At 45.2% G+C, this 144,179-nt stretch overlaps 3 protein-coding genes and 1 long non-coding RNA gene across 6 annotated transcripts; 3 read left to right on the plus strand and 1 right to left on the minus strand.

The window, feature by feature from the left end:
- Window positions 1-9,146: 9,146 nt before the first annotated feature.
- On the plus strand, window positions 9,147-46,491 carry LOC115464410 (gastrula zinc finger protein XlCGF7.1-like). Of its 2 annotated transcripts, none has more exons than XM_030194795.1 (4): window positions 9,147-9,240; window positions 18,931-19,057; window positions 31,613-31,729; window positions 44,295-46,491. In XM_030194795.1, exons 1-4 carry the CDS (start codon window positions 9,214-9,216, stop codon window positions 44,999-45,001), a joined length of 978 nt encoding a protein of 325 aa, XP_030050655.1. In that variant the 5' UTR covers window positions 9,147-9,213; the 3' UTR covers window positions 45,002-46,491. The 2 variants fall into 2 exon arrangements, with proteins under 2 accessions (XP_030050655.1, XP_030050663.1); XM_030194803.1 differs by having other exon boundaries at window positions 18,934-19,057.
- Window positions 46,492-59,530: 13,039 nt separating this feature from the next.
- On the plus strand, window positions 59,531-100,861 carry LOC115464251 (zinc finger protein 260-like). Of its 2 annotated transcripts, none has more exons than XM_030194652.1 (4): window positions 59,531-59,587; window positions 74,523-74,649; window positions 87,284-87,400; window positions 96,848-100,861. In XM_030194652.1, exons 1-4 carry the CDS (start codon window positions 59,561-59,563, stop codon window positions 98,662-98,664), a joined length of 2,088 nt encoding a protein of 695 aa, XP_030050512.1. In that variant the 5' UTR covers window positions 59,531-59,560; the 3' UTR covers window positions 98,665-100,861. The 2 variants fall into 2 exon arrangements, with proteins under 2 accessions (XP_030050512.1, XP_030050519.1); XM_030194659.1 differs by having other exon boundaries at window positions 96,851-100,861.
- Window positions 66,179-90,154, minus strand: LOC115464481. The gene is made up of 4 exons (XR_003941258.1): window positions 90,143-90,154; window positions 87,343-87,350; window positions 70,166-70,291; window positions 66,179-66,189 (listed from the first exon to the last, which is right to left on the minus strand). It is a non-coding gene; the product is annotated as an uncharacterized LOC115464481 (long non-coding RNA).
- Window positions 100,862-110,435: 9,574 nt separating the features above from the next.
- Window positions 110,436-136,806, plus strand: LOC115464446 (zinc finger protein 214-like). The gene is made up of 4 exons (XM_030194829.1): window positions 110,436-110,659; window positions 123,091-123,217; window positions 125,253-125,366; window positions 136,371-136,806. Exons 1-4 carry the CDS (start codon window positions 110,633-110,635, stop codon window positions 136,712-136,714), a joined length of 612 nt encoding a protein of 203 aa, XP_030050689.1. The 5' UTR covers window positions 110,436-110,632; the 3' UTR covers window positions 136,715-136,806.
- Window positions 136,807-144,179: the final 7,373 nt, after the last annotated feature.

The following is a 144,179-nucleotide window of genomic DNA, read 5'->3' on the forward strand; positions in this document are numbered from 1 at the left end:
AAATCCAAGTCATTTGGTCATGGGAGGAGCCAGCATTCATAGCGCACTGGTCCCCCTGACATGCCAGGACACCAACCGGGCACCCTAGGGGGCACTGCAGTGGACTTCACAAATTGCTCTCAGGTGCATAGCTCCCTTATCTTGGGTGCGGAGCCCCCCAAACCCCCCCAAAACCCACTCCCCACAACTGTACACTTCTACCATAGTCCTAAGGGGTGAAGGGGGGCACCTACATGTGGGTACAGTGGGTTTCTGATGAGTTTTGAAGGGCTCACATTTACCAGCACAAGTGTAACAGGCAAGGGGGGTGGGCCTGGGTCTGCCTGGCTGAAATGCACTGCACCCACTAAAACTGCTCCAGGGACCTGCATACTGCTGTCATGGAGCATGGTATGACATTTGAGGCTGGCAAAAAAAATTTTGTAAGGTTTTTTTTTAGGGTGGGAGGGGGTTGGTGACCAGTGGGGGAGTAAGGGGAGGTCATCCCAGATTCCCTCTGGTGGTCATCTGGTCAGTTCGGGCAGCTTTTTGAGGCTTGGTCGCAAGAAAAAATGGACCAAGTAAAGTCGCCCAAGTGCTCGTCAGGAACGCCCTTCTTTTTTCCATTATCAGCCAAGGACACCCTTCTCTTAAGCACGCCCCAGTCCCGCCTTCGCTACGCTGCCGACACGCCCCCATGAACTTTGGTCATCCCCGCGACGGAAAGCAGTTGAGGATGCCCAAAATCGGCATTCGATTATGTCGATTTGGGCAACCCTGAGAGAAGGACGTGTTGATTCAAGTGTATATGTATTTTGATTTGTAATGTTCAAAGTAGGGTAATAATTAAGGTGTTCCTCACTCCGGTTTGTGTTTGGTTATTCCTAGTTTTTTTGTATAATTGTCACATGGGACATAAACCATTTAAATGTTCCAAATATGATAACTCCTTCAAAAGAAAAGTTGAATGGAAATGACATGAAATGACACACAGCCAGGAGCATAGCCACGGGTGGGCCTGGGCCCACCCAGTTTGGTGTCGAGCCCCCCAAGCAGCAGTCTCCCTTAAGTAACTGCTGCCTTCTGCTGGTCACAGGATTGTAGCGATTCCCACACGCTGCCTGCCGCTCAACGACCTTCTTGTAGCCGCTAAGTGCTAACCCGGAAGCCTCTGCTATGCCGCAACTTCCGGTTTCTGCCCAGTCAAGATGCAGCAGAGGAGAGACTTAATGCTTAGCGGCTGCAAGGAGATTGTTGAGCGGCAGGCAGCGTGTAGAAATCATGGGCGTATCTGTGTGGGGCCACAGGGGCCTGGACCCCCCTACCGCCGTCAACCCTTTCCCCGCCTACCGCCGTCACCTACCCCCGAGGTCCGCTTCCTCCTGCCGGTTTTTTAAAATATTACTTCAGCTGGCGGGGGACCCAACCCGCCAGCCCAGCCGAGGTCTTCTTTAACGTCTTCATCCTCGTGCTGTGAAAGCTGCATCCTTCCAGTTGGACGGAGTCTAACGTCGCAGCACGTTGACGTCCTGCACGTACAACGTGCTGCGACGTCAGACTCCGTCCAACTGGAAGGATGCAGCTTTCACAGCACGAGGATGAAGAAGTTAAAGAAGACCTCGGCTGGGCTGGCAGGGGTTGTGTCCCCCGCCAGCTGAAGTAATATTTTAAAAATAAGGGCAAGGAGAGCAGTATATAATCAATCCTGAAACAGAAGTGGTGGACCTGGGAATAATGGGTGTAATCTTGGGTTGTTGTATTAAGCACGCGCCAAGGGTCTATTAAATCAAGAGTCTTACAGAAAGAGGGCAGCCCCTTGACTCCCCCTGGGTACCCCCCAACCCCAGCAGCTCTGTCCAGAAAAGGGTCAAGCACCTGGTTAAAATCACCCATCCAGATTCTAGGGAGCATCAGTGTGGCACAGCCCCAACTGAACCAGCTGTGCAAAAAATTGAGGATCATATCTATTAGGCTCATAAACAGCACAAAGCTAAAAACGCTGTCCCAAAAAATTAAATTTGACCAACACATAACAGCCGGCTCCATCTCTGGCCATCAGAGAAGAACTGCAAGGCAAGCCCTTCCACATCAAAATAGCTACACCACCCCACTTTCCGCTCGAAGACGAGTAATAGCATTCCCCCACCCACTGCTGTTGCAACTTGGCATGCTCCGCATCCGTAAGCTTGGTTTCCTGTAAGCATGCAATTGATGCCCCATGACGTTTCAAGACAACAAAAAAAGCACAAAAGGGCCTCCAAGGCTGGAACAATGGTACAAACTCTTAAATGAAATGGACCCAACACAGGCCGTGTTTCGGCGCAAACAAGTGCCTGCCTCAGGGGTCAAACCAATGTTCTTTAAGGTGAAAAAGTATGTCTCAAATAGTCCTTTGAAAGATCTTCCACTGTAGATTGTAGCGAATGCTCCTGAAGGTAGCAGATGATTCCAATGACGATTTGAGACATACTTGATTTGTGTACTTTTGGACCCTCTCTTTTGTTCCATGACGTTTCAAAGCAGGCAAAATTTTTGAACGTTTAATTGGGGAACTAATAGCAGACACATTCCATGTGATGAGGCAAGGCAACGTAGGGCTTGCCAGGAGCACTCAGTCATAGACAGGGGAGGCAGCGCTCCAGGCAGGAAAGAGGGGGCTCTTTCCTGCCCCGAAGACGTCACTAGACCACCAGGGAACATGGTAAGGAAGGGGAGGGGACGGGAGACCAGTTCACCAGACCCACGGCGCCGATCGCCCGCCCACACGCCCACCGCACGCACGCGCCTGCCCGCACCCGCGCCCACGTTTGTCCAGAAATCCGGACAAACGTGGGCGCGGGCAAAATCCGCCGGACGCCCCGGACATGCCCTCAAAAAGAGGACATGTCCAGGGAAATCCGGACGTATGGTAACCCTAATTCAGTGAGTGAGAGTTCAAGACCATCAGAGTGTCACCGTAGCCGTGCTCCTGAGCCCCCCTAGCCCCACCCCAGGGAAAGAATACCCCATAGAAATCACCCCACCAAATGGAGTAATGCAACCAGAACTAGAACTCACACCAGAGTGAAAAACAGGTGAAACGAAAACAGCCTCCAAAGTCTAAGCCATTCCTCCCCCACCCCAACAAAACTTGTTAATCCTCCCTATCACAAAGGGGTACTCCCCACAAACTACAGATCACCCCTGAATCCCACAAACTACAGATCTCACCTGAACAGAGTACTTGGTGGCATCCCTCCCTCACTCAGCAGTACCATATCCAAGTCGGAATCCATCGCACTATAGAGCCATGTCCATAAAGGCTCAAAATAAAATGTTCAGCCAGTCATTTGCCTGCTGCGGTATAGTGGAGGAGTGGCCTAGTGGTTAGGGTGGTGGACTTTGGTCCTGGGGAACTGAGGAACTGAGTTCGATTCCCACTTCAGGCACAGGCAGCTCCTTGTGACTCTGGGCAAGTCACTTAACCCTCCATTGCCCCATGTAAGCCGCATTGAGCCTGCCATGAGTGGGAAAGCGCGGGGTACAAATGTAACAAAAGTAAAATAGATACTATTGGAGATTCTACATGGAATGTTGCTACTATTGGAGATTCTACATGGAATGTTGCTATTCCACTAGCAACATTGGTGATCTGCGCAGCCACATTGGTGATCTGCAAGGGCCGACTTCTACATGGAATGTTGCTAGTGGAATAGCAACATTCCATGTAGAATCTCCAATAGTAGCAACATTCCATGTAGAATCTCAAATAGTAGCCACAGTGGAGGAGTGGCCTAGTGGTTAGGGTGGTGGACTTTGGTCCTGGGGAACTGAGGAACTGAGTTCGATTCCCACTTCAGGCACAGGCAGCTCCTTGTGACTCTGGGCAAGTCACTTAACCCTCCATTGCCCCATGTAAGCCGCATTGAGCCTGCCATGAGTGGGAAAGCGCAGGGTACAAATGTAACAAAAATAAAATAGATACTATTGGAGATTCTACGTGGAATGTTGCTATTCCACTAGCAACGTTCCGTGTAGAAGCCTGTGCGGCCACATTGTAACAAAAATAAAAAATAAATAGTGTAGGACATCCACTTGCTATCATGCAAAATTTGCAATGTAGCAGGATATTGGACAGAAAACTTCAGCTTCTTGTCCACCAAAGTTGCGCACGTGGCTAAAAATGCCCGGCACTTAGCGGAAAGCTCTATAGAACAGTCTTGAAAAATCTGAATAGGGTGACCCTCAAAGCGCGCCTTCTCCCTATTATTCTTGTAGTGGTGCAGGACATTGACCTTTTCAGTGGAGCAGTGAAATTTGGCAATAACCACTCGGGGCCTACTGTCCCCCACCTGCAGGGGCCCCACATGGTGCACTCTTGTCGAGCATATGGGATCCGGGCCCCCCCCACCTGGGGGAACTGCACCTGCAGCCAGGCTCCCAAAGTTGAGTGCAGCATGGAGTCAGTAAGCATTTCTGGGAACCCCACAAACTGCAAGTTCTCTCAATGGGCACGGTTCTCGAGGTCGTCAAGTTTTAGTTGCTGAGATTCAATCAAGGCTTCCAGGCGTGCCATGTGAGCATTATGGGCCTGCACTGTGTCCTCTACATATGATACTCAACATTCCAACTCTCCCGTTCTCCGGGTTAACTCAGAGGTAAGCTGTGCCAAGCCGGCTCCCAGTCAAAGGCTGCACAGTGGAGGGAGGCTTTGCCATCTTAACAGCTGGAACTCCACCATGATCCTTCTCTTTTTGCACTGATTTTGGAGTCATCAGCAGGCTTAATGCATGATATAATAATCTATATGAGGTAAAGAGTGAATTAGTGCAAAGTGGAGTCCAAGAATAAGCTCAGATGTCATGGGATAAAGGAGGGCCCCCATGCAGCTCACCCAAAATATGTCCGGCACTGCTCACAGCATCATGTGACCTTGTCCAAACTATTTTTAAACCTAGATATGCTAACTTCTATAATCACATCCTCTGGCAATAAGTTCCAGAGGTTAACTTTCCTTGAGGGAAAAAAAAATATTTCCATGTATTACCATGTAACTTCATTGAATGTACCCTAGTCTTTGTACATTTTGAAAGAGTAAAAAATCGATTCACTTTTACCCATTCTTCACAACTCAGATTTGTAGACATCTATCATATCTCCCCTTAGCCATCTCATTCCAAGCTGAATAACCCTAACCTCTTTAGTCTTTTCTCATATGAGGAGTTCCATCCCTACTACTACTACTATTTAGCATTTCTATAGCGCTACAAGGCGTACGCAGCGCTGCACAAACATAGAAGAAAGACAGTCCCTGCTCAAAGAGCTTACAATCAGACAAAAAATAAAGTAAACAAATCAAATCAATTAATGTGTACAGGAAGGAGGAGAGGAGGGTAGGTGGAGGCGAGTGGTTACGAGTCAAAAGCAATGTTATAGAGGTGGGCTTTCAGTCTAGATTTAAAGGTGGCCAAGGATGGGGCAAGACGTAGGGGCTCAGGAAGTTTATTCCAGGCGTAGGGTGCAGCGAGACAGAAGGCGCGAAGTTGGCAGTAGTGGAGAAGGGAAAAGATAAGAAGGATTTATCCATGGAGCGGAGTGCACAGGAAGGGGTGTAGGGAAGGACGAGTGTGGAGAGATACTGGGGAGCAGCAGAGTGAGTACATTTATAGGTTAGTAGAAGAAGTTTGAACAGGATGCGAAAACGGATAGGGAGCCAGTGAAGCGACTTGAGGAGAGGGGTAGTATGAGTAAAGCGACCCTGGCGGAAGACGAGACAGGCAGCAGAGTTTTGAACCGATTGGAGAGGAGAGAGGTGACTAAGTGGGAGGCCAGCAAGAAGCAGATTGCAGTAGTCTAAACGAGAGGTGACAAGAGTGTGGATGAGGGTTTTGGTAGAGTGCTCGGAAAGAAAGGGGCGGATTTTACGGATGTTGTAAAGAAAGAAACGACAGGTCTTGGCGATCTGCTGGATATGAGCAGAGAAGGAGAGAGAAGAGTCAAAGATGACCCCAAGGTTTCAAGATGAGGAGACAGGGAGAATGAGAGAGCCATCAACAGAAATAGAAAACGGGGGGAGTTGGGAGGTGGGTTTGGGGGGAAAAATGAGAAGCTCGGTTTTGGTCATGTTTAATTTCAGGTGGCGTTGAGACATCCAGACAGCAATGTCAGACAAGCACGCTGAAACTTTGGTTTGGATGCAAGGTGAGATATCAGGGGTAGAAAGGTAGATTTGGGAGTCATCAGCATAGAGATGGTAGGAAAAGCCATGGGATGAGATTATCAATTTGGTCACCCTTCTTTGAACCTTTTCTAATTCCACTACATATTTTTTTGAGATACAACAACCAAAATTGCACCATAGAGGGATGCAGAAGCATTATAAGATTCTTCTTATTATTTTCCATCTCTTTTCTAATCATTCCTAGCATCCTGTTTGCTTTTTTTGGCCATTGCTGCACACTGGGCAGAAGATTTCAGCATATTCTCTACAATGACATGTAGCTCTTTTTCTTGGGTACTGAGTTCAAAGATGGACCATAGTATCAAGTAACTATGATTTGGATTATTCTTCCCAGTGTGCATCACTTTGCATTTGTCCACACCCAGTCTTTCAATTTCTTAAGGTCTTCCTGCAATTTTTCACAGTACAGTTCACATGTGTTTTAACAACTTTAAATAGTTTTTTTTGTCATCTGCAAATGTAATTTTTTTTTTATTACATTTGTACCCTGCGCTTTCCCACTCATAGCAGGCTCAATGTGGCTTACATATTATATACAGGTACTTATTTGTACCTGGGGCAATGGAGGGTTAAGTGACTTGCCCAGAGTCACAAGGAGCTGCCTGTGCCTGAAGTGGGAATCGAACTCAGTTCCTCAGTTCCCCAGGACCAAAGCACCATCCTAACCACTAGGCCACTCCTCCACTGTTGCTACTATTTGAGATTCTACATGGAATGTTGCTATTCCACTAGAAGTCGGCCCTTGCAGATCACCAATGTGGCCGCGCAGGCTTCTGCTTCTGTGAGTCTGACGTCCTGCACGTACGTGCAGGACGTCAGACTCACAGAAGCAGAAGCCTGCGCAGCCTTCTACATGGAATAGCAACATTCCACGTAGAATCTCCAATAGTAGCAACATTCCATGTAGAATCTCCAACAGTAGCAACATTCCATGTAGAAGTCAGCCCTTGCAGATCACCAGTGTGGCCGCGCAGGCTACTGCTTCTGTGAGTCTGACGTCCTGCACGTACGTGCAGGACGTCAGACTCACAGAAACAGAAGCCTGCGCAGCCACATTGGTGATCTGCAAGGGCCGACTTCTAGTGGAATAGCAACATTCCATGTAGAATCTCCAACAGTAGCAACATTCCATGTAGAAGTCGGCCCTTGCAGATCACCAATGTGGCCGCGCAGGCTTCTGCTTCTGTGAGTCTGAGACGTCAGACTCACAGAAACAGAAGCCTGCGCAGCCTTCTACATGGAATGTTGCTAGTGGAATAGCAACATTCCATGTAGAATCTCCAATAGTATCAATGCGGCTTACATGGTGGAATGGAGGGTTAAGTGACTTGCCCAGAGTCACAAGGAGCTGCCTGTGCCGGGAATCGAACTCAGTTCCTCAGTTCCCCAGGACCAAAGTCCACCACCCTAACCACTAGGCCACTCCTCCACTCAGTTGCCATTCCAATTTTCAGATCATGAATAAATATATTAAATAGGACCGGTCCCAGTACAAATCCCTATGGCACTCCTGACATTTTTTTTAATGAGATTGAAGGGGGGCAGACTCAAGAAAAATGTCAGGAAGTATTTTTTCACGGAGAGAGTAGTGGATGCTTGGAATGCCCTCCCGCGGGAGGTGGTGGAAATGAAAACGGTAACGGAATTCAAACATGCGTGGGATAAACATAAAGGAATCCTGTGCCAAAGGAATGGATCCGCAGGAGCTTAGTCAGGATCGGGAGGCGGGGCTGGTGGTTGGGAGGCGGGGATAGTGCTGGACAGACTTGTACAGTCTGTGCCCTAAAGAGCACAGGTACAAATCAAAGTAGGGTATACACAAAAAGCAGCAAATATGAGTTATCTTGTTGGGCAGATTGGATGGACCATGCAGGTCTTTTTCTGCCGTCATCTACTATGTTTTAATTTCCTCAGGAGTGTCTCAGGAAGGAATTTGTCAAAAGCAGTGGCGTACCTAGGTTGGCTGCCAACGAGGCGAGTCGTCACTATACCCCTGGCGCATCACCCCCCCCCCCCCCCCCAAAGCGCATCGTCCTCACCACCTAGGGGAGAACAGAGCAGTTGCACTGCTGTTAACTCCGCCGGTCCCCTGCCCTGGAACAAGAACTAACATCAGAGGGGGCAGGAAACCAGAAGAGTTGACAATCGTGCAACTGCTCTATGCACCCCCTCACTGCCTGCACCTGGGGCAGACCGCCCCCACCGCCCCACCCTTGGTACACTAGAGGTCAAAAGCTTTCTAAAAATCTATATACGTTACATCAACTGGCTCACCTGTATCTACATTCTCTGGAATTTATTGCCAGAGAAAGTGGTAAAGGTGGTTATCTTAGTGGGGTTTAAAAAAAGGTTTAGACGGCTTCCTAAAGGAAGTCCACAGGCCATTATTAAAATGACTTGGGGAAAATCCATTGCTTATTTCTGGGATAAGCAGCATACAATGTATTGAACTTTTTGGGGATCTTGCCAGGTATTTGTGACCTGGATTGGCTACTGTTGGAAACAGGATGCTGGGCTTGATGGACCTTTGGTCTGTCCCAGTGTGGCAATACTTATGTACTTATGTATTGACACCTTCACAGAAAGCAAATTGGTGAGGCAAGACTTCCCTTGACTGAATCCATGCTGACTTTGCCCCATGAAACCATGTTTTATCCACTGAACTTTAAAATAAGCTGTGTTCCTAATTAGTTTAGATTTTGTGTTTTGGCCTAGCTTCTCCGTTCAGTCTGTCTTTGATTGGGCAGTTTTAGAGGGTTTCATTTGGTACTCTCTTGGATTGAGTCTGGGATAGTGTATGTACAGGATCAGCTCCTCTGGCGGGTGCAGCAGATGGCAGCAGTCAGAAGCAGCTCTCCCTGACCTCTCTCCCTCTCTCTTGCTTCTCCAGTCCTCCCTCTGATCTGTAACCAGACCTCCCCCTTCCCTCCCCTTTTTCTCTCTTCTTTGTCTGAAGCCATTTGGAGCGAAGCTAGCTGACCGCCTGCACTGGTTGTGCTCTGGAGGATAGGAGAATGGCTGCAAGGCTTTGTGTTCAGCAGGTAGGAGACTGGCAGGAGGTGGGCAGCAGGGGATGCAGTGCCAGGCAATGCCATGCAACCTCTGATACACACATGGTGCATGGGGCAAGCAGAAAAAGAAATGATCCTGGCACCGCTCAATACAGAAAGTTCTGCTCTTTTAATCCCTGCAGCCCCCTCAAGCTCTTCTTCCTGGTGCTGCTTTGACTTTATGGGGCGCTCTGTTTCCGCTTCCTGTGATTTCTTTTCAGATTTATGTTCCTTCTTTTTCTCCAGCCCTTCTCCTCCCTCTGTTGCTCAATCCTTAGCTTGATATTTGGATTTCAGATTGTTGCATGAATAAAGTGGCGTGGTAGCTATGTTAGTCCACTTTTAAAAGTGGAGGAGTGGCCTAGTGGTTAGGGTGGTGGACTCTGGTCCTGGGGAACTGAGTTCGATTCCCACTTCAGGCACAGGCAGCTCCTTGTGACTCTGGGCAAGTCACTTAACCCTCCATTGCCCCATGTAAGCCGCATTGAGCCTGCCATGAGTGGGAAAGCGCAGGGTACAAACGTAACAAAAATAAAATAGATACTATTGGAGATTCTACATGGAATGTTGCTATTCCACTAGCAACATTCCATGTAGAAGGCTGCGCAGGCTTCTGTTTCTGTGAGTCTGACGTCCTGCACGTGCAGGACGTCAGACTCACAGAAGCAGAAGCCTGCACGGCCACATTGGTGATCTGCAAGGGCCGACTTCTACATGGAATGTTGCTACTATTGGAGATTCTACATGGAATGTTGCTATTCCACTAGCAACATTCCATGTAGAAGCCCCATTGGTGATCTGCAAGGGCCGACTTCTAGTGGAATAGCAACATTCCATGTAGAATCTGAAATAGTAGCAACAGTGGAGGAGTGGCCTAGTGGTTAGGGTGGTGGACTTTGGTCCTGAGGAACTGAGTTCAATTCCCACTTCAGGCACAGGCAGCTCCTTGTGACTCTGGGCAAGTCACTTAACCCTCCATTGCCCCATGTAAGCCACATTGAGCCTGCCATGAGTGGGAAAGCGCAGGGTATGAATGTAACAAAAAAAAAAAAATACACAGAAGTAAAAGAAAATAAGATGCTACCTTTTTTATTGGACCAACAATACATTTTTTGATTAGCTTTCGAAGGTAACTCTTATTCTTCAGATCAGAAATGAGCAAATGTTGACAAATACCAGACTATATCTATGGATTTATTTATTTGTTGCATTTTTATCCCACATTTTCCCACCTAATTGCAGGCTCGGTGTGGCTTACATAGTACCGTAAAGGCGATCACCATTGCGGTATGAACAAATACAAAGTGATTTAGTGGTAGAATAAAGATCATTGTAACAGACACATTAGGGAATCGTAGGGGGGAATAGATTAGGTTATGTCCAGTATGGTTTCGTTGTGTTGCAGTGAAACACAAAAGCATTCCAAGGACAGTCTCACAGGAAGAGGGTTGGGAGGGTTAGGTGAGACACAGGGAGAGCTGGATGGGTGATGTGGGATAGAAAACCCAGATTAAGTCCTGTCTGGAGGGCGTCAAAATATTTTATCATTTTGACTTCAAAGATCTTACGATACTGGATTGCCTTAAAATTTCCTTTTAGTATTCTCAGTGTCAAACAACCACCTTAAAATGGCTTGCTTCTTGCAATATTGATATTATCACTCTAAACAGTTGCATGCAAGATGGTCAAAATGTTGCTAAGATTAAAAAAGGGCTTCAATGATGTCTGTCACGTCTCAGAGAAACTTTGTACTAATGACTACACAATATCTTGACTAAGCCTGAAAAAAAACCTCCTTTCATTTTATTTAACTAGTAAAAAAAAAGGCCCATTTCTGGAGCCAATGAAACGGGCGCTAGCAAGGCTTTCCTCTGGCCCCCCCCCCCACCCAACGCACCTTCATTGTTAGAGACGCCATTGTGCCACCGTGGTCGCCTTCGATGTGTGACTCTGGCCCCCCCCCCAACGCACCTTCGTCGTCAGTGACGCCATTGCGCCGCCCTGGCCGCCGTCGATGTGAGTGAATTGCTCCGCCCTCAACGTCATAACGTTTGACGCGAGGGCGGGGCCCCGAGACTGTGTTTTTCGTGGCTTCAGAGCTTCGAACTTACGAACCTTGGCTTCAGTGACGTCAGACAATAGAACGTTGAGGGAGAGTTTTATATATATAGATTTGTCAGCTTTTCTTTTCTTATGTTTTATCATATTCATATTCTTTAGTGTCCGGCATATCTTGGTTTAAATGCTGCCTTGCCCTACAGTGCAACACCGTTTCACAAAGGCTTCTTCAGGAGCGTTTATAAACGCAGCGGCCCTGGTACTCTATGGATCCAAAATCATTTAGCATTAACTTCTATGGCTCTAAGGCTTATTCGTATTTCCAGCTACTAAACAATTTATATGTTTCTCGCCAACCACATTCAATCAACTCTTCCCGTTCCTTTCAATGTAAAGATTTGTCAGTCTGGCAGTTGATTCTAAAATGGTGGCTAGACTTTTAAATAGACGCTGCTACTCATTTACCAATGAAAATGCCGCTGAAAATTGATCAGAAAAATGCTTTCCAATCTATAGCCATATTTAGACCTTGCGGTTTGATAGTTTGAAGTTTGTTAATCCAAAATTGTTCTATTTGTAGCAATTTTTTCCCCCTATCTCCTCCTCATATGGATTCCTTGACGTGATCAATCACGCAACATTTAAATTCTTCTAGTGAATGTGATTTATGGAATGTGATTTATGGAATCCTGTTCAGAAGGAATGGATCCTCAGAAGCTTAGCTGAGATTGGGTGGCAGAGCCGGTGGTGGGAGGCGGGGCTAGTGCTGGGCAGACTTCTACGGTCTGTGCCCAGAAAAGGACAGGTACAAATCAAGGTAAGGTATACACAAAAAGTAAGCACATTGTTGGGCAGACTGGATGGACTGTGCGGGTCTTTTTCTGCCGTTATCTACTATGTTACTATCCTGCCTATTTTCGAACGAGAAGGCCGGCCATCTTCCGACACAAATCGGGAGATGGCCGGCCATCTCATAAACCCGGCCAAATTGGTATAATCGAAAGCCGATTTTGGCCGCCTTCAACTGCTTTCCATCGCAGGGCCAACCAAAGTTAATGGGGGGCGTTTCGGCAGGGTACGGAAGGTGGGACGGGGGCGTGGTTACGAGATGGCCGGCTTTGGCCGATAATGGAAAAAAGAAGGCCGGCTCTGATGAGCACTTGGCCGGCTTCACTTGGTCCATTTATTTTTAGGACCAAGCCTCAAAAAAGTGCACCAGATGATCACCAGAGGGAATCGGGGATCACCTCCCCTTACTCCTCCAGTGGACACCAACCCCCTCCCACCCCAAAATTTTTTTAACATTTTTGTGCCAGCTTCTATGCCAGCCTCAAATGTCATACCAAGCTCCATGACAGCAGTATGCAGGTCCCTGGAGTAGTTTTAGTGGGTGCTGCAGTGGACTTCAGGCAGGCAGACCCAGGCCCATCCCCCCCCTCCACCTGTTACACTTGTGGTAATAAATGTGTGCCCTCCAAAACCCACTGTACCCACATGTAGGTGCCCCTCTTCACCCATAAGGGCTATGGTAGTGTTGTACAGTTGTGGGGAGTGGGTTTGGGGGGTTTTGGAGGGCTCAGCACACAAGGTAAGGGAGCTATGGATCTGGGAGCAATTTATGAAGTCCACTGCAGTGCCCCCTAGGGTGCCCGGTTGGTGTCCTGGTATGTGAGGGGGACCACTGCACTATAAATGCTGGCTCCTCCCACAACCAAATGCCTTGGATTTGGCCGGGTTTGAGATGGCCGCCATTAGTTTCCATTATCAGCGGGAAACCAATGGCGACGATCTCTAACGCCGGCCCAAATGTTGAGATTTGGCCGGCCCCGACCATATTATCGAAACGAAAGATGGCCGGCCATCTTGTTTCGATAATAAGGTCGGGTATGCCGCTTTCCGGGGCCGGGCTTGGAGATGGCCGCCCCCATTCGATTATGCTCCTCCACGTTACTATGACACCATCAGTGCTTCCAATTTTTGGTGCAAATTATTAAATCAGTGTTCATTTAATCATATATGCGAAGGTCGAGTCGTCTTTCCTACATATGCTTTATGGCATGGGCAAAGCAAGACATATACTGCATAACTGCTGGCACAGTTCATATTAAATCTTAAATTATAGTCTTTCCAATCTCCCGGATTATGAAATTTGGAAGAATTTAACATAATTGGACAAGACTTACAATGTCCGCATGATGAATGTCCTGTTATTGTCTCATCTGTATTCATTTTGTGAATTTGTAATAATTCCTTTAAATTTTGTTCCCAGGAATATGCTAGAAAGCAACAGGGCAAACGATCCGCAAAATCTAACTTGGAGACAAACAGAGCAGGTCAGATAATAATCCCAATCAATCTTTATTTATATGGTAAACACCTTAATAAAAAGTGCCCTACGCAGGCTGTGTTTTGCCCAGCGATACTGAATAGTGTGGCTACATGCTGTCATTCTCTGGAGCGTGCTTTTTAGATTTAACCTTGGAACCTGCCTGCATGCTGGTTTTTTGCCTGCAATTTTGCTTTTGTTTTTTTTTATCTATCCATTGCATTTGGTGGCCAGTAGGGTTTGTACTTTTTCATTTGCTGTGAAAGACAATATTCTCATAGAGGCCCTGACACAGCCTGTGTCGGGCACTTCTTATTAAGGTGTTTACCCTATAAATACAAATTGATTGGGATTATTACCGGATCTGCTCTATTTGTCTCCACTTGGAAATATGCTATGCTTAAAGATTGCTGTGAAAACACTGGATGCGTTTGGAGAATTCTTCAGTGTTCTTTCAAAATCCTAGCTGCTTCCGGGGAACCTTGAAAATATGTTAACACGCATGTTTGTATGTCTTGTTCCGACTCTTGTGCTTCTCGATCTTGCAATAAAAATTCTCGATGGTTGTATATTGCACAATGATATGCATTCTTTAAAACTGGATAAGGATACCCTCTTTGTTTCAATTTAGTCATCAATTGTCTTGAATGCTGTTTAAACATATATGTTTCAGTGTAAATCCTATGATATCATAAGTACTGCCATACTGGGAAAGACCAAAGGTCCATCGAGCCCAGCATCCTGTTTCCAACAGTGGCCAATCCAGGTCACAAATACCCGTTGTGAACTGGTCACCCTTCCAGACCCTGGCCAGGGCTGACCCTGCTTAGCTTCCTTCATAAATGTTCACCAACACCAGGCTTCTTATAACCAAAGGTTTTATTAGTTGCCATTTAACATAAACTTCATGGCTTATTCCTTCTCTAACTTAAACATTTCTTCTTCAATCCAAACATTTAAAGCAGTTCCTCAAACTTTCACAGTTCAAACAGCCAAACAAAGCGTTTACTTTTCTTTCTTAGATGGTAACATAGTAACATAGTAGATGACGGCAGAAAAAGACCTGCACAGTCCATCTAGTCTGCCCAACAAGATAAACTCATATGTGCTACTTCTTGTGTATACCTTACCTTGATTTGTATCTGCCATTTTCAGGACACAGACTGTAGAAGTCTTGCCCAGAACTAGCCCCACCACCCAAACACCAGCCCCGCCTCCCAATCTCAGCTAAGCTTCTGAGGATCCATTCCTTCTGCACAGGATTCCTTTATGTTTATCCCATGCATTCCGTAACATCAAATGCATTACAAATTTTCCAAAAATACAAACTTACTATGATACAAGATTTTCAACACATCCATGGTTGCCAAGGTGATTGCTCTGTTTGTGAACAATTGTGCCTTCGGAAAATCCAGGACGTTCTGACTACACATGGCAAAAAACTTGAACACTTTGGTTTACCAACAATCACCCAGAGAATAGAAGATCCTTCATAGCTATCAGGTTTCAGACCATTATATAGCCCTGAGACAGTCATAACTACCCTGATAACAAAATTCAGAATATGCCAAGGTCAGAAAATCCTACTGTCAACACTAATGACCTTGCTCGACTTCATGGGAATTAGTGGTACAGTGGCAGCCTGGTTTAATGTTTTTTTTTTAAGACTAGATCTTATCTTGTAAAGATGTCTAACCAGTTTTCAGCCTCTTGGATCTCTGAATGTGGGGTGCCACAAGGTTCTCCAATATCACCTTTATTATTTAATGTTATGATGGCTCCACTTGGCAAGAAATTGGAAAAAATGGGATTTAATCAATTTATATATGCTGGTGATGTCACTATTTATGTACCTTTTAATAACAATATCTCAGAGATACCATCTTTCTCAGATGGTAGTGCAGCTATCACCTTTTCAGCAGGGAGTTTCAAAAATCCACAGAGTTCAGCCAGCACCTTCAAGGGGATCTTCTTCCTCCAGCTCCCATGTCTCCAGCTTCTCTCTTCTCTTTCACTACTCAGGCAGGTATAATTAGCTTCTCCACCCCTTCAGGCTCTTCCCCCTAATTTCAGGCAGGACCCAGCCCATAACCACCTACACCTGTTTCCAGCCCAGGACTCTCCTTGGTCCTAGCAACCTCAACCTAGACATTCCCCTAATGGCTCCCTCTAGTGACTCATCCTGGGCATTTCCCCCCATTTCTATGGGAACAGCGCCATCTAGTGGCCTACCCAGGCTAGGACAGCCCCTTATTCTTCACACCGTCAAGATCCCCAAAATGTACAAAACATTTTATACTGCTTATCCCTAATTTTTTGACAACACTGGCTGAAACAGCCCTAGCAAAATAACTTCATTTTGATGGTACGTTTTTCCTAAAAAAAAAAGGGAGTAGGGATGTGAGCAACATTCGCTTTCTCAGTGGCCTGCCTATACATGATAAACTCTGTCATAGATCCATTTTTCCTCAATCAGTGGTCCCCATATATCTATAGCTGGTATAGATATATAGATGATATACTTTTTATTGTGGCAAGGAGATGGTGATCAGTTACAATCATTTTTAACATGGTTAAACGTTAATATAAAGTTTACATTGCAGAGTTGACAAACTACTATCAACTTTTTAGATGTGCAGATTCATCAAATAGAAAAAAAAAGATTTCTCACAACAGTATATTGTATTGTATTGTAACATTTATACCCCGCACTTTCCCACTTATTAGCAGGCTCAATGCGGCTTACAAAAATAACAGGTTTACAAGAATACAAAATGGATAAAACAGCAGAATATCTATATATATAAAACTCACCCTCAACGTTCTGAAGACAGTGACGTCAGTGAAGCCAAGCCCTGACTTCCCTCAAAAAGGTTTGAAGGTTCGTGGTGGTGAAGTCACCAAAATCGCTCCGGGCCCCGCCCTCGAGGGCGGAGCAAGGGCAGAACAATGAAGGGGTTGGCAGGGAGGGAGGCGGGGGTGGGTGGGAAATCGCTACAGGCCCCGCCCTTGAGGGCGGAGCAAGGGCAGAACAATGAAGGGGTTGGCAGGGAGGGAGGCAGGGAGGCGGGGGTGGGTGGGAAATCGCTACAGGCCCCGCCCTTGAGGGCGGAGCAAGGGCAGAACAATGAAGGGGTTGGCAGGGAGGGAGGCAGGGAGGCGGGGGTGGGTGGGAAATCGCTACAGGCCCCTCCCTCGAGGGCGGAGCAATGGCAGAACAACGAAGGGGTTGGCAGGGAGGGAGGCGGGGGTGGGTGGGAAATCACTACAGGCCCTGCCCTCGAGGGCGGAGCAATGGCAGAACAACGAAGGGGTTGGCAGGGAGGGAGGCGGGGGTGGGTGGGAAATCACTACAGGCCCTGCCTTCGAGGGCGGAGCAATGGCAGAACAACGAAGGGGTTGGCAGGGAGGGAGGCGGGGGTGGGTGGGAAATCGCTACAGGCCCCGCCCTCGAGGGCGGAGCAAGGGCAGAACAACGAAGGGGTTAGCGGGGGGGGGGGTGTGTTGCCAAAGAAAACCTTGCTAGCGCCCGTTTCATTTGCTCAGAAACGGGGCTCTTTTACTAGTAGTATATAAAGAGGTGGACAATAAAAGGTGGGTAAGTAAGATGGGTAAGGGAGGAAGGTTCTTGAATGGCTCCTAGGCTTCCTGACTACAAGATCCTACCAAGTAAAGTCATCTTCCTCTCTCTCTATTTCATGGATAGCGGAGTGTATGATTCCCAAGGCTCACCACTCTCACCACTGCTATTCAACCCGATGATGGCCCCACTTGCTCGACCACTATCCAAATGAAACTTCAACCCCCTTATATACGCTGATGACGTGTCAATCTACATCCCCTTCAAAAAGAATCTGCATGAAATCGCCTCCATGGTAATGGACGGAATAAACATAATGAAATCATGGGCATCATCATTCAAACTCAAGATGAACAAGGAAAAAACATACTCACATCACCTTAATATCGAACGCTTCACAAGCATCAATGTCATGGGCACATCCCTCCCAATATCGGACAACCTAAAAATCCTAGGAGTCACCATTGACTGCAACCTATCCTATATAATAATTTGCACCTCCAACGTTCTACGTCTGGATGCCTGGGTTCGTAACATCCATAACTGCTCTGCCCTCGCGTCAAAACATAATGATGTCAGAGGGCGGAACAGTGAAAGGGAAGGGAAGCCAGCACCAGCCAGCCAGAGAACGTTCAGGTACAAATAGAGGGGAGGAGAGAATCGCGGGAGAATCGCCCCCCTCCCTCCCCCCTCTCCGAGTTCCAGGCCCCCCTCTCCTCCGAGTTCCAGGCCTCCCTCCCTCTCCTCCGACTCCTAACGTCAATGTAAAATGCTTTAACTGTTGTAAACTGTAAGCCACATTGAACCAACAACTAGTTTGGAATATGTGGGGTACAACTGCAGAAAATAATTAATAAAATAAAATTTAAGATGTATAGTCTAAGGGCAGTGATATTTCCTATTCAGATTAGCCGCTTAAGGGAACAGAGGATCAAGGGCCAGCTGTGACTCCAATGCTTGTGGCCTGCAAATCCCTGCACCTTTAAGGGACTGTCTGGCATATTAAATAGGTAATTCTATAATTGTACATAGGTGACTGATAGGAGCCCATTCTATGAAGGAACATAGGTACCTAATTCCCTTTATATAATACTAGTTGGTGTAAGTGTCTGCACCTAAGTTCATAGTTAGACTTAAAAACCCTAATGTACATAGAGAAAACCAAGTCTAGGGCCACACATGGAGGATCTAAACCTGGCAATTTTGGGGGAAGAGAGGTCCTGGAGTCCTCTTTGTGTGGAGTAATGTTAGCAGAATAAAGTCATCTGAACTCTAATTTATTTATTTATTTATTTATTTGCTGCACGTGTATCCCTCATTTTCCCACCTATTTGCAGGCTGAATGTGGCTTACAAAATATTATAGCAACATGTACACATTACAGGATAAGAATTTCAGAATATAGATACAGATGGGTACATAGAATATCAAAGCAATCATATTAACGGAATAATAATTTTACAATTATTACAAATAAGAGTGCATAAGTAAATCATATTGGATTGGAAGTGGATTGAAAGATCAACATAACATAACATAATGATATCAGGACAAGATATAATATTCAGTCGTGAGGATGTAATTAGGATGAATGGATAGGAGGGTTCCTTAATAGTTGTGATTGGAATAATTAGGAAGTCAGATCGTTATGGGGAATCTTTATTGCAGTCTGAGTTCCTCCTCAAGTCACTGAGCTTGTTTCTGGTTTGTGTTTCAGCAGCCAGTGACATTTGAGGATATCACTGTCCACTTCTCCCAGGAGCAGTGGGAATATTTGGATGAAGGGCAGAAGGAGCTGTACAGGGAGGTGATGAAGGAGAATTATGAGACTCTGATCTCATTAGGTAAGGATTACATTATCTGCATTTTTAGCTGATTTAATAAAAGTAATTTGACACACTTTCTTGTGCCTCTTCTAGTTCAGAAACTTCCAGGTATGATCACAGCTTGTCTCAACCCTGCTCTCTATCTGAGGATGGCAGTGTTAGAGCCAGGATTGAGGAACCTTTAGACCAGTGTTTCCCAAGTCCGGTCCTGGAGTACCCCTTGCCAGTCAAGTTTTCAGGATATGCACAATGAATATGCATGAAAGAGATTTGCATACAATGGAGGCAACGAATGCAAATTGAGTTCATGCATATTTATTGTGGATATCCTGAAAACCTGACTGGAAAGGGGTACTCCAGGACTTGGCTTGGGAAACACTGCTTTAGACCATCCTGTGCGTCTTGCCAGTTTTCTTCCCTGTAAATCGGAGACAAATCCTCTTCCAGTTCCTGGAGCAGGGCTGAAAGCCAGGGTGAGACTTGGCAGCAACAGATCACATTGAAGCAGCCTTTGAATATAATCAAAAGTGTAGCATTCAGCCTCTCATCAGCTCATGACACTGGCACTGGGGATGTGCTCTTGTTTCAAAACTAATGGCAAAATGCTATCAGAAATTAGGGAGGCTAACAAACTGAGGAACACAATAATAATGGGTGATTTCAATTACTGGGTAAACGTAACATCAGGGCAAGCTAGGGAGGTAAAATTCCTTGACAAAATAGAGGACCACTTTATGGAGCAGCTGATACAGGGGCCAGCAAGAGGAGGAAAAATTCTAGACCAAGCCCTTAGTGGAACGCATGATCCACTAAGGTGCAGGAGGTAATGGTGCTGGGGCCACTTGATAAAAGTGATCATAATATGATCAGATTCGATATCAGCTTTGGAGTTAAGTGCGCACAGGAAATCCAATATGTTGGCATTTAACTTTCAAAAAGGATACTATGATAAAATAAGAAAAACTGTGAAAAAAAAACTTAGAGGAGCAGCTGCGAAGGTCAAAAATTTACATCAGGCGTGGATGCTGTTCAAAAATACCATCCTGGAAGCACAGGCCAACTATATTCTGTGTATTAAAAAAGGAGGAAGGAAGACCAAATGACAGCCAGCATGGTTAAAAAGTGAGGTGAAGGAAGCTAGTACAGCTAAAAGAAAATCCTTCAGAAAACGGAAGGAGGATTTGACTGAAAATAATAAGAAACAGCAAAAGGAATGTCAAGTCAAATGCTGATAAGGAGGGCAAAGAGGGACTTTGAGAAAAAGATTGCGTTGGAAGCAAAAACACATAGTAAAAATATTTTTAGGTATATTAAAAGAAAGAAGCCGGCAAAAGAATCAGTTGGACCGCTAGATGACTGAGGGGTAAAAGGTAGGGTTACCATATGGCTCCAGAAAAAGGAGGACGGATTGAGCCAGCCGGGTTTTACTTCCATTGCTTTCCATTGAAAGCAATGGACGTAAAACCCGGCTGGCTCAATTACTTCCATTGAAAGCAATGGAAGTAAAACCCGGCTGGCTCAATCCGTCCTCCTTTTTCTGGAGCCATATGGTAACCCTAGTAAAAGGGGCACTCAGGGAAGACAAAGCCATAGCGGAGAGATTAAAAGAATTCTTTGCTTCTGTCTTTACCAAGGAAGATTTGGGAGAGATACCGGTGTCAGAAATGGTATTCAAAGCTGATGAGTCAGAGAAACTGAAGTGGAGGAGTGGCCTAGTGGTGGACTTTGGTCCTGAGAAACTGAGTTGAATTCCCACTTCAGGCATAGGCAGCTCCTTGTGGCTCTGGGCAAGTCACTTAACCCTCCACTGCCCCACGTAAGCCGCATTGAGCCTGCCATGAGTAGGAAAGCGTGGGGTACAATTATAACCAAAAAAATATATATATATATACCTGGAAGATGCAATGACGTAATTTGACAAATTGAAAAGTAGCAAATTGCCTGGACCAGATGGCATTCATCCCAGAATACTGATAGAATTAAAAAATGAACTAGCAGAACTATTGTTAGTAATATGTAATTTACCTTTAAAATCAAGCATGGTACCAGAAGATTGGAGGGTGGCCAATGTAAGACCAATTTTTTAAAAGGGTCCAAGAGGTGATCTGGGAAATTATAGACTGGTGAGCCTGACGTCAGTGCCGGGCAAAATGGTAGCAGCTATTATAAAGAACAAAATTGCAAATCATATTCAAAAGCATGGATTAATGAGACAAAGCCAACATAGATTTAGTGAGGGAAATCTTGCCTCACTAATCTATTACTTATCTTTGAAGGGGTGGATAAAGGTGAGCCGGTTGATGTTCTGTATCTGGATTTTCAAAAGGCATTTGACAAAGTACATCATGAAAGACTCCAGAGGAAAATGGAGAGTCATGGGATAGGAGGAAGTGTCCTATTGTGGATTAAAACTGGTTAAAGGATAGAAAACAAAGAGTAGAGTTAAATGGTCAGTATTCTCAATGGAGGAGGGTAGATAGTGGGTTTCCACTGGGGTCTGTAATGGGACCGCTGCTTTTTAACATATTTATAAATGATCTAGAGATGGGAGTAACTAGTGAGGTAATTAAATTTGCTGATGACACAAAGTTATTTAAAGTTGTTAAATTGCAAAAGGATAGTGAAAAATTACAAGAGGATTTTACGAGACTGGGAGACTGAGCATCCAAACGGCAGATGACGTTTAATGTAAAGCAAGTGCAAAGTGATGTATGTGGGAAAGAGGAACCTAAACTATAGCTACATGATGCAAGGGTCCATATTAGGAGTCACCAACCAGGAAAGGGATCTAGGTGTCATCGTTGATGATACACTGAAACCCTCTTCTCAGTGTGTGGCGGTGGCTAAGAAAGCAAATAGAATGTTAGGTATTATTAGGAAAGTAACAAAAATGAAGAAGTTATAATGCCTTTGTATCACTCCATGGTGTAACTGCACCTCGAATATTGTGTGCAATTCTGGTCACTACATCTCAAAAAAGATTTAGTGGAATTAGAAAAGGTACAGGGAGAGGAGACGAAAATGATAAAGGGGATGGGACGACTTCCCTATCAGGAAAGGCTGAAGCAGCTAGGGCTCTTCAGCTTGGAGAAAAGACTGCTGAGGGGAGATATGATAGAGGTCTATAAAATAACGAGTGGAGTGGAACGGGTAGAAGTGAATCGCTTGTTTACGCTTTCCAAAAATACTAGGACTAGAGGGCACGCAATGAAGCTACAAAGTAGTAAATTTAAAACGAATTGGAGAAAATATTTCTTCATTCAACGTGTAATTAAACTCTGGAATTCATTGTCAGAGAATGCAGTAAAAGCTGTTAGCTTAGCGGGGTTTAAAAAAGGTTTGAATATCTTCCTAAAAGAAAAGTCCATAAGCCATTATTGTAATGGGGAAAATCCACTGCTTATTTCTAGGATAAGCAGCATAAAATGTATTGTACTGTTTTGGGATCGTGCCAGGTACTTGTAACCTGGATTGGCCACTGTTGGAAACAGGATGCTGGTCTTGATGGACCTCTTTCTGGTTTAATTCCAAAATTAAAATCAGCAAATCCTCTCTTAATTGGCCTCTATGTAGCGTTTTCTCTTTGCCTCAACTTCTCCTTTAGAAGGCCTGAATGGTCTACCCCTTCACATACAGTATATAATGGTCTACCCCTTCACTAATGTAGTCTGTGGTCACACCTAAATGACTGGGTCTTGTAATCCTGATCCTTGCCCCTAGGGAGGGGACTACACTTCAGCCTTAGAGAAGTTCTCATTTCTTGGAGAAAAACTCCTTGACTGTGTTTAACCGTATACCTATGCCTCCTTATCAGACAGGCTGCAAGATTCAAGGCTAAATTTTCAGACATTTATTCCCTGGATAAAATAATTTGGATTAAAGAACACAGGAAGAGATACACCATTAGCCAATCATAAATTTATCTTTGAAGCTTATTTATTACAAATAGGAAAATAGATATCTAATTGCTGCCTTGCCAATTACAATTCATAAGTAGTACAAACAAATAGTCTTTTTCCTTTCTTGTTCCTGTGGAGGAATTACCAGCCTGGAGCAAAATAAAGTGCTAGTAAGACTCCTATTTTTGCTGTAATAAACCATTCCTTTTTTACCTTTTTTCTAACTATGTGTACTTAACAATTCTCAGTCTGCTGTCTCAGCTCCTGCTGTCTCAGTTGATGGCCCCTTTCTCTAAAAATAACATTTGATTTAGTTGTTCCAGCAAAACCAGTCTCACGACCTCCAACCATAAATCTTTGCACAGAATAGTCCTAGGGCTTGTTTAACCTCCTCCTTCACCCCTCTCTGTTGCTGTGTTTGCAAGTGGAATATTAAGATAAGATTATACTGGAATGGATGTACCGTGCAGGTCTTTTTCTGCCGTCATCTACTATGTTACTATCCTGCTTATTTTCGAACGAGAAGGCCGGCCAGCTTCCGACACAAATCGGGAGATGGCCGGCCATCTCCTAAACCCGGCCAAATCGGTATAATCAAAAGCTGATTTTGGCCGCCTTCAACTGCTTTCCGTCGCAGGGCTAGCCAAAGTTAAAGGGGGCGTTTTGGCAGGGTATGGAAGGCGGGACGGGGGCGTGGTTACGAGATGGCCGGCTTCGGCCGATAATGGAAAAAAGGCCAGCTCTGACGAGCACTTGGCCGGCTTCACTTGGTCCATTTATTTTTAGGACCAAGCCTCAAAAAAGTGCCCCAGTTGCCCAGATGACCACCGGAGGGAATCGGGGATCACCTCCCCTTACTCCTCCAGTGGTCACCAACCCCCTCCCACCCAAAAAAAATTTTTTTTAACATTTTTGTGCCAGCTTCTTTGCCAGCCTCAAATGTTATGATAGCAGTATGCAGCTCCAGCTCCATGACAGCAGTATGCAGGTCCCTGGAGCAGTTTTAGTAGGTGCTGCAGTGGACTTCAGGCAGGCGGACCCAGGCCCATCCCCCCCCCACCTGTTACACTTGTGGTGATAAATGTGAGCCCTCCAAAACCCACCCGAAACCCACTGTACCCACATGTAGGTGCCCCCCTTCACACATAAGGGCTTTGGTAGTGGTGTACAGTTCTGGGGAGTGGGTTTGGAGGGTTTGGGGGGCTCAGCACACAAGGTTAGGGAGCTATGGATCTGGGAGCAATTTATGAAGTCCACTGCAGTGCCCCCTAGGGTGCCTGGTTGGCGTCCTGGCATGTGAGGGGACCACTGCACTATAAATGCTGGCTCCTCCCATGACCAAATGCCTTGGATTTGGCCAGGTTTGAGATGGCCACCATTAGTTTCCATTATCGGCGGGAAACCAATGGCGGCGATCTCTAACGCCGGCCCAAATGTTGAGATTTGGCCGGCCCCGACCATATTATCGAAACGAAAGATGGCCGGCCATCTTGTTTCGATAATACGGTCGAGTATGCCGCTTTCTGGGGCCGGCCTTGGAGATGGCCGCCCATATATATGGCCAGCCCCGTTCAATTATGCCCCTCCATGTTACTGTCTGACCTTACCTTGCTGTTTTACAGACTTGGGCAAACTCTGCTTCACAGAAAAAAAGCACGTATCTTTAAAGAGTTACGTGGAGGGGCATAATCGAACGCGAACGGCCATCTCCATGGGCGTCTCTATCCGAAAACGGGTATGTGAAGAGGTGGGACAGACCGCATTATCGAAAAAATGGGCATCCATCTTTCGTTTCAAAAATACGGTTTGGACGGACCAAATGTCATGGATTTGGTCCTTTCTGAGATGGGCGTTTTTTTTTTTTTTTTTTGCGATAATGGAAACTAAAAACGCCCAGCTCAGAAACGTCCCAATCCAAGTCATCTGGTCGTGGGAGGGACAAATGTACAATTCTACCATAGCTCTTAGGATTGAAGAGGGCAACTACATGTGGGTACAGTGGGTTTTAGCAACAAGTCCTGTCCCTGGAGCAATTTTAGTGGGTACTGCAGTGCACTTCAGGCAGGTGGACCCAGGCCCAACCCCCCCCCCCCCCCCCCCACCTGTTACACTTGTGGTGGTAAATGGGAATCCTCCAACCCCCCCCCAAAACCCACTGTACCCACATCTAGGTGCCCCCCTTCACCCATAAGTGCTATGGTAATGGTGTAGAGTTGTGGGGAGTGGGTTTTGGGGAGGATTTGGGGGGCTCAGCACCCAAGGTAAGGGAGCTATGCACCTGGGTGGTATTTTAATGTTTTGTTTTTACTTTTAAAAGTGCCCGGTTGGTGTCCTGGCATATGAGGGGGACCAGTGCACTACGAATCCTGGCCCCTCCCACGACCAAATACCTTAGATGTGTTCATTTTTGAGATGGCCGCCTTCGGTTTCCATTATCGCCGAAAACCGAGGCCGGCCATCTCAAATCTGCCCAAATCCTAGGCATTTGGCCGGCCCAACCGTATTATTGAAAGAAAAGATGGCCGCCCATCTTTTTCGATAATACGGTTGGGACCGCCCCTTCTCTTAGCCGTTCCCAGAGATGGGCGGCCCCTTTCGATTATGCCCCTCAGAGTAACTTAAAAATAAAGACACCGAGATTACCTATTTAAGTCTACCTTTCCCCAAGTTAAAAAGCAATTTCCCTTACAGCACTTCTTCCATGGGATTGCTATTTCGTGGGCCCTGTTGTGTGGTACTAGGTTCAGGACTGCTTCCGTTCCTAGGATAATTCCAACGCCTCTGCCTAGTGATTCCCATACGACTGTGCTTGCATCAACTGTAGAGTACCCTGCTGTGCACCTGCAAACTGTTGCATTACAGTTGTGAAGCTATTTAGAGTGTCAGCCAGCATTTGAGACTTGGTGTCTTGCAGTTCTGTTTTTTTGTGGGGGACCCTGCGTTTGAGCTTCTTGTGGGCCCCGTATTTTTCCAAGTTTTCCTCTGAGGCTTGCATTTGCTCCTGGCAGACTGATTTGTGTTTCCAGCAGGTGACTTTCCAGAGAACTTCCCACTATCATGTGGGTGAGAGGAAGGAGTATGTGTTGTACTGAATTGACATGTAGATTACAGTCCTTGGCCTTGCCCTGGTTTTAACTCATATTTTCACGCCCCTCTGGACCATTCTGCCTGGCCTCATACTTTCTCGGCATACTCCACCAAGCTGGAGAACGGCTCATGTTCTTTACCTGTTAAAGCAGCCTTTATAACCTTTGGCAGAGTCCTCAGAAAAACAGTTTTAAAGCCTTTATCCTCCTGCCTCATCAGGACTGGATTCAAAGTAGAAGTGAGTTTAACTCATAAGCACAACTTTTAGGTGACTGCCCTTCTCCACACTGCACAATGTAGCCTGCCTGTAGAGCATCAAAGTCTGTTTCATATGGCCCATAATGCTTAATCAGAGCTTGCTTGAACACAGCCAGGTCAGTTTCCTGACAAGATGATATGGAGGTTAGGAATTGTTGGCAGAAATTGTTGTCCGGGGCAACAGGGTAATCACATCCTGTTCCCTGTCAAAAGGGTCTACCATCCTTTTAAATCCCTTTATGCATTTATAAAGGTTCAGGGGCTCAGCATTCCCTGATAGAGGCCTGACCTCAGGTGTGAACAATTTGCTTTTTTATTTGGGGGGGGGGGGGGGGTCTGCCTTTGGGCCCAGGACCTTCCATGGATGGAGGTATCCTTCCTCATTCTCATGGAAGTACTGCTGGCTCATGGTGGTGGAGGGGCTTTCTGTTGCAGTGTGTTACTGGGTTCCTCTTCAGACTCTTCCTCATCGCTACCGCTCTCAGTGCATGAGTCATGCTTCAGCACTGTGGTATGCATGGCCTCCATCATCTGTGTGCATCACTCAAGGGCAGCTACACACTGATCTCTCTTCTGACAAATTGAACATGTCACGCTTCAATTACAGTCAGGTTATCTATTAAGGCTGCCATGCCTCCTTGCAAGGTCTCTATTTTCCGCTGGTTTTGGTCCACCAAATCCAGCTGCAATCTAGCAGATTCAGTTTGTAACGTTAAGCATCGACCCACATCTGCAATTCTGCAGGAACTCAAATTGGCCTGATGACCCCCCATCACGTGGGATTTCATACAAGGACCTGGTCTTTTTAGACTGAACAAGCTCACGTCTCACCCTTTCTATTTTATATTGTAGGGAATCTATTTTAGCCTCCATATCTTGTAACATCTGCTTGTTCTCCTGTACCCTGAGGTACTGTTCTCAAACCTTCTTTGCGAACTCGTGTTCATTCCCCCCAATAGCAACCTGTTGTTCCTGAACAGACACTCTCTTTTGCATCCCAAATAAAATACGTCTTTGTACCTCATAATGAGCCTCAGTCTTTTCCACTTTGCTTACAAATGGGTCATTGAGCAACTGCATTCGCTGGAGAATTCCTTCATGTTCTTCCCGTAAATCCTGCCCTGCTGAAGACGTGCTGTCGGAGCTCCTTGAGCTTCTCCCGGGCTAACCCTAGTGCATTATTAGCTCCCAGGAATTCAAACATCTGTGCCCGATATGGCCATATTTCGCCTGAGATACTGGACAAACTTGAGTAGAGAGATGTGGTAGCCATGTTAGTCCACTTTTAAAGGTAATCAATAGAAATAAAACAAAACATGGAAAAGAAAATAAGATGATACCTTTTTTATTGGACATAATTTAATACATTTTTTTATTAGCTTTTGAAGGTAGCCCTTCTTCGCCAGATCGGAAATAAGCAAATGTTGGTAGATGACAGTATATATATAAGTGAAACATCAAAGCATTTCAGTGATGGGTTAGGTGAGAGACAGGGAGAGCTGGGTGGATGAGGGACAGGGAGATATGCATGCAGATAAGAGGGTGACGAAGCAGTACAAATTTATGGTTTATAATGGGCCAGAAAACCCAGATCTTTAAGTCCTGTCTGGTGGGTGTCAAAATATTTAATCATTCTGACTTCAAAGGTCTTATGTTCCTGTATTGTTTTAAAGTTCCCTTTCAGGATTCTTAAAATGAAATCACTGGTACAGTGTTCTGGTTTTGTAAAGTGCTGCCCCACAGAGGTGACATCCTGGTTGGTACTAGCATTTTTCATATGGTGTCTATGTAAATTTAATCTCTTCTTTAGCATCTGACTTTTTTCTTCAATGTAGCACCCTTAATGATATATACCACATTGGAAGATGAGCATGTGAAAGATTCCTTAATGTTGAATATTTTTCCTTTGTGAATGACCGTGGGGTCCTGTGAAATGTTTTGGCATAGTTTGCAGCAGGCTATATTGCAAGGATGTGTGCCATTTTCTTCTTTTTGAGTCTGTGTTGGGAGCTTACTTCTAATTGGCTTGTGTTTTAAATTGGGTGGCTGTCGGAAGGCCAGCACTGGTGGGGTTGGGAATATCTCTTTCAGTAATTCATCCTCCTGGAGTAGAGGCTGTAGATCTTTTATGATTTTTCTTAATTTTTCCAGCTCTGGGTTGTGTCACTATAAGGGGGATTCTGTCTGTGGCTTTCTTTTCCTTGTACTGTAGAAGATTTTCCCTGGGTGTTTTGAGGGAGGAGACAATATTCTTGGAGATTATTTTGGGGTTGTAGCCTTTCTGTTGGAAGGATGCAGTCTGGGGTTTGAGGTGTCTGTCTCTGTCCCCTGGGTCAGGGCAGATATGGTGGTACCTTGTGGCTTGGCTGTAAATAATGGATCTTTTTGTAAGTGAATGGTAGAAGCTGGAGTTGTGGAGGTAGCTGCATTTGTCTGTGGGTTTCTTGTATATGGATGTTTGTATATAGCCATCGTTGATGGAGATTGTGGTGTCCAAAAAATTGACTTTTTCTGGGGGAGTAGTCAATTTTGAATCTGATTGTAGGATGGTGTGTATTGAAGGAACTGTAAACTTGTTTCAGAGTTTCTTCCCCCTCAGTCCAAATCATAAAAATGTCATGTACCTGTAGTATTTTAGGGGTTTGGTCTGGTATGTATTTAGAAATGTCTCTTCCAGCTCAGCCATAAAGAGGTTGGCATATTGGGGTGCTGTCCTGGTGCCCATCGCAGTGCCCATGATTTGTAGATAGATATCATTGTTAAAGCAGAAACAGTTGTGAGTTAGAATAAATTTGATTAATTTTGTAATAGTTTCTGGTGAGTATTGATGGTCCAGTGTGGATGCTTTTAGGAGCGTCTCACATGCAGCTATGCCATCCGCATGGCAAACATAAAAGCATTCAGATATTATTGTAAAAAACAGATGCAAATAATGTTACAATACAAACTCCTTCATATAAGAGCTACATATAACAATAAATACACTTTAAAATGAAAACGACAAACTATTCAACATCTGTATCAAAATTAAAACTCATACATACTTAAGAACTAAAAAGTAAACAAAACTGTAAATACAACTGTAAAAATCACTTAAAAGAAAAATGGAGAGAGGTTTACCCAGCTGGTGTAAAGATACAGACCTCACCCTGGCTGGTCCAACAGATAAAATGAAGCTAGCACTGTATTATAGAAATAAATTCTCCACCATGGTGTTAAATCAATCAGCAGCTAAAAGGTATTAAATATTCAAAAACCAATTAAAATTAATCTACTCACCTGCTCCTGTTCCTGGATGCGCTTGTACAAATAGAGAAACAATCTTGCTATGACAGCCTAACTTATATACACTAGGATGTCACGCATACATAATTAATGGAGTTAAAGAGACATTGTTTCAACTTATAATGGTAAGAATACTTAAATATGATGTAAAAAGGATGTGGTGTGATAAAACAACAGTGGCAACGACTGATTTAAAAAAAACAAAAAAAAAAAACAGGCCCAAAGCATATTTTCAAAGCACTTAGCCTTCCAAAGTTCCATAGTGGAACTTTGGAAGGCTAAGTGCTTTGAAAATATGCCAAAGTGTTCAAAGTCCATCTAGAGAGATTCTAAAATCCATAACTACAAAAAAAAAAAAAAACCCACTGTAAAAAAAATCCTAAAAGTACGCAGAAATGAAAATAATGGCTAAAATCGTGGTGGAACACATTGAACTTGAATATATGTGTTTCAATTACGTCAGTGCATTTCACTGATGTCATCAATGCATTACAACCATGGAAGAAACCTCAGAGTTTTAAAAAAAAAAATCCCATAAAAGACATGAAGAATGTCTCAAAAACATCTAAAAATGTACTAGAACTTCTAAAAATAGACTAAAATGATTAATTCTAACAACCCCAAAAATAAAGAAACAAGTTTGAAAAATCGCGATCAAAATCCAGGTAAGCCATCCCAATCAAAAGCATCTCAGCACAAAACAGTCCTCAACAACATAAATCTATAAACCCCACAAGGGAATCACTATAAAGCATCTTCACATTAAAATATTAAAATCCAGGGTCCAGAAGCTGTCATAATAAAGCTGGAAAAGTGATCAAAAACATCACAAAAACACAGAAAACTCAGTTTCTTGATTCAGACCATGGGGTGTTACTGTGCTGAGTTTGTTCGGTCTATAAAAGTAAAGTCTGTCAAGGTCACTCCATCCCTCCATGAGGGACGTGGCATACTTAGAACAAAGATTTTACCACTAGGTCAATGGGTGGCGGTAAGGTCTCAGACCCAAAATGGACGCAAGTCGGTTTTTATTTTGCTGTATGTCCATTTTTGGCCCAAATAAAGGCCTTTTTTTGCAGGTGTGCAGAAAAATGGACATGCATCTACACCAGCACAGGCCATTTTTTGATGCACCTTAGTAAAAGGACCCCTCAATCTCAGTTCTGATCTCTTTGATGGGGTCTCCTCTCAATTTGGAGTAAAAAGTTGTTTTCTGTGTCCTTAACTATCCAGTTTCCTTTCCAGTCCTTCCATCTACTTGATGTTTCTATTACTGTCTCTTTCATTTTCCTCAGAATTGTTTCTAAGTCTGGATCGGGTATAGTGAATGTCTGGAAGAGGGAAGTTGGTGTCTTAGAGACAGGAGACCTGGTTTTCTGCTTGTCTTCATAGAAATTCATGATTATTTTAGGTGGTTTGTGTCATGTATTTGCTGATTAGATTTTTGTGTTATCTGCACTGATGCTGCTGATTTCTGTGGTTCTGGTAGGATTGGGCAAGGAATACCACTAAAGTGCTTCTTATCCTCTTGTGGCCATTACAGGAAGTCCAGGAAATTTCCCTGTTGATTTACATTTTGAGTGGCTGTGATTCTTACCAGTTTATAATGGCAACTTTCACTCAACAATGGAAATGTGAATAAACCCATCCTTCTGATAATCTATATAAATTATGCATGGGAGTCACTGAGTCATCAAATTGTCAAACCACACTCCAAGTGTTTGCGCATTGGTCTTTCTCCTTCTGGAGATTTTTCTCCAAAACGGGACACAGTACTCCAGATGAGGTCTCACCAGTGATTTGCAGAGAGAGATTACCGTCTCCTTGCTGGTTATTTATATATTTCTTTCTCACATTTGCTCTCCCTTCTTAATAACGTTTGAGCACTTCAAGATACAATGATTCCCCAATCCTTCTGCTTATGGTAGATGACAGTAATAGAACTTCCCCCTCCCTCATCATGTCTTGCACCCTGAGAATTACTGTTGTGTATTTCTCTTTGAATGTAAAGGAAATAAACCTCAACTCTCTTTGTACTTCCTAGGCACAGACCTTAAAAGCATCAACTCTGAAGTATTATCAAAGATTAAAAAAGAGGAAAAGCCGCACGTCTGGGATGCAAAGAACTCAAGAGAAAGAGAAGTTACTCACTCATACGCAGGTGAGCAGGCATGGACTGACAAGTATCTGGGACCCCGCGCAGTAAAGGTCATTGGGCTCCCCATCACTGCTGCCCCACCACCATCATGCTGCTCCCGCCAGCCCCCCCCCCCCAAATGCCGCGCTGCTGCCACCAGCTCCCTACCGCCTCAGCTGCCTTCCTGGTCTTACCTTGAAGGGCATTGGTGGTCTAGTGGCTTCTTCGAGGGGGGGGGGGGCAGAAAAGAACCCAACTCTTTCCTGCTCACTCCCACTATTCTGCCCAGCGCCAAGGCCATCGTGTTTTCAAAATGGGTGCCTAGACTTCCCACAGTAGTCTGGCGGGTCTCGACAGTCTCGCAAGACTGCCAAAGGGAGTCTCAGCAGCCATTTTTAAAACATGGTGGCGCCGGGCAGAATAGCAGAAATACAAATACAAGGCAGAAGATGTTTTAGGCTTTTGCAAACAGCAACTTCCTCATGCTTCTTTAGTAGTCAAGTCTTCTATGAGGAAGAACAAAACTCAGAAAGACTTGAAGGTAATGGACATAATGTGTCGTCTATTTTTTCAGTCAGCTATGCTATCAGCTAGAATATCAGTCCACACATTCCACCATGTGGAATATTTATATACTATTATGGATGAGCTAACCAAACTTCAGGCTGTTCTGCCTCAGGACAGCATCCCTATTTTTCATACTATAATGTCTAACTTAGAAGAATGTTCCAAACACATGATTAGAGCTGCACATGATAATTACGACCCTTTCATCGGGGGTGCAGCTTCCGCCATAGTGTTGTGTTGTCTTGCATGGCTACGATCTTCAGCACTTGGTGAGGAAGTTTTTGAGAAAGTTGCAGATGCCCCATGTCTAGGTGACTCTTTGTTCAGGGATAAGGTAAAGGAACTGACTGAAGGTCTCCGGGATGATTGCACCACCTTAGATACCCTTGACACTGATAAAACATCAGCTTCATAAAACACATTTTAAAAACTTCCATACTATTTGTCCAGATTGTATATTATGGGTACTACTATTACTACTACTTATCATTTCTATAGTGCTAGTTATGAACTATGAAATATGAACCATGGACCTGTAAAAGCAGGCCTTGAGTGTCTCTGTTAGTTGGCCTCTTTACTGAATCAGAGCTTATGGTCTGCTAGCACCTAAGTAAACACTATAAATTTAGTTGTCCACTCTAGAGCAGAGTCAAAAGGGCCAAAGGCTATAAATCGTGAGGCCCTGGAACTTATGATCTGATAAGACATTCCTGTGTGCAAACAGGCCTGGGAAAGGTGCAATTATGGATGAACAGAAGAATGTGAGATTTAGTGACGTGGGATAGATGGTGTGAATAGAAGACAGAATGATTTCTCAGGAAGATAAGTGCTAAAGCCTTGCTTAACAAAAAAGGTATATAAACAGCTGTATCAGAGCATTACGTTGCGGGGGAAGAAGCAGAGGTAGACCACATGTTTGGGTCCCCTGCACTCCCATGAGAAACTAGCATTTGTAATTGTAAATTACTCTTGGTAAATAATAAAAAAGAATTGCCATTCTCATTATCTTGTAGTTTTGGTTTCTTTTACTCCTTCCAGTACAGAATGGCTGGTTTATGCTAATTTGGGAGGAGATACAAGCAGCCTAAAAACATTGCTGACCCCGACGTAAACCAAGAAAGAGAAAATATAAAGAGAAAAAAACAAAACAGTGTCCTGGTTCAGTCCGGAGATTCCAGGTACATTTGTGAAAAGAAACATGATTTGGGAGGAGATACAAGCAGCCTAAAAACAAGATCTCACTATCAGCAGTGCAGACAGTTCACGACTACATGAGCATCATATACTTCAAAACTAGGCTGTCAGCGTCCATCTTACCAGCCTAGGTCCACAAGAGACAAGCGATCTCAGAAGGTAGCCTCTTCAATCCAACCAAAACATGCACCTTCTTTTTGACACTCCCCAGGTTTCTACCATACTTATAGGGGGAAGACTTCAAAGATGCTACCCTGCATGGCTGCGGATCATTACAGACAAATGGATTCTCAAAATTATTCAGCAAGGATATCAACTAAATTTTCACAATTGGCCATCCCTCAGAACACTGTCAGCTTTCCAAATACCATCACAACCACACCTTCTGTTGCTCCAAGAAGTTCACAGATTGCTCTTAGCTCAAGCCATCAAGATAGTACCTCCTGATCAATGAAAAAAGGATTTTTATTCAACATACTTTCTCATTTAGAAGAAAAGAGAAGGAATCATAGCAATCTTGGACCTTCGAAGATTGAACAGATATATTCAGAAATAAAAATGTCACATGACTACTCTGTCAATGATACTTCCATTTCTTCAACAGGACATTTGGGCATAATGTTTTATCCCTAGCTGGACGATTGGCTAGTAATAGTAAATACACCTCAGGAAAATCTTGCAGTGTTGAAACTCACAAGTCATATCCTTACAAGGTTAGATTTTCTAATAAATCACATTTGACCCCAATGTAGAATCTTCAGTTCATAGGAGCAGAATTGATCTAAGCACATAAGCACCGCCATACTGGGAAAAGACCAAGGGTCCATCAAGCCCAGCATCCTGTCTCCAACAGCGGCCAATCCAGGCTTCAAGAACCCGGCAACCCACCCCACCCCACCCCCCCCCCCCCCAAAAAAAAATGTAATAATGTTCAATGGACTTTTCCAGAGCAACGATAATAGTTCAACTTGTACATCATATTCAATCCATTGCAGTAACCACAGCCAGAACTCTGTTAGTGCTTCTAGGTCATATGGCCTCCACGGCGAATCTTATTCCGCTAGCTTGACTTCAAATGCGACCTTTGCAGTGGTACTTAAAAAGACGGATCCAGTCTCTTCATCCACAGTCTGCCAAGATATTTGTAATGCAACAAATCAAAAATAAACTGACTTGGTGGTCAAACCCAGAAAATTTACTTGTGGGAGTACCATGTCATGCTCCAATTCCCACCAAAGTGTTCACGATGGATGCTTCCAAAATGGGATGGGGAGCTCACATAGATCATCTATCAACACAGGGAATTTGGACTTCTTAAGAATACCAGTTCTCCATCAATCTTCTTGAGCTGAGGACAATCAAACTGGCAATTCAAACGTTTCAATAACAGCTCTATCATCCATTCACATACACACGGAAAATCAGGTAGCAATGTATTATGTCAACAAGCAAGGAGGAATTGGATCTCAGATTCTTTGTTCCGAGGCTGTTCAAATTTGGAACTTGGTCCTTTCTCTCAACTCAACACTTCAGGTGTCCTATCTTCCGGATATCAACAATGCCCTGGCAGACTCCTTAATCAGGAAATTACAACTTCAACGAGACCATGGTTACACAAGATCTCTTTGCACAATGGGGTATACCAGAAATTGATCTGTTGGCATCCCCAATGAACAAGTGTCACAAATTTTGTTCAAGGTGGCCCATTCAAAAGTGCATAGCAGAGGATGCATTCTCCATCCAGTAGTCGTCTTTCCTCCTTTATGCATTTTCTCCAAATGCACTCATTCCAAGAACATTACAAAAGGCAATTCAGGACAAAGCTTCATTGATCCTAGTAGCTCCATATTGGTCAAGGCAACCCTGGTTCCCTATACTTCACAATCTTGTCACTGCCTCCTCAACTGCTTTCCCAGTCTCCAGATTTATTTACACAAGACGACAGCAATCTCCTCCATCCGGACATCCCCAGACTCTGCTTAGCAGCTTGGCGTCTCCACCTCTCCGAGTACTACTACTACTACTACTACTACTACTTAACATTTCTAGAGCGCTACTAGGGTTACGCAGCGCTGTACAATTTAACAAAGAAGGACGGTCCCTGCTCAGGTGAGCTTACAATCTAAAGGACAAAATGTCAAGTTGGTGTAGTCTAGATTTCTGAGTATAGGTGTGGTGGTTAGGTGCCAAAGGCGACATTGAAGAGGTGGGCTTTGAGCAGTGATTTGAAGATGGGCAGGGAGGGGGCTTGGCGTATGGGCTCAGGGAGTTTGTTCCACGCTTGAGGTGAGGCGAGGCAGAAAGGGCGGAGCCTGGAGTTGGCGGTGGTGGAGAAGGGTACTGAAAGGAGGGATTTGTCTAGAGAGCGGAGGTTACGGGTAGGAACGTAAGGGGAGATGAGGGTACAGAGGTAAGGAGGGGCTGCGGATCGAGTGCATTTGTATGTTAGTAGGAGAAGCTTGAACTGTATGCGGTACCTGATCGGAAGCCAGTGAAGTGACTTGAGGAGAGGGGTCATATGAGTATATCGGTCCAGGCGGAAGATAAGACGTGCAGCCGAGTTCTGAATGGACTGAAGGGGGGATAGATGGCTAAGTGGGAGGCCAGTGAGGAGTAGGTTGCAGTAGTCAAGGCGAGAGGTAATGAGAGAGTGGATGAGAGTACGGGTGGTGTGCTCAGAGAGGAAAGGGCGAATTTTGCTAATGTTATAGAGGAAGAAGCGACAGGTCTTGGCTATCTGCTGGATATGTGCAGAGAAGGAGAGGGAGGAGTCGAAGATGACACCGAGGTTGCGGGCAGATGAGACGGGGACGATGAGGGTGTTATCAACTGAAATAGAGAGTGGAGGGAGAGGAGAGGTGGGTTTGGGTGGGAAGACAAGAAGTTCGGTCTTGGCCATGTTCAGTTTCAGGTGGCGATTGGACATCCATGCAGCAGTGTCGGATAAGCAGGCCGATACTTTGGCCTGGGTTTCCGCAGTGATGTTTGGTGTGGAGAGATAAAGCTGGGTGTCGTCAGCATAGAGATGGTAGTGGAAGCCATGAGATGAAATCAGGGAGCCCAGGGAAGAGGTGTAGATTGAGAAAAGGAGGGGTCCAAGGACAGATCCCTGGGGGACTCCAACAGAGAGTGGGATAGGGGAGGAGGACGAACCCTGAGATTCTTCTATTTTTTTTCCCAGTTGGTGGAAAAAGTTTTATTAGCGTCTAGAAAAATTTCCACAAGATCACATGTTGCAAAATGGCACAGGTTTGTCATTTGGTGTAGTCCTAAGAGTATAAATCCTCTCTCATGCTCCATTTCACATATGCTAGATTATCTTTTACACCTTTCCAACAGTGGATTAATGGGCTCTTCTATCAGAGTGCACCTAGCAGCTCTTTCAGGTTTTCATGATCCTCTAGATGGTGCTACAGTATTCCGACATCCTATAACTAAACATTTTATGAGGGGATTATTAAATCTGAAACCATCTGTTCAACCTCCGCCAGTAGTTTGGGATCTCAAAATGGTCCTTACTCAACTTAAGAACCCCCATTTTGAACCCACGCAATCTGCAAATTTCAGATTTGTTACTTGGAAGACAGCTTTTCTTCTCGCCATTATGTCTGCATGTCATGTTGACAAAAAATTCAAGCATTAGTACATTATTCTCCTTATTCACAAATTTTACATGTCAGAATTATTTTACATCCCCACCCGAAGTTTCTTCCAAAAATAGTTTCACCATTTCATTTGAACCAATCTATCATTTTACTAGTCTTTTTCCCTCTACCACATCTATCGCCCTGACACAAGAAATTACATACTTTGGATTGTGCTAGAGCACTGACCTTTTACCTGCAAAGTACTGCTTCACCTCAGAGACCATCGCAGTTGTTTTTGTCCATTAATCTTGATCATTCTCGTCCAGTTTCTAAACTGTACTATATCGCACTGGATTGCGAGTTGTATACTCTTTTGTTATCAGAATGCTTCTACTACACCATCTGGCAAAATTCCACGTTACAGCTCACAGACTAATAGCCATGGCTATGTCTAAGGCACAGCTATATCATGCTTCTTTAATGGATATTTGCAGAGCAGCAACATGGTCGTCAGTACATACCTTTATTCATCACCACTGCCTGGATGTTGCTTCAGCTGCTGATTCCAGTTTTGGCCAAGCAGTTTTGGCTTCCAGTGTATGATTCGACAACTCACCTCCTCTTCCAAACGTAGGTACCAGATTTCTTTACTTGCATTTACAAATTGTAGACAACATGTTTTACTGTCTGTTATCTGTGTACAGCTAGGGAGTCTTCCTCTGTGTGGCTATATGGTCTTCTGGTTCATGGAGAAATGAAAGTCGCTTACCTGTAACGATAGTTCTCTGTGGACAGAAGATCTTATAGCCACACAGTCCCTTCCTCCCATAGTTGTCGCTTACTGTTCATGAAACTGATGAGGGGGCGTGGTTATCTCCTATTTCTACACACTATTTTTAAGGCAGGAAGTTAGGGACATGCGCAGCGAGGTTTTCTAAAACATTTTCTAAGCTTGCAGAAAGACCGGGTCAGCCAAGTCACCACTACTACTACTACTACTACTATTTAGCATTTCTATAGCTCTACAAGGCGTACGCAGCGCTGCACAAACATAGAAGAAAGACAGTCCCTGCTCAAAGAGCTTACAATCTAATAGACAAAATAAATAAAGTAAGCAAATCAAATCAATTAATGTGAATGGGAAGGAAGAGAGGAGGGTAGGTGGAGGCGAGTGGTTACGAGTCAAAAGCAATGTTAAAGAGGTGGGCTTTCAGTCTAGATTTAAAGGTGGCCAAGGATGGGGCAAGACGTAGGGGCTCAGGAAGTTTATTCCAGGCGTAGGGTGCAGCGAGACAGACGTCAATTCATCTGTGTGGCTATAAGATTTTCTGTCCACAGAGAACTACCATTACAGGTAAGCAACTCTCATTTCTCTCTTTAGATTATCTATTTCCTTGACCTTTTTTGGAGGGAAGATGTAACTTCTATACTAGCACTGCATTTGATTTCAATTTCATTCATACGGGATTTGGTGTTAGTAATTTGAGCTTTTAAGTTGACAATCTCTTCTTTTAGTTCAACGAGTATGTTGTGATTGTCCTGTAGTTTTCTTTTGAGAGATATTTCATCCATTATAGCCTGCAAGAGGATATCACTGAACTTATTGCCTGCCATTTTGCTAGGAGATTGTGGTTCTTGCTTACGTCATTTGCATGCCGGTTAAGGGTTGTATCCAGCATCTGGCTTGTTATTTTTGCTCGACAAGAGGACTCACTCATTCACAACTATTAGTATAAACTAGTGAAAAAGGCCCGATTCTGACAGTAATGAAACGGGCACTAGCAAGGTTTTCCTCGGAGTGTGTATGTTTGAGAGATTGTGTGTGAGATTGACTGTGTGAGAGAGAGCGAATATGCGAGTGTGTGTGTGTGACAGAGAGAGAGTGAGACTGGGTGCGAGGTTGTCCGTGAGAGGGAGAGTGTGAGAATCAGAGTGTGTGCCAGGGGCCCCTCCCTCCTCCCTCCCAGTGTCCCCCCTCCATCCCTCCCTCCGTCCCTCCAAGTTCCAGGGTCATCCCCCCTCCCCCCCTCCGAGTTCCAGGGTCACCCCCCCCTCCGAGTTCCAGGGTCATCCCCCCCTCCCTCCGAGTTCCAGGGTCCCTTCCAGTATCAGGGTCCTCCCCACCCTCCCTCATAGTTTGAGGGTCCCCACCCTCCCAGTTCCAGGGTCACCTTCCCTCCCAGTTCCACAGTCCCCCTCCCAGTTCCAGGGTCCCCCTACCAGTTCAAGGGTCCCTCCCCCTCCCTCCCAATTCAACGGTCCTGTCCCCTCCCTTCCTCCAAGGTGCTTGGGGGGGGTTGCTATTTGCTGTCAACCTATGGAGAGACTGCTTTTGGCGTCCAACAGCTAAGTCCTGTTGTGACCCACAGGCAGCTGGAGCTCCCTCATACTCTGACACACATTGACAGGCAACGGCGGGGCTGACGCAGCCATGGGCACTTACCTGGATAAAGTTTGTATTGTTGACAAATGATCTGACAATACAGAGTTTAAAATTGCTGTTTTTACCAGGTAGAATATTTTTTAAAGCTGTTTTAGTGATATTTAATTTAGATTTCATGATATTCATATGTGCAGATGGGTAGCTTTCAAATAAATTAAAAAGGTGTGCAGTAAGAAACCAAAAACAAAAACCTTTTGTCCTTTACCTTTTAAGGCACAGTTTATCCAGTAGAAACCATTGGAGCCGACTCTGTGGGTGCTGTGGGTGCTTGAGCACCCCCAATATTGAGAAAATTCCTTGTATTTGTCCAGGGAGGGGTCATTTCCATTGGGCTTAGCAGCCCCAATAATTTTGAAAAGTTGGCTCCTATGGTAGAAACAGCTTTAGACGTGTTTCTGGAAGAAGAAATAAAAAACGACAATGTGGATCAGCAGCTCCTAGGTGTGCTTGGTTTTGAGTGTATGGGAATGACGGCTGTGTTGGGGAGTGGAAACAGAGATTAACCAATGGGCTTCCTTGCTTACAGTGTAGTTGATTGGGTCACTTTCACTCGTGTGTAGTAGTCGTCCTGCTGCATGGCCAGAGTCGGAGAGGAGAGGGGGTGCAGCAGAACGGTGAGCGAGCGGCTGCGGGATGGTGGGTGTGGGGGACTGTGGGCGGGGGGACGGGGTGCAGCGGCGATTTTGTTTGGTTTTGAGTGTTTGGGAATGACGGCAGCGTTGTGGAGTGGAAACAGAGATTAACCAATGGGCTTCCTTGATTCGTTGAGTGTCAGTGCTCCGCCATCGACGTCATCACGTTTGATGCGAGGGCGGGGCAGACACTCATGGGCAAACTGGGTATCTATGCCACTTCAAGTTTCCGGCTTGAGGCTTCATTAGAATGTTGGAGGTGCGTTTTATATATAGAGATGATTTTTTTTACCTTTATAAGAACTATAATCACAGGATTCTGAGATTAATGTTTGGAAGTTGAGAGTTCAGATGTCCATGCTTCACGGAGCTTATAAATGTGATTTTTTTAAATTATTTAAAGGGCCCTTTTACTAAGCTGTTGTAAATGCTACCATGCGCTCCCCACAGCTTAAAATGGTATATCATGGGATGTGTTAAGACATTCTGTGGTCATTTCAAAATCCGAGCGTGCTCACCGCCTGCTAAATTAAAAAAAAAAAAAAACATTTTTCTTGGAAGGGCCTTGGCATGCAGGAAAAACCTGCACAAGGGCGTGCTAAGGCCACTTTTTACCGCAGCTTAATACCCCTGAGTGAGTGCAAGCAGAAACAGTTCTGCTCATTACAGCAGGTTTGCTAAGCCCTGGGCTTTATCTAAGAAACAAAATAAACATTGCTAATCCTTGGAACTGCATAAGAGCAGTTTACTGAATAGCTCTGATCTCTTATTGCAGACAGCTGCTTGCATTAAATAGTCTTGAGCTGTCTATTAAGCACTTAAGTACATAAGTGTTGCCATACTGGGACAGACCGAAGGTCCATCAAGTCCAATATTCTGTTTCCAATAGTGTCCAATCCACGTCACAAGTACCTGGCAAGATCCCAAAACAGTACAATACATTTTATGCTGCTAATCCTAGAAATAAGCAGTGGATTTTCCCAAGTCCATTTTAATAATGGCTTATGGACTTTTCTTTTAGGAAGCAATCCAAACCTTTTTTTAATTCTCTGGCAACGAATTCCAGAGTTTAATTACACGTTGAGTGAAGAAATATTTTCTCCAATTCGTTTTAAATCTACTACTTTATAGCTTCATTGCGTGCCCCCTAGCCCTTGTGTTTTTGGAAAGAGTAAACAGCAATTCATGTCTACCCGTTCCACTCCACTCAGTATTCTGCTAAATAGCTGTGAGCTGTTTTCTCTTGTAGAAAGGCTATGGGCAGTGTTGCCAGGTGGGCGGTTTTACCGCCCAATTGGGCGGTTTTCCGCGACCCGCCGCGGGAAATTTTTGCCCGCGGCGGGTTGCGGTTTTTTGGGCTGTTTTTTGGGCTTCAGGGCGGTTTTTTGTGCGGCTTTTTCGGCCGCGGGGGGGCGGGGTTAGTGACGTTTTGGGCGGGGTTAGTGACGTAGGAGGCGGGGCCGATGACGTAGGAGGCGGGGCCGGTGACGGGGGAGGCGGGGCCGGTGACGGCGGGGGCGGGGTTGATGACGGCGGGGGCGGGGGTGATGACGCGGGGGTGGGGGTGTCAGGGGCGGGGTTTGAGTTTGGGCGGGTTTTGGGCGGTTTTTGTGCTGGATTGGGTGGGAAAAAAATTTTCCACCTGGCAACACTGGCTGTGGGGTCCTTTTACCATGCTGCAGTGAAAGGGGCCCTGCAGTGGCATATGCACATGGATTTGCTGCACGTCGAGCCCCTTTTTGCTGACGCAGTATATCCTATATAATAAAAAGCACCTCCAACATTCTGACGCTGAGAAAGTGAAGCCTTGAAGCATTCATGCACCTCCTGTATCCATCTCCTGAAATGACGTCACGTACTTCCGTGTTCATAAAGACCAATCACTGGAAGGGAACGCTGCAGAGTTGCCAGGCAACGGAACGCGACGTCACACGCATGAGGGTGTCGTCGTTCCTCCCTTCCTCCCTCCCTCTCTTCCAGGCCCCCTACCTCCAAATTTTAAAAGTCAACTTCACTTACGAAGTCGGATTTACAGTAGCCGACAGCAGCAGCGGTAACAGGCGTGCAGGCTTGACCCTTCTGTCTTTCTCTCTCTCAGCTCTGGTCCCACCCTTGCGGAAACAGGAAATGAGGGTCCAGAGCTGAGAGAGAGAAGGGCCGAACCTGCATGCCTTTTACCGCTGCTGCCGGCCGTCGTAAACCCGACTTCGTGAGAATGACTTTTAAAATTTGGAGGTAGGGAGCCTGGAACTGGAAGGGAGGGACGACGACACCCTGATGCGTGTGACGTCGCGTTCTGAGGGGGGGATCCTGGAACTGGGAGAGGGGGGGGGGAACCTGAAACTCGGAGGGAAGGAGGGAGAGAGGAAGGGGGGACCTGAAACTCGGTCCCCTGGAACTCAGAGGGAGGGAGGGGACGACCCTGGAACTCGGAAGAAGGGACGACCCTAGAACTCGGAGGAAGGGAGGGAGGGGACAACCCTGGAACTTGGAGGAAGGGGGGGACCCTGGAACTTGGAGGGAGGGAGGGAGGTGATGACCCTGGAACTCGGAGTGAGGGAGGGACGACCCTGGAAATCGGAGGGAGGGGGGGAACGACTTTGGAACTCGGAGGGAGGGAGGGGGGCCCATGGCACACATTCTCACACACACACTCACACCCAGTCTCACTCTCTCTCTCACACATACACACTCGCACATTCACTCTCTCTCTCTCTCTCTCTCTCTCTCTCTCTCTCTCTCACACACACTCTCTCAAACATACACACTCCGAGGAAAACCTTGCTAGTGCCCATTTCATTTGTGTCAGAAACGGGCCTTTTTACTAGTATATATATATATTTTTTTAAAGGAAATGGCTCTGTGGTAAATATACATTTGCCACACTGCCATTTCGTGGGGGAGCCCTTCCTGCCTCCTATTTACGAGGCAGTAACTGGGCAGCGTGTGGCCGATTACCTCTGGGTAACCCCCAGCGCCAAAAAAAAAAAAAGAATATTTTCACCACAGAAATGGTACGTGGTCGGGGGGGGGGGGGGGGGGGGGGGGGGCAGCACTACTGCCGGCTCCTGCAGAAGGCCGGCGGTAGTGCCGGATTGGTGCACAGCAAGCCCGCGGTAGGTATCATCTTATTTTCTTTTCCATGTTTTATTTTGTTTGATTTCTATTGATACTTGACAATTGTAAGAATTTTTATTAAGAGGTGGATATGTTACTTGTAAGAGGTGTTTGGCACTTTTCTTATTGAATAAAACAATTTGCAGGTATTATTCACCCATTGGCATAGGCGCCGACTCCGTGGATGCTGTGGGTGCTCGAGGACCCCCAATATTCCACCCACCGGAAGTAGTTCTCTCCCTCTCTCCCTCCCTCTGAGTTCCAGGGTTGTCGTCCCTCTCTTCCTCCCTCCCTCCCTCCCTTCCTTCAAGTTCCAGGCCCCCTCCCTCCCTCCAAATTTTAAAAGTCATCTCTTGACTCGACTTACCTCGTCGGGGACGGGTTACGGCGGCCGGAAGCAGCGGTAAAATACGTGCAGGCTTAGCCCTTCTCTCTCTGTCTGCTCTGGTCCCGCCCTTTTAAAATTCGGAGGGAGGGGGCCTGGAACTCAAAGGAAGAGAGGGAGGGGGGACGACCCTGTGGAACTGGGAGGGGGGCCCCTGGAACTCGAGGGGGGAGGGAGGGAAGACCCACCCTGGAACTGGGAGAGAGGACCCTGGAACTGGGAGGGAGGGAGGAAGGGGGAGCCCTGTGGAACTCGGAGGGACCCTGTGGAACTTGGAGGGGGGGAGACCCTGTGGAACTCGGAGGGAGGGACCACCCTGGAACTGGAGGGAGGGACCCTGGAAATCGGAGGGAGGGGAGGGAAAGAAGAGAAAGGGGAGGGGAGGGGGACCTGGAACTGGAAGGGATGGGGGAGGGAGGTGGCCTGCAACTCGGAGGGAGGTGGCCTGGAACTCAGAGGGAGGTGGAGGGTGGAGGGAGGTGGAGGGTGGAGAGGGGATGAGAGGGAGGGGGAGGGGGGAATGCACCTATAAAAAAAAAAAAATTTCAGCACTCCCAATCATTTTGAAAAGTTGGCTCCTAAGCCCATTGGTATGTTTTGTTAAGTGTGCCCTTTATATATTTATTTGATATAGTTTACTTTTCATTTCTAATTTTCCACACAGGAGTAAAACCGTTTACATGTCCTGACTGTGGTAAAAGCTTCAGTAAGAAGGGAACACTTACTACGCACCGAAAAATCCACCTCGAAGTAAAACTATTTACATGTAATGAGTGCGGTAAAAGCTTCAGTCAGAAGCCAGGCCTCATAAACCACCGGAAAACCCACACAGGAATAAAACCATTTACATGTGCAGTCTGTGGTAAAAGCTTCAGTAAGAAGGCAACTCTCACTATGCACCAAGGAATCCACCTAGGAATAAAACTATTTACATGTACTGAGTGTGGTAAAAGCTTCAGTCAGAAACAAGGCCTCACAAACCACCAGAAAATTCACACAGGAGTGAAACCATTTGTATGTGCTGACTGTGGTAAGAGCTTCCGTGAGAAAGGAAACCTCACTGTACACCAGAGAATCCACACAGGAGTGAAACCATATGCATGTGCTGAGTGTGGTAAAAGTTTTAGTCAGAAGATAAGCCTCACAATACATCATAGAAGCCACACGGGAGTGAAACCATTTGTGTGCATGGAGTGCGGTAAAAGTTTCTGTGACAAGGGAAACTTTACCATTCATCAGAGAATCCACGCAGGAATGAAACCATTTGCATGTGCTGATTGTGGTAAAAGCTTCAGTCAGAAGGAACACCTCACCATACACCAGAGAACACACACTCACAGGAATGAAACCATTTACGTGTATGGAGTTTAGTAAAAGTTCTTATGAGAAGAGAAAAAACTCACCATACATCAGAGAATTCACACAGGAGTGAAATTATTTACATGTACTGAGTGTGGTAAAAGTTAAGTCGCAAGTCAGTCCTCAGAAACCAACAGAAAATCCATTCAGGAGAGAAACTATTTGCACGCACTGTGTGTGGTAAAACTACAGCCAGAAGGTAAAGTTTGCCATGTACAAGAGAATCTACACTGGTGTGAAACCGTTTACGTGTTCTGAGTGGTAGTAAGTGCTTCAGCACCAGAAAAATCTACACAAGAGTGAAACAGTTAATTGTACTTGGACAAAAAAACCTTCACTGAAAAGGCAAATGCTACAGTGCACCAGAGAATTCATTCATAAGTGAAATTATTTATATGTACTGTGGTAAAGATTTTATCTCAAAGCATGCCTTTTAATGCAAAAGAAAATACAGTTTGGTCTGAAAACCATTTTACGTGTATTCTAATGTTTTAGGTTGGATCAACTCTTTCTTATATGATAGAGTTTTTAAAGTGAGATAAATTGACTAATGGTCTGACATTAAGCATTTGAATTAGGGAGTTCCCCAAGGCTCATCCTTGTTTCTTTTGTTGTTTAATAATGATCTGTTATTGGGGAATCTAGTGAAGCGCCTTGGATTCTCATTTTACACAAGTACTTACTTTATCAATTGATGGTGATGGGATTGACCAACAGTAATAATTTTAGCTTATGTGTAGGAACTGTATGTGTAGCTTAATTCAAGTGGACTGCTTTGGAATGTGACTAAAGAGTCCTTTTACTAAAATGTACTAATGGATTTAGCGCGAGTTAAATGCTGTTCAGCCCATACATTTAGCACATGCTAATCTTTAGCGTGCGATAAATCCGTTAGCACACCTTAGTAAAAGGACCCCTAAATCAGCAATATTATGATTTGGAGATATTGATTGAATAGGAATTCATATTCCAGTACTGGTTTTAAAATTATAGTGGTGTTCTGTCCCCACTTGTATGGAGGCAGGTTGCTTGTTGTTTATATGTATATATATATATATATATATATATATATATATATATATATCGGACATTACTTATAGCCAGATTCAGTCCCTGTGTCTTTAAATAAGATAGGACTACAAATCTGTTATTCTGTAGTCCTTTGTGATAGGCTCTTCCTCAGCAAAAGTCCCTGTTCCCTGTGTCTTATGGGACTCTTCTTATTGACTAGCTTGGCTTAGCCCCTCCTCTTCTCTCTCCTTTATCAAGGGGAATCTGTCTGCAGCCTGCTTCTCTATTAAAAAAAAAAAGCACTTCCTATGTAGCTCAGGGTTTGCTGTGGGGTTCCCTCAGCAGCTAAGCCTCAAGCCTTCTTGAATGGAGTGGGGGAGTAGTCTAATGGTTAGTTGCAGCAGGCTTTGCGCCTGGAAACCTGGGTTCAATTCCCACTTCAGCTCCTTGTGACCTTGGGCAAGTCACTTAACCCTGCATTGCCCCAGGTACAAAAAAAGTTAGATTGTGAGCCCCCTAGAGGCAGAGAAAGTACCTGTATATAATGTGTACAGTGCTGCATACATGTAGTAGCGAAATAGAAATGATTAGTAGTGAACTGTATCTAACACTGTATTTTGCTACATGAGCATTTCAAAACCTTTGTAACATTAACATTTCAACAATTTGAAAGCCTTTGTAACATCTCAGCTTGGTGCTGAGATGTTCTGGTACCTCCTTTTGTGTAGAGTGTGCCAGTGAGAACAGATTCCAGTATGCTGGGCTGAAACTCTTGTTCAACATTTCAGAACTGTAAGTCATTTCTTTTGTTTGATTTTGCATTAAAGAAGATTTTGGTTCAAGAGTTCTGAGTCTTCACAGTGATGTTCTATACTCTGGTTTAGGGCCCTGTTTATTACGCCACGCGCTACAGATGGGTTATCATTTTTAGCATGTACTAACCGTGTAGATGCCCATGATATTCCTATGGGCGTCTGCACGGTTAGCACATGCTAAAACACTAACGCACCTTGGTAAACAGGGCCCTTAGTGCTTTGCTGACAGCACTTTTGCAAGGACTCTAATAAGTGGGTTTCTTTTTTTGAAGGTATTGTGGGTTATCTTGGAAGATAAAGGTATTGGTCAACATCAGATTTCTCAGGTGATAAGGCATGTTTAAGATAAGATGCAGCTTAATAGCAAATTGAGACCATTTTTAAATGTAGATTTGTTTAAGACAGTGGTACAGGCAGTTATTAGTTCATTTGATTATTGTAAAGCTTTGTAGAAATATAGAGAAACTAGTAAAAAAGGCCCGTTTCTGACACAAATGAAACGGGCGCTAGCAAGGTTTTCCTCGGAGTGTGTATGTTTGAGAGAGTGTATGTGAGAGTGACTGTGTGTGAGAGAAAGAGTGAATGTGCGAGTGTGTGTGTGAGAGAGAGAGTGAGTCTGGGTGAGAGAGTGTGTGTGAGAATGAGAGTGTGTGCAAGTGCGTATGTGAGACACAGTGTGAGAGAGAGAGAGTGTGTTTCACAGAGATACAGTGTATGCGAGAGAGAGAGTGTGTTTGAGACACAGACTCTCTGTGAGACTGAGTGTATGAGACCAAGAGAGTGTGTGAGTGACTGTGTGACACATAGAGAGTGAATGTGATACAGTGTGAGACATAGAGTGTGTGAGAGACAGTGTGTGTGAGAGAGAGAGAGAGTGTGTGTGTGACAGAGATACCTCCCCCCCCCTGGTGTCAGGCCCCCCCTCCCTCTCTCTGGTGTCTGAGCGTTACTGTGCAGGACGCTGAGCTCTGGCTGTGCTTCAAGGAACTGACCAATCCTATTTAATAGAATGCACCTCCAACATTCTGATGCCGAGAAACCTCGTGTGGTTGGTCACTTCTGCTTGTGACGAACCCGGAAGTACGTGATGTCAATTCAGGAGATGGATACAGAGCAGGAATGCCTCAGCCATGCAGTCAGCTTCAGAATGTTGGAGGTGCGTTTTATTATATAGGATGTGGGCAGATAAAGACCATATGGCCTATCCAGTCTGCCCGTCCATGCTATGCCATTTATTATTATTATTTGTTGCATTTGTATCCCACATTTTCCCTCCAATTTGCAGGCTCAATGTGGCTTACATTATACTGTAATGGTGATCGCCATTTCCGGATATAGAAATGCAAGTGGTATTGCATTTAGATACATAAGTAGTAAAGTAGAATACACAGTGATATTGCATTGAAATTCCTAAAAGATAAAGTGAATTATAAAATAAAATGAAGGTTCACGTAGAAAATTATTGAGGAAACTTCAGGGAGCTCAAAATACTATGGCACCATTTTTGATGAAAAGTAAGAGAACTAGTATCTCCCAACTGCTGTTTAAATTATATTGGTGGCCAATACATAAACAAAGTACAATTAAATTAAGATTTCAATGTACCCTCACTGCTCTGTTCAGATGTATATTAGTCATTACGTTCTGGACAGGTCTCTTTTTAAAACGAAAAAATGGTGCAGGAGAGCTTTCAAAACAGCTGGAAGTAGAGGAACTGAATAAACTACCGGAAGATCTGAAACATATATTATCTATTTCTAACTATAGGAAGGCTTAAAAGTCGTATCTGTTTTTAAAAGGACATGTTGGTTGATGTTTTATTGCTGCGTTAATGTATTTGCTTATGCTTTGATTTTTATTGCTTGTTGATTTTATTATTGTAAATCATCTTGAATGTTTTTTTTGCCAACGGTATAAGAAGATTTAAAAATAAACAAAATACATAAAACATGTACTGTGTGTTATAAAAGCTTTGGTTCCATAGGAAAAACTCAGCATGCGCTGGAGAATCCACACAGAAGAGAAACAATTTAGATGTGCTGAATGTTGTAAATTCTGTAGTCAGACGTCAAACCCCCCCCAAAACACCAGTGGATCCACACAGGAGTACAACAGAGAATCCATCAATTCCTTGTCATCAATACTAGAACAGTCCAGACCAATGGGTTATGTTCATCCACCAGTGGAAGAAGACAGAGAAAATAGTTCCAAGTGCTTTTTCTCTTAAGGGTATCCTGCAGCCTGGAATGCTCAGTTATGTTCTCTGTCTCCTAGCAGATGATGGTGGACAAATGTGCAGCTCCTGTTGGTGATGGCTGGCTAGCTCCTGTTCCCGCTTTGCTGGGTGACGGTTGAGCAAGGGGTGTGCTGGTAGCCCGGTTTTGGGTTCTTTTAAGATGATACCCAGAGTATCAGGCACGTTCCCACCCACTAATTTCCCCCTAGGATAATTCCCCCTGGGACAATTCCACCAAGAACACCCCCCCCTCGTCATTTCCCAACCTCCCTAGCCTTTCTTCCCCCCCCCCCCCCCCCCGACCGGAGCTTCTTTCTTGTATCGGGTGTGGCACAAGGAGGTTAGAGCAGCATATAGATGTACACAGAGGGTGCATAACAACAGAGTAACTTTTCATAGATAGAGTAGTAATTTGTTATAAATCGTAATCAGTGTGTCATTTTGAGGGGCTGATTTAGGTTGAAACCTAGTTTGGGGGGGTGGGTGTCATTGCCCCCCCATATGAACTGCAATTTATATTTATTTACTTATGAAATTTAGATCCCGGATTAAACATGAATTAGGTTGAAACCTAGTTTGGGGGGTGGGGGGGCATTGCCTCTCCCTGCACACACATGAACTGCATGTCTGGAAGGGAAAAGGGATATGTAAAAGATAATGTTGTGGGGGGGGGGGGGGATTACTTGTCCTAGTGTGTTTTGTATTTTTTGGGTTTATGGGTGGGAGTTGTCCTCCCTGGTATGGTGTGAATTGGTTCAGAGGGAATTGTCCAGATGGGAATTGGTGGGTGGGAACTGTCCAGTGGGAGACGTCCAGGTGGGAACTGACCTAGAACTGATACCCAGTGCTCCTGGGTCCCTCATCTGCCAGCTAGGGGATACTTAGTTCTACTGGGTCCCTCCTCTCTGTCACCTGAGGCCTTTGAGGCTCGGTGGGCTTGGCTGTGGCAAGGTACAGACTGGTACATTTTATTTATTTTTATTACATTTGTACCCTGCGCTTTCCCACTCATGGCAGGCTCAATGCGGCTTACATGGGGCAATGGAGGGTTAAGTGACTTGCCCAGAGTCACAAGGAGCTGCCTGTGCCTGAAGTGGGAATTGAGCTCAGTTCCTCAGTTCCCCAGGACCAAAGTCCACCACCCTAACCACTAGGCCACTCCTCCACATTATTCTTCTGGTCAAGTATGTATACTTATTGTGTCTTTATGTGACCTGTAGCACTTTCCTCTCTCAAGGTAAGCTGTTTATTTTTCTGCCTGTGACCTCCGTTAAAAAACAAAAAATTAAACTGAGAAAACAAAACAAGTCTGATTTTCCCTGGCTCTTTTCATGCAATTATGTTTTAGAGCTGGCTATCGTCAGAGGTTTTCTTTTATTTCTTCTTTTTGGCAGGCTTTTCTTAGCAGGCCTTCTCTTGCGGTTTTCAATATGGCAGCATTTCCCTCGCATTGGCGCTGTTTCAGGAGCATTTGACTTTCATTCTCAGCGCATTTCTTTACCGCCAGGGTCTCTCCTTCCTGCTCCCTCTTGGGAGTTCACGCTGGAATCGGTTTCTTTCCGGCGAGCTTTTCTCGACCGCCAGGCTGTCGGGTGGCAACCACGGATGCATGCTACTTTGTTTTGCTTCAGTTACTGCATAGCAGGGGCGTAGCCAGACAGCAGATTTTTGGAGGGCCTAGGCAAGACGTGGGTGGGCACCGAGTGTTCTCCCTCCCCCACACACATCAAAAAAAATATCTCAGCTGGCGGGAAAATGCTTCCTTCCACCTTAGCAGTCTGCAGCAGGCATGCACTGAAAACGGAGCATGTGCAGGTGCCAGTATTGTGGAAAGCAGCGTTGTTGTTACCATCGGGGAGGTCTTCAGCTCATGGAGCTTGGGATCCCCAACAGCTACCGCTAAACATGTGCTACTGTTGGGTGGGCCTGAGCCCTAACTAGGTGGGCCTCGGCCCACCCAGGCCCACCTGTGGCTACGCCACTGCCACAGACTCAATGCAAGAACAGTACTAAATAAAGCCCCCTAAAGCTGCCCAATCAGACTGAAGGAGAGAACTAGGCAAAAAAAAAAAGAAGAAAGTCTAAACAAAATAAGGACACAGCATATTTGAAAGTCCACTGGATAAAATTCTCCATCTCATCAGGGCTCCCACATGCAACCTATCTGAAAAATGCTGCAGACACAAGACATTCACCAGGCAGATGCCCTGAACCCATAACAGTACCAGCTCCATCTTTAGGCCAAGAAACCTCTCACAGTGGTTGGCTTCAGGTTCTGTCAAGGTTCATCCATGACAATGTTCTGCTCCTCCAAAACACAGATGCTCTCAGGAAGTCAAACAGTATTCCCCAGGAGGTTTTCAGCTGGCGGAGCTTGAGGATCCCCCACCAGCACAGGAGGGCGGGGGAAGAAATTCAGTTTGGGTATGGCCTTTAGTTGGGGGAGGGATGTAGAAATGAAATTTCAGGCCCTACCTAAATTGGTTATCTGGCTATGCCACTGTCCTAGGAAGACAAGGAGATAAACTTCTAAGCCTGCAGTTTACCCAGTGGCGTACTGAAGGCGAGGCAGTGGGGTGCACACCACTGGAGGGGTGCAGAAAACACTCGCGCAGCTGTCGGCTCTGCTGGTTCCCCGCTCCCCCTGCCCCGGAACAGGTTATTTCCTGTTCTGGGGCAGATGGAGCAGGGAACCAGCGGAACCGACAGCCATGCGGCTGCTCCCAGCAGGTAAGAATGCACCCGGGGGAGGGGGTGTCGTGCTGTACCCTGGGGGGGGGGACGCCGCTGTATCCAGTGGGGGTGGGGGGGGTGCAACAGCGATCCGCCCCAGGTGGCAGCTGACCAAGGATTGACACTGAGTTTACCTTCATACACAGCTGTGTGAGAGCACTCAGGACTTTTTCCCTTTCCCAAATGCTCTGCCAGACTTTTTATTCACTTTACCTCTTTGATGTTAGTACCTATAATTTGGTCTCTTTCAGGTTCAGTGATTTCCTTTATACAATCTTTCCAACAGTACTGTTTTAATTAAGCATATGACACTACATCCTACATCCTGCAATTCTCACTTCAAACCTTACCCTGATAAGGCACCTGGAAGCACTAAGACCCATTTCCCCCTACTGTCCTGCTGGCCCTAGGTTCACAGATCTTATTTTCCTTATTTCCGTAAAAACAGCCACATGCATTCAGGTCTCAACCTCAATTTTTGGCAAATCTTTACTTCTCCTGTAAGTCCCAGTGATACAGTAGAAGTACTTCCTAGGGTTACCATACACCTGGTTTAAAAAAAACCACAAGTAAACGTTCTGATATCCTGGGTGTGTGTTTCCAGCCAGCACTGAGAAAGAAGGGACTCTCTCACCAGGTTTTCTTGCACAAATTAAGTCATGTTTATTGCACAGATTTTTAAATAAGTACAGCCAGCAAATTGTGTTAAATTACAAATATAGAGAGCACATCAGTTTAAATATTTAAACCCAATTAAAATGTTAAAAAATCATTAAAACCATGGGCCAAAACCAGTTAAAAACCTGGATCCCTACTTATGTATTAAGGCTTATTTATTTACTTTCCCTTTCTTTCTGTTCCAAGGGGAAATTACACAGCTCTCATCGGGTGTCTCAACTAGTGTATCAGATAAGTGCATTTAAACATTTCCTTCTCCAACTTTGAGTACACTTTGTTTCGTTGTGTAATTTTCCTTGTTGGTCTCCATAGCTTTGCTATGAGGGAAGACAACAGAACTCAGACCTTCAGCCCCGCTTGTGATCCAATACCTCACTACAGGTAAGTATATATCCTCAACCTAATACAGTGCAATTTCTCCCTTTCCCAGGCCTGAGTTCTCTACCCAAGGGATAAATGTCCAGTACAAACAGTGCATTTTTTCTAGCGAAAAAGGTGCTGGTACTCAGATGCTGGGCTACCATTCAGGGGTGGGGTGTGTGAGAGGGTAGGGGAAAGGGGATCCGGGAAGGCACGCAGAAGGGGGTGCAGGCAGCCGGGGAACCCCCAACAGGGCAGACTTCATGTGCACAACACCCACATTCAGAAAGCTGCGCTACCGGAGGCAGAGAGGTTGGCCGGGTTAAGGAAGAAGAGGAGGAACTACCAGTCCCAGAATCCCTCTCTTCCCCACCCGGCTGTGCAAGAGTTAGGGGAGGAGATAGAAGATTGGGAAATGGTCTCTGAGGAAGGTGATGAGAGCCAGCTGGAGAGGTTGGGGGCGGGGGAAGTTGGAGAGGAGGATAAAATGGAGGTTACTGAAGGACTAGGGGAGGAACAGATGGAGATTGGAGCTCTGGCTCAAACCCGAAAAGCTGCTGTAAGAGGGTGGCTAGCTGTGCCTTGGAGAGACTGGTGGAAGACCAGAGGAGAGAGACTGAGGCGCTGGGGGCGATCTCTACTGAAGAGGAAACAGGTGCAGCCCCTGGGAGAGAAAGAGGGCTGGGCACAATTGAAACCCTAGTCTGAACCAGGTGGGACCAAAGCTGTGCTGTAAGAAACTGTTTTATACTGAAAAGGTCTGGGCCTGCAACCTACCAAGCTATTGTGTTTTCTTTCTGATAATGTACTGTTCCCTAAAAGAAGTAATTTTGGCTAAAGTGAAGTTATATGGACTGTTTAAACCCTGAATGAGACTTTGGCAGCAAACCTTAACAACCTGGGAGTAAGGTGTTTTCCTTTTGTGTCTATGCTGAATGGAAGCAAGAAAATAACGTTTTTTTTCTATAAACGTTTTGCCTTGATTGAGCCTCTGTGGAAACAGTAGAGAGAGGAGGAAGTCCTGCAAGCTCTCAGGGGGTCTGGCGCTGAGTTCCCAGAACAGGCCAAGGTGGTGTGGAGCGAGAAGAAGGAAGCTAAGCAGGGTCGAGCCCAGCTGGGTCCTGGAAGGGGGACCCAGCTACAGGTGATAACTGAGGGACCCACCCGCCCACAATAGCCAGGCCCCCTGCAACCAGTCACAGAATCTATTACAAAGGCAGAATTATTGTGTAGATCCTGAGCTCTTTCATTAAAACTTGGGGACCTTGTGTCAATTTTAGCAGACAATGGAAAAGGTGCTGGTACTCAGTACCCCCCAAGTACCCCCTCAAAAAAAGCCCTGAAATGTGGGAAGAATACATATGTGCACACAAATTTCTTAAAACAAAAAATCTTCCTGGGGCTTTCTTGTCGTTGGCCAGCCTCCTTACTTCCGGATGCATAGCTGCCTGCCACAAGTAGGACCGGGATCAGGTCTGCAACATCGCATCAGTTAAGGCTGAAAAAGAAATCCTGCCTGCCACACTGCAAATGCTTCCTAATCAAGCCCAGTCCCAGTTACCACTGCTCCCAGTCCCTCTCAAATTAGGCCTCCCTTACTAAAGTGCAGCCCTACAATCCCTAGCTGTGCCTGTGTAAAACAGGGGCGTATCTGGACTTCGGCGGGAGGGGGGGGCCAAAGCCAGAGTGAGAGGGCACATTTTGGCCCCCCACGGCGCTGCCAACCTCCCCCGCCATTGCCGGACACCCCTGCCGCCAACTTTGCCCCCCCCCCCCCGACGACGACCCTCTCCACTCCCCTCCCGCCGCCAACCCTCCCCCGCCGCCATCGCCTACCTTTGCTGGCGGGGGACCCCAACTCCCACCAGCCGAGGGCCTTCCGTTGCAAAGCTGGCGGGGGACCCCAACCCCCGCCAGCCAAGGTCCTCTCTTCTGTTGCAGCAAAGCTTCCTTCAGACTCAGAACAGGAAGCTTTGCTGCAACAGAAGAGAGGACCTCGGCTGGCGGGGGTTGGGGCCCCCACCAGCAAAGATAGGTGACGGCGGGTTGGCAGTGGGGGGGGGGGGTGGAGAGGGTCATCGGCAGGGGGGTCCAGGGCCAAATCTACGGGGGCCCAGGCCCCCACGCAGATATGTCCCTGGTGCAAAACCTTAGCCCAGCAGCAGCAAAACATTTCCCCTTCTAATTCAATTAGGGGGTCTTTTACTAAGGCACGCTCACGTTAGAGACACCAATGCATTCCTATGGGCGTCTCTAACGTTTAGCGCACACCCAATTTTAGCGTGTGCTAAAAACGTGAGTGCATCTTAGTAAAAGACCCCCTTAGGTTTTGAAACCAATCCCTAGACTGACCCTTTCCTTTCAAAGCCTGCTGCACTAAACTTTTGTGTTTTTTTTTTAATTAAACTATGTCTCAATTACACAAAGCTTGCCACAAAACAAATTCTGGGAAACACACTGACAGGACCCTACACATTAAAATTCCTACATGTAACCCTTTCACATTTGTCCTTTTCCCTTTTTTCCAAAATACTTTAGGCCTTTTTTGCTCTCTCATCAGCATCCTACCTTAGGGTTACCATACATCCGGTTTTACCCAGACATGTTCTCTTTTTGAGGACATGGCTGGGCATCCTGGTGGGTTTTGCCAGCCTGCCCATTTGTCTGACTTTGCGGGCAGCAGAGCTGCCCAAGGGGTGCCGATTTTCGAGAGAGAATTTAGTACACACCCCACTCTGCTAGACGTACGCAACACTGTACGCATTATATACAGGTACTTTCTTTGTCCCTAGGTGGCTCACAATCTAAGTTTTTTTTGTACCTGGGGCTGCACTAACCATTAGGCTACTCCTCCGTGTCATCTTTTTCTTTTGTTGTATGCCTAGGAAAAAAAAAAGATTTTAAATGATCCCAGGTTTCAACCCAGTTCATGTTTAATGTGGGATATCACCGCGGAGACCCAGGCCAAGGTATCGGCCTGCTTATCCGACATTGCTGCCTGGATGTCCAACCGCCACCTGAAGCTGAACATGTCCAAAACCGAGCTCCTCGTCTTTCCACCTAAACCCACCTCTCCTCTTCCTCCACTCTCTATCTCAGTTGATAACACCCTCATCCTCCCCGTCCCATCTGCCCGCAACCTCGGTGTCATCTTCGACTCCTCCCTCTCCTTCTCTGCGCATATCCAACAGACTGCCAAGACCTGTCGCTTCTTCCTCTTCAACATCAGCAAAATTCGCCCTTTCCTATCTGAGCACACCACATGAACTCTCGTCCACGCTCTCATTACCTCTCACCTTGACTACTGCAACTTACTCCTCACCGGCCTCCCACTTAGCCATCTATCCCCCCTTCAATCCGTCCAGAACGCTGCCGCACGTCTTATATTCCGCCAGAACCGATATACTCGCATCACCCCTCTCCTCAAGTCACTTCACTGGCTTCCGATCAGATACCGCATACAATTCAAGATTCTCTTCCTTACCTACAAATGCACCCGGTCTGCGGCTCCTCACTACCTCTCTACCCTCATCTCCCCCTATGTTCCCGCCCGTAACCTCCGCTCACAGGACAAATCCCTCCTTTCAGTTCCCTTCTCCACCACTGCCAACTCCAGGCTCCGCTCATTCTGCCTTTCCTCGCCCTATGCCTGGAACAATCTTCCTCAACCCCTACGCCAAGCCCCCTCCCTACCCATCTTCAAATCTCTGCTTAAAACTCACCTCTTCAATGCTGCTTTCGGCACCTAACCTTTCGTGTAATATAGTATGCCCTATCAGACAGACTCTTCACTTGTCTTTTGACTGTACACTTGTCTTTAGATTGTAAGCTCCTTGAGCAGGGACTGTCCTTCCATGTTTAAATTGTACAGCGCTGCGTAACCCTAGTAGAGCTCTAGAAATGTCAATTAGTAGTAGTAGATATAAATAAGTAAATATATAAATAGAAACTCTGAATGTTGAACAACTGATTCTTATAACATAATTTCTCTTTTAGAGGCCCTTTACCTTGAGAAAAAAATCTCTGCACAATATAACAGTGCTAGGGTGTCCGTATAACCAGCCCCTCCAAATGACACACTGATTATAATTTCTACCAAATTACTACTCTACCTATGAAAAGTTATTCCCTTATTATACTTCCTCTGTGTACATCTGTAAATTGCACAAGGCAGCATGTTTGAAAATGTACATGACATTAAATTTAAAAAATGCTATCAACAATAAAGAATGACAATGTGGATGCAGCAGCTCATGGGTTTGCTTAATTTGTTTTGAAGGGAAAGGGAAATGGGACTTGATATACTGCCTTTCTGTGGTTTTTGCAACTACATTCAAAGGTACTTATTTTGTACCAGGGGCAATGGAGGGTTAAGTGACTTGCCCAGAGTCACAGGGAGCTGCAGTGAGAATTGAACTCAGTTTCTCAGGATCAAAGTCCACTGCACTAACCACTAGGCTACTCCTCCCCTCCACTAGCAACATTCCATGTAGAAGTCAGCCCTTGCAGATCACCAATGTGGCTGCTCAGGCTTCTGTGAGTCTGACGTCCTGCACGTATGTGCAGGATGTCAGACTCACAGAAGCCTGCGCAGCCTTCTACATGGAATGTTGCTAGTGGAATAGCAACATTCCATGTAGAATCTCCAATAGTATCTATTTTACTTTTGTTACATTTGTACCCCACGCTTTCCCACTCATGGCAGGCTCAATGAGGCTTCCATGGGGCAATGGAGGGTTAAGTGACTTGCCCAGAGTCACAAGGAGCTGCAGTGAGAATTGAACTCAGCTCCCCAGCCAGGATCAAAGTCCACTGCACTAACCACTAGGCTACTCCTCCACTCCAAGGGGAAACAGAGACTAACCTATTGGCTTCAACTTTGATTTCATCCGGTCTTCCTCCTATTTTCATGCAACCTCTGCAGCAGTCAGAAGAAGAAGAAGAACAACAACAACAACAACAAAAAGCAAGTGGGGGGGCTGCAGCAGCCTTCAGTAAGGATATCCTGTTTCCTGATGGGTTCATCTTAACTGTTGTTTTTATCTACCTTGGGAAGCCTGGTGTTATAAAGATGATGGAATATATTGAAATTAAAGGGAAGTAGAATTAAACTCTCCTTTCATTGGGGCACATGGAATCACATCTTCATCTGTTTTGTACAAGTTTACCTTTTACATACACAATGTTCTGTTTTACATGTTTCAGGGGCAAGTGGTTTTATAAGTCCAAATAAAAATAAATATTTTGTTTCATGCAGATCTCTTTTGTTTAAACATAAATGAGCTATAAGCTCCTAATGTAGCCCATGGGTTTTCTTATATTTTGTTCTTGTGATGACTTATACTGTGCCAAAACTGAAAACTCTTCTATCTGGTCGATAATAAAAGGAGCTCACTGTGAACACTATCCACCCTAAAAGTTTGTTTTGTGGCTGAACATGAGGAATTGTGATATTGAATAAATAAGTGTACATTTGTGTCCCTAGTCATGCATCCTAAGTTTATATAATCCTTTCAAGAAATCCAGTTCATCTTTTAACTTATTAGTGGAGCATAACTACAGAGGCTGGTATGGTCGCATTTTCAATATGGTAATTCCAGAGCCCAGCAAAGGGGTTATTTTGAGTTAGTCTTCACTGGACCAAACTTGATTTTCTTGTGCCATCACTATCCAGCAGGTAAGAAGTGTCTTCAAATGTGGAGAATAAAGGATTTTTTTTTTACATTTATATGTGGAGGAGTGGCCTAGTGGTTAGGGTGGTGGACTTTGGTCCTGGGGAACTGAGATTCCCAGCACAGGCAGCTCCTTGTGATTCTGGGCAAGTCACTTAACCCTCCATTGCCCACCACATTGAGCCTGCCATGAGTGGGAAAGCGCAAGGTACAAATGTAATAAAAATAAAATATTACACATTATCCCAACCACCAAAGTTGGGTTCAATGTGGCTTACATTTGAAAATACAGTGAGACAGAATAAAAGAATTCAGTTATATCATGGGAACAAATAGTTGGATATGTCTGAAACATTTAACAAAGCTGAGATTAGCATATCTACCCAACTGGGCATTTAAAAGTCTGTCCTTTAATGATACCACATGTTCAGAAATCCATAGCCATTAGTATAGGCAGTTATTGAAAGATTATCACATGCACACACCAGAACAGGCATCCACCACATTGCAAAAGTAAACAACACCTTCTACACAGTACATCCAAAATGTAATTTTTGTTTTCTTATTTCTATCTTCCAAAATTCCAGACAGCATATGTACAGATCCGTATACTGCACAAGCACGCATGTTTGAAAAATATAGTGAGATGAATAAAAATGCTACCACCGATAACGAACGACAGCTTGGACGCAGCAGTTCATAGGTTTGCTTGCTTTGTTTTGAGAGTACGGGGTGGGGGGGGGGGGGGGTGGTGGTGACGGCTGCGCGGGGAAGGGGAAACTTAGATTAACCTCATTGGTTTCAACGTTTTGACGTCACTCGGTCTCCTGTCTATTAAACCTCCTTGGGATCATTGGTTCAGCCAGTTTGTCGTCAGTACCGGGCGGGGCCTGTAGATGGCAGCAGTCAGAAGCGGCTCTCCGCAACCTTCCTTTCTCTCTCTCCTGCTTCTCTTTGCTCTGTTCGTTCCCTTCCCCGCCCCCTTTCTCTCTGCCTAAGCCAATAGAAGCCGTGCTCCTGCACTGACCCAGCAAACAGGGAGCCACCGAGAAGCCAGGGCAGGAGAATGGCTGCAGGGCTTTTTGCTCAGCAGGTAGGAAGCCCTATTGCTAGAACGTAGTGAAAGTGGGCAGCTGGAGTACAGTATCTAGAGATGAGTTTGCTAGTACGATTGCAGTTAGACCCCCAGCTGTAAAAAGGAAGAGGAAGCCTAGGAATCATAACATAGCTGAGCCCCATTTAATTGCCCTCCCCCCACCCCAGGGTGGCAAATCAGCTGAAAACTTTCACTCTGTTGGAATAGCCATAATTATTGTAGCAGAGGTGAAAAATGCCCGGGTGTCTACGTTTATTCAAGCTGTAAATACAGTGCAATCCGCTTAAGTGCAAGGGTCTGGGAGTCTGGGACCAAAGAAATACATGCACTTAACCGGCGCGTGCATGTAACCATTATGACCCAAAGAAGCTTGACATCTGATAAACATATGCACAGTACTGTTTATTATTATATGTACAGTATACACTCTCTGTTAACTGACATAGTAACATAGTAGATGACGGCAGAAAAAGACCTGCACAGTCCATCCAGTCTGCCCAACAAGATAACTCATATGTGCTACTTTTTGTGTATATCCTACTTTGATTTGTACTTGTGCTCTTCAGGGCACAGACCGTATAAGTCTGCCCAGCACTATCCCTGCCTCCTACCACCGGCTCTGGCACAGACCGTATAAGTCTGCCCAGCACTATCTCCGTCTCCCAACCACCAGCCCCTCCTCCCAACCACCGGCTCTGGCACAGACCATATAAATCTGCCCAGCACTATCCCTGCCTCTCACCACCGGCTCTGGCACAGATCGTATAAGTCTGCCCAGCACTATCCCCGCCTCCCAACCACCAGCCCCGCCTCCCACCACAGGCTCTGGCACAGACTGTATAAGTCTGCCCAGAACTATCCCCACCTCCCAACCACCAGCCCCGCCTCCCAACCACCAGCTCTGGCACAGACCATATAAGTCTGCCCAGCACTATCCCTGCCTCCCAACCACCGGCTCTGGCACAGACCGTATAAGTCTGCCCAGCACTATCCCCGCCTCCCAACAGCGCCACTGGCTCTGGCACAGACATATACCATGTTTCCCCGAAAATAAGACATCCCCTGAAAATAAGACCTAGTAAGAGGTTTTGCTGAATTGCTAAATATAAGGCCTCCCCCGAAAGTAAGACCTAACAACAGGGCCATGCCAACACGGTAAGCGGGTTAAGCATCGCAGGGGGGCGCCTGCCTTCAAGGGCGCCACGCTTACCCCGCTTACCGTGTTAACACTAGACTCTCGACGAAATCTGCCGCCGCTGCTGTTGAGCAGGAGCAGGAACAGGAACAAGACCTACGCTGAGGATAAAGGTAAAAACTGGATACAATACACCATTCCCCTACGCTGAACCACCGCTTCTTTCCACAGCCAGCATAAGAAGAAAAAGAAGTGTGGGGCCGCAGCAGCAGCCTTCAGACATGCCCCCTGATGTCAATTTCCCAGTGGACCGGCAGAGCCGACAGCGCATGTCTGAAGGCTGCTGCGGCCCCGCGCTTCTTTTTCTTCTTATGTCAGTGCCTTCCTCTGCCAGGTATGGTGGCTTCCCCTCTCCCCGAGTGACTTGGGCAGACGAAAAGTTGAGGTGGGGCGACCTGGGATCTCCCCCCACTCCCTGCGAGGAGGTGGCAGGCAGATGATGAGGCAGCAGCTTCTTCCTGCAGAAATCGGCTCAGGATCTCGCACCCCGCCGGACTTCCCGGGGGGAGGGGAAGGGTAAAGAGGGCAATCTGCACCCCCCAGCCCTGCTCCCTACCGATCGCCGCTCCGTTAATTTGGATCGTGGCTGTGCCGCCGGCAGCACCTGTCCGCTCTGGGAGCTGGGTCCGTGCGTGCGCAGGTTGCTGCCAGCTCTGCTTTTCCAGGAATCGGATTCGGGAGGGGGAAGCAAGACGGACTCGCAAACGGAGAGGTAAAACTGGCAAGAGATCCAGCCCCTCTCGCAGCCAGACACACCTCCAGGCAGTCGCTGGGTCTACACTCCCCGGTTCCGAGAGGGAGGGGAAGAGGAGAGCTGCTGCCCTTCTCCCCTTGCCCACACACTGGCTCGGGTCACATGTTCTGATCTGGACACAAAGTCGACACCAGCAGTAAACTAGGTCCAGGTACCAGCCTTTAGCAGCTTAGGTGACTAAGTGGCCTCCCACTTAGTCACCTCTCCCCTCTCCAGTCGGTTCAAAACTCTGCTGCCCGTCTCATCTTCCGCCAGGGTCGCTTTACTCATACTACCCCTCTCCTCAAGACCCTTCACTGGCTCCCTATCCATTTTCGCATCCTGTTCAAACTTCTTCTACTAACCTATAAATGTACTCACTCTGCTGCTCCCCAGTATCTCTCCACACTCATCCTTCCGTACACCCCTTCCCGTGCACTCCGCTCCATGGATAAATCCTTCTTATCTGTTCCCTTCTCCACTACTGCCAACTCCAGACTTCGTGCCTTCTGTCTCGCTGCACCCTACGCCTGGAATAAACTTCCTGAGCCCCTACGTCTTGCCCTATCCTTGGCCACCTTTAAATCTAGACTGAAAGCCCACCTCTTCAACATTGCTTTTGACTCGTAACCACTTGTAACCACTCGCCTCCACCTACCCTCCTCTCTTCCTTCCCGTTCACATTAATTGATTTGATTTGCTTACTTTATTTATTTTTTGTCTATTAGATTGTAAGCTCTTTGAGCAGGGACTGTCTTTCTTCTATGTTTGTGCAGCGCTGCGTATACCTTGTAGCGCTATAGAAATGCTAAATAGTAGTAGTAGTAGCAGCTGTGCCACCATGAGTGAAGAGGGCATGACATTAGGGATGTACTTATTTATTATTAAAAGTACTGTGAGGAATGGATGCCCAAAGATATGCACCCCAAGGGGGTGGAGGTGCCCTAGTATCCTACCTCAAAGATGCAGAAGCAAGGAGTAGGAAGGGTAGGCTCTTCTCAAAAAAAACGGAGGAGACGTAATAGACGGAAATCAAATCTTTAGTGCAAGAAAAACACGCCATACAAAATATCCCTCCCCTGGACACTAATTTGGGGAGTTTGTTCAATGTGGGGGGGAGAGGTGGCTCAGTACTGTATAATTTATTTATTTTATTTGTTACATTTGTATCCCACATTTTCCCACCTATTTCCAGGCTCAGTATTGGATTCCAGGAGGAAGAGAGGAAAGACAAATAGTTGCTGAACTCCCAGAGAGTGGGGTGGGAGGGAGGGGAAAATAAAGACATGAAAAAATAAGACATCCCCTGAAAATAAGACCTAGCGCATCTTTGGGAGCAAAAATTAATATAAGACACTGTCTTATTTTCGGGGAAACAGGGTAAGTCTGCCCAGCACTATCCCTGCCTCCCACCACCGGCTCTGGCACAGACCGTATAAGTCTGCCCAGCACTATCCCCGCCTTCCAACCACCAGTCCCGTCTCCCACCACCGGCTCTGGCACAGATCGTATAAGTCTGCCCAGCACTATCCCTGTCTCCCAACCACCAGCCCCGCCTCCCACCACCGACTCTGCCACCCGATCTCAACTAAGCTCCTGAGGATCCATTCCTTCTGCACAGGATTCCTTTATGCTTATTCCATGCATGTTTGAATTCCGTTACCATTTTCATTTCCACTACTACTACTGCTACTACTATTTAGCATTTCTATAGCGCTACAAGGCAGCGCTGCACAAACATAGAAGAAAGACAGTCCCTGCTCAAAGAGTTAACAATCTAATAGAGAAAAAATAAAGTAAGCAAATCAAATCAATTAATGTGTAAGGAAGGAGAGGAGGGTAGGTGGAGGCGAGTGGTTACAAGTCAAAAGTAATGTTAAAGAGGTGGGCTTTCAGTCTAGATTTAAAGGTGGCCAAGGATGGGGCAAGACGTAGGGGCTCAGGAAGTTTATTCCAGGCATAGGGTGCAGCGAGACAGAAGGCGCGAAGTCTGGAGTTGGCAGTAGTGGAGAAGGGAACAGATAAGAAGGATTTATCCATGGAGCGGAGTGCACGGGAAGGGGTGTAGGGAAGGACGAGTGTGGAGAGATACTGGGGAGCAGCAGAGTGAGTACATTTATAGGTTAGTAGAAGAAGTTTGAACAGGATGCGAAAACGGATAGGGAGCCAGTGAAGCGACTTGAGGAGAGGGATAGTATGAGTAAAGCGACCCTGGCGGAAGACGAGATGGGCAGCAGAGTTTTGAACCGATTGGAGAGGGGAGAGGTGACTAAGTGGGAGGCCAGCAAGAAGCAGATTGCAGTAGTCTAAACGAGAGATGACAAGGGTGTGGATGAGGGTTTTGGTAGAGTGCTTGGAAAGAAAGGGGCGGATTTTACGGATGTTGTAAAGAAAGAAACGACAGGTCTTGGCGATCTGCTGGATATGAGCAGAGAAGGAGAGAGAAGAGTCAAAGATGACCCCAAGGTTTCGAGCTGAGGAGACAGGGAGAATGAGAGAGCCATCAACAGAAATAGAAAATGGGGGGAGTGGGGAGGTGGGTTTGGGGCTAGTGGAATAGCAACATTCCATGTAGAATCTCCAATAGTATCTATTTTATTTTTGTTACATTTGTACCCCGCGCTTTTCCACTCATGGCAGGCTCAATGCGACTTACCTGGGGCAATGGAGGTTTAAGTGACTTGCCCAGAGGTCACGTGATGCTTGGCTGAAAGAAGGACGCCGCATCCGACAGCTCCGAGGCCCCAATTCAACATCTAGCCTGCAGTGCCGAGAACAGCTAGCGTATACAACACGCAAAAGCAGTAATCGCTAGCGGAAGATCCCCAGCGAAAGCGGCTGGCACGGAAACGGAGAAAAAATCAAGTTATGACCACAAAATCCAGCCGTAAGGAGGGAGCGCGGAGCCGCGTGGGCGAAGGCAAGATGGCGGAGGCCGGCCCCGCGGGAGAATCAGTGAGTTCGGCTTGGGCTGCCGAAATAGCGGCGGAGGTCTCTGCTCTCCTTGAAACATCAGTGGACAGGAAGCTACAAAAAATATCGGATCAAATAGAGCAGCTTGATGGCAAATTTGAAGGACTGCATGCGGACTTGGCGGTATTTCAACAGCGGCTTTCAGACATGGAAGATCAATGCCTGCAATATGAAAGCCGTCAGAAAGCCATGCAGGGGAAACTGGATGAGCTGAGTGCAAAAGTTGAAGACCTAGAGAACAGGTCGCGAAGAAACAATCTCCGTCTCGTCGGTCTCCCGGAAGCCATTCGTGAGGTGGATCTGAGGGACTTCTTAGAGTCTTGGATGCCAAAAGTTTTAAACCTCAAACGGCTGGAAAATAGCCTACAAATTGAGAGGGCCCATAGATTGGGACGAACAAGACAGGAGACTGAAAACCCAAGAGTGGTAATATGTAAAATATTGAACTATAAGCACAAGCAGGAGATATTACGAGAATGGCGCTTGAAGGGAAAGGTGCAGTATGAGGCACATACGATTTTATGTTTTCAAGACTTTTCGGCTGCAGTAGCAGCCCAGCGCAGGCAGTTCACGGAGATATGTAAGCTGCTGTATGACAAAAAAGTGCGCTTTGCCTTGATGTTCCCTGCTAAGCTGAGAATCCTACACGAAGGCAGACAACATTACTTCACATCACATGAGGAAGCCCAACAATATGTAAACCGTATGGGCAGGAGCGCAGAGGCGGGACAGACGGGAGCAAGGGCAGACAGTCCGCAGCAAACCTGAGAAGACCAGCGGCAGAGGGAATAGAGATGAAGACCAGAAAAGAGGGATGTCAGGCGTAGAAGTGGTCAAAGACATAAAAGACTAAAGTAAAGTTCATTAAGGAGAGGTATATAGCTCCACCACAGGGAGGGTTATAGGTATGAGAGGAGGAATCAGTTGGGGGGCTTAAGTTCCAAAGGGAGTAAAAATGTGTTTGTAAAGTTTGTTCACTGCTGTTAATGTTAAGTGAAATTACATCCATTGAAATGGGGGTTTGTTAGGATACGACATAGGTGGGTGCTGGACAGGCAGGGGCGGAGCGGAGGCGTGACTGGTTCTCTTGTGAGAACGATTGATAGGAAATGGGGGGGGATTGGGGGAGGGAGGGAGGGAGATGGGGGGTTGCTACATTGTGTTAAAATTTTTGAGGGTTTGTGTTTTTATTATAATTGTTTTTTTATTTTTCTATATCGTGATAGCTTGGTGGAGCATTGGAAAAGAGGGGGTCCATTCAGGGGCTGGGGAGTGGACCCCACATTTAAGGACACATATGTCGGGGAGTATCATTGTAAAACTGAAGAGTAAGGTGCTCTTAAGTTAATCTCTTGGAATGTTGGGGGTATCTCCTCGCCTATAAAGCGTACCAAAGTACTGCAGGCCCTGCGGAGGCATAAGGTAGATGTGGCATTCCTGCAAGAAACGCATTTAACAACGGCGGAGCATAATAAATTTAAGAAAGGCTGGGTAGAAATAGCAGAGGGGTCTCCGGCGGTGGGGAAAAAAGGGGGGGTATTGATGCTGTTCCGCAAGGGCCTACAGGTAGGCATAAAGACAGTTAAAAGAAGTACGGAGGGCAGGATTGTATTAGTGGAGGTGGAGAGGGGCAGAAATACTTACATTTTCTGTAACATATATGCACCCAATGTATATGATCCCAAGTTCATGGCTGCGCTGGTTGAGCTGCTGAGTCCCTACCAAGAGGGTAACATCATACTAGGAGGAGATTTCAATATGACATATGATCCCAGTGTTGACAGGAGCAGCACCTCGAGACGGAGTGAGGATCAGTCCCGGGGGGGGGCTGGCTTTTCTTTGTGACACCTTAACTTTGATTGATGTGTGGAGGGTGCTCCACCCGACGCAAAGGGATTATACACATGTATCTCTCCCAGTCCCGCATAGATTATTTTCTAATATCACAGGAACTGTTTCCCAAAGTCCACGCGGCAGAGATAGATGTGTGCGAAATTTCGGACCACTCCATAATCTGGGTGCAGATACAGCTACAGGGAGAGGGGAGAAGGGGGGGTGGCTGGAGATTCCCAATGGATCTTTACCGTGATCCGAACTTTAAGGCACACATGGGGGAAAAATGGCAGGACTTTGCAATTCACAATAGTGCTCATACAGAACAAGCAAGTTTATACTGGGAAACAGCAAAAGCAGTAATGAGGGGAGAAGTCATTGCATACAGAGCCCGAGCGAGCAAGATTAGAGATAAGGAAATTATTCGCCTTGAAAAAGAAGTCTGTAAACAGAGGAGGCGACTTGGAAAGGTAACTTCGGCAGAAAATAAAAAGGAATTGTTAACCACCCAGAGACAATTAAATGAGCTGCTTCATCAGAGGGCCCAGAAGTCACACACGTTTTATAGACACCAACTTTTCATGTATGGGAATAAGGCAGGAGCCTTGATGGGGAGGTTAATTAATGGAACTAGGAAATCGGTGAGGATAGTACAAATCAGGGACCGAGGGGGCAAGCTCCTACGGGAAACTCCACATATATTGAAGCGCTTTCGGGACTATTTTGAAGACCTGTATAAGGATCCAGTGGAAGTTATGGAGGAAAGTGAGGTTTACCTGAAGAATCAGGTTCTGCCAAGGGTAACGGAGGCGCAGAGGGAAGCACTTAACAGTCAAATAGAGGAGGGGGAATTATTGGTGGCTATACAGCAGAGTCAATTACATAAAGCTCCAGGGCCAGATGGGTTCAGCCTAGCTTTTTATAAACTGCTACAGGAGCAAGTTATACCTCCACTCCTGAAGCTATATAATGCTATGGCTACATCAGGAGAAATGCCAGATGCATTGAATTTAGCGAAGGTGATAGTGCTATTAAAACCTAGTAAAGACGAGTTAAGTGTTGAGTCTTATAGGCCCATTTCACTACTCAATTGTGATATAAAGTTATATGCGAAGATCCTGGCAAATAGATTAGCAAGGGTGCTCCCCACTTTGATAGCAACTCCGCAGGTGGGATTTGTGAAAGGAAGATCAGTGACAAAGAACATCAGAGCACTCCTAGCTTCGTTAGAGACTGTAGAGATGAGAGCAGAGCCTTCACTGCTAGTCAGCTTCGATGCGGAGAAGGCTTTTGATAGAGTGGTCTGGGGTTTTATGTTTGCTGTGATGAAGCAGATGGGGATAGAGGGTTTATTTAGGAGTGCGGTGGGGGCGTTATATAGGAACCCGCAGGCCTATATGTGGATAAATGGGGAGCAGTCGGGCCTATTTCCCATACGTCGTGGCACGCGGCAGGGGTGCCCTTTGTCTCCCCTGCTGTTTGTACTGGCCCTAGACCCATTGATTAGGGAAATTGAGACGCATCCAGAAATTGGGGGCATAACATGGGGGTCTTCCTCATTCAGGATCTCCGCTTTTGCGGACGACATTTTAGTGCATATCACTCAGCCTAAACAATCGTTAAATGCGCTGCTAGAGCTGTTCCAGGAATATGGAGATTTCGCAGGTCTAAAAATCAATTATCCCAAATCCCAGGCTTTAACAGGGAATCCACGAGTGAGAGGCCTGTGGGGGCATGCGTTCCCTCTGAAATGGGCGTCAGAATCCCTTCAGTATTTAGGGGTGCGAATCCCTATGCGTACCACAGCACTTTATCAGTTAAATATTAGTAGAAGACTAGAGGCGCAGAAAGAGCAATTAAAAACATGGAGAGTCTTGCCACTTAATTTGCACGGGAGGATACATCTGTATAGGATGGTGGAGTTCCCGCGGTGGCTCTACTTGTTGCAGACCCTCCCACTGCGGTTGAGGGGCAAAGATTTAAATCTGATAAATAAGGGGATAAGGAAATTTATATGGAGAGCTTCGAAGCCTAAATTGCCGTTAAAGTTACTGATGGGGCCCTGGAAGGAGGGGGGGATGGGTCTCCCAGATATACGTCGCTATAACCAAGCGTGCTTACTAAGGCACTTAGGGGACTGGTTTATGGACAGACAGGATTTCACGTACAGAAGATTAGAGCAGGAATATTTTAAACCATACCTCTTATACTACCTGCTACAGTGCCCAAAGAAAGTGTTGCCGAGCCCGATGAGAGGCAGTGTACTGTTGAGCCCATTGAGAGAGGCATGGCGGGACTTAGTTCATAGTTGGGGTCTGGCGGTGGATAGCTCTGACCTGTTGCCCATTCAGGGCAATCTGAGCTTCAAACCAGGGATGGACAATATAGTGTTCCGTAGGTGGGCTGAAATGGGAATCACAAGGCTAGAACATGTTTTGGGATCTAGAGGTCAGATGCTGGAGTTGGGGGCCTTGGGGGTAGGAATAGAGACCAGCTCCATGTTTGCACATTGTCAACTTGCACATTATGTTAGGTCCCTGGAGCCTGGGAAGTTGGGGGGTGGACATGGACGGCGCCTTAGAGCATTTTTTCGATCAGTGCCGGGGGATCACCTATCAGTTTCGGGTCTTCAGAGAGCTTTGGGGGAGCAAAGTAGGGGGAGGGATACAGGGAACATACTGCAACGCTGGGCCCAAGATCTGCAACGACCTAATTTGAGTCTTGATTTTCAGAAATTAATTGCACGCATTCCCACGCTGTTGGGTAATGCGACACTGCGTGAATGTCAATTTAGAATCACGTATAGAGCATACATGACCAAGGGTCAGGTATTCCGATTTGGAGGTGTCCAAGATCCGACCTGTATGAAATGTGGACTGGGAGAGAGTACATGGTTTCACTCGCTATGGGAATGCCCAAAAATAAAACGTTATTGGGGGGATATAATTAAGTATTTGGAATCAGTGTTACAGGGAGGTGTTCTTTCTTCCCCAGAGGGATTCCTGCTTGATAGATATGAAGTCTTTGGGCAGTATAAGGGGGGGACTCGGCAGTTCATTCGCAAGGCGGGAATTATAGGGAAAAAACTTATTATGGAGGCGTGGATGCAGGAGGAGCCGCCGGACTATTGGCACTGGAGGAACCGCTTACATGAGCTGATGATGCAGGAACGTAGGCTGGTGGGATGCTCCCCTAGAAGACGGAAGGCGTTCTTGAAGATCTGGGAGCAATATATTCAAACTCTGTCAGCCAAGGCTCGCAGTTTTGTTTTGAATCGCCTTTGAAGTTTTTTTTTTTTTTCACTTTAGCTTCATTAGTTATTGGTGGTTTGGGGGGAGGGGGAGGGAGGGAAGGGTGGGAAGATAAGGTATGGGGCCTGTAGGATAAATATCTGTTAAGGAAGCTTGTCTCAATGGGAGGGGGCGGGATGATTGGGTAAGCGGTAGCGTTATGTGTTCAAAGGTGTCTTAAAGGGGGAATGGGGTTGGAATTCATCACTGTTTATAAGTCAGTCTAATAGTGTTATACTCCATGTTGTACTACAGAATGGATAAATGTTTATTAAGGGAGGGAGGGGGGGGGGATGGCATGGGGAGAAAATCAAAAATAATTTGACGTCGGAAGGAACACCGACAGATGCCTGTTGCATTAGTTCTGTTATTGATGTATTATTAATGAATGAAAGATGATGAAAGCTGTTTATTCTGTGTGTTAAATTAATAAACAGATTTAAACATAAGTGACTTGCCCAGAGTCACAGCTGCCTGTGCCTGAAGTGGGAATTGAACTCAGTTCCTCAGTTCTCCAGGACCAAAGTCCACCACCCTAACCACTAGGCCACTCCTCCATTTAATTGCCTTCCCCCCAATGCAGGGTGGCTAATCAGCTGAAAACTTTTACTCCTGTTGGAATAGCCATAATTATTGTAGCAGAGGTGAAAAATGCCCGGGTGTCTACGTTTAACATTCTATTGCCTTTTCCTTCAGGAAGCCGTCCAAACCTTTCTTAAACTCTGCTAAGCTAACCGCCTTAACCACATTCTCCGGCAACGAATTCCAGAGTTGAATTACGCACTGAGTAAAGAAAATTTTTCACTTATTTTTTTTAAACCTACTGCACTCCAGCTTCATCGCATGCCCCCTTGTCCTAGTATTTTTGGAAAGCGTAAACAGACGCTCCATATCTATCTTTTCCAGTCCACTCTATTTTATATACCTCTATCATATCACCCCTCAGCCGCCTTTTCTCCAAGCTGAAGAGCCCCAGCCGCTTTAGCCTTTCCTCATAGGAAAGTCGTCCCATCCCCTTAATCATCTTTGTCGCCCTTCTCTGCACCTTTTCTAATTCCACTATATCTTTTTTTGAGGTGCGGCGACCAGAATTGAACACAATACTCTAGGTGCGGTCGCACCATGCACCGATACAGTGGCATTATAATATCCTCATTTTTGTTTTCCACCCCTTTCCTAATAATACCTAACATTCTATTTGCTTTCTTAGCCGCAGCAGCACACTGAGCAGAAGGTTTCAACGTATCATCGTTGATGACTCCCAGGTCCCTTTCTCGTGCTGGTTAGTAAGGTACATAGGAAAGGTCTGTAAGACATAGAGCCATTATGGAAATAACACCATTTTATCCAAGGCTATTCGGCCTGTGAGGGAGACTGGCAATGGTGTCCATAAAGCAAAAACATCCAGTCTTTTTGAGCAATATAATATAGTTTTCCCCGATAGGCCTCTGCCACCTTACTGGTCAAATAAACTCTCAAATATTTAATTTTATGCTGCACCTTCTTCAATGGAAATTGGTCACCTCAATCAGTATATTGATACCCTCCCAGGACCATGGCCTCAGATTTACTGAGAGACAATCCAGACACCACTCCATGACAGTGTACCAGGTGAAAAAGCCTCCTTGGTGACCAGGCTGGATGTGTAAAAACACACAGCATGTCATCTGCAAATGCCATACACTTTACAACTTCCCTCCCAATAGTAAGACCGCTGACCTCTAAGTCAGCCCACCGTGCAATCAATAGGGGCTCCAAAGCTAACACAAAGAGCAATGGTGACAGAGGGCACCTCTGACAGGTACTCCGCGCCAAAGGGAAATATTCCGAGAGTCCCCCATTGACCAGCACTGCCAATAGAGGATTAGTGTACAAAAGTTTTATCATGTCCAAAAAAGGGACCCCCAAAATCCATATTTATCCAATTAAAGAAACAAATAGTCCCAGTTTACACAGTCAAATGCCTTTTGAGCATCTAGGCTGATTAAGAAAGCAAGAACATTTTCAGTAGCACAATGTCCCATAGCCGCCGTAACCTTATGGACATTCCAAACTGCTTGTCAGGATTGTACAAAGCCCACCTGATCCTGATGGATAAGATCTGGTAGCGGGCCCGATATCCAAGTCGCTAAGATCTTAGCCATCAGCTTCACCTCAAAATTGAGCAAAGAAATAGGTCTATACGAGTCCAGTTGACTGGAGTCAAGACTAACATAGTAACATAGTAGATGACGGCAGAAAAAGACCTGCATGGTCCATCCAGTCTGCCCAAGACAAACTCATATGTGTATACCTTACCTTGAATTTGTACCTGTCCTTTTCAGGCTTAGGCAATACCACTATTGTTGAATGATTTGCATGAGCCGGTAAAGTAGCAGTTGCACAAACTCATCCAAAATATGCCTCCAGTGGCACTTAGTCCATCAGGGCCTGGAGTCTTCACCGATGGGGCCTGTTTTGTGGCCTGAAGGATCTCCAAAGCTGAAATTGGCTCATGCAAGCACCCAGCTACCTGTGGGTCAATCCTAGGCAAAATCAGGGTAGAGACATATGGCTGAACCGTTTCAAGTGGGACAGAGGATTTCTGATAAAAGCAAGCATAATGTTGGGAAAATGTATTAGCTGGTCCTTACTAGACTCAATTTTACCCCGATGATATATATATATTTACTTACCTTCACAAAACCAGGGACCCTCCCATGGATGGGCTAAGTGAGCTAGCAACCTCCCAGTCTGATTCCCATGTTGATATAGCTTATGCTTATAATGCAAAAGGGACTTAATGATCTGGTCATGAACTAGAGAATTGAGGGCCACCCTAGCTGCTTGTAAATTGTCTTTGGCCATCATGGAAGGACACTTTATCCACTCCCTCTTACATCGGTCAACCTGATGTTCCAAATACAACAATTCCTTGGTCCGTTTCCGTCTCCTAGCAGCCACCTAGCAATGATTTCCCCTCTCAAAATAGCCTTCGCTGTTTCCCAAAATAATATGGAGTCTGAAGGACGGCACTCATTTTCCGCCAAATAATGTTGCCACTTCTGAACAAGATAAGATCTAAAGGAAGAATCCTAGTACAAATGTGATGGAAAATGCCAAAGTCTGGGACCCCACTCATCCAATACACCCTGCAGATCAGCTCAGATACAGGAATGATCTGAGAGCGTAGGGAGGTCTATATTTGCCTCAGTAACCCTGTGGAAATGGGTGGATGTCCATGACCGAATGTGCCCTAGCAATATGGGTAAAATCTTTGTCTAAAGGATGAAAAATCCATGAGGGATCCACCAAATCTAGGACTTTTAAATATTGAAGGCCTCGACTGGGTCTAAGGTCAACATGGCCCCTTCCACCCTTATCTATAGAAGGATCCACTGCGATATTAAAATCCCCCAGAACTACCTTGTTTCCCCGAAAGTAAGACATCCCCCGAAAATAAGACCTAGTAGAGGTTTTCCTGAATTGGTAGATATAAGGCCTCCCCCAAAAGTAAGACCTAGCAAATTTTTGTTTGAAAGCAGGGCCGCTGAGAGCCGGACAAGGCCGCCCCCGGGCCGCCCCCCCCCTCCACCCGAGGTCGCCGGGCCCCCCCCTCCACCCACCCTCTGTCGCTCCCGGAACTAACCTTAAACGCCTCCTTTCACCTTCGTAGCAAGCAGCAGCAGGGCAGACCTCTCCTTCCTTCCATGCCCCGCCCTCGTGGACATTACGTCAGGCGAGGGCGGGACACGGAAGGAAGGAGTGGCCTGCCCTGCTGCTGCTTGCTGCGAAGGTGAAAGGAGGCGTTTAAGGTTAGTTCCGGGAGCGACGGAGGGCGGGTGGGCCAATCCCGATCCAACCCCGATGTTTCCCCAAAAAATAAGACAGCCCCTGAAAATAAGACCTAGCGCATTTTTGAGGGCAAAAATTAATATAAGACAGTGTCTTATTTTCGGGGAAACATGGTAGGAGAGGCAAGCATAGATATGGCACCACAACTTTAATGAGTGTCTGAAAGAAGGAGAGAGTGAAAACAGGGCCACAGGCGTTCAAAATGACCAGCTCTGAACAGTCAAATGGATCAACCTACATCCCACCATCACCCTTCTGAATCTGATATGGTATTGATTTACTGATCAAGGCTGCCACCCCTGCACTATGGGTAGTACCATACGAATAATGTCCTGCCCCCACCCAGCTATGCTTTAATTTTTGATGTTCCTCATCATTTAGGTGGGTTTCCTGAAGACAGGCAATATGAACTTGATTTTTCTTTAGCTCCTGTAAGATCTTTGTCCTTTTAATGGGCAAATTAAAATCCTCCACATTCCAAGAACAAATAATGGCAATGCTCATCCAGAACAAGAAGAACAGATTTCCCGGGGTCTCCCACTGCCCAGCCTCCACCAAGTTCCCCCCATCATACCATAAACCATTAGCAAGACACATCATACTCGCAGCCATCCACCCAAGCAAATTCCTTCCTCCTTTTTTTTATACATGGAATATATCTGGTATAAGTGTGTGCACCTAAGTTCATTTACAAACACTGGAGTACATGGATCAGGGGTTCCTAATCCTGTCCTGGGGGAACCCCAGTCAGCCAGGTCTTCAGGATATTTGCAATGAATATACATGAGGTAGATTTGTGTACCAAAGAGGCAGTGTATGTATATTGATGCCATGAAAATATTCATTGTGGCTATCCTGAAAACTTGGCTGACTGGGGTTCCAAATTTGGGAATCACTGACAGAGGAAACTGAGGCTAGGGCTACAGATGGGGAAGTAAGTCTGTCAATGTTGGGGGAAGAGGGATTCAGCAGTTCACTTTCCTATGGTATAATAGCAGAATAAGGTCATCTGAACTCTAATGAATTCTGAGCTCCTTCATATGTTACCGAGTTTGCTTATGGTTTGTGTTTCAGGAGCCAGTGACGTTTGAGGATATCACTGTCTATTTGTCTCAAGAGCACTGGGAGTATTTAAATGAGAGGCAGAAGGAGCTTTACAGGGAGGTGATGAAGGAGAATTATAAGACCCTGATCTCTCTAGGTAAGGATTGTATTATCTCCATTTTTAGCAGATACAGGGGCTTATTTAATAGAAGTAATGTAAGGCCTTTTCCTACACCTCTTCAAGTTAAGAAAAATCCAAGTATGATCCCAGCCTGTCTCAGCTCTGCTGTCTGAGGATGGTAGTGTTAGAGCCAGGATTGAGGAACCTTTAGACCGTCCTGTGTGTCTTGCCTGTTTTCTTCCCTTTAAATCAAAACAATTCCTGGAGCAGGGCTGAAAGCCAGGTGCTAAGGAGCACAGAAGCTAAGTTACTTACCTGTAGCAGGTGTTTTACAAAAACAGCAGGTATGTATTCTCACATGTGGGTGAAGTCACCCACGAAGCCAGGTGTGGACAATGCTCTGTCAGTTTAAATCTTTGAGGCATTGCCCCCACTGTGCATGCGTGGGTGTCTTCTCACCCGATGCTTAAGCACTGGACCAGCAGAACAGTACTAAAGCTAAGAAGACAACTCCAAGGGGAGGCAGGTGAATATTATGCCTGCTGTCCTTGCAGAAAACCTGCTACAGGTAAGTAACTTAGCTTTCTCTGAGGACAAGCAGGCATAATATTCACACACGTGGGACTCACCGGCTACCAGGCTCACAACATAAATCAGTTTCTGCAACTGATCGTGAGCCTGGTGGGGAAAAAAGGGCCAGAGGGTGGAGTTGACTTTTGAAATAGTAGAAAGATTCTGTAGGACTACTTGCCTTGCAATGGAAACAGAGCAGAAATGGGCTAGTGAAGCTGCTGTGGCTCTTACATTGTAAGTGGTGACTCGGCCATTCATCCCAACCTGAGTATACATGTAGGAGATTCAGCCAGTCAAGTTAAGATTGTACATTTATAGATGGGGATGTCCAACCTATTAGGATCGGAGGACTTCCTATGAGGTGTTGTAAGTTCTAAATAGACTGCAAGCACGGTCTAGCGTACTAACATATAAAGTGCTGCTTTGCCATAATTGCAGTGTGGCTTAGCTAAGAAGACAGGTAGTACAGTGGATTGATTGAGAAAGAACTCTGATACCACCTTAGGAAGGAATTTGGACTGGGTTCGGAGTACAACAGCATTAAAAAGGGCAGTGGTTCGCTCTCTGCTAAAGAAAAACAACCTTGACCAGGACAAACTTGAAAGTTACAGGCCAGTAACCAACATCCCGTTTCTAGGGAAACTCATAGAACAAACAGTCTATGTTCAACTTAATGACTGGCTAGAAAAGAGTAACTGGCTAGATCCACGTCAATCTGGATTCAGACCCAGTTATGGAACAGAAACGGTCCTTGTATCCCTACTAGATGATCTTCACGGAAACCTAGACAAGGGATTCGCCTCGATGTTAGTACTGCTAGATTTCTCAGCAGCTTTTGACACTGTGGATCATGATATCATGCTAGCACGACTGACATGAAACAGGTATCAATGGAACAGCACTTGCCTGGTTCAGATCCTATCTATCAGACAGGCAATAATCCATAATGTTTGGCAGCAATGCATCACCATCATGGACACTGACTCGCGGGGGTACTACAAGGATCGATACTGTCACCTATTCTGTTCAATATCTACCTCAAGCCACTAGCTGAGCTGATTCGGTCAATGGACACTCAGTTCTACATCTATGCGGATGATGTGCAGCTACTCATACTCATTGAACCTGACTTACCTACAGCCTTGAATAAATTGATTACCTTTCTAATGCCAATTCAAGATTGGGCTAAACACAACAAACTTTGCCTGAACCCAAGTAAAACTGACCTCCTCTGGGTCCCTAACAGAAGTGGATACATACCTGACATCAAAATGCCTTTTGGGAAGTATGAACTCCCCCTCAAATCACAAGTCAGGAACCTTGGAATACAGTTAGATTCAACATTTACTCTGATTCCCCAAATCCAAGCAACCTTCAAGAGTTGCTTCTACTATTTGCAACAGCTATGCTGTCTCTCTCCTTACATCAAGAAGGTAAATCTTATCCCAGTTGTTCATGCCATGGTAACATCAAGACTGGATTACTGCAATGCACTATACAATGGTCTGACTAGAAAGGGACTGCACCAGCTCCAGTTGATTCAGAATGCAGCAGCTAGACTGGTAGAAGGTAGCAAGCGACGTGACCACATCACACCATTTTTGCAAAAACTTCATTGGCTACCAGTACAATACAGGGCTAAATTGAAAACTCTGATCTTAAAGGCCGTGAAAGGAAATGGGCCCGAGTACCTGAAGAATAGGATGATCCTCCACACACCGCCAAGGACACTAAGGTCCTCCCAAGGACTATCACTAACCACACCCTCTCCAAAAGACATTACACGATGTGATATCCGCAAGCGAGCCTTCTCCGGAGTAGCCCCCACACTCTGGAATGCATTGCCTGAAAGGATCCACTTAACATAAGATTATCTCTACTTCAGGAAGCAGGTGAAAGCCTGGCCCTTCAACCAGGCCTTTAATGGAAGAAGTAACTAACTTGTTAGTCTAACTCACACACACAAGGAGTGACTTGGGCTGCACATACTGCAGCAGGACATGTTTATCCACTTCTGCCATAGCTGAGATATTATTTAACTATCTCTCTGACCTCATGTGCAACTTTCTTTAAATCAATCACCTTACTTTCTAACTTGTCTTACGTTTACTTATCTATATGTTCCATCTTGGCTTTACCCTTCATTATCAATTAAAATGTTCTATTATGTATCGTGTTCACATAGTAACATAGTAGATGACGGCAGAAAAAGACCTGCACGGTCCATCCAGTCTGCCCAACAAGATAAACTCATATGTGCTACCTTTTGTGTATACCCTACTTTGATTTGTACCTGTCCTCTTCAGGGCACAGACCGTATAAGTCTGCCCAGCACTATCTCCGCCTCCCAACCACCAGCCCCGCCTATTGCTCATGTTTGTTCTATTCTTACTGTACACCGCCTTGAGTGAATTCCTTCAAAAAGGCGGTAAATAAATCCAAATAAATAAATAAACAAACCCTGTCGTGGTAGAACCTGGTGTAAAGTGGGTCTGGCATAAGGTCTTGAAGCTTACTGACTCTTCTGGCAGAAGTAAGAACTATTAAGAACATTAACTTATATGTGAGAAACTTCAGAGAACGGGAATGAAGCATTTCAAATGGAGGTTTCATGACAGCGGTTTGATAGGAGATTTGGTATGAAACAAACTTTCATGACACTAGCTATTAAGAGATGAACTGAAACTAGCTTATTATCAGCTTTAGAATGAAAAGCACTGATGACATTCAAATGCAGTCTCACTGAGTTAGTTTTGAGTCCAGAATCCAAAAGGTGGAGGAGGTATTCCGTAAGGGTGGGTAGAGAGTTTGTAGCAGTATCGAGTGCTCTGACTGCACACCAGAGAGAAAATCTTTCCACTCTAAAATGGTAACATATTCATGTATATGGTTTCCTAGAGGCTAGGAGTATCGTAGAGACTGCATCAGGAAGGTTTAAGGAACATAAATCTACATAGTCGGGAACAAGCTGTCAGGGCTACAGAGCGAGGGTCTGGATGAAGGAGGGATCCTTTGTTCTGTGTTAGGGTTGGAAAAGGATCTAACTTCAATGGTTCCATGGATGATAACTTTAGGAGAAGAGGGACCCAGATTTGATATGGCCAATAGGCAGCTATTCGAATCATGGTCTCTAGTCTCGACGGAGGGAGGAGTAGCCTAATGATTAGTGAAGCAGGCTTTGATCCTGGTGACCTGGGTTGTATTCCCACTGCAGCTCTTTTTGACCTTGGGCAAGTTCCTTAACCCTCAATTGCCCCAGGTACAAAAACTTAGATTGTGAACCCTCTTGGGGCAGAAAAAGTACCTGCATATAATGTGTACAGTGCTGTGTACATCTAGTAGCACTATAGAAATAATTAGTAGTAGTAATTTGAGAAGATTATTTCCTATGAGAGGTAGTGGAAGAAAAGTATATCTAAGGTCTGTTCCCCAGTGAAGTAAGAAGGAATCTAGGGTTGTGTGGTTGGGAGCAAAAGTTGGGAAGTTTTGTTCTGAAGATAAGCAAAGAGGTCTATTGCTGGGGTCTTCCACTGCTGGAATATTTGCCAAACTACAGAGGTGATGTGGGATCCTTCATGAGTTTGAAAAACTCTGCTCAGTTTGACAGCTACAGAATTCTGTTTGCTGGCTTGGTAAATAGCTCTTAGAAAGATGTTTTGAGAATCTGCCCAAATCTATATCTGGATTGCTTGGTGATGGAGATGGAAAGAACCTGTTTCTCCCTGTTAGTTCAGGGAGGAACATCACTACCTGGTTGTCCGTATGAACAAGTACTACCTGAATGGGATACGGTTCTGTAAAGTTTTGAGAGCATTCCAAACTTCTCGTAATTCCAGGAGATTGATATAACTTTTCTCCAGTTGGGACCAAGAATCTTGTGTGTGGAGACCGCCTAGGTATGCTCCCCATCTGTCATGGAGGCAACTGTGGTGAGGATCTTGTGATATGGAAGGAGTTGTAGTGGAAGACCCTGGGCAAGATTCTGAGACACCATCCACCACTGTAGAGAGTGGCGTAGTTGTGGAGTGATCCGAATATGAGCTGATAGTAATTCCGTGGCTTGGGACCACTGAAAGTGTCCACTGAGGAATTCAGAAGTGGAGATCAGCCAATGGTGTTAAATGAGCTGTTGAAGCCATGTGACTGAGTAGGCGGAACATTTGACGAGCAGATACTTGTCTGGAGTTGAACACCTGAGTGGCAAGGTGTAGTTTGCTCTGTTGAGGAAGGAAAGCCCTGCTCTGAGTAGTATCGAGGAGAGCCCCTATGAACTCTTAGGTCTGAACTGGTTGAAAATGTGAATTAGGGTAATTGACAACAAATCCAGGGCGCTCTAGGAGCTTTATGGTGGACTGAATGGAGGCGTTTGCTGACTCTCGGGAGGTTGCCTTGATTAACCAGTCATCCAGGTAGGGAATATGTGTATGCCCCACTTGTGAAGTGTTGCAGCTACTAATATCAGACAACCTCGTGAAGACTTGAGGAGCCAAAGCCAAGCCAAATGGTAAGACCTCATATTGATAGTGCAGAGTTATACAGCGAATGAGGAACTTCCTTTGTGCTAGGAGAATGGGTATGTGTGTATATGCCTCCTTGAGATCTAGAGAGCAAAGCCACCTGTTGAGTTGTTTCATTGTAGTAGTGACCCCAGGGATACCATGCAGATTTTTTTCTTAGAGTATCAATAGAAATCAAACAAAATAAAACATGGAAAAGAAAATAAGATGATACCTTTTTTATTGGACATAACTTAATACATTTCTTGATTAGCTTTCGAAGGTTGCCCTTCTTCCTCAGATCGGAAATAAGCAAATGTGCTAGCTGACAGTGTATATAAGTGAAAACATTCAAGCATTACTATGACAGTCTGACAGGGTGGGAGGATGGGGGTGGGTAGGAAGTATGCATGGGGACATCAAAGCATATCATTGATATTCTAACAGGATGGGTGTGGATAGGTGAGGGGAGGGTGATCAACAGAGACATACAGCTTTATGGTTTATAATGGGCTAGGAACCCCAGATCCTTGTTAAGTCCTTTCTGTTGGGTGTTAAAATATTCAATCATTCTGACTTCAAAGGTCTTACGTTCTTGTATGGTTTTAAAGTTACCTTTCAGGATTCTCACTGTGAAGTCACTGGTACAGTGTCCTGGTCCTGTAAAATGTTGACCAACAGGCGTGGGAACCCTGCTGGCACCAGTATTGTTCATATGATGTCTATGTAAATTGAATCTTGTCTTAAGCATCTGGCCTGTTTCTCCAGTATAGCATCCTTCGTTACATTTTTTACACTGAATGATATATACCACATTGGAAGATGAGCAAGTGAAAGATCCCTTTATGTTGAATATCTTTCCTTTGTGGATGACTTTGGGGTCCAGTCAGCTAGCACATTTGCTTATTTCCGATCTGAGGAAGAAGGGCAACCTTCGAAAGCTAATCAAGAAATGTATTAAGTTATGTCCAATAAAAAAGGTATCATCTTATTTTCTTTTCCATGTTTTATTTTGTTTGATTTCTATTGATAACCTTAAGAGTGGACTAACACGGCTACCACACTCCTTTTCTTAGAGTAGAAACTTGATTAAATCTCATAGATCGAGATTTGGATGTCTTTTAGTATGAGAAAATTTTATTTTTTATTTATTTGTTGCATTTGTATCCCCCACTTTCCCACCTCTTTGCAGGCTCAATGTGGCTTACAATACATCATGAATAGTGGAAGCATATAAGAAGATATACATTTAGCATTATAAAAGGATCTTGGGTAACATGATAATGATAGAACATAATAGTAGTTTAACGAGCAAACATGGTAATGATAGAACATACTAGTAGTTTAGCAAGCAGATATTGTAAGGCAGTTCTGGATATTTGTGTTGGAGTTCATATTTGTTGGTCTTTGTGGTATGCCTTGTTAAAGAGATGGGTCTTCAGTGTTTTGCGGAACCCTCAACCCCCTGTCCGACGAAGGAACTGGTTCAATTGCATTCTGCCGGAGGAGGGCCAAGAGCTCCTCTCAAAGTAATTTCATTTGGAGGGAGTTGAGAAGAGTCTCTCTTGGTAGATGGTCAGGAGGTTTTCTTTCCCAACACAAAGCGTAGCCATGCTAAATGGTGTGTAGCACCCAGTGGTCGGTGGTCTATTGGAAGAGACTGAGCCTCCCTACGAGAGGTAGATTACTTGTCACAGACAACTGTATGGTGGCAATGCTCTCTATGAAAGAGTCAAAACTTAGGCTATTGTTTAGACTGAGAATGTGTCTGGGTTTTCTGACCCCGCTGCTGACCAGTTCAAAGAAATGCAGAAAGGGCTGACCAAGGAGGTAGCCAAGAAAGTTAAGGTACTGGAAGCCAAGATTGGAGAACTGATGCAGCAGTAGCAGCAAGCATTCCAGGAGTTGAAGGACCAAGTTCGCCTGTTATCAGGCCAAAGTAGAGGCTGACGCATTATCAATCAGTAAAAGCGTGTTGTCCACGAGAAAGTTTGTGATATTCTCGACCCCCCCCCCCCCCCACCCTCAGTTACTAAGCCCACTAAAGGGTCTTGGCAAATCATGGCAGCTAGAAGCTCTAAGGTGAGGACAAACAAGGGGGGAAGGGGTCAACCCTGCTGTGTCCCCCTGCCTAGAGAAATGGTGTCCATGAGGTCATCATTTTATAATGATTTGTGCTGTGGAGTTACTGTAGAGGACCTTAACCCAATCCAAAAAGGCTCCCTGAATGCCGAACAGATACTCCCAAATTTCTTTATCAAATGCTTTCTCCACATCCTGGCTAGCCAGGATTGCATTCCCCGAACGCCTACTGCCTTCCTGAAGGATGCGACTAACTTTTAAAATGTTAGCGGAAGCAAACCTGCTCGGAATCCCACCTGATCTGGATGGATTAATTGGGGAAGGAACCTATCCAATCTAGACACCAGGACAGCCGCCATGATCTTTACATCCTGGTTTAAAAGCGAAATAGGACAATAGGAACCCACCAGCTCTTCATTCTTTTCTGGCTTCAGGAGGACTGTAATGTACACATGATTCAGTGAGGAACCTATGACCTGGGTTTCCCAAAGAGCATCACACATAGAAATCAATGGTGGAACTAGCAGGTTCATTCAAATCTTGTAGAACTCAGTGCTCAGACCATCCAGCCCAGGGGATTTAGCTAGTTGCAACTTTTTAATAACCCCCTGTACCTCCACTTGCAAAGGGGCACTGAACTGTGTCAACTGCTCTTCTTTATAATAGTTTCTACCATTTTGCCCGGCACCGACGTCAGACTCACCAGTCTATAATTTCCCGGATCTCCTCTGGAACCTTTTTAAAAAATCGGCGTTACATTGGCCACCCTCCAATCTTCCGGTACCACGCTCGATTTTAAGGATAAATTACATATTTCTAACAATAGCTCTGCAAGCTCATTTTTCAGTTCTATCAGTATTCTGGGATGAATACCATCCGGTCCAGGAGATTTGCTACTCTTCAGTTTGTAGAACTGCCCCATTACATCCTCCAGGTTTATAGAGAATTCATTAAGTTTCTCCGACTCGTCAGCTTCGAATACCATTTCCGGCACCTGTATCCCACCCAAATCTTCCTCGGTGAAGACCGAAGCAAAGAATTCATTTAATCTCTCCGCTACGGCTTTGTCTTCCCTGATCGCCCCTTTTACTCCTCGGTCATCTAGCGGTCCAACCGATTCTTTTGCCTGCTTCCTGCTTTAAATATACCTAAAAAATTTTTTACTATGTGTTTTTGCTTCCAGCACAATCTTTTTTTTGAAGTCCCTCTTAGCTTTCCTTATCAGTACTTTGCATTTGACTTGGCATTCCTTATGCCGTTTTTTTAGTATTTTCAGTCGGTTGTTTCTTCCATTTTCTGAAGGATTTTCTTTTAGCTCTAATAGCTTCCTTCACCTCACTTTTTAACCATGCCGGCTGTCATTTGGTCTTCCATCCTCCTTTTTTAAATATGTGGAATATATTTTGACTGGAGACAAACAAAGCAGATCAATCAGTGATATGGTTCAAAACTTTATTTTCAGAGATTCGCCCGACACAGACTGTGTTTCGCCCACAAGGGCTGCGTCAGGGGCTCTACAAAAGCAAATAAAATCAAATACAATTAAAAACATATATATTTGTATAATACTATATCATAAAGCATTAATAATGAAAAAGAAACCATATCAGATATATAAAATCAATCAAACACTTGGAAGGAGAAATCAAATATCGTCGAGGAAGTAAACATAAATACTTGCATAAACCTATGTTTACAAACATACAAATTTGAGTAACACAAATAAGACATAACCATTAATTCTCTGTTATGCATATGATAATAATCTGAAATAGAGATAACTGATTTAGATAGCATAAAAACAATAGTCCAAACAATAATTAGCATAATGAAATATCATTTATACTTACATATATAAAGAATCAGACTCACAACAATTATAACAAAATACCTCATACAATTTTATCACTCAATAAAACTAACAAAAAAAAAATATATATATATGGCGATATATATTTATAATACATTTAAAATGTCAATTATAATTATATATATACAAAAAAGGTAAAATAAAATATTAAAAGGACCAAAATAAATCATATCATTCAACAAGACAACGGCCACACAGAAAAGATTCTATGGCAGTACTTATTTAAAATGTCATTTGTTATCAGTTATCTCTTTCAGAAAGGAATGGCATATATGTGGGATGAATACCTTAATATGAGAAGTCTATTACTATAATATTACTTGAAAACATACATAATCAAAATAATAAAAACACAGATAACTCACAATAGTCCCTTAAACCTGGCACTTACTCAGCTCAATGCACAGGGTAAGTCTCTGGTCGCATCTCTCAGCTGCTGGAAAAAACAGAGTAAAGGAAATGACGTCGTTTATACTAATTGCATGTCACGGCTGACCGAATATGCAAGGCAATGCAACACCCTGTGATTTCTGTGCCCCCCCAAAAGACAAGTAAAAGATTTTTAAAAAATATTTAAAAAATGGAGGTTAAGAATATATTAAAAATGAGAAAAAAAAATAAAATAAATTTTAAGAGTAAAAAATTATGAATAAAAAACAAAAAACAAAAACACAGATAACATCCTTAAAGTTTTTTATCATCCAACATATAAAATCCATTTTAAAGAAACACAGATAAATCAGTCTCCATATTTAAGCCACCTGGGTGTAAAGTCCCCAAATCAAATATTAATTGTTGTTCTTTTTGCAACAGTTGTTTATCAATCGCTCCACCCCTCCATGATTTCTTGTGTACAAAAAGGGTACAAAACCTGAATTCTTCAAATTCATGTCCTAGTTGTAAGGCATGTTCTACTAGTGGTTTTTCTTGTAGTTTCCTCTTCAGCGCACTTCTGTGCTCTATAATTCTAACACTCAACTTTCTTTTGGTCTTCCCTATATAAGCCAATCCACATGGACACAAGGCAGCATAAACTACATTTTCAGTTCTACAATTGGAAAAATGTCTAAGGTCAAACTTTTTGCCTGAGGATGGTATGTAAAACGTTTGGATTTTAGTGTTAACTTGACATACCGAACATGAACCACAGGGGTAATGTCCCATGGGTAAATTCCTAACTGATTGTCTATTATTTTGTAATGCAGATGGCACTAACATATCCCTCAGGTTTTTCTCTCGTTTGTATGCAATCATCAAATCTTTATTGTTGAATGGAGCAAGACCCTGCACCATGTGCCAATGTTTTTTTAAAATTTTCACAATGGGATTAGACAAATGAGTAAATGGCAGTGTGCATACTATTTTTTCTCCCTTCTTTTTATGATCAGTTGGCTTTAAAAGTGATGTTCTCGGGATACATGATGCTCTCTGATAGCCCTTTTCAATCACTGTTCTCGGATATCCTTTATCATGGAAGCGTTTACTCATATCTCCTGATCTCAGTTTATAGGTTTTTTCTTCTGTGCACAGGCGTCTTAGACGTAGGAACTGGCTATATGGTAAATTATTTTTAAGTGGCCTACTATGACAACTTTTGTAATTTAGTAGTTTGTTTACATCCGTAGGTTTTCGGTAAACGTCTGTTACAAACCCATTGTCCTTCATAGTAATATTGATGTCAAGGAAAGGTATCGACTCTCTACTATAGTTGATTTGGAATCTGAGATTTGTATCTAGAGTGTTTAACCATTCAAAAAATTCATTTAGTTCACACTCCGTCCCAGACCAAATCAGCAAAATATCATCAATATACCTTCTCCAAAGGGCAATTCTATTGGATAACAATGAGGTATGGAGGTACTTATTCTCAAACTCACCTACGTACAGATTTGCCAAGAAGGGTGCAAACGTAGCACCCATAGCGGTGCCCTTTATCTGCTGATAAAATGTCCCATTAAAAGAAAAATAATTCTTCATAAGTGCAATCTTGGCTAACTCTACTACAAATTCTGTAGGAATTCTCTTATAGAAATCCCTATTAGTAATTGTTTTCCTGATTATTCCAATTGCTTCTTTCTGAGGTATATTTGTGTAGAGACTCTCTACATCCAGAGTAACCAGAATTGTATCTTTGCTGCATGTCATATTGTTCAAAACATTAATTATATCGGCTGAATCACGTATGTACGAAGGTATCTTGCTAACGTAAGGACGTAAGAATTTATCCACAAAAATTGAAATAGGTTCAAGAAGTGAGCCGCATGCTGATACTATAGGTCTTCCTGGAGGGGAGGATAGAGATTTGTGTATTTTCGGAAGCATATAGATAGTTGGGATTACGGGTTCGTCTACTTTCAAAAAGTCTGATTCCTTTTGAGTAATATACTGTGCCTCTAGCCCTAATTGAACCAATGTCTTAATCTCTTTTTTTAATATAGGTGTGGGGTCGTTTCTAAGTGGTGAATAGAATGTTTCATCACGTAATTGCCTATTTACTTCTGCAATATAAAGATCTTTATCCATAACGACAACTGCGCCACCTTTATCTGCTGGCTTAATAATAATTGTATTATCGTTACGTAGGCCATTAATAGCGGAATGCTCTTCTTTGCTCAAATTAAAAAATGTTTTCTTATTTTTTAATTTGAGCAAAGAAGAGAATGCCGCTATTAATGGCCTACGTAACGATGATACTCCTTTGTGACTCTGGGCAAGTCACTTAACCCTCCATTGCCCCAGGCACAAATAAATACCTGTATACAATATGTAAGCTGCATTGAGCCTGCCATGAGTGAGAAAGCGCTGGGTACAAATGTAAAAAAAAAAAAAATAGAGAAATGGCTGTTTTTGTATTGCCTTCAATAAAAACGTTGAAACATAAATCTAAGGGGCCCTTTTACTAAGCCGCATAGGTGCCTACGAGCACCCAACGCGCGCCAATTTTGAGTTACCAGCCGGCTACCACAGTAATTTCATTTTCTTACCCATGTCCGCCGGAAAATATTTGTATGCTCTGGTGTGCGGGCGGTAATTGGCATTTTACGCGTGTAGACCATTATAGCCCGGTTATTACTCGAGACCTTACCACTAGGTCAATGGCTGGCAGTAAGGTCTCGGATCCAAAATGGACGTTCAGCAATTTTCATGTTGTAAAAGGGGCCCCTAAGTCTATCTTTCCCCAGGTTTAAAAAAAACCCCCAAACAATTTCCCAGCAAATTCTTAACCTTTCCCCAAGTTTATACAAGGGGGTCATCGAGTCACTGAGTAATCAAACTGTCAAACCACAGTCCCAAGTATTTGCTCTAGGAAACTGCATTTGTCTTTCTTCTTCAGCAGGTTTTTCTCCAAAACTGGACACAATACTCCTGATGAGGACTCGCCATCGATTTTGTGGAGAGAAATTACCAACTCCCTTGTGCTGATTATTTATATATATATATATATATATATATATATCTCACAGCTGCCCTTCCTTCTTAATATTTGACCACTTCAAAATACAATGACCCCTGATCCCTCTGCTTATGGTAGATGATGGTAGTAAAATTTCCCCCTCCCTCTCCATGTCCTGCATTCTGAGAATTTACTGCGGTGTATTTTTCTGTGAATGCAAGGTAAATAAACCAAACTTTTCTTTGTAATTCCTAGGCGCAGACCATAAAAACATCAATTCTGAAGTATTAGCAAGGATTAAACAAGAGGAAGACCCAAATGTCTGGGATCCAAAGGAGTCAGAAAAGAGAGACGTTACTCACTCATATACAGGTGAGTAATAATAGCAAATGCTCTATAGACTAATAGAGAGTAAACTGCACAGGTAAGTAATAATCAGTACTCTACAGAGTAATGTAATATTTAATACTGTAAGAAATAGAAAAAAAGCCTCTGTTATTTTCTCAGTACACCACAGATAGAGAGAGAAATGTGCTTTTAAAACTCACTGTGACCAAAGATCGCCTGTCTCCCATTTTCTCATTAAAATCTCCCTTTATTGTGCCAGTAACTTAGGTGCAACCACTTAACAGAACTCATGTAAGTGTAGGTGCCTGAGTTCCGGACATAACACGTGTCACTTATAGAGAACCTGACCCTACATATTTTATGTTAAGGAACTTAAAGAATTTACTTCTAAGATATAAAGTAACATAATATTAATTTTTAGTAGGTTATAACTTTTATGGTAGAAAGTTGCATCAGGAGAGTCCGTGCCCTGCCCTGCTGTGCTCTGCCCCATCCCACCCCACCTGGGTGTCCCAGATACGCAAATGAAAAATCTGGTAACCTTACTTTAAGGGAGTCATTGTCTAAAAGGAGGACTAAGAGGGGATGTGATAGAATTATATAAAATCATGAGTGAGGTGAAACGCTTACCAAATTTGGGAGGAAAATGGGGGGTGCGTCTTATAGTCCGAAGGTAGCGATTTCCCTCCCTCCCGCCCTCCCCCCGAGTTCGGGATCGCCCTCCCTCCCCCCGAGTTCGGGATCGCCCTCCCCCCGGCCCTGTCACCACTTCTCCCCACTCACGTCACGCGATCTTCCCTGGTGGTCTAGTGACGTCGGGGCAGGAAAGAGCCCCCTCTTTCCTGCCCAGCGCGCTGCTCTCCGTCCTCCTGTATGCAGCCTGACGGTCTCGGCGAGATTCAAAATGGCCGCCGAGACTTCAATTCTCGGTGGCCATTTTGAATCTCGCCGAGACCGTCAGGCAGCATACAGGAGGACGGAGAGCAGCGCGCTGGGCAGGAAAGAGGGGGCTCTTTCCTGCCCCGATGTCACTAGACCACCAGGGAAGATCGCGTGACGTGAGTAGGGAGAAATGGTGACAGGGCCGGGGGGAGGGCGATCCCGAACTTGGACAAGACGCACCGGAGCACCTAGGTTTTAGAGGAGGGAAAAAGGAAAAAAATTTTTTTCCTATTTCCCTCCTCTAAAACCTAGGTGCGTCTTATGGTCCGGTGCGTCTTATAGTCCGAAAAATACGGTAAATAGGAAACAACTTTTCAAATAACACAAAAAGAAGAGAACACTTCAGGAAACTAACGGCCAGGAGATTGAAATCAAAATTGTAAAAAAGTGTTTTACAACAACACATAGGGGCCCTTTAACTAAGCTGCGTAAGCGTCTACGCACGCCCAAAGCGCGCCAAAATGGAGTTAAAGCCCGACTACCGTGTGACTCTTGCGGTAATTTCATTTTTGGTGCACATCTGAAAACTATTTTTGGGCGTGCATAATGGACATGCGCCAAGTGGCATTTGGCGAGTAGGTCATTACCGCCCGGTTACCGTGTGAGTCTTTACCGCTAGGACAATGGCTGGCGGTAAGGTCTCAGACCCAAAATGGATGCGCGGCAATTTTCGTCAAAAATTTTTAAAAGGCCTCTTTTACAGGCACGTTAAAAAAGGTAAAATTATGTATCATACCTGATAATTTTCTTTCCATTAATCATAGCTGATCAATCCATAGACTGGTGGGTTGTGTCCATCTACCAGCAGGTGGAGATAGAGAGCAAACTTTTGCCTCCCTATATGTGGTCATGTGCTGCCGGAAACTCCTCAGTATGTCGATATCAAAGCTCCATCCGCAGGACTCAGCACTTAGAGAATTACACCCACAAAGGGACACTCTGCCCAGCTCACCACCGCCGAAACGGGGGAGGGGAATTAACCCAGCTCATCCCCACACAAGTGGGGGAGGGGAATCCGTCCAGCTCATCCCCGCGGAGCGGGGGAGGGACACCACACCCGCCGATGCGGGGGGATCTGGCTTATCCTGCAACCTCAACCGCGGGAGGAGCTGACTGATCCTAACACCGCCGAAGCGGGAGGGGTACAAAGCTTCCCTACAGCCGCACGAAGCGGGAGGGAGTGCCGGCAGAATTTAAGTCTCAATCCAGCCCCGTAAAACGGAGGGGAGAGGAATGCAGCAGCTCACTGTAACACAAACTCGTCTCAACTCTTGAAGAATCCAATTGAAAAAACTTGAACACGAAGTCTTCCTGAAGTAACTGAAGACTAAACTTGAATCTGAAATGCAACCAGAATATAAACAGTACAGATATCTGGGAGGGGCTATGGATTGATCAGCTATGATTAATGGAAAGAAAATTATCAGGTATGATACATAATTTTACCTTCCATATCATCATGCTGATCAATCCATAGACTGGTGGGATGTACCGAAGCAGTACTCACCCAGGGCGGGACATTGAAATCCCTGACCTCAACACTGAAGCTCCTAACCGGGCCTCCGCCCGTGCCGCCACAGTCAAGCGGTAATGCTTGGAGAATGTATGGGCCGATGCCCAAGTTGCCGCCTTGCAAATCTCTTCCAAGGAGACGGACCCGGCCTCTGCCATCGAGGCCGCCTGAGCTCTAGTGGAGTGAGCCTTCAGCTGGATAGGCGGCACCTTCCCCGCGGCCACATAAGCCGCTGCAATGGCTTCCTTGACCCATCTTGCCACTGTAGGCTTAGCAGCCTGCAGACCCTTACGAGGACCTGCAAACAGGACAAACAGATGATCCGATTTCCGGAAATCATTGGTCACTTCCAAGTATCTGATGATGACTCGTCTCACATCCAGATATTTAAGAGCAGAGTATTCCTCTGGGTAGTCCTCCCTACGAAAGGAAGGGAGACAGAGCTGCTGATTCACATGGAAGCGAGAAACAATCTTGGGCAGGAAGGAAGGCACTGTGCGAATAGTCACTCCTGCCTCAGTGAACTGCAGAAAAGGCTCTCGACATGAGAGTGCCTGGAGCTCGGAAACTCTTCTGGCTGAAGTGATAGCCACCAAAAAGACTGCTTTCAACGTCAGGTCTTTCAGAGATGCCCTCGACAAGGGTTCAAAAGGCGGCTTCTGTAATGCTCTTAGCACCAGGTTGAGATTCCACGCAGGCACCACCGAGTGCAGAGGAGGGCGCAGGTGATTAACTCCCTTGAGAAAACGCACCACATCTGGCTGCGAAGCCAGGGAAGCACCCTTCAGGCGGCCCCTGAAGCAAGCCAGGGCCGCTACCTGGACTTTAAGGGAACTGAGCGACAGGCCTTTCTCCAGACCTTCTTGCAGGAATGCCAACACTGAAGAAATTGGAGCAGTGAATGGAGAAAATGAGCCTGCTTCACACCACGCTGCAAAGGTACGCCAAACCCTGGCGTAAGCAGTAGAAGTAGAGCGCTTCCTCGCTCTCAGCATAGTGGCGATGACCTTGTCTGAGAAGCCCTTCTTCCTCAGACGCTGCCGCTCAATAGCCAGGCCGTAAGACCAAAGGGGGAGGGATCCTCCATCACCACGGGACCCTGATGTAACAGACCCTGCTCCACTGGCAGCCGCAGAGGATCGTCGACTGAGAGCCTGATCAAGTCCGCATACCAGGGACGTCTGGGCCAATCCGGACCCACCAGGATTATCCGGCCCGGATGCTTTGCCACCCGGTCTAGCACCCTGCCCAACATGGGCCAGGGCGGGAACACATAGAGAAGCTCTTGTGTCGGCCACTGTTGGAGAAGAGCATCTACTCCCAGGGATCGAGGGTCCCGTCCTCTGCTGAAAAAGCGCGGCACTTGGCAATTGGCCGATGACGCCATCAGATCTAGGCTCGGCTGGCCCCAGCGCTTCGTGATGCCCAAGAACGCCTGAGCAGATAGCTGCCACTCTTCGGGCTCCAAGGTATGGCGACTGAGAAAGTCCGCCTTGACATTCATGACTCCGGCAATGTGGGCCGCTGACAGCTGTTCCAGGTTCGCTTCCGCCCACTGGCATAGATTCATGGCCTCCTTGGCTAGAGGGGCGCTCTTGGTACCTCCCTGGCGGTTGACATAGGCCACAGCCGTGGCATTGTCCGACAGGACCGGGATGAACTCCAAAAGCGCCAACCGAATGGCTCTGAGTTCTAGGAGGTTGATAGACCACTTTGCCTCTGCAGGAGACCAGAGCCCCTGCGCTGTCCTTCCCAAGCAGTGGGCTCCCCAGCCCGACAAAGAGGCGTCCGTCGTGACGACAATCCACTCTGGGGTCACCAGAGGCATTCCTGCAGACAACTTGTCTGTCTGCGTCCACCAGCTCAGCGCCTTGCGCACTGCTGGGTCCAAGGGAAGGCGCACAGCATAATCCTCCGACATCGGAGTCCAGCGCTGCAGCAGAGAGTGTTGTAGTGGTCTCATATGAGCCCTGGCCCAGGGCACTACTTCCATCGTGGCCGTCATAGAGCCCAACAGCTGCACATAGTCCCAAGCCCGAAGAGGAGAGGCTACTAGGAACTGGTCCACCTGAGCCTGAAGCTTGACAATCCGATTGTCTGGCAGGAACACTCTGCCCACTTGGGTGTCGAATCGAACTCCCAGATACTCCAGGGACTGAGTTGGGCGCAGCTGGCTTTTCTCCCAGTTGATGATCCACCCCAGGGAGCTCAAAAGAGCAACCACCCGGTTCACAGCTTTGCCGCACTCTGCATAAGAGGGGGCTCGGATCAACCAGTCGTCCAGATAAGGATGGACTTGTACTCCTTCCTTCCTCAGGAAGGCCGCGATGACCACCATTACTTTGGAGAAGGTCCGCGGAGCAGTAGCCAACCCGAACGGGAGGGCTCTGAACTGGAAGTGTCGGCCCAGTACTGCAAAACGCAGAAAGCGTTGATGAGGAGGCCAGATGGGAATATGCAAGTACGCTTCCTTGATGTCCAAGGATGCCAGGTACTCCCCTGCCTTCACTGCCACTATAACAGAGCGGAGAGTCTCCATGCGAAAGTGCCGAACTTTCAATGCCCGATTGACCCCTTTGAGGTCGAGGATAGGCCGTACAGAACCTCCTTTCTTTGGTACCACAAAGTAAATGGAGTAACGTCCCTTGCCAAGCTGATTTTCTGGCACCGGAACGACCGCACCCATGCGGATCAGATTGTCCAAGGTCTGCTGCACTGCCACAGCTTTGACCGGAGACTTGCAGGGAGAGAGAACAAACCCGTCTCTTAAGGGTCGGCAGAACTCTAGCTTGTAGCCGTCTCTGATGACTTCCAGCACCCAAGCGTCTGAAGTTATTGTGGTCCACTCGCCCAGAAACGAGGACAGCCGTCCTCCAATCTGCACTGGGGCGTGGACCAAGGCCCCGTCATTGGGTACGAGACCCTGGGGGAGGACCGGAGGGAGCACCTCCGGGACGGCGGTCTGTGCGAAAGGAATGCTGCTTGGGGGAGAAGTTCCTCTTGAAGGAAGAGGAGGCAGAAGAGCCCGACCTGCCCGGGCGGTACCGACGGGCTTCCTGAAACCGTCCTCTGGAGGTACCGGGGCGAGTACTAGCCCGAGCCCTGACCTCTGGTAACTTCTTGCCCTTAGACGTGCCGAGATCGGTCACGATTTTGTCCAGCTCGACCCCAAAGAGCAGATTGCCTTTAAAAGGCAATCTAGCCAGGCGGGATTTAGAGGCGTGGTCAGCAGACCAATGCTTCAGCCAAAGCCACCGTCGCGCAGAGATTGTCTGAGCCATGCCTTTAGCTGAGGCCCTCAAGACATCATACAGCAAGTCTGCCAAATAGGCCAAGCCCGATTCCAGGGCCGGCCAATCAGCCCTCAAGGAATGATCCGAGGGGGAAGCCCGCTGCACCATAGTCAGGCACGCCCTGGCCACATAGGAGCCGCAAACTGAGACCTGCAAACTTAAAGCAGCCGCCTCAAAGGACGACCTTAAGGCCGCCTCCAATCTTCTGTCTTGGGCGTCCTTTAGGGCCGTGCCACCTTCCACCGGCAACGCCGTTTTCTTAGTCACCGCAGTGATTAAAGAATCCACGGTAGGCCACAGATAGGCCTCACGTTCACTTTCAGGCAAAGGATAGAGGCGGGACATAGCCCTAGCCACTTTAAGGCTCGCTTCCGGGACATCCCATTGAGCCGAAATTAAGGTGTGCATGGCATCATGCACGTGGAAGGTTCTAGGCGGGCGCTTCGTCCACAGCATAATGGCAGAGCCAACAGGGGCTGAGGGAGAGACGTCCTCCGGAGAGGAAATCTTCAAAATGCCCATGGCCTGCAGTAACAGGTTGGGCAAATCCTCTGGGCTAAAGAGACGCGCTGCAGAGGGGTCATCCGCTCCATCCGAGTGGGGATCCGTCTCCTCCAAGGAATCCGCAAAGGACCGTTGGGAGAACTCAGAAACGCTGCCCTCATCTACATCGGAGGAGACAAAGTCCTCCAAGGCCTGGGAATCAACCCGAGGGCGTTTACCTCCGGGGGCCTCAACCTCTTTACCAGACGAGGGAGCAGGGGCAGCGTTTTACATAAGGAAGGCCTGATGCAGCAGCAAAACAAACTCAGGGGAGAAACCCCCCAGACTGTGCACTTCCGCAGCCTGGGCTACAGCCCTAGACGCACCCTCAACCGGCGCTCGCAAGAGCGGGGGAGAGACATGCTGCGCATCCAAGATGGCGTCCGGCGCGACACTCCGCGAAGGAGCCGCGCGGGAAGAACGGCGCTTAACTTTAGCCGCTTTTGTGCCGTCGCCCAAATTAAGGGCGTTCATGGCATTAATGTCTCCCACCTCAAGGGCGGCCCAAGAAGAAGCCGTCCGAGCCGCGTGGCCGGCCAAGATGGCGGAAGCGAGCAGCGGGGGATGGGCGTTTATGGCGGGAAAAACCGCCACACCGGAGGAAGGACCGGGACACTCATCGGTCACGAAACTGTCACCCAACAAGGGCGAATCAGACTTTAAGACCCCCGCATCCCCTCTAGAAGCGCACAAGCGATCCGGGGAGCGACTCTTTGCGCCCTCGCCCTCCGACGCCATAGGCCACGTGGAGATCAATCGGGGAACCCCCTGCCCGCTATAAAAAGGTAAAAATTACCTGCTTTACGCTCCGAGCTGTAACGACCTGGTGTCCCAGTGAGTAGCTGCAATAAACGTTTAAATAAACGTCGAAATAAACGCCTTTAAGGATGTTCAAAATTTTTTTTTTTTTTAACGGAGCCAGCGGGAGGGGGGAGAAAAGGAGGGACCTGGCGCCACCAGGTTTGCACTTGCTCAAGAAGAGCCCTCAACCCCAGGCACTCAACAAAACCTAAAAATTAGGCTTGGAGGCCTAGCCAGAGCTGCTGCTGTGTGTGACCACCACCTGCTGAGATAGAGAACATGCTGAGGAGTTTCCGGCAGCACATGACCACATATAGGGAGGCAAAAGTTTGCTCTCTATCTCCACCTGCTGGTAGATGGACACAACCCACCAGTCTATGGATTGATCAGCATGATGATATGGAATTGATCATTGCGCGCCCAAAAACCTTGCCCAAAACTACCGCAAGCCATTTTTCCCAGTGCACCTTTGTAAAAGGACCCCATAAGCTGTAGAATCTGTTTTCAGAGGATGTGGTCAAGGCAACTAATTGAGGGGTTCGAAAGAGTTCTGGACAAGTTCCTAAAGGAAAAGTCCAGAAAACATTTTTAATCAGAGACACAAGGAGTTGGCCACAGGCTGGGTGGAAGCACCACAGAAGCACATAATTGAATCAAGCAACCGTTTGTTGACTTGACACGGGCTATGTTTCGAACTCCACCTGCATCGAGGGATCCTTCCTTCCTTCCCTCCCTCTTATTCTCCTCCTTCCTTCTCCCCCTTCTATTTCCTTTACTCTTTATTTCCACTTAAAGGTGGATTATATCAACATAATCAAGATGTCCAAAAAGATAACATTAATTGCTCAAAAATATACCAAAGGCAAATAGATAAGCACAAGAAATAATCGTTAATTCATGGATCCAATTCACGTAACAATCATGACAATTTAGTTGTTTTTTTTTTTGTTTGTTTGTGTGTTTTCATGATTTTTTAAATTTTTCTATCTACGAGCACAATTATATCTTTATGAATATAACAGTAGGCAGCCTCTTAAGAGCTTATTAATGACCCCTTTAAAATCTTTCTCTTCCTTGGGAAACAGACTTTAAAATGATTGTGAGGCTTTGTGTAATAAAGCATTTTTGTGGATGATCTCGAAGCTGCTCTTTAAGAAGAGATCCCATTAGTTTTATTAATGTGATTTTTAAGGGGCCCTTTTTTTCTAAGCTGTGATAAGTGCTACTGCGCATTTAATGCAGATTAAGATGGCGTACCGCGGGAAGCGCTCAGGCATCTTGCAGTAATGTCCAAATCTGTGCGCGCTAAAACATATTTTAAAGTTCTTAGAGGGGGCATGTCTGAGGGGCAGAGAGGGGGGGTGTTCCTGCGCTAATCAGCGCCTCTACATTACCATGCACCATGGTGCACTCAAGAGTATATGGCTGTTACGGAAGCATTGGATGGCTTTAACCCAAGTCCCTGAGGAAATGTTTGAAACCCGCGGAGTCGGGCGTTTCCAGGGGAAGCCGTTTGTTCAATCACATCTAGTGACTAGGAAGTATGGTACAACAAGCAAGTTGGGCTAGCGTTTTTTGTACCTTCGAGAAGGCTCTCCACTGAGCTTTATTTCCACCCGTGCGGTAAACAGCGATTTTATTTACCACACGTCGGGGCATTGAACTCACATCACGTGTATGCCACAGAGTTTCTCTTTGACCCCTGAAGCAGGTGTTTCACGCCGAAACACGTCCCGTGTCGGGTCATCAATAAAGAATTTCAATTGTCCCAGGCTTAACCAGTGTTGCTTTTTTTGTTTGTAGTCTTGTTTGGGACCCGTTTCTTTCAGAATTTATACTAAGTGTCAGGTACCCCAATAACACCCCAAAAGAGAGTGTCATCTGTATTGTGCCCTCAAGGCAGTCCTTGGAGGTGAAGGGTAGGGAGTGTCACTCTGCGGTGTTATGCTTGCTTGCACTTTCTTACAGCTGTGGTGGTTGATGGGGCATGGGGGGGGGGGGGGGGGTTACAAAGGGACATTCTGCTGCTTTAGCAGATGCCTACTGGAACTTTCCCAGAGCACCAGCAGCTTATACCATTGAGTTCACAGAAAAAGCTTAACTTTTTCTCTACCTCCATCTGCTGGTAGGAGAGGGTAACACCCATTTGTTGAGAACAGTGCAGCTGACTAATGGAAAGGAAATGATTAGTTAAGACATAATTTCACCTTGTATGTGGTAGGATATTCTATCTGCATCTTTTGCAGTGATCAGCTTGGAAAAGCTGTATTCCCAGCAGAGAAGGGGTGGCAAATTTACAAAGGGGTATTGTATTACTGAACTTGCTAAACTGTTGTACAGTAATTCCCATTGTTTACTTTTTTATATATATATGTCTAGAAGATCGCAGAAACAGTGATGCAGAGACAAATCACTGGAAGCTCAGTGAACAGGAAAAGATGTCAGAAAGAGACAAAGAAGGAACAACTTCCTGTTCTGACTGGGGAGAAAAAGGAAAAAGTCAGTGTATCTCTGAAATGAAGCAAAATAATTCAACTGAAGGCTTAGCACTGTGTGAGCACAATACCAGGAGTCTCTCAAATACAGGGGAAGAGCAGAGAACCCAGATGACAGCTCAAAGATGTTTATGTGATGTTTGTAAGTTATTCCTCAGTGATCCTGTGAAATCATGGCAGAGCTCTTACACTGAAGAGAGACCATCTAAATATACAGACAGGGGGAAAACCTTCAGCGAAATGGAACTACATGCACAACAGAAAACATGCCTAAAAGTGACAAATTTTACTTATGCTGAGTGTGGGAAAAGTATTGGCAGGAAGAATGAGCTCGACCAAAAAAATAATGAAGAAACCAAAATGTGTACAAGAACAAAAAAAGAGAAAAATGTTGTTAATAACATTACAAAATTCCAGAAAAAAAACACCATTGATAGAATATTTTCATGTTCTGGTTGTGACAACAACTTAAACTTAGAAGAAAACATAATAATAAATGAAAAATTCCATGCAGGAGAAAGGCCAGATTCAGGTACAGAACATAAGAAGATTCAAACTGGATTACAATCTGTTATTTCTAAGAAATCTGAAAAAATATTTTGTAGGAATGCAAGCCTTTCAAAATACCAGATACTTCAGAAAGATAACAACCTATATAACTGTTCTAACTGTGGTAAAAGTATCTGTCATAAAGGAAAACTCACAATAGACCAGAAAATCCACACAGGAGTGAAACAAACTGAATCTGCTAAGTGTAGTAAAATATTTGCGAAAAGAGCACTCAGTATGCACCAGAGAATACATAGAAGAGTGAAACCACGTACAAGTACTAAGTGTGAAAAATTTTCTTGTCAGAAAATAGACCTCACAAACCAGCAGAAAAGCTATGTAGGAATGAAATTATTTACAGCTACTGATTGTGGTAAAATCTTCAGTGAGAAGGAGACACTGAGCACACACCAAAGCATCCACACAGGAGTGAAACCATTTATGTGTACAGAGTGTGGCAAGTGCTTCAATTGGAAGAATAGCCTCACCAAACACCAGAAAATCCATACAGGAGCAAAACCATTTATATGTACAGAGTGTGGCAAATGTTTTAATCGGAAGTCAAATCTCTCCATGCACGAGAGAATTCACACAGGATTGAAATCATTTACATGTTCTGAGTGTGGTAAAAGCTTCCTTCACAAGGGAAATCTCACTAGACATCATGTGATCCACACTGGTGTGAAATCTTTTACTTGTACCGAGTGTGGTAAAAGCTTTAGTGGGAAGGGGTCACTCACTGAACACCAGAGTATCCACACAGGAGTGAAACCATTTAAGTGCATGGAGTGTGGTAAAAGTTTCTATAGCAAGTGGAAACTCATCACACACGAGAGAAGACACGCAGGAGTGAAACCGTTTTCCTGTACTGAATGTGGTAAAAGCTTCAGTGAGAAAACGAAACTCAGGATACATGAGAGAGTTCACACAGGAGTGAAACCATTTACATGTACTGAGTGTGGTAAAAGATTCAGCGAGAAGGGATCACTCACCAGACACCAAAGAATCCATACAGGAGTGAAACAATTTAAGTGTATGGAGTGTGGCAAATGCTTCAATTATAAGACGAACCTCACCAAACACCAGAGAATCCACACAGGAGTGAAAGGATTTGCATATACTGAATATGGTAAAAGCTCAACACAGGGGTGAAACAATTTACATGTATTGAATGTGGGTAAAAGCTTCAATGAGAAGAGAACTCCCATGATACGTGAGAGAATCCACACAGGAGTGAAACCAGTTGCTTTGTAGCGTGTAGTTAATGCTTCGTGAAGAATGAAAAATCATTATATACCAGAAACTCCATGAAAGAATGAAATAGGGTCAGAAAGGTGCATCTTAAAATTCTACAGCAGCAGCTTTTGGTTTATTCTGAATCTCTGAGGATTAGGGATTAAATGTTCTCAAGTCTTGTTGAGTACCTTTATCTGGTGACAATGTAGTATAAGGCAACACTACATATGAGTAAGGGTGGAAAGAAAAGGAAGAATGCATATTGACCACATAAGGAGAGCATCCATAAATTATGCACTAGGGCTAATGATGGTGCTAGTGTAAATACTACAGATGAAGAAAACATCCCTGCTTTAGATAAAGGCCAAGGTGCAATAGGAGAAGTCACAGGAGCTAATGAAAAAGTGAAGAGGGATAACTAGAATTGACTTCTGCAGATAAAGAGGAGATAATATACTGCTATCTTTATGCTAAATGACCTATATTTTAGACCAAGAAAGTTTTCAAAAAACACAGTAACATAGTAAATGATGGCAGATAAAGATTTGGATGTATTTACTGCCTTTTTGAAGAAATTCACCCAAGGCGGTGTACAACAAGATTAAGTCAGACATAGGCAATTGGTAATTACAACAGTAAAAAATCTTCAAATATTATGCCAAAGTATGATACTTACATTGTCAACACAAAACACAATAAAACATCTTCATAGACAGCATAAGGTGTAAGCAGAGGTGGAACAGAGACTGGATATGAAAGAGTAACAGGAGTCAGAAAATAAGGGGACTACCATAAAGTAAGTTGCACGTAAAGTCAGAAAAGTACATGAATATGATCTCAGCTAGGACAGGATAAGCAAGTCTAAATGATAGAATACTACAATTTGCACATGTTCCAGCTCACAACTTGGTGCTGGCCTTTACATCAGCTACATCCATCCAGTCTGCTCAACAAGACAACTCATTACATAATGAAGCGATACTAAAAATGTATACCTGATCTTGATTTGTCCTTGCCATTTTCAGGGCAAAGACCCTAGTTGTCTGACCGGCACTGTCCTTGTTCTAAAACTTCTGAAGATGTTGATGAAGTCCCTGAAAAGATCCAGTCCAACCCACCCAAATCTTTTCAGCCACGATCAGGGTACAGACTGTAGAAGTCTGCCCAATGATGGCTTTGCTTCAGTGTTGCTACCTAATCTCTGCTAAGTTGCTTCCCAAACCCTATACCATTTTCTTACTTTATTGTTTTAGTTCTTTTTCCTGCTTTTACGTTTCCTTTTATTTTTCCAAGTCACTAGGCCGATTTTTAGCCTTGACTTTGGTCAGGTTCTCCTTTTGGCACCATCAAGTCATTTGATTTGGCTGCGAAGGTTTTTCCTTCCGTGTCCACAAAAGTTCCCAGTGTTTGTTCTAGAGTTCTGCAAAGTATGCTTCGGCGCCCCCAGGCAGAGAAGCTAGGATCTTGGACTCTTTTGGGAGGAAGATGTTTTGGGCCTCTATGCTCGTGTCCCATATTCAGTCTTACTAGCTGTTCACGAGTGTCTACTTGTGGGACTCAGTGTGCAAGCTACTGGATTTGGCAGACACACTCCCTTCAGAGCAGGCCAAGTTGCTTCATCAGTTGGCCAAGCAGCAGAAGATGTCATAAGTTCTTGGCCAGGGCACCTACGACACTTTTGATGTGGCGTCCAGGATCTCTGCCCAAAGTATAGCGACTCTCATGGCTGCGTGTCTCCAACTTGGAACTGGAGGTTCAACAGAGATTGGCAGATGTCCTGTATCAGGGGGATAAACTTTTTTCATGTGGAGGAGGTCGCTGACCAGATCAAATAACATACCGATACCATCCACTCTCTATCCCTACGGGCACCTTCTGCATCTGCCTCCTCCTCTAGGAGGTGTATTAGTAAGTTGAAGAGAGAGGTTCCTACTACTCAAATAGACATAGGTACACCGCCTCTTCTCACCCCCATCAGCAGGTTCAACCCCTGTGCACTCATTCATGTCAACAGCGTTCATCTAGGACCCCTGCAGATCCCCAGTCAAAGCAAGGGACGAGCTTTTGGCTGGATCTAGCAGAGCATAGCCGCAGTAAAAGAGTCCATGCCAGACGATTTGCCAGTGTCGGGGGGGGGGGGGGGAGGGGGTTTCACGAGAGGTGGCCCCTTGTAACCTCTGATGGGTTCTTCAAATAGTCCATCCTGCATACACCCTTAATTGGTGTCAGAAACCACCAAACTGCGCACCCACTGGGAGCTCATTACTTCAGCTCTCAGTACAAGCAGGTACTTGACACATTAGTGGTTAAGGAGAGTTGAATTGAATCCTAAGAATGAGTGATTGATAGTTGCAGCCCAGGACAGCAGGTTATAAATGAGACGGTTTGCAGCAAGAATAAAAACACGTTGTGCAACAGACTTCTTTAGATTTTATAAGAAAGAGCTGGAACTAGACCCTCATCTTGTTGCTGGCTGCGAAATAGTGATGGCAGAAAACGTCTACACAGAAGGCACAACAAGGTGGCACAGCTTATCCTCTGAAACCTTGTAAACATTACAACAACACTGCTGTAAAAAAATAAGCACTGGAATCAAGACCCTAAGAGAAATAGAGAGAATGAAGAGGATATAATTGCATCCCCGTTGCAACCAATAGAAAGGTAGGTGTGAGGAACCAAATAGAGGGGCAGGTGGAGAAACAGCGCTACTGCTGGGCGCATGTGCCCTATGGTAGTTCTGTTTTTGGCACATACGTTTCCCGCAGCAGAAAATAATTTTATTTTCTAGCGTGGGGGGGGGGGGGGAGTAAGCATTCCCGGTGGTAGCCCTGCAGTGCCCAATTATCGCTGTGCACTGCACGAATACTGCGGGAGTAGCGCCGTTAAGGATGTCAGTTAAAAAATATGGTTTTTCCGCCACGGGAAAGAGTGACCTTGGCTGTCAGTAATCCCATGCGCCCACACTGCCACAGGCCACTTTTTACCACAGCTTGGTAAAAGGGCCCCATAGTGGTAAAAGTGAAAAGTGCCAGAATAGAATTGATCATAGAGGTCTCAGTCCCAAGCCATTACTCTTTGAACTGTGTAGAGAGATGAAAAAATCGGGCATGAGAAATGCATTCCGAGACCAAGAAAATGTGGCAGAACAATACAGAAATATTTCCTGTTTTGGGTTAACTGAAATAATGGAGAAGCAATAGACCTCAAAAGAACAGAAGACAAGTGGAACAATCTCAAAAACCAGAAAAGGTAAAACCACTGTCATAATTGTATGAGCACTTTATTAAAATTCAAGAGAACATCCTACATGGCCATGTGTTTGTTACCCAAATGGCTTCATCGGGGGTAAAATAGGGATGGGTAATCCACCTAGGTGGATGAACGGCGCAATCCCACGAGTGAACAGAACCAAAGAAAAAGTGAGAACTGGACCAATAACTCCAGAGACTGGGACAACTGAGTCGAACAAGTCAAACTTTATTACAGACTCGACACAGATCTGTGTTTCGGCCACAGGCCTGCCTCAGGAGTCTTTGTAGTATGGCTGCGGGTGTAGAGCCACTGTGTAAATAGTTGACGCTGTCTTCATCTTCCTTTTACTTTCGCATCGAGGATTTAAACAACGTGACGCGCTGCTGCTTTCTTTGAGTGTAAAGGTCTTTTTAAAGACCCCCTTTACACAGTGGCTCTACACCCGCACCCATACTACAAAGACTCCGGAGGCAGGCCTGTGGCCGAAACACAGATCTGTGTCGAGTCTGTAATAAAGTTTGACTTGTTCGACTCAGTTGTCCCAGTCTCTGGAGTTATTGGTCCACTTCCCACTTTATCATCAGGGGTAACAAATAAAGAGGCTTGGGAGGGAGTGAATGGTATAGCGGCAGGTGTCCCTAGGATCACTCCCTCACTGAGGTTAGAGTTTAGCCACCATATGGCAGGTGGTGCTTAAACTGTCATGTCAGAGAGAGGGGCGGTGCTCAGGCATGGAGGTGGTTATATTCCCTGAGCCAGAATAGTTCAGGGACACTCCGAGGCAAGAGATCTCCAGGAGAGAGATCCTCAGTTCAGAGATCTCCTGGAGAGTTTCCAAGTGAAGGAAACCTCCCTAAAGTGTTGGCTGGGGTGCAATACCTGTGGGGAGTCCCAGGGAAGCAAGGAGTTGTCCTAGCTAAGAGTTTTGATGAGAAGGAACAGAAAACAGCAAAAGTAAAGGAGTGCCTTTGTTTTCTATGAATGCTATTGAGATTGCTGACCAGGTTTTGAAAGCATCTGTGACAGGGGAACAGACTGCATTGCTGTAATTATTTTCTACCAATAAAGTTTCCTTTGATTTTGCACTGCAAATTGCCTATCTGTGAAATCCTGTAGCCAACTGCGAGTCACATTCACAGGCCTCTTTTACTAAACCATGCTAGTGATTCCCAGCTGAGCAGTGCCAACAAAGCCCATTCACTTTGAATGGGCTTCGTCTGCATTGCTGCGCAGGAATCGTTAGGGCGGTTTGGTAAAATAGGCCCAAAACAAACAGAAGAAATATTGCTAAGATTGGTTAATTAAGGGGCCCTTTTACAGATGTGCAGTTGGCCTACCGCTTGCTTGCCGTGTAGCAATTTGACTCTACTGCTGGACTCCCGGGAGAGCCTGGCAGTAGTTCTGGCCCCCACTGGGTGTATCCTAGTTACAGCCGAACTACCGCCAGAGCCCTTACTGCCTCCTAAATAGGAAGCGGTAAGGGCTCTCCCAGAAAATGACCGCACACCAATGCTATTGCTTAGTGTACAGCCATTTTCTGCTCCTGCACTGGAAAATGCCTTTTTCCAACGGTGGTAAAAGGCGGCCTCAGGGCGCAGCAAAGCCGCTGGCAGATGCCACCATAGGGCCCCTTTTACTTCTGCTTGGCAAAAGGAGCCCTAAATGAAGTAATTCCTTCCGATCAATACTGCCAGGAACCTGTACTGCTATGGGTTTACAGCCTGTCTCACTGACACAGACTACTCAATAATTACCGTGGATTCTTTTGGATTCGTATTAGATAAATGAAACCTTTATTAGAGGTGCTAAAATCTACAATGATTAAGATATATATAATGATTAAGCTATATACACACAATGATTAGCTATATAAACAATCATTACATCACTGGTCTCTATATATAAGCAATGCTAAGAGTTCCTAGACCAGGAAAAGAAGCAATAATACACTATACATACAACATCACTGGTCCTTACATCATCCAGGCTCTTATCATCAGCTGGGGGGGTGGGGCATTACAGCGAAAACCAGGAGCTTTTTAGACCAGGAACAAGTTCTCTGCGCAGTACGTACGTTACTCACAGATGAGCTCCCAATTTCATTGAAAGAAACTCCCCTTTTTATTAGGCTCAGAATTCATGTTCAGAGCTAAGGAAAATTACAAGAATGTACATGAGGATGCAGTCACACGCTTCCGGCCCAGGTAAACAAACCACTGGCTAGGTGGCTGATCTGAACTCTGAGCAGATCCTGTTTCCCTCCTGCACAAACTGAATTGGACAGAGATGTGCCTTATCTTCCACATTCCAACTTGTTTTTTTTTTTAATTTTATTTTATTTTTAATGTGTTTACATTATTTACAAGTCATATACAAACTTGATCAGGCAATACGGACCTTTAAATTAAAGTTATAACAATATACCTATGAAAGAAAAATATTTTTTTTCCTCTTTAGACCACTAAAAGGAGGGCCACATGAAAGAAAATACAAGGAGAAACCCTAAAGTAAATACTAAAATAACATAGCTTAGCACTCATCTATCCGTACTAAATACACCCGAATAAATTTGTTCTAGCCAGAAGCCAATTTCTTCATTTTTATAAATTCACTAAGATGTTCAGGCTGAAAAAAAACATACTTTATCCCCAAAAATTTAATCACGCATTTACAAGGGTAATTAAGGTAAAATGATGCTCCCAGGGCTAAAGTTTCAGCCCTAAGAGAGAGAAAAACTTTCCTTCTCTCCTGAGTTGATCTAGTTACATTTGGGAACATCCATATCTTTTTACCCCCAAAAAAGTGCCTTTGTATTCCTAAAATATAGGCGTTTAATCGCCTCCAGATCTTGCTCAAATACAAAAGTCACCATCAAAGTCAATCTTTCAGATTCTTCAGACATAGAAGTTTCTAAGGAATCAGTCAAGTTCAGAGTATTCTTATGTAATCTTGGTAGGTCAGAAGTCTCCAGAAGCTGTTGTAAATCAACTTTCTTGGGCTGTATGTAGTAAATTTTACTTATTGGCGGAAACATTTCTGGGGAATAATGTAGAATCTCCATTAAATATTTCTTCAATGCGTCCAGAGGACTGACTCCCAAAGATTTTGGAAAATTCAAAAAGCGCAGAGTTAATCTGTGATGAAAATTTTCAATCTGTTCTATTTTCCGGTGAATAAAGGTCCTATCTTTGACTGTTGTTATATTAAACTCCTGCAAAGTTTTCACTTCTAATTTTAAGTCCTTGACCTGCGAGTTAAATTCTTGTTTTATATTTTCCATATTTGTGGAAAGTGAATCCACTTTACTTACAAGGGATGAAATTTCTTTTGTTGAATTGGCCACTGACATGTCCAAACGCTGGAGAGCTTCCCAGATTCTCTCCAGTGTCACCGCCCCAGGTCTGATGGCTAAAGCTCTCGGCTGAGGAAAGAGAAATTTCTCTTCCTTCCCTCCGTCGGTCTTCGCCACCTCCACTCCTCGATCCGAGGGCCCCTGCGAAACCACTTCCGGTCCTGGGAACCCCCTCTGAGGGTACCGTCCTTCGGGCTGGGGCGGGGTTCGAGTTCCGGAGGCGATAAGGTAACATCAAGTCCCAAGCTCCGTTGGTCTCCTTTCAAAGAAGCAGCAGGACTGCCTCCGGATATCGGAGTAGATGTCGTCGTGGTGTATCGCTCCATTGTTTGTTGCCCTACAGGAGGTCTGGGCAATGAGGATTCACCCCTGACCGATCCTTTGCGCTTTGTATGCGCCATTTCTAAGAAAAGGAATGCTTTGGCATACAAAGTTCAGGAGTTCACAAACCACAGACTAACGTGCCGCCATCTTGTCACGTGGTCTCATTCCAACTTGGTTTTTGTATTTACAAGGAAAGTTACTTTCAGTCAAAGACAAGATTTCAGAGTTCATTATCAATCAAAGCAGGGTTGAAAAGCAATCCTTTAAATCTTCCATTACAGAACCATTCTTCAAAAAACATAAATCTAATTCCTAATTAGCTACTCTCAAGAAAAAAAAAAAGCCTGTAGCTAGTTGGCACCTCTGCTGGTGAAATAATCGATGGGACCCTTTTACTAAGTGGTGAATAGGGCTGTTGCTTGGGTGGTTTGGGGCAAACCAGCGGTACTTTTGTTTTTGCCGCACACCGTTTCCCGTACCAGAAAATAATTTTGTATTTTCTAGTGTGAGGGGGCGGGGAGTAGGCGTGCCTGGTGGTAATCTGCCTGATTACCACTGGTTTAGCACATGAGCCTAGAAGGCGGTAAGGTTTCAGGCATTAAAATGGAACACGCACCAGATTACCTCCGTATTAAAAATAGGGGTTTTATCCCACGCGTCCATGCTAACGCAGGCTACTTCATACTGCAGCTTAGTAGAAGAGCCCCTATGATTCCTGAAGAATGCTTCCTGGCAGTATTGGTCTGGAGGATTACTATATTTCATTAGCTAAGCTAGAGCAATATTTCACCTGATTATTTGGGGGCCCTTTTTCTAAGGTGTGCTAATCTAATCTAATCTCAAATTTAGAAAGAAACACTTAACCCTCCATTGCCTCAGGTACAAACTTAGATTGTGAGCCCTCCTGGGACAGAGAACTATCCAGAGTACCTGAATGTAACTCACCTTGAGCTACTACTGAAAAAGGTGTGAGCAAAAATCTAAATATATGGAATATTGCTACTATTGGAGATTCCACATGGAATGTTGCTACTATTGGAGATTCTACATGGAATGGAATGTTGCTACTATTGGAGATTCTGCATTGTTGCTATTCCACTAGCAACATTCCATGTAGAAGCCTGCGCGGCCGCATTGCTGATCTGCAAGGCTTCTCCATGGAATGTTGCTAGTGGAGGAGTAGCCTAGTGGTTAGAGCAGCGGTCTTGTACTCCAGAGGTGGCTGCTTCAAATCCCACTGCTGCTCCTTGTGATCTTGGGTAAGTCACTTAACCCTCCATTGCCTCAGGTACAAACTTAGATTGTGAGCCCTCCTGGGACAGAGAACTATCCAAAGTATCTGAATGTAACTCACCTTGAGCTACTACTGAAAAAGGTGTGAGCAAAATCTAAATAAATAATAATAAATATGAGGCAAGAAACCATCTCAGACTCCACCTCCCAAATTGCAAAAAAGTGATCTACAAAACTGTCCACTCTGCAGACTTCACTTACCTAGGAACCAAATGGTGGAACTCCCATAATAAGAAATATACAGGAATATACTAGATTCCACAAAATCTTCAAATCGTACCTATTCAAACAAACCCTCACAAAGAACAACCATATCTCAAACAACTAATTATTGCCTGAATTGGTTTTTACTGTATTTACCATTAACTTTCTCTTTGCTTCATGTACAATTTCTCATTCAGAATAGATTTTCTACATGTTAAACATCCAAAGCTGTCCCAGTATGTTTATTATACTGTATTGTAAAATCGGATTCTTACAACAAATTACTCTCTTATGCATTATTCTTTGTTATGTTTCCAATACTGTTTATTGTAAGCCACATTGAGCTCAAACTTGTTTGGAATAATGTGGGATATGTCAACAAATAAATAAATTCCAGTTTGAGGTTCAAGGCAGTTTACATCATAACTAGACTCACACAAAAAAGTGAGGAATTATATACCTCAATAAAAAATCTGAAAATTTACCAAACAAGAAAGTATTTAGCTTCTTATAAAGCTGCATATAATTTGCTTCCAGCCAAATATACAGAAGTTCAGTCCAAATAGTAACTGCCCAAATAGAAAAAAACATTGCATTAAATTGGCGTTTCATACGTATGCCATTAAAAACAGGGAATTTCAGCCGCAGGGACGAAAACTCATAGTAACACTTATATCAAAAGCAAGAAGCCTGTGAGGGAATCTGGGGGACCATTAGATCAGGAAGGAACACTCAGGGAGGACAAGACCATAGGAGAGAGATTGAATGAATTTTTGGCTTCGGTGGTCACAGAAGAAGATGTAAGAGATCTACCTATACCAGAAAGGTTTTCAGGGGTGACCATGCAGAGGAACTGAGAGAAGTCTGTGAATTGGAGGATGTACTGAGCCAAATTGACAAGTTAAAAAGTGAGAAATCACCTAGACCAGATGGTGTACACCCCAGGGTATTGAAAGAACTGAAACATGAAATTGCTGATCTGCTGGTAGTGATCTGTCACCTCATAGTAGCTGAAGACTGGAGGGTGGCCAGTGTGACACCGATTTTTTTAAAAAGGAATCCAGAGTTGACCTGGGAAATTAAGTAAGTCTGACTTCAGTGCTGGGCAAAATAGTGAAAACTTTATAATGAATAAAATTACAGAACACGTAGACAAACATGGTTTAATAAGACAGAGTCAGTATGGATTCAGCCAAGGGAGGTCTTGCCTCACCAGTTTGCTTCATTTCTTTGAAGGTGCCAACGAGCACCTCGATAAAGGTGAACCAGTTGCTGTAGTGTATCTAGATTTTCAGAAACCTTTTGACAAAGTTCCTCATGAGAGACTCCTGAGAAAATTAAGGAGTCAGAGGATAGGATGCAATATTCTTCTGTGGCTTAAGATTTAGTAATTGGACAGAAAACAGAAGGTAGGGTTAAATGGCCATTTTGCTCAATGGAGGAGGGTGAATAGTGGAGTACACAGGAATCTGTCATTTTTTACTATGACATTGTTTAATGATATTATACTGAACTGTAGCCTACCCATGTTACTGTGTAAGCCACATTGAGCCTGCAACTAGTGGGAAAATGTGGGCAAGTATAAATGTGTTAAATAAATAAATCTGTACTGGGACCAGTGATATTTAACATATTTATAAATGATCTGGAAATTGGAACAATGAATGAGGTGATTAAATTTGCAGACACAAAACTATTCAAAGTTGTCAAAACATATGCAGATTGTGAAAAATTGCAGGAAGACCTTAGAAGACTGGGCATCTAAATAGCAGATGAAATTTAATGTGGACAACTGCAAAGTGATGCACATTGGGAAGAATAATCCGAATCATAGTTATTGGATGCTAGGGTATCATTGTAGACAATATGCTGAAATCTTCTGCCCAGTGTGTGGCAGCGGCCATAAAAGCAAACAGGATGCTAGAAATTATTAGGAGAGGGATGCAAAATAAGACCAAAAATATTGTAATGCCTCTGTATTGCTTTATAGTGTGACCTCATCTCGAGTATTGTGTTCAGTTCTGGTCTCTGTAACACAAAAAAGATATAACCTAAGAAATTAATGAGGAAACATCAGGTTGCTCAAAATACTGTGACATTCTTGATGACAAGAAGAGCACCAGTGCCTCCCAACAGCTGTTTAAATTACATTGGTTACCAATATGTATAGTATAATGTGGTAACATAGTAGATGACGGCAGAAAAAGACCTGCACGGTCCATCCAGTCTGCCCAACAAGATAAACTCATATGTGCTACTTTTTGTGTATACCGTACCTTGATTTGTACCTGTCCTCTTCAGGGCACAGATCGTACAAGTCTGGCCAGCACTATCCCCGCCTCCCAACCACCAGCCCCGCTTCCCACCACCGGTTCTGGCACAGACGATATACGTCTGCCCAGCACTATCCCCGCCTCCCAACCACCAGCCCCGCTTCCCACCACCAGCTCTGGCACAGATCATATAAGTCTGCCCAGCACTATCCCCACCTCCCAACCACCAGTCCCGCCTCCCACCACCGGCTCTGCCACCCAATCTCTGCTCCATTCCTTCTGAACAGGATTCCTTTATGTTTATCCCATGCATGTTTGAATTCTGTTACCGTTTTCTTTTCCACCACCTCCCGCGGGAGGGCATTCCAAGCATCCACCACTCTCTCCGTGAAAAAATACTTCCTGACATTTTTAATTATGGTATAATTATGGGTTTACCCATAGGAGCCAACTTTTCAAAATTATTGGGGGTGCTAAGCCCAATGGAAATGACCCCTCCCTGGACACAAACAAGGAATTTTCTCAATATTGGGGGTGCTCAAGCACCCACAGAGGTTCCTAAACTTTTAAGATTTTGATATATTGTATCCCCACTGCTCTGTTCAGAGATATATTCTAATATGGTCATTACATTCTGCACAGAAACACTTACTGGAAATTCTGTTCATCTCTCCTTATAGAAATTAAAAATGGAATAGGATAACTTTCAAACAGCTGGCAGAAAATTGGTGAGGCAAGACTTCCCTTGGCTGAACCCATGCTGACTGTCCCATTAAGCCATGTTTTATCCAGGGAATGTTAAAATATGTGGTGTGTCCACTCCTTACTTTGCTAAGATTTTGTGTTGTGGCCTAGCTCCTCCCTTAAGTCTGTCTTTGATTGGGCAGCCTGAGGGGGTTTGACTTGGTATGATTGAGTCCCGGATAGAATTACATGTGCAGGATCAGCTGGGCTCCTCTCTCTTCTGACTTCAGTGCTGGGCGGGTACTAGAGATGGCAGCAGTCAAAGGTGGCTCTCTCCGACCTCCCTCTCTCCTGCTTCTCTTCTCTCTGACCGATTCCCAGACTTCCTCCTTCCCTGCCCTGATCCATTCTCTCTGTCCCAAAGAGCCATTAGGAGAGAAGTTGAGTTGCCAGCAAAGAGGGAGCCAGGGCTGGAAATCGTGCAGTGGAGAAGGGCAGGAGAATGGCTGCAGGGCTTTGTGCTCAGCAGGTAGGAGACTGGCAGGAGGTGGGCAGCAGGGGATGCAGTGCCAGGCAATGTCATGCAACCTCTGATACACACATGGTGCATGGAGCAAGCAGACGAAAAAGAAAGTTCTTCTTCCTGGTTCCCCTCCCTTCACAGGGCTGCTACTCCTGACCCGGGGCTGGAAATGGTGCTGTGGAGAAGGGTAGGAGAATGGCTACAGGGCTTTGTGCTGAGCAGGTAGGAGACTGGCAGGAGGTGGGCAGCAGGGGATGCAGTGCCAGGCAATGTCATGCAACCTCTGATACACACATGGTGCATGGAGCAAGCAGACGAAAAAGAAAGTTCTTCTTCCTGGTTCCCCTCCCTTCACAGGGCTGCTGCTCCTGAGCCGGAAATGGTGCAGTGGAGAAGGGCAGGAGAATGGCTGCAGGGCTTTGTGCTCAGCAGGTAGGAGACTGGCAGGAGGTGGGCAGTAGGGGATGCAGTGCCAGGCAGCCTCTGATACACAAGCAGAAGAAGAAATGAGCCTGGCACTGCTCAATCTGTTCCTGGGGCTCCAGAAAAGACAGTTGTGCTCTTTATTGCTGGCAGCTCCTCAGGCTCTTCTTCCTGGTTCTCCTTTGGATTTATAGGGGTCTCTCTTCCAAGGAGGTTGAAGAAAACAGGAGACGGGAGGATGACGTCAAAAAGTTGAAGCCAGTTAGGTTTGTCTCTGGTTCCCCTTCCCAGCCCAGCCGTCATCTAGTACACTCAAAGCAAGCAAACCTGTGAGCTTCCGCATCCTCGTTGTTCTTTATTGGTTGCATTTGTATTTAATTTCACTTATATTTTCTAACATGCTGGCTTGTGCAGCATACGGATATACACAGAGAAGTATTGGTTTCATCGGTTAGATTACTAATTTGTTCTACATTTTAAAATAAATTGTGTCATTTGGAGGGGCTGGCTATAGGGACTCCCTATATTTGTGCAGAAATGTTTTCACCTAGTAAAGGGCCACCAAAACGGACATCGTAGTATGAGAATCAGGTGTTTAACAATCAGACTTACTATTTATTATTATTTTTATTATTATTTCTTGTATTTGTACCCCACATTTTCCCACCTTTTTGCAGGCTCAATGTGGCTTACAGAGTATGGATATGAGAACGTCGTTACATGATTTAAGAAAACAGTCGATCATAAGCTGAGGTGAAAGAGGAATTTAGATGGAAAGGTGTTAGGTAAGGTCGTGTAAGAGGTGTTTTTTGGTGTACTTGGGTGGTTTACAGAATGATTTGTTTCATTGAGGGTGACTTTTGTAGGCTCTGTTGAAGAGATGTGTTTTCAAAGCTTTGCGAAAGCTGGTTAGATTGGTCATGGTTTAATTTAAAAAAAAAACAATAATTAGGTTGAAACTGGGAGCATTTAACATCTTTTTTTTCTTGTGCCTACACCAAAAGAAAAAGATGGCATTTGAGAACTTGCTCCTTTTTGTTTTGTGGAATGCAGTGGTATATTATAAAAATGCACTTGCTTTTTTTTTTTTTAAATTACAACTATTTCACAGATAAGTATTGAATAATGAGGTAGGGGCTTCCTTCATTCAGAAGTTCTGTTCAGAGGTAGTCTAAATGTGCCAACATTGTCCAGTTCAGGACACTATTAGCTGCCAAGTTGATACAAACTTAATTATGTTCAAAGGAAAATAAATATGTTGGCGCAGGCTGCCCGCAAACCCCTTAATCTGCACTTTCCCAACTGCAAAGGATTAAAATACAAGCTACCACATGTGACGCTTCTCCTACATCAGCACGCAGCTATGGAATGCACTACCAACTGACTTGAAAACGATTAATGAATTAACTAACTTTCGTAAATCACTGAAAACCTATCTGTTCAACAAGGCCTACAATGGGAATCCATAGCTTATTCACCACTTCACCCTATTCTGATTGTTCAGCTCTTTTTCCCTCACCCATGATCTTGTTGTAACACCAATTGTATCTGTCACCTGGAATGGCGATGCCATAACAGGTTTCTGTAAGCCACATGGAGCCTGCAAATAGGTGGGAAAATGTGGGATACAAAAGCAATAAATAAATATCCCATCACTTTTCATTGGTATCCCTACATTGGCAGAAGAAGGGTATACAACGAATACTAGAACACACATCCTACAGCACAAGAGGTCAAGTAGACACAAAAACATTCTGGCAACTAATATACAATATTATTATTATTATTAACATTTGTATAGCGCTACCAGACGCATGCAGCGCTGAACACATGACATAGAGAGACAGTCCCTGCTCAATAGAGCTTACAATCTAAAAATAATACAGACAGACAAGACAATTAAGGGCGAGGGAAGTACTGGGAGAGGAGGAACAAGGGGAGACAATTGAGTAGTAGCTAGGAGCAAAAAGCAGTGGTGAAAAGATGGGTTTTCAGCATAGATTTGAAAACAGGTAGAGATGGAGCTAGACGTACAGGCTCAGGAAGTCTATTCCAGGCATAAGGTGCCGCGAGGGAAAAGGAATGAAGCCTGGAGTTAGCAGTGGAGTAGAAGGGGGAAGACAAGAGAGATTTGTCCAGTGAGCAGAGTTTACAGGGAGGAATGTAGGGAGAGATGAGAGTGGAGAGGTAATGGGGAGCTGTAGAATGGATGCATTTAAAGGTCAGTAAGAGAAGTTTGAATTGTATGCGGAAGCGGACAGGGAGCCAGTGAAGTGACTTGAGGAGTGGGCTAGTGTGGGTATAACGATTTTGGCGGAAAATAAGTCGTGCTGCAGAATTTTGGACAGACTGGAGAGGAGAGAGATGACTGAGTGGAAGACCAGTAAGAAGTAAATTGCAATAATCCAAACGAGAGGTGACAAGGGTTTGAACAAGGGTTCTGGTAGCGTATTCAGAAAGGAAGGGGCGGATTTTGCTAATGTTGTAGATAAAGAAACGACAGGTTTTAGCGATCTGTTGAATATGCACAGAGAAGAAGAGAGAGGAATCAAAGATGACTTCAAGGTTACGAGCCGAGGAGACAGGGAGGATGTGAGAGCCATTAACAGAGATAGAGAATGGGGGAAGAGGGGAGGTGGATTTAGGGGGAAAAATAAGAAGTTCAGTTTTAGTCATGTTTAGTTTCAGATGGCGTTGAGACATCCAAGCAGCAATGTCAGACAAGCAGGATGAAATTTTGTCCTAGATTACGGTTGAGATTTCAGGGGTGGAGATGTAGATCTGAGAGTCATCTGCATAAAGATGATATTGAAAGCCATGAGATGAAATCAGGGTACCAAGGGAAGAGGTATAGATGGAGAAAAGGAGGGGTCCAAGGACGGAACCCTGGGGGACACCAACTGAAAGCGGGATGGAAGTTGAAGAGGAACCGCCAGAGTGAACACTGAAAGTGCGAAATGAGAGGTAAGAGGAGAACCAGGAAAGAACAGGGCCCTGGAATCCAATCGAGGATAGCGTATCAAGGAGTATGGTGTGGTCAACAGTGTCGAAAGCAGCAGATAGGTCGAGAAGGATAAGGATAGAATAGAGACCTCTGGATTTAGCCAGCAGCAGGTCATTAGAGACTTTGGTAAGTGCAGTTTCAGTAGAGTGAAGAGGGCGGAAACCAGATTGGAGTGGGTCAAGAATAGGTTGAGAAGAAAGGAAGTCAAGACAACGATGGTGCACGACGCGTTCAAGTAATTTGGAGAGGAAAGGAAGACGGGAGATGGGGCAATAGTTGGAGGGACAGGTAGGGTCTAGTGAGGGTTTTTTAAGGAGTGGAGTGACAACAGCATGTTTGAAGGCCATAGGAACAGTTGCAGTGGAGAGTGAGAGATTAAGGATGTGACAGATGACAGGGATGATAGTAGGAGAGATAGTGCTAAGTAGATGAGTGGGGATGGGATCAGATGAACAGGTAGTACATTTAGAGGAGGAAAGAAGAAGGGCAGTTTCCTCAGTAGAAACTTCAGAGAAGGAGGAAAAAGAAGGAGAGTAGGGGGTGTGGATTAAGGGAGAGAGAGGTGGGGAGGGTTTGGATGAAAATTCAAGGTTAATCTTACGGATTTTCTCGTGGCTCAGCTAGGGTCTGAGGAGAAAGAGAAGGGGGAATTGGGGACGGAGGCACTTTGAGAAGAGAGTTCAGCGTGGCGAAGAGAAGTCGAGGGTTAGTGCCAAGGGCATTTGTCAATTGGGTGCAGCGAAGGGCGACTAAAATGATAGCGGGGATGGGACGACTTCCCTATGAAGAAAGACTAAGGAGGCTAGGGCTATACAGCTTGGAGAAGAGACGGCTGAGGGGAGACATGATAGAGGTATATAAAATAATGAGTGGAGTGGAACAGGTGGATGTGAAGCGTCTGTTCACGCTTTCCAAAAATACTAGGACTAGGGGGCATGCGATGAAACTACATGTAGTAAATTTAAAACAAATCGGAGAAAATTTTTCTTCACCCAACGCATAATTAAACTCTGGAATTTGTTGCCGGAGAACATGGTGAAGGCAGTTAGCTTGGCAGAGTTTAAAAAGGGGTTAGATGGTTTCCTAAAGGACAAGTCCATAAACCACTACTAAATGGACTTGGGAAAAATCCACAATTCCAGGAATAACATGTATAGAATGTTTGTACGTTTGGGAAGCTTGCCAGGAGCCCTTGGCCTGGATTAGCTGCTGTCGTGGACAGGATGCTGGGCTCGATGGACCCTTGGTGTTTTCCCAGTGTGGCATTACTTATGTTCCTTATGTAATCTTGTTTGGCCTGCGAAAGGGCAGACTGGAAGGAGTTAAGCATGAATTTGAAATGAATGAAGTCGGCGAGGGTGCGGGATTTAAGCCAAGAACGTTCAGCAGAGCGGGCACAGGAACAAAAGTAGTGGATTTTAGAGGTTAACCAATGCTGGGGTTTGGTACACCTAGTAGGACGGGGCAAGAGTGTCCAGAACAGAGGAGAGAATAGTATCATAAGAAGAAACGGCTTCATTGACAGATTTAGATGGAGTGGTGGAAGAGAAAAGGTTAGAGACACAAGAGGATAGAGGAAGGGGGTCAATAGCTTGAAGATTCCTAGATGTGGGAGTTGAGATTGGGTGGGACTGGGGAGGAGGGTGCTTAAGTGTGAAGGTTAACAGGTGATGGTCAGAAAGGGGGAGAGCTGAGGAACAGAAGCTGGAGGGGAAGCAGTTGGAGGAGAGGATAAGGTCGAGACAGTGACCATTTTGGTGGGTAGGTGCAGAGGAACATAGCTGAAGATTGAATGAGGACGTTAAGGCAAGGAATTGGGAAGCATAAGAGTTAGAGGAATCATCAACTTGGATGTTAAAGTCACCTAGGATGATGGAGGGGGATGTAGGTTCAAGAAAGAAGGAAAACCAGGCGTCAAAGTCAGTGAGAAAGGATGAAAGAGCCTTATCAGGGGGGTCGATAAATGACTGCCAATCGGAGAGGTAGAGAAGTGAAAAGGCGGATGGAGTGGACTTCAAAGGACAAAAAGCAGTGAGACTGAGGTGGAAGAAGAGGTTGGAATTTGCAGGAGGGAGAGAGTAGTAATCCAACGCCACCGCCACGGCCGGCAGGGCGAGGGGTATGAGAAAAAAGATAACCATCATGGGAAAGGGCTGCAACAGAAGTAGAGTCATCAGGGGAGAGCCAAGTTTTGGTTAAGGCAAGTAGATGGAGGGAACGAGAAATGAAGAGGTCGTGAATGTAGGGAAGTTTATTGCAGATGGAGCGGGCATTCCATAGGGCGCAAGAGAAGGGTAAGGAGTAAGGGGGAAGAAGAGGAATAGAGATGAGATTAGAGAGGTCACGATGTGGCTTGCATAAGTAGGAAGAAGGCAGAAGACGAGGACCAGGATTGGGATTGATGTCACCAGCTGAGAGTAAGAGAAGGAGTATAAGAGAGCGGAGGAGTGTGGCCACGAAGGCATCGAAGGCGAGAGGTACTCAGGTAGAATGGGGAAGGCGCAATGGAGGGAAGAAAGAGATGAAGATTAAAAACTGAGAAGGAGGAAGGGGGTAAAAGTGAAGGTGAGGTGATGAAATCAATGGATGGGCAGTGAGTTCCTGTAATGGACAGTGGTGGGGGATGAGGGAAAAGATTAGGAAGGGATAGGGCTAGGAAGAGAATCTGTATAGGGACCATGAAAAGTCTGATGAACAGATGATGTAGGCTGGATCAGAGGGCACAGGCAGGAACAGATGATGTAGGCTGGATCAGAGGGCGCAGACAGGAACAGATGAATGAGCAACACAAACAGACTCCATATACTACTTCATAGAATGGGACAAAAGATGCAAAAGCAAACTAGATGAAATTGCGCCCTTACGAACAAGAACCCCACACAAGCATAACTCGACACCATGGTTCAACGATGAACTGAAAATTTAAAAACACAAACCAGGAAACTCGAATGAGCATGGAATATAACAAAAGATGAACATACACTCAACACATGGAAACAAATACAAAGAAAATACAAATGCGCAATAAGACAGGCCAAAAGATCATACTATAAAACCAAAATAGGGATTACAGATTACAACGACATGAAGAAATTAAACCAACTCGTGAACAAACTCCTAGACACCAACTTGGTCACTACCACGAATACAGATATCCCATCTGCAGATAAACTTGCGAAGTACTTCAATGAAAAGATTGGAAGCCTTCGCAACACGCTACCTCAGAATAACACCGACATTGAAAACTTCCTTATTGAATTTTACCCAACCATTGGAGAATACCCGGCAGATCGGACCTGGTTAAACTTCGCCCTCCTTACCGTCAAAACAGTTGCCCAGGCGATTAGTAGGTTTTCCAACACTCACTGTAAACTAGATACCTGTCCCAGCTACCTAATGAAATCTGCCCCTGACCGCTTCATAGCAGACCTCACATCCCACCTAAATTACATGCTTCAGCAAGGCCTCTTCCCTAAGGAAAATGGCAATATCCTACTCACCCCAATACCAAAAGATACCAAGAAAAAAACAAACGAAATCACTAACTACCGTCCAGTAGCGTCTATCCCATTGGTGATCAAACTGATGGAAAGCATGGTAACCAAACAACTTACAGATTACATAAACAAATTCTCAATATTATACGAATCACAGTCAGGCTTTCTCCCCCTCCACAGCACGGAAACAGTATTACTCACTGTTCTAGCCAAATTCAAGCAGGAAATAGCAACAAGCAAAAACACCCTTCTCCTCCAATTCGACATGGTAAAACCATAATATATTAATAAGATTACTAGATAATTTGGGATTGGTGGAAACATACTTAAAACTGGATCAAGGGCTACCTAACCACAAGAACATATCAAGTAAAATCAAATTCAAACATATCATCACCGTGGAAGGCAGACTGTGGAGTACTGCAAGGATCACCGCTATCACCGATCCTATTCAACTTAATGATGACCCCACTTGCCAAGTCCTTATCCAACCATGGCCTTAACCCTTTCATATATGCAGACAATGTCACAATATACATTCCTTATAAAACCAAACTGACAGAAATCACCAACGAAATCAAGCTCGGCCTGAACATCATGGATTCATGGGCAAATGCATTTCAACTAAAACTCAATAAAGAAAAAACTCATTGTCTCATCCTCTCATCCCAACACAGCACGGATATCTCCACAAGTATCAACACCCCAGATCAAACCATTCCTATCTCAGATAGCTTGAAAATCCTCGGCGTTACAATGGACCGTAACTTAACACTAGAGAGCCAAGTGGAATCCACAACAAAGAAAATGTTCCACTCAATGTGGAAACTCAAACGCGTGAAGCAACTCTTCCCGAGGGAAACATTTCGCAACCTGATACAATCAATGGTACTAAGCCACTTAGATTACTGGAATGGAATTTATGCGGGATGTAAAGAACAAACCTTAAAGAAACTTCAGACCGCTCAAAACACGGCAGCTAGGCTTATATTTGGTAAAACGTGATTTGAAGGCGCAAAACCCCTCCGCGAAAAACTACACTGGCTCCCAATCAAAGAACGCATCGCCTTCAAAATCTGCACCCTGGTTCACAAAATCATCTACGGAGAAGCCCCGAGTTACATGACAGACTTACCAATTAGAAATACATCTTTGGGGAAATTATCCAAGCCTTTTTGGAACCCTGCTGTGCTGGCTGCTTTTGCCGCATTCTCTTTCAACGGATTCCAGAGTTTGATTGAGCGTTGGGTGAAGAAATAATTTCTCTGATTGGTGGTAATTATAGAGAGTTGTTGGGGGGGCATAGGGGGTATGAGAAGGTAAAGAATAGGAAAAGGAACACCATTACTTGTTTTGAAAGAAATTAATTTGGAAGCTGTTTATCCTGTCGGTGTGCAAAAAAATATGTACACATTGTTGATTTGATTTTCTAGATATTCTATATGTTATGGTGTTGGTGAATAAAAATACTAAATAGTAATATCTTTAAAAAAAAAAAGAAAGAAAGAAATACATCCGAATCAACACGATCTTATCTAAATCTGCACTACCCAAGCTGCAAAGGGCTTAAATACAAAACAACTTACGCATCTAGTTTTTCCTACATAAGCACACAACTGTGGAACGCATTACCGAAAGCCTTGAAAACAACGTACGACCACCTAAACTTCTGGAAATCACTAAAAACCAACCTGTTTAAAAAGGCATACCCTACCGATCCAACTTAAATGCCTAATCTCTGCAACACAACCAAACTAAAGCACGTAATGGACATAACACAACTCTTCCGTTCTCCGATTCCCTAATGTGGCTGTGCCACATGAACTTGATCTTACCACAACATCATTTTGTATTTGTTTACACCGGAGTCTCCAAACGCCTCTCCGGTACTATGTAAGCCACATTGAGCCTACAAATAGGTGGGAAAATGTGGGATACAAATGTAACAAATAAATAAATAAAAATTATTGCTAGCAAGTATTACATATTAAGGGCATTTGATGTAAACTTTATTTTAATTTGTTTATCCAGTCCTTTCATGCACATGGTTTTGCTTTTTAAACCCAAAGGTGAATCCTAAGGGTGGTCGAACAATTAGGTATAAACTGTGTTGTTGTTTGGGTTGGGTTTTTTTAATTTTTAATTTTTTTTTTTGTTTTGGACTGCTTTGGGTCCTGCTGTCTGGAATTTTGGAAGATGGAAATGAGAAAATAAAAATTAAATTTTGGATGTACTCTGTAGAAGTTGTTTACTTTTAAAATGTGTGTATGAATGCTTGTGATAGTATTTGAATAACTATCTATACTTATGGCTATGATATGGCATCATTAAAGACAGACTTTTAAATGCCCTGCTGTTTATATATGGTATAATCTCATCTGTGTTAAATGTTTCAGACATATCCATGATATAACTGAATTCTATTATTCAGTCTCACTGTATTTTCAAATGTAAGCCACATTGAACCTGAGTTTGCTTGGAATAATGTGGGATATAAATGTAAAAAATCCTAAATCCTTTATCCTCCACCTTTTAAGACATTACCTATCCAGTAGGACAGTGATGGCACTATGAAATCAAATTTGGTCCAGTGAAGACTAACACAAAATAATGTGTTCCTTAACTGGGCTCTAGGATTACCACATTGAAAATGCAACCATACCATGCCTCTGTGGTTATGTTTCACTAATAAGATAAATGATTAATTGGCTATCTTGAAAGGATTATATAGCCTTTGGATGCATGACTAGGGACACAAACATACACTTAACATAGTAACATAGTAGATGACGGCAGAAAAAGACCTGCACGGTCCATCCAGTCTGCCCAACAAGATAAACTCATATGTGCTACTTTTTGTGTATACCTTACCTTAATTTGTATCTGCCATTTTCAGTTATCCTATATAATAATTCTCACCTCCAACGTTCTATGCGTCTTGCTGCCTGTGTCCATGTGACTTCTTCAGAGTTGGTCTGCTAGGCTCCGAAGCCCAGGCTGACGTCACCGTTGCCATTGTGGCCACACACCTGGGGGTGGGGCTGACCTGGGAGGGGGTGGGGCGTGTGATGGCGATGGGAAAGAGCAGGGCGGGTGGCAGCAGCCAGGCCACAGCGATCAGGAGCTGCACCCGCCGCTGGCTCATCAGGCGCCCGTAGCACAGCGGGAAGAACACTCGGAGGGAGGGACCCTGAAATAGCACTGACTATGGGAATCGCCGGTGCCGGAGGGAGAACAGCGCTTCAGGGCAGTAAGGTGACCACGCGGATGGGGAGAGCAGGCAGGAGAGGCGCATAGGCACAATTTTTCTAAAAACTCGGGGGGGGGGGGGGATGGCGAAGTCCACTGTAAGCAAGGAAGCCCTTTCCCGCTAACCAGAGCACACGACTCACCAGCATGCAACGGGAGCATGTACGAGAAGAGGAAGGGAGGGACGACGATCCTGGAACTGGGAGGGAGGGGGAGGGGGGACCCTGAAACTCGGAGGGAGGGACCCTGAAACTCAGAGGGAGGGGGCCCTGAAACTCAGAGGGAGGGAGACCCTGAAATTTGGAGGGAGGGAGGGACCCTGAAACTTGGAGGGAGGGAGGGGGGACCCTGAAACTCAGAAGGAGGGAGGGAGGGACGGACCCTGAAACTCGGAGGGAGGGAACCCTGAAACTTGGAGGGAGGGGGCCCTGAAACTCGCAGGGAGGGAGACCCTGAAACTCGGAGGGAGGGAGGGGGACCCTGAAACTCAGAGGGAGGGAGGGACAGACCCTGAAACTCGGAGGGAGGGAGGGACCCTGAAACTCAGAGGGAGGGACCCTGAAACTCGGAGGGAGGGGACGACCCTGGACCTGGTAAGGCCCCCGGCACACACTCTCATTCTCACACACACACTCTCTCTCTCACAGACACACTCGCACCCAGTCTCACTCTCTCTGTCACACCCACATGCTCGCACATTCACTCTCTCTCACAGAGTCACTCTCACACACACTCTGAGGAAAAGCTAGCTAGCGCCCATTTCATTTGTGTCAGAAACGGGCCTTTTTACTAGTTTATTCAATATCACAATTCCTCATGTACAGCCAGAAAACAACCTTTTAGGGTGGATGGTGTTTACAATGAACTCCTTTTATTATCGATCAGATAAAAGAGAGAAGAGTTTTCATTTTTGGCACAGTATAAGTCATCCCAAGAACAAAATATAAGAAAACCAATGGACTGCATTAGGGGTTTATAGCCCATTTAGTTATGTTTCAACAAATGAGAGATCTGCATGAAACCAAATATTTATTTTGTATATTTTGACTTATAAAACCACTTGTCCCTGAAACATGCCTGAAATCAGAATAATCCATTTGTGTATCTAAAATGTAAACTTCTACAAAACAGATGCGGATGTGATTCCATGTGCCCCTATGAAAGGAGAGTTTAATTTTAGTATGTTCCATCTTTATAACACCAGGCTTCCCCCAAGGCAGATTACAACAACACACATTTTTTCCGCCTCATTCCTTCCAAGCCACATCCTCTGTTATTCCAGTAGAGACATCCTGTTCTGCCCTTTCAATGAGGTATGACAGACATACAGTTGAAACCAGAGTATAGAACATCAGTATGATAAGACTCAGAACTTATGAACCAAAATTACTTACAGTTCAGATGTGCTGGACAAGGAGGTACCTATTTCCCTTTACATAATACTGGTTGGTATAAGTGTCTTAGACTTGAAAACCCTAGTGTACATAGAGAAAACTGGAGTCCTCTTTCTGTGGTGTAATGTTAGCAGAATAAATCATCTGAACTCTAATGCTTTGGGAGGTCCTCCATAAGTCACTGAGGGCGTCTTTTACTAAGGCACGCTCATGTTTTCAGCGCACGCTAAAATTGTGGGCACGCTAAACATTAGAGACGCCCATAGGAATGCATTGGCTCATAGGCGCCTGGTATCGGAGGCTTCGGGAGGCTAAGTTTATATTTACTTATTTATGGCATTTTATCCCACATTAAACATGAATTAGGGTGTTTTGTGGCTCTACATGAGAATTGTGATATTATGATCCCTTGTTTCATATTGTTGACGATCTGCATTTTCCGTATGGGTGGTATATTGGTGTATTAGGTCTGCCCAGTGTAATATTTATGGTACAGTAAGGTTCTGAGTGTGTTTTTGCACAAAGTTGTGCATAGTGTTTTGCAGTTGAGCGATTGTGCTTAGAATATGCTTTGAGCAACCACTTTATTCTTTAACATATGATACATATCTAATATCTAAATTTAATAAAAGGTATTAATTGTGACTTTTATTTTTTTTCTGTGTGTTATCAGACAATTATGGATTTAAGCTCCACCCCTGGCCCCACCCCTAACCCCGCCCCCTTTAGCCTCCCCAAACAGTTGGGCCACCGACCGCCTATGCATTGGCTTCTCTAACGTTTAGCACGCCCATAATTTTAGCACGTACCAAAAACGTGAGCACGTCTTAGTAAAAGACCTTCTGAGTTTGTTTCTGGTTTGTGTTTCAGGAGCCAGTGACGTTTCAGGATGTCACTGTCTATTTCTCCAAAGAGCAGTGGGAGTATTTGGATGAAGGACAGAAGAGGCTTTACAGGGAGGTGATGAAGGAGAATTATGAGACCCTGATCTCACTAGGTAAGGATTATATTATTTGCACTTTTAGCTGATCTTAATAAATAATTTGAAACATTTTCTTGTACCTCTTCTAGTTCAGAAACTTCTAGGTATGATCACAGCATGTCTCAGCCCTGCTGTCTATCTGAGGATGGCAGTGTTGGAGCCAGGATTGAGAGGAAACAGACCCTCCTGTGTGTCTTGCCAGTTTTCTTCCCTTTAAATCAGAGACAAATCCTCTTCCAGTTCCTGGAGCAGGACTGGGGGAGGGGGGGCACAAATAACCAGGACCTCCCTGGTAGCAACAGATCACAATTGAAGCAGCCTTTGAATATAATGAAGAGAAATCTTGCCTCACCAATCCAATACATTTCTTTGTGCATAAAGGTGCGCAAGTCAATACATTGTATCTGGATTTTCAAAAGACATTGGACAGAGTACTTTATGAAAGACACCTGAGAAAATTAGAGAGTCATGGGATAGGCAGTAATGTCCTTTTGTGGATTAAAAACTGATTAAAAGATAGAAACAGAGAGTAGGGTTAAATGGTCAGTATTCTCAATGGAGAAGGGTAGTTAGTGGGGTTCCCCTGGGGTGTGTGCTGGGACCACTGCTTTTTAACATATTTTTAAATGATCTAGAGATGGGAATAACTAGTGAGGTAATTAAATTTGCTGATGACACAAAGTTATTCAAAGCTGTAAAATCGCAAGAGGATTGTGAAAATTTGCATGAGGACCTTTGGAGACTGGGCATCCAAATGGAACCCAAGCTATAGCTACGTGATGCAGGGTTCCACATTAGGACACTGACCAGGAAAAGGATCTAGGTATCATCGTTGATGAAACCCTCTACTTTGTGTACAGCGGCGGCTCAGAAAGCAAATAGAAAGGTATCATTAGGAAAGGAATGGAAAGTAAAAATGAGGATGTTATAATGCCGTTGCATTGCTCCATGGTGTGACTGCACCTTGAATACTGTGTGTAATTCTGGTCACCGCATCTCAAAAAATATATAGTGGAATTAGAAAAGGTACAGAGAAGGGCGACGAAAATGGTAAAGGTGATGGGACGACTTCCATATGAGGAAAGGCTAAAGTGGCTAGGGCTCTTCAGCTTGGAGAAAAGACGGCTAAGGGAAGATATGATAATGAGTGGAGTGGAACAGGTATATGTGAAGCGTCTATTTACTCTTTCCAAAAATACTAAGACTAGGGGGTAAGCAATGAAACTATTAAATAGTAAATTTAAAACAAATTGGAGAAAATATTTCTTCACTCAACGTATAATTAAACTCTGGAATTTGTTGCCAGAGAATGTGGTAGAAGCAGTTAGCTTAGCGGGGTTTAAAGAAGGTTTGGCTAACTTCCTAAAAGAAAAGTCCATAAACCATTATTAAGATCACTTGGGGAAAATCCACTGCTTATTTCTAGGATAAGCAGCATAAAATGTATTTTACTGTTTTGGGATCTTGCCAAACTGGCCACTGATTCTGAGCTTGATGGACCTTTGGTCTGTCCCAGTATGGCAACGCTTATGTTCTTAAGATGGACTTGGAAAAAATCCACTGCTTATTTCTAGGATAAGCAGCATAAAATCTATTTTACTGTTTTGGGATCTTGCCAGATACTTGTACCCTGGACTGGCCACTGTTGGAGACAGAATACCGAGCTTGATGGACCTTCGGTCTGTCCCAGTATGGCAACGCTTATGTTCTTAAGATGGACTTGGGGAAAATCCACTGCTTATTTCTAGGATAAGCAGCATAAAAATGTATTTTACTGTTTTGAAGTACTTGTAACCTGGATAGGCTATTGCCCAGTATGGCACCACTTAAGTACTTATGTGCTTGGTTATTTGTATATCCCTTTCTCACATTTGCCCTCCCCTCTTAATAATGTTTGATCTCTTCAAGAAAACAAAGATCCCTTGATCTCTCTGCTTATGGTAGATGACAGTAATAGAACCTTCCCCTCCCTCACTTCATGCCCTGCACTCTGAGAATTATTTCTGTGAATGAAAAGGAAATAAACCTCAGTTCTCTTTGTAATTCCTAGGCACAGATCATAACATCAATTCTGAAGTATTATCAAGGATTCAAGAAAATGAAAAGCGGCATATCTGGGATCCAAAGGAGTCAAGAGAAAGAGACGTTACTCACTCATACACAGGTGAGTAATAATAGCAAATACTGTACAGAGTAATAAGAGACATTACACAGTACAGGTGAGTAATAATCAGTACTCTACAGAGTAATGGGAGGAATTACAACGTGCTGTAAGAAACAGTAGGAGTTTTATAGATCATGGAATGATTCGGATCCAGATCACTGTACTTTAATGTTTCATTATCCAGTAACATATTTCGAAGTACGTATCAACAACGTATTTCTGAAAAAGTAATTATCCCCTAGTTTATGTTTCAACAATTTTTATTGAAGACAAATTGAACTTACACACCACAAAAGGATGTACCTGATATTCAGAAATACTGTATCCTGTTACAACTCTTTAATACCTTATTATACATTACTTCATCTTCAAGTTTGTAATTTTCTCCTCCTCCCTATCCCCCCCTTATAACCCTATCGTCCTTCCACCTTCCCCCCCTATCTTTCCCCCTTCCCTCCTTCCCCCCTCCCCCTTCCTCCCTCCCCTCCCTCATAGGTTACACTGTGTTTATTGCAAATTCCTATCATAAGGTGTCATTCTGGCCCATCATAACTTGTTAAGTACAAGACTTCTACCACGATGTGTAAGAGTATTTATAAAGGGTCCCCAAATCTTTAAAAATCGATTTTTCCTTTTGTAGGAACCTTTGGCTTCTTTCATCTCCCACATCATCAGTTGGTGTATTTGATTTCTCCAATGCCAATACTCAGGAGAATCAGGTGTAGTCCATGACTGCAAAATACATTTCCTTGCAAGTAAATACAGTTTGCGGCAAAGTAGTTTTTCATCTGCTTTCATTCCCCTAAAGGAGTCCGGGCAATCCAAGATCAATTGTATAGCTATTATCCCCTAGTTTAATGAACACCCCCCTTCCGTCAGATATCTCCTCCCCACCTCCTCCACCCCACCTTTTAATTTCTTTTCAGTTTATCTTGGAGACTACGCCATTGCCTTTCAAATTTTCCAGTTTGATCTTGGCATATCACAGTCCATTTTTTTTTCCATTAACATCAACTTGGACTTCTGTTGTTCCATCTGTCAGTTGACCATGTGGGTTTGGAAGATGAACCTGGTTGATCCCAGGAGATATTTTATCACTGGGAGAATAATGGGTTGGTGTCTGTGGGGCAATTTGTTGACTGTCACTAAGCGGGTACGGGAGTTTGGGGAACCACGGGGCATATATAGGTTGTTTCCTAAAGATCTATTTCATTGGGTGAAACATTATTTGAAAACCTCTGGTATATTGGGTACATTGCCCAAGGGAAGACGAGCTTTGAGTGGCTGTTAGGACCAAAGCTTCAGAATGAAGCGACCTCCCAGATTTGTTATTGCTTGAATTTGAGGAGGGGTCTGCAGCTTTATGGGACTGGGAGGAAGGTCTGGGGAGGGCTTTGTCGGGCTCTGAGTAGGACTTAATCTGGGGCAGAACAAGGTCTTTGGGAATCTCCACCCTTATTGTGGAAAATGGGTATTAAGTATTTCTCTGGTGTTTGACCCCAGTCCCCAAGCTTTTGGGAAAGGGGACAGGAAGGTGTTGGCAGGGCTGTGGATTGCAGGGGACATACTGCATATGTGGTGGGGATATGGGGGGGGGGGGGTTGGGGTTGATGACTTTACACTGTTGTCCCAGGATCTGAAACAGTCTGTTACCCCCACAATTGAAACTGCTTTGCTGAACCTCCCAGTACTGGGATTGGATGGGGGTGGGGGAATCTTCTGTTTTAGGGGCATTTTTACTAAGCCACGTAGGCGTCTATGTGTGCCAATTTGGAGTTACCGCCCAGCAACCGCGTAGCTCGTGCGGTAATTTCATTTTTTCCGTGCATCTGCTATGCGCGCCAGAAAAAAATATATTTTATTTTCTGGCGCTCAGCGAAAATCGAGCGGTAACTCTGACTTGACGCGCATAGTCGATTACCACACTGTTAAGGTGAGAGACCTTACCGCGAAGTCAATGGTTGGCGGTAAGGTCTCAGACCCCAAAATGGACGCGGGGCAAGTTTTATTTTGCTGCACGTCCATTTTCGTCAAAAATAAACAAAAGGCATTTTTTTTGTAGGCGTGCTGAAAACGGATCTGCATGTGCCCAAAATCCATGCCTACACTACCGCAGGCCATTTTTCAGCACACCTTCGTAAAAGGACCCCTTAGTTAGGTATTCTGACAGCAAGATTAGTGTTGGTGTCACAATGGAAGCAGCCGGTTAGCCCGGATTGAAGGGGGGAGGTATGAAATGTATTGCCTGACGGAGAGAGCATGATTGTTAAGGTCTATGGATGGTGGGGAATGCTGGAGGCAAGGGGATAGGGAACTGGAGTAGGTTGATTTAGTCACTTCCTGGAAAAATCATGGTATAAAAGGTTATGTCGAAATTCTACAATTTTCTATAGTATTGTTGAAATTACTGGGCTATATCAGAGTCAGTTAAATGAGAGTCTATGATTTGAGAGATTCTTTTCCTGGTGATGTTTGATTGATTTTAAGTATTGTGCTAAGAGGTGACTTGATTTATTATTTTCTGCACAGTATCTTGATTTTTGTGAATGCATATAGGTGATAGTATAGAATTATATGTATATTTTGATGTTTATAATTTTAAATATGTGGAAGGGAGTTTGTCAGATTATGTATTGAGATTCCAAAAGTTTTATATTGGTTTCTAGGTCCAGTAAAGATTTTATTTTTTCACTCCTTAGCTTTTGCAGCAGAATATCCAGTTACGATCCCTCTAATTCTTGCCTTATAAGCATTCGACCATGTATTAATGTTCTATTCCATATCATCAAGCTGATCAATCCATAGACTGGTGGGTTGTGTCCATCTACCAGCAGGTGGAGATAGAGAGCAAACTTTTGCCTCCCTATATGTGGTCATGTGCTGCCGGAAACTCCTCAGTATGTTCTCTATCTCAGCAGGTGGTGGTCACACACAGCAGCAGCTCTGGCTAGGCCTCCAAGCCTAATTTTTAGGTTTTGTTGAGTGCCTGGGGTTGAGGGCTCTTTTGAGCAAGTGCAAACCTGGTGGTGCCAGGTCCCTCCTTTTCTCCCCCCTCCCGCTGGCTCCGTTAAAAAAAAAAAAAAAAAAAAAAAATTTTGAACGGCCTTAAAGGCGTTTATTTCGACGTTTATTTAAGCGTCTATTGCAGCTACTCACTGAGACACCAGGTCGTTACAACTCGGAGCGGACAGCAGGTAATTTTACCTTTTTATAGCGGGCGGGGGTTCCCCGATTCTTCTCCTCGTGGCTCATGGCGTCGGAGGGCGAGGGCGCAAAGGGTCGCTCCCCGGGTCGCTCGAGCGCTTCTAGAGGGGATGCGGGGGTCTTCAAGCCGGATTCGCCCTTGGTGGGTGACAGTTTCGCGACCGATGCATGTCCCGGTCCTTCCTCCGGCGTGGCGGTTTTTCCCGCCATAAACGCCCATCCCCCGCTCCTCGCCTCCGCCATCTTGGCCGGCCACGCGGCTCGGACGGCTTCTTCTTGGGCCGCCCTTGAGGTTGGAGACATTAATGCCATGAACGCCCTTAATTTGGGCGACGGCACAGAAGCGGCTAAAGTTAAGAGCCGTTCTTCCCGCGCGGCTCCTTCGCGGAGTTTTGCGCCGGACGCCATTTTGGATGCGCAGCATGTCTCTCCCCCGCTATTGCGAGCGCCGGTTGAGAGCGCGCCTAGGCCTGTTGCCCAGGCTGCGGAGGTGCACAGTCTGGGGGGTTTCTCCCCCGAGTTTGTTTTGCTGCTGCATCGGGCCTTCCTCATGCACAACGCTGCCCCCGCTCCCTCCTCTGGTAAAGAGGTTGAGGTTCCCAGAGGTAAACGCCCTCGGGTTGATTCCCAGGCCTTGGAGGAATTTGTCTCCTCCGATGTAGATGAGGGCAGCGTGTCTGAGGTCTCCCAACGGTCCTTTGCGGATTCCTTGGAGGAGACGGATCCCCGCTCGGATGGAGCGGATGACCCCTCTGCAGCGCGGCTTTTTTCGCCCGGAGGATTTGCCCAACCTGTTGTTACAGGCCATGGACACTTTGAAGATATCCTCTCCGGAGGACGTCTCTCCCTCAGCCCCTGTTGGCTCTGCCATTATGCTGGGGACTAAGCGCCCGCCTAGAACCTTCCACGTGCATGATGCCATGCACACCTTAATTTCGGCTCAATGGGATGTCCCAGAAGCGAGCCTTAAAGTGGCTAGGGCTATGTCCCGCCTCTATCCTTTGGCTGTGAGTGAACGTGAGGCCTATCTGTGGCCTACCGTGGATTCTTTAATCACTGCGGTGACTAAGAAAACGGCATTGCCGGTGGAAGGTGGCACGGCCCTAAAGGACGCCCAAGACAGGAGATTGGAGGCGGCCTTAAGGTCGTCCTTTGAGGCGGCTGCTTTAAGTTTGCAGGCCTCAGTTTGCGGCTCCTATGTGGCCAGGGCGTGCCTGACTATGGTGCAGCGGGCTTCCCCCTCGGATCATTCCTTGAGGGCTGATTGGCCGGCCCTGGAATCGGGCTTAGCCTGTTTGGCAGACTTGCTGTATGATGTCTTGAGAGCCTCAGCTAAAGGCATGGCTCAGACAGTCTCTGCGCGGCAGTGGCTTTGGCTGAAACATTGGTCTGCTGACCACGCCTCTAAATCCCGCCTGGCTAGATTGCCTTTTAAAGGCAAGCTGCTCTTTGGGGTCGAGCTGGACAAAATCGTGACCGATCTCGGCACGTCTAAGGGCAAGAAGTTACCAGAGGTCAGGGCTCGGGCTAGTGCTCGTCCCGGTACCTCCAGAGGACGGTTTCAGGAAGCCCGTCGGTACCGCCCGGGCAGGTCGGGTTCTTCTGCCCCCTCTTCCTTTAAGAGGAATTTCTCCCCCAAGCAGCATTCCTTTCGCACAGACCGCCGTCCCGGAGGTGCTCCCTCCGGTCCTCCCCCAGGGTCTCGTACCCAATGACGGGGTATTGGTCCACGCCCCAGTGCAGATTGGAGGACGGCTGTCCTCGTTTCTGGGCGAGTGGACCACAATAACTTCAGACGCTTGGGTGCTGGAAGTCATCAGAGACGGCTACAAGCTAGAGTTCTGCCGACCCTTAAGAGACGGGTTTGTACTCTCTCCCTGCAAGTCTCCGGTCAAAGCTGTGGCAGTGCAGCAGACTTTGGACAATCTGATCCGCCTGGGTGCGGTCATTCCGGTGCCAGAAAGTCAGCTTGGCAAGGGGCGTTACTCCATTTACTTTGTGGTACCAAAGAAAGGAGGTTCTGTCCGGCCTATCCTCGACCTCAAAGGGGTCAATCGGGCATTGAAAGTGCGGCACTTTCGCATGGAGACTCTCCGCTCTGTTATAGCGGCAGTGAAGGCAGGGGAGTACCTGGCATTCTTGGACATCAAGGAAGCGTACCTGCATATTCCCATCTGGCCTCCTCATCAACGCTTTCTGCGTTTTGCAGTCCTGGGACGACACTTACAGTTCAGAGCCCTCCCTTTCGGGTTGGCTACTGCTCCGCGGACCTTTTCCAAAGTAATGGTGGTCATAGCGGCCTTCCTGCGAAAGGAAGGAGTACAAGTCCATCCTTATCTGGACGACTGGTTGATCCGAGCCCCTCTTATGCAGAGTGCGGCAAAGCTGTGGACCGGGTAGTTGCTCTTTTGAGCTCCCTGGGATGGATCATCAACTGGGAGAAGAGCCAGCTGCGCCCGACTCAGTCCCTGGAGTATCTGGGAGTTCGATTCGACACCCAAGTGGGCAGAGTGTTCCTGCCAGACAATCGGATTGTCAAGCTTCAGGCTCAGGTGGACCAGTTCCTAGTAGCCTCTCCTCTTCGGGCTTGGGACTATGTGCAGCTGTTGGGCTCTATGACGGCCACGATGGAAGTAGTGCCCTGGGCCAGGGCTCATATGAGACCACTACAACACTCTCTGCTGCAGCGCTGGACTCCGATGTCGGAGGATTATGCGGTGCGTCTTCCCTTGGATCCAGCAGTGCGCAAGGCGCTGAGCTGGTGGATGCAGACAGACAAGTTGTCTGCGGGAATGCCTCTGGTGACCCCAGAGTGGATTGTCGTCACGACGGACGCCTCGTTGTCGGGCTGGGGAGCCCACTGCTTGGGAAGGACAGCGCAGGGGCTCTGGTCTCCTGCAGAGGCGAAGTGGTCTATCAACCTCCTGGAACTCAGAGCCATTCGGTTGGCGCTTTTGGAGTTCATCCCGGTACTGGTGCTGAAGCCTGTACGGGTACTGTCGGACAATGCCACGGCTGTGGCCTATGTCAACCGCCAGGGAGGTACCAAGAGCGCCCCTCTAGCCAAGGAGGCTATGAGTCTATGCCAGTGGGCGGAAGCGAACCTGGAACAGCTGTCAGCGGCCCACATTGCCGGAGTCATGAATGTCAAGGCGGACTTTCTCAGTCGCCATACCTTGGAGCCCGGAGAGTGGCAGCTATCTGCTCAGGCGTTCTTGGACATCACGAAGCGCTGGGGCCAGCCGAGCCTAGATCTGATGGCGTCATCGGCCAATTGCCAAGTGCCGCGCTTCTTCAGCAGAGGACGGGACCCTCGATCCCTGGGAGTAGATGCTCTTCTCCAACAATGGCCGACACAAGAGCTTCTCTATGTGTTCCCGCCCTGGCCCATGTTGGGCAGGGTGCTAGACCGGGTGGCAAAGCATCCCGGCAGGATAATCCTGGTGGGTCCGGATTGGCCCAGACGTCCCTGGTATGCGGACTTGATCAGGCTCTCAGTCGACGATCCTCTGCGGCTGCCAGTGGAGCAGGGCCTGTTACATCAGGGTCCCGTGGTGATGGAGGATCCCTCCCCCTTTGGTCTTACGGCCTGGCTATTGAGCGGCAGCGTCTGAGGAAGAAGGGCTTCTCAGACAAGGTCATCGCCACTATGCTGAGAGCGAGGAAACGCTCTACTTCTACTGCTTACGCCAGGGTTTGGCGTATCTTTGCAGCGTGGTGTGAAGCAGGCTCTCTTTCTCCTTTCACTGCTCCAATTTCTTCAGTGTTGGCGTTCCTGCAAGAAGGTCTGGACAAAGGCCTGTCGCTCAGTTCCCTTAAGGTCCAGGTAGCGGCTCTGGCTTGCTTCAGGGGCCGCCTGAAGGGTGCTTCCCTGGCTTCGCAGCCAGATGTGGTGCGCTTTCTCAAGGGAGTTAATCACCTGCGCCCTCCTCTGCACTCAGTGGTGCCTGCGTGGAATCTCAACCTGGTGCTATGAGCATTGCAGAAGCCGCCGTTTGAACCCTTGTCGAGGGCATCTCTGAAAGACCTGACGTTGAAAGCAGTCTTTTTGGTGGCTATCACTTCAGCCAGAAGAGTTTCCGAGCTCCAGGCGCTCTCATGTCGAGAGCCTTTTCTGCGGTTCACTGAGGCAGGAGTGACTATTCGCACAGTGCCTTCCTTTCTGCCCAAGATTGTTTCTCGCTTCCATGTGAATCAGCAGCTCTGTCTCCCTTCCTTTCGTAGGGAGGACTACCCAGAGGAGTACTCTGCTCTTAAATTTCTGGATGTGAGACGAGTCATCATCAGATACTTGGAAGTGACCAATGATTTCCGAAAATCGGATCATCTGTTTGTCCTGTTTGCAGGTCCTCGTAGGGGTCTGCAGGCTGCTAAGCCTACGGTGGCAAGATGGGTCAAGGAAGCCATTGCAGCGGCTTATGTGGCCGCGGGGAAGGTGCCGCCTATCCAGCTGAAGGCTCACTCCACAAGAGCTCAGGCGGCCTCGATGGCAGAGGCCGGTTCCGTCTCCTTGGAAGAGATATGCAAGGCGGCAACTTGGGCTTCGGCCCATACATTCTCCAAGCATTACCGCTTGACTGTGGCTGCTCGGGGCGGAGGCCCGGTTTGGAGCTTCAGTGTTGCGGTCAGGGATTTCTATGTCCCGCCCTGGGTGAGTACTGCTTCGGTACATCCCACCAGTCTATGGATTGATCAGCTTGATGATATGGAAGGTAAAATTATGTATAATCATACCTGATAATTTTCTTTCCATTAATCATAGCTGATCAATCCATAGCCCCTCCCAGATATCTGTATTGTTTTATTCTGGTTGCATTTCAGGTTCAAGTTTAGTCTTCAGTTACTTCAGAAAGACTTCGTGTTCAAGTTTTTCACTTGGATTCTTCAAGAGTTAAGACGAGTTTGTGTTACAGTGAGCTGCTGCATTCCTCTCCCCTCCGTTTTACGGGGCTGGATTGAGACTTAAAATTCTGCCGGCACTCCCTCCCGCTTCGTGCGGCTGTAGGGCAGTTTTGTACCCCTCCCGCTTCGGCGGTGTTAGGGTCAGTCAGCTCCTCCCGCGGTTGCGGTTGCAGGATAAGCCAGATCCCCCCGCATCGGCGGGTGTGGTGTCCCTCCCCCGCTCCGCGGGGATGAGCTGGACGGATTCCCCTCCCCCACTTGTGTGGGGATGAGCTGGGTTAATTCCCCTCCCCCGTTTCGGCGGTGGTGAGCTGGGCAGAGTGTCCCTTCGTGGGTGTAATTCTCTAAGTGCTGAGTCCTGCGGATGGAGCTTTGATATCGACATACTGAGGAGTTTCCGGCAGCACATGACCACATATAGGGAGGCAAAAGTTTGCTCTCTATCTCCACCTGCTGGTAGATGGACACAACCCACCAGTCTATGGATTGATCAGCTATGATTAATGGAAAGAAAATTATCAGGTATGATTATACATAATTTTACCTTCGGGTATAGGATTGTGTACAAAGCAGTCTTCAGATGACTTCTTAATTAGATTGTAGGAAGGAGTCGTTAAGTCTCCAAGGAGGTTAAGGTGGGGAGGATGAGGCAATGGATAGAGTCAAAGAGATTGCTCCATGATCCATGAATCTATGAATTTTAGTATTAATTACTTGTAAGACGGAGGATAGTTAAAAAAAAAACATTGATATGGGAGAAGCTAGCATGTGGTGGAGAATAAAAAGTGTAATTGTGTTCCTGGGAATGGAATAATATCCAGGGGTCTGCTAGCCCTAAGGTACTTTTTCGGTGTGCTGTTCATGTGGTTGAATTGGTCTGTCTGAAGGGACACTTTGGGCTCCTTTTTACAAAGTAGTGCTACTGATTTGCAGTGCGCTGATGTCAAAGAAGCCCTCTCAATTCCCCATGGGCTTCTTTTCATTCAGTGCCTCTTTGTAAATGGAGGCATTAGGTTGCTTATCCAGTATATTATTTTTATTTGTTACATTTGTACCCCGCACTTTCCCACTCATGGCAGGCTCAATGTGGCTTACATGGGGCAATGGAGGGTTAAGTGACTTGCCCAGAGTCACAGGGAGCTACCTGAGGTGGGAATTGAACTCAGTTCCTCAGGACCAAAGTCCACCACCCTAACCACTAGGCCACTCCTCCACTCCATCTTGAACTTGCTTAAAATCACCTCCCAGGATTATCTGCGATTGCGTGAAAGAAAAGTCTGGATTATTACCGTTTGGAGAATAAATTTTAACAAAAAGAGTGGCGAGTTTAAAATATTCACTTCTAAAAATACCCATCTACCATCATTATCATTAGCTTGACATATTATTGAAACTTGTAGGGATTTGCGGAATAATATAGTAACTCCATTGCGTTTGTGTTTCGCTGCTGAATAGGCAGCCACTGTGAAAGATTTATCATTTAGGCGTTTATTATCTAGGGGGCCATTTTACTAAGGCGCACCTAAAAGTCACCTGTGGTAGTGTGGGTGCGTGTTTTGGACGCGCGCAGGTCCATTTGCTTAGCGCACCTGGAAAAAAGACTTTTTTTTGTGCCTGAAAATGGACGTGCGGCAAAATTAAAACCAGCACGCATCCATTTTCAGCATGAGACCTTACCGGCACCCATGGATGTATCGGTAAGGTCTCACGTGCTAACCGGGCAGTAAACGTCCACCGCGCGTAAACTGCTGAATACTGCTGGGTAAGTGCCACGCAGTACAAAATAGAAAATATTTTCTACCCCATGTTTTGAGTGCGCCTTAATAACGCAATTACCACCCAGGGCATGCGGTAGCTGGGTGGTAGTACCAATTTGACACACATTGGACGCGTGTAGACACCTACGCGCCTTTGTACAAGGGCCCCTAAGCCATTAAAATGCAGCTCCTGAAGCATGATTATATCTGCATCAATATTTAATTAATTTATTTATTTGCTGCATTTGTACCCCACATTTTCCCACCTATTTGTAGGCTCAATGTGGCTTACGCTATGTTGCAAAAGGTATGATCATAAACAGAGTAAGAGGTATGGTCTAATTTAACATATTACTGTGTAAGAAATTAGGTAGACAGATCAGTATAATTATTTACATAACACAAAATAAAACAGGTAAGATATAATGACCAATAGTGATAATGTGATTAACATAATCAAATTAGAAGGGATCAGTATTAGTTGGTTTAGATGTAGAATGGAATCAAGTCATTAAGGAGGATTTTTATTGTTGCATTTGTATCCCACATTTTCCCACCTATTTACAGGCTCAATGTGGCTTACATAGTACCGTGAGGTGATCCCTTTCCGGTATGACAAATACAGAGTGATATTGTGGTATAATAAGGTGCATGTGTGACAGACACAGATTTTGGAGGTAAATTGACAGCTTTTTACGTTTGATAGGGTCATTCAGGCCTTTAATATTCAAGGACACAATATGCATTGTAAAACGGAGAAGCGATCATAATAGCACCGTCATTGAAAATAGGTGTATTTCCATAAGGGGTAATATTGCTAATTGAATTACAAAGGTGAGATAGTAGTAACAGTGATGTAGAGTTCTTAACAGAAAACATTGCATCTGAAAAACAGACAGCTAAAACAGAGAAATTACTTGTATATGTTCAGGCTGCAAAAAACTTTGTTTTACTGTGTAACTTGCCCAGAAATAGGTTGAAAACTTTCTATTAACGTTCTGAAATGTTAGTCTATTTTGCTGGAAGAAAAGATTTAGTTTGTAATGAAGTGACTTAAGGAAGTGCTGTATTCAGTATATTCTTTGTGCCCTTTATGTATTTTTTGATATAATTTATTTTTCATTTCTAATTTTCCACACAGGAGTAAAACTATTTACATGTCCTGACTGTGGTAAAAGCTTCAGTAAGAAGGGAACACTCATGACGCACCAACGAATCCATCTAGCAATAAAACTATTTACATGTACTGAGTGTGGTAAAAGCTTCAGTCAGAAGCAAGTCCTCAGAAACCATAAGAAAATTCACGGAGTAAAACCATTTACATGTGCTGACTGTGGTAAGAGCTTCCACTATAAAGGAAACCTCACTGTACACGAGAGAATCCACACAGGAGTGAAACCATATATATGTGCTGAGTGTGGCAAAAGTTTCAGTCAGAAGATAAGCCTCACAATACACCAGAGAACACACACACACAGAAATTAAACTATTTATGTGTATGGAGTTTAGTACAAATTTTTATGAGAAAGGAAAACTCACCCTACACCAAAGAATCCACACAGGAGTGAAATTCGTTATCGTCATGCTATCCAATTACAGAAGGGTTTCACAAAGTTGGAATCATGGTCTGTTCTAAAAATGTTTTGTCTAATAACTCTGAATATGTTTGAGGACTGATGCAACAATGTCATATGTATGTGAACCCTTCAGTTTTCTTAAGGCCAGATAAAGAGACTTCCTCACTAAAGGCTCTATCAATCCAGTGGACAATCAGCTCAGTGTTCAATTTTCCATGGAATGACCAGCACAGTCTGTTGTGATAGAGAAATGTGTTGGAGACCAGCCTGTGGGACGGAGTTGGGCGAGGTATGGCCCGTGTCGGCTGGGAGTCCTGGTGTGGTGTGGGGACTGCTGTTTGTGCAAAGATGGTGAAATAATAAATGAAATAATTTAAACAGTTGGGGTCGGTTTATGTGGTGATAATGTGGATGTTGGATGGGGAGCGGTGGCGACTGGTGGCGAGGTTGGTGAGTCATGGACGGAGGTGGCCCGTGTGGGGCGGGTTGCCACTGGGGTTGGGTCTGGCTGTCTGTTTATTGAGTTAGGAGATGAATCAGCAGTAAGCATTTTGATTGCTTTTATCTGTAAGCTCCCGCTGTAGGTGTGATTTTTTTTAACAAGCTTGGCATTATAATGTATCATACTATTGTAATTTGAATATTTTTGCTTATGTTTGACTTATTCTTGCTGTACACTGCCTTGAGTGAATTCCTTCAAAAAGGTGGTAAATAAATCCTAGTAAATAAAAATGATTAATTACTTGTGCTGAGTATGGTAAAAGCTTCATTCACAAGCCAGTCCTGACAAACCAGCGGAGAATCCATTCAGGAGAGAAACTATTTACATGCACAACATGTGGTAAAATCTACACTCAGAAGGTAAATCTTGACATGTATAAGAGAATCTACACTGGCGTGAAACCATCTACGTGTTCTGAGTGGTGGTATAAACTTCAGCACCAGAAAATCTGCACAAGACTGAAGCATTTAATTGTACTTGGTATGGAAGAACCTTCAGTGAAAAGGCAAGTGTTCAGTGGAGTGGATGAGTAGCCTAGTGGTTAGGGTGGTGGACTCTGGTCCTGGGCAACTGAGGAACTGAGTTCAATTCCCACTTCAGGCACAGCTCCTTGTGACTCTGGGCAAGTCACTTAACCCTCCATTGCCCCAGGTACAAATAAGTACCTGTACATGTAAGCCACATTGAGCCTGCCCATGGGTGGGAATATTGTGGGATATAAATGTTATAAATAATTTATCATATAAGAAAGAGTTGAACCCACCCAAAACATTAGCATAAATGTAAAATGGTTTCTGACCAAACTATTCACTTTTGCATTAAAAGGCATGCTTTGAGATAGAATCGTTTACTATACTTGGTACACATAAATACTTTCACTCTTGAATGGATTTTTTTTTTTTAGTTACATTTGTACCCTGTGCTTTCCCACTCATGGGCAGGCTCAATGTGGCGTACAATAGTTAATAAACAAACCATAATACAATAACATAAAGTACAGTAGACAAGGGCCACAGGAGGGAGAAAGAGATGACTGATGAGGGAAAGGAAGAGAGGGTGTGTGATAGGGTATCACGGAGTGAGCTGTGGGCTAAAAGGCTGCGGCTCCTGCAGGACTCGTGGTAAATGCTCTGCCAAAAAGGAAGGTCTTGAGACGCTTCTTAAAGGTCGGGTGATCTGAAGTGAATTTGATCTCACGAGGCAGCCCGTTCCACAGTTGAATGCCGAGATAAGGAAAAGAGGAGCCATAGATGGCCTTATATTTGAGGCCACGGGGAGCAGGGTAATGGAGAGTAAGGTACGAGCGGGCTGTGCTTCGGGAGTTCCTGGGCAGTAGGTTAACAAGAGGGTCCATGTAGGAAGGGGCTTCTCCATAGATAATTTTGTGCACCAATGCACAGGTCTTGAACGCGATGCAGTCCTTCACAGGAAGCCAGTGCAGCCGCTCACGCAATGGTCTCGAGCTCTCAAATCTGGATTTCCCAAAGACGAGCCGGGCTGCTGTATTCTGGGCCGTTTGCAATTTATTTTAGGAGCATACCTGCAACATCCTCCGTAGATACTATTGCAGTAGTCAAGACGGCTAATCACCAGGGACTGGACTAGATTGCGGAAAACGCCCCGAGGGAAGTATGGCTTGATATGCTTAAGTCTCCAGAGAGAGTAGAACATTTGCTGGACTGTGGAGTTCACATGCTGCTCCAACGACAGAGTTCGATCAACCAGGACACCCAGGATTTTTAGAGACAACGAGATAGGCAGGGTGAGCTCAGGAGTAATTAGCGCAGGAGGCCAGAGTTTGCGATAAGGAGAGGAGAGGATCAAGCAGTGCGTTTTCTCGGCGTTGAGCTTTAATCGAAAAGAATTTGCCCAGTCAAGCATGGTGTTAAAGCCGTTACGAATCCGACTGGTAATTTCATTCAGGTTCTTCTCAAACGGGATGCAGATAGTGATGTCATCTGCGTAGATGAACGGGTTTAGCCCCAATTTGGAGAGAGCCATTGCCAGGGGGATCAACATCATATTGAACAGGGTAGGTGATAGCGGGGAGCCTTGCGGCACTCCGCAGTCAGCTTTCCAGTGAGATGACAGGGTGGAGTTGGCTTGTACTTGGTAGGATCTGGATGTAAGAAAACCTCTAAGCCAGGCTAATACATTTCCACTTGCACCAAAGTAATCGAGGAGCCACAGAAGTATATCATGGTGAACCATATCAAAGGTGCTGGACAGTGAAAGTGAGGTCTGAGGTTAAGCATTTATTTATTTATTTGTTACATTTATATCCCACATTTTCCCACCTGTTTGTAGGCTCAATGTGGCTTACATAGTACCGGAGAGGCGTTCTCTGTGATAGGCTCTTCCTGAGCACATGTCCTATTGGGACTCTTTTTATTGGCTAGCACACATGTATTTAACGCTTTCTGATTAAAATACGTATATGCACACATTTTTATGTCTGCCTTTTTCATGGTCCCATTATTCATATACTAGTAAGAAATGCCCATTTCGGGGAAAAATGAAACGGGCGCTAGCAGGGTAATCCCCCCCCCTCCCCCACCGTCCTCCCTCCCGAGTTCCAGACCCCCCTCCGTGGCTTCCTTCCGAGTTCCAGACCTCTCCTCTCCCTCCCTCCCTCCGTCCGTCAGTGAGGCGGTTGCAAGTTTGTGTAAGTAAAGTTCGGAGCGCTCTCCCAGCAGCTGTCACTGTGGAAGTTGTGCGTTGTGTGTTCCCCGGCCCGCTCTCTGCGTCATCGCGTGTTGACGCGAGGTCGGAGGTACACTGACTGGAGGCCCGCCCCCGCCCTCTACGTCATCGTGTTTTGATGCGAGGGCGAAGCTACAGTGACTGCAACCTGCAGGCCAAACCTGATATCTCGGGAGCCTCAATTTTCCGGATTGAGGCTTCAATGGAATGTTGGAGGTGCCTTTTATATATATAGATAGATTGATGTCAGTTTTATATTTGCAGCAATATAACCACATTATTTTAATATATTTATATATTGATGTGATTATTTGATTATGTCATTACACTGCTTAAAATACTTTATTCATTTATATTTTTGCACACTTTCCTGTAATGACACACTACCCCTTTTCCACATATCCACTGTAGCATTTTTAATGTACATCTATAATTTTACATCGTATCAGAAACTATTGTTTTCTGTTTTTATGGTTCTTATGGATGTAGATATTCAGACTCCTGAAGCAGGTATTTCTTTACCGAAACACGGGACCGTGGTGTTCATTAAATCTGTGGTTTGCTAATAAAGGGGTATTTTTACTAAGGTGTGTTCGTGTTTCTAACGCACCCTTAAATTTAAGGTGCGTTAAACACTAACGTGCCCATAGAAATGTATAGGTGCGTTTAACGTGCGTAAACCATGTATGCGGGTTAACGCTAATGCGCCCATAGCGCAGCTTAGTAAAAATAGGTGAAAGACTTTTACCAATCTACCTCTGGAGTCCTTTTTGGTTAGATTGCCTTGCATCCCTTCCCTACTCCGTTGGACAGCACTTCTTCTGCAGGGAAATCCTTCCTTGTCTGTCTGGTATTAAAATTTTTAATCACACAATTAATTGTGCCTAATCAAGACAAGGATTTATGACACTGAAAATAAAGTTTTGATAAACTGAACTAAAGAAACTCTGAAATAAATTATTTGTGATAATCAATACTTTATTGATGCTGTAAACTTGGTATTGTACATTTTCATAATGTTTAAAAAAAAATCTATTCATGGTTCAAATATAACAGTTCATTGGCTTTTTCTGGAGTAAGGGATGCCCTGTGTTTGTCTGTGATGTGACCAGGTACAGAAAATAAACGTTCAGAAGGCACCGTGGTCACTGGTGTGCCAAGATATTTTCTTGCTAAAGCTGAAAAGGCTGGATAGTTGGATTTCTGGTATTTCCACCAATTCAAAATGTTGTTGTGGATTTGGTAAACGAGGAGTTAACCTCTAAAGTCTGAAAAAATAGTAGAAACTGCTGTTAGGTTATATATGACTTAATTGTTTTCTCAGCTTCTCGCTCTGACCTCAGGAAGGCCCCAATCAATGTAAACCATCCTGTTGTGAAGTAGTGTTAAATCTATTGAATCAGTAAGGGAAGGGCTCTTCCGAGGACCTTAGCGCATCTACCCCTCTGTTTCAGCCTCAGCACTGTATTGATGGCCTGTGAAAAATGGCTGCGCGCTAATGGTAACAGCATACAACCATTAATTGAAAACGGCGTAACAATAGTAAAATGAACACATAAAGACATAGAATGAAAGAGGAAAACTTGAAAGCAGCAAATTGAGACCTAATAATAGGACTATCTAGATTGTAAGCTCTTTGAGCAGGGACTGTCTTTTTCTGTATGGTGTACAGCACTGCGTATGCCTTGTAGCGCTATAGAAATGATAAGTAGTAGTAGTAGTATGTCCTGAATGGCTGAATTGGGTGGCAAATTGAATTGACACCTTCTCTTTAGCGGTTGACTTCTTTAGGCCTTACAGTTTCGGCTGGAGTATTGAAGACACTATGCAGAATTCCTTGTGGCTTCTTACATAGTAACATAGTAGATGACGGCAGAAAAAGACCTGCACGGTCCATCCAGTCTGCCCAACAAGATAAACTCATATGCGCTACTTTTTGTGTATTCCTTACCTTGATTTGTATCTGTCATTTTCAGGGCACAGACCATAGAAGTCTGCCCAGCACTAGCCCCGCCTCCCACCACCGGCTCTGCCACCCAGTCTCGGCTAAGCTTCTGAGGATCCATTCCTTCTGAACAGGATTCCTTTATGTTTACCCCATGCATTTTTGAATTCCGTTACCGTTTTCATCTCCACCGAAAAGTCGGATAGTACGGAAAACATACTTTATGGATAAAGAACAGGCATAGGGTATCTGTACTGTTTTAAAAATATTATTTAACAACACTAATCAGCAACAACAAAAAATGAAATTCCCTCTGCTACAATGGAAAACAGAAAGAAAAGCTGCACGCTTCTTAAGAGTGACACAATGACGGATTAATTGAGACTGTACTGTATCTGCATGTTTTGAACTTGCCTCATCGTTATACCTTGAGCAGAGATCCTGGATGCTACAGCAAGTGTCATATGCACCCCTGGCCAGAAATTTATGAAACTGACCAGCTGGCGAAAAGATGCGGCCTGCTCCTGAGGGAGAATGTCGACCAAACTAGACAGCTGCCGCAGCGAGTTCCGCAAGTGGATGCTCGTGAAGAGCTGGTATGATTGTATGTGGGCAGCAAGCATTAGAAAAGTCCATTTAAAAAATCTTGCATCCTCCCCTGTATTTCTGTCTTTACAGCAAAGCACAGGTCTGGCATCACTCCCCCCACCCCGGCTGCATTTCTTTCTCTTTACAGCATAGCACAGGTATAGCCTCACCTCCCCCCCCCCCCCCCCCCACCCACACATATTTCTCTCCCTTTACAGCACAGGTCTGGAATCACTCCCCCCCCCCCTTTGCATTTCTCTCCCTTTAAAGTACAGGTCTGGCATCACCCCTTCCCCCCCTGCATTTCTCTCTCTTTACAGCACAGCATAGGTCTGGCATTACCCTCCCCCCTCAAGCATTTCACTCCGTTTTCAGCACACCACAGGTTTAGAATCACCCCCACTTTTCACTCTAATACAGCACAGGTCTAGCATTCTCTCCCCCCCCCCAACATTTCTCTTCCTTTACAGCATAGAACAAGTGTGGAATAACCCCCCCCCCCTGCATTTCACTCTAATACAGCACAAGTCTAGCATTCTCCCCCCCCCCCCCCCCCCCCCCCACACACATACTTTTCTCTTCCTTTACAGCACAACATAGGTCTGGCATCACTTCCCCCTCCCCCTGCTTTTCTGTTTCTTTACAGCACAGGTCTGGCATCACTCCCCTCCCCCCCCCCCCCCCCCCCCCCCCCCCCCCACACACACACACATTTCTCTCCCTTTACAGCACAGCAGAAGTCTGGAATCATCCCCCCCCCCCCTTGCATTTTTGGAATTTGGTAAATAAATGGTTAATGTTATCATAGAATATTTAAGGAAAATATTCTACATTTAATGGTAGAAAAAATGCTGAGACTGACTTGTTCTCTCAGCCTTCACCTATTAACCTCTGATTTATCCAGGAACTACAGGCAATAGTTGAGAGATAAGCTATCTGTAGGAATGTTTACTTTTTCTCTTCTTAGGCACCAGACTAATATTTATGATCCAGACATCAGCCATCTCTATTCTGTCTAACTCTCCTATGTTTACATTTGTCATTCCTTGAATGGAATGCATTCATTACCACATCTGTGGGTTAGCCTATAAACATAGTAACATAGTAGATGACGGCAGAAAAAGACCTGCACGGTCCATCCAGTCTGCCCAACAAGATAACTCATATTTGCTACTTTTTGTGTATACCCTACTTTGATTTGTACCTGTGCTCTTCAGGGCACAGACCGTATAAGTCTGCCCAGCACTATCCCTGCCTCCCAACCACCAGCCCCGCCTCCCAACCACCGGCTCTGGCACAGACTGTATAAGTCTGCCCAGCACTATCCCCGCCTCCCAACCACCGGCTCTGGCACAGACTGTATAAGTCTGCCCAGCACTATCCCCACCTCCCAACCACCAGCCCCGCCTCCCAACCACCGGCTCTGGCACAGACCGTATAAGTCTACCCAGCACTATCCCTGCCTCCCAACCACCAGCCCCGCCTCACACCACCAGCTCTGTCACAGACCGTATAAGTCTGCCCAGCACTATCCCTGCCTCCAAACCACCGGCTCTTGCACAGACCGTATAAGTCTGCCCAGCACTATCCCCGCCTCCCAACCACCAGCCCCTCCTCCCAACCATCAGCTCTGGC

This window comes from Microcaecilia unicolor, chromosome 1 (assembly GCF_901765095.1).
Source record: "Microcaecilia unicolor chromosome 1, aMicUni1.1, whole genome shotgun sequence".
NCBI lineage: Eukaryota > Metazoa > Chordata > Amphibia > Gymnophiona > Siphonopidae > Microcaecilia > Microcaecilia unicolor.

What these genes read in the sequence shown, in the direction of transcription:
- LOC115464410 (XM_030194795.1), top strand. Translation starts at nt 9,214, where the DNA reads ATGGCTGCAAGGCTTTGTGTTCAGCAG. An exon ending in CAAGGCTTTGTGTTCAGCAG is followed by an intron (nt 9,241 to 18,930) that starts GTAGGAGACTGG and finishes TTTGTGTTTCAG; the next exon opens with CAGCCAGTGACATTTGAGGA. An exon ending in AGTTACTCACTCATACGCAG is followed by an intron (nt 31,730 to 44,294) that starts GTGAGCAGGCAT and finishes TTTTCCACACAG; the next exon opens with GAGTAAAACCGTTTACATGT.
- LOC115464251 (XM_030194652.1), top strand. Translation starts at nt 59,561, where the DNA reads ATGGCTGCAGGGCTTTTTGCTCAGCAG. An exon ending in TAAGACCCTGATCTCTCTAG is followed by an intron (nt 74,650 to 87,283) that starts GTAAGGATTGTA and finishes TGTAATTCCTAG; the next exon opens with GCGCAGACCATAAAAACATC. An exon ending in CGTTACTCACTCATATACAG is followed by an intron (nt 87,401 to 96,847) that starts GTGAGTAATAAT and finishes ATATATGTCTAG; the next exon opens with AAGATCGCAGAAACAGTGAT.
- LOC115464446 (XM_030194829.1), top strand. Translation starts at nt 110,633, where the DNA reads ATGGCTGCAGGGCTTTGTGCTCAGCAG. An exon ending in TGAGACCCTGATCTCACTAG is followed by an intron (nt 123,218 to 125,252) that starts GTAAGGATTATA and finishes TGTAATTCCTAG; the next exon opens with GCACAGATCATAACATCAAT. An exon ending in CGTTACTCACTCATACACAG is followed by an intron (nt 125,367 to 136,370) that starts GTGAGTAATAAT and finishes TTTTCCACACAG; the next exon opens with GAGTAAAACTATTTACATGT.